Here is a 144,179-nt window from a genome sequence, read left to right on the forward strand (position 1 = left end):
GTCCTTCTACTTGAAGGCTGAAGCAACACTGCATAGGCTTGGAGACGGAGACGTGCCATATGGAGGATACACTTTTGCTGCAGTTTTAATTGTTCTACTTTCCAGGATTGTGTGTAGTCACTGTTTCTATGTTTGATGTGTATGAGAATGTTACTTTTGAAGATCATGAAGAGAATTTTGATTGCGGAGGTGAGAAGGTCCGAAATGCATTCAAGCAAGCGCCATTTATCTTCTACATTTAATGGCTGTTAACTCAAGTCCCTTTGCTCTTTTAGCTTGAAATATTGCTGTGTGAAATTCTAACAAGAAACGAAACTTGGAGAATTTGGGTCAGTGGCATATATATATATAACAAAAAAACTAATTATAAATAACGTCACAATCATCTTCTCTCAACCTCAACTTATGAGATCTCCTTTTTAAAATCCCAAAACCAAGTGACCTCCCTTTGATCGGTCCCCTTTTTGATCAATCCCCCTTTGGTCAGTCCCTTTGGTCGCCCTTTGTCGATCCTCTCTTCCATAATTTCAGTGATTATTTTTACTTCACAAAATCTTCTCTTTCCGGATTTTTTTTTTCACTTCATTATTTCTCTTTCACAGTTTGACGGTTGAAGATAAAAAGTATTTTTAGTCTTTTGTGTTTTTATTCTGAGTAAGTTATTTTTTTAGTCTTATGTTTTTTATGGGTTTTTATCTTTTATGATTTTTTAGTTAAATTTTCCTTCTATTTAGACGATTCAACATATAAAAAAACTATATTGATATATGTTTGGATAACTGAGAATCTAATTAAAACTTTTAAAGTTTAAAAATCAAAATAAAATTTTGCTTAAAATTTAAGAACCACAAGTGTTACTTACTCAATTTTGTCACACTTTAAAAGAATTAATAAAAAATAATTAATTTTATTTTACTTGATAATTATTTATTTAGAATAATTCACGTTAGGTTATTCAATCATCTAGATGACAAAAAAACAAACAATTTAATATATACAATTGAGAAAAATTAAATAATCTTGAAATATAAATTAATAATATATATATATTAAAATAAAAGTTAAAAGAAATTAAATCAATTATTGTTTCGATCAAGATGAACAATTTTTATGATAATTTAATGGAATCCAATCACAAGTTAATGCTAACTCTATCACCTCCTAAATCATTTAATTTTATAGGTGAAAAGTTCAATTAAAGTGTTTAATAAATTTCATTGTACTAATTGTTGATTAAGAAGTTTTTTCCACCGGTAAGGTTTTTTAAAATCTTTATTCCTTAATAATGGTACTTTTAAACTTATTTTTTTAAGAAAAGTATTTATGCCATGTCAATGACATGTCAACTCCATATCATATTTTTTAAATAACAATTTAAATAAAAATATATACTTTTTAAAATTGAAACATTAAACTTGTGAGGGATTTTTTTTCCTAAATTATAATCCCTTATAAACCCTAAATCTATTTTCTCCCTACATTTTACTTTTTTTATTAAACACAATTTTCTCTACAAAATTTTGGAGCACAAAGGTTTGCAAAGGGAATTGTATTTGGTAGTATTATTCTTGATCTAAAAATTTTTTTTGATTATGTAAGAATCCTAAACCTTGTAGTTATGGCGTTGAATTATAATATACTCTCCATATTAATTAAACAAGCAAAATTAGTAGAATTCATACCAGTAGGCTTTGTTTTTACATGTATAGACCATAATTTATTGGGTTACTTTAATTTAGAATTTTTTTGTTATCAATTTTTTTTCTTGACAAAAAGAAATTTGTTTGTCATTATTGCATCATTCTCCTTTTTTTTTTTGGTTTTTAGTTAAAGTTTCATACATTTTGATGAACTCAGAATTTGAACTTGAGCTAAGATAAACCATATAACTAAGGACATATTTGCTTATGTAGCTTTCTCTATGATCAAGCCATACAGGGCCTTAGACTAGAGTTTAATATTTCATAAAGTTTACAACGAGCATTAATCAACATGTAATATTGCCTGTTTATGGACTTCTTTATAAATGAATGAAAAATCATACTTTTAGCTTATATTTTTGCTTACAATTTCTAATTATAGGTAGAATCTCTAGTCAAAGATATATGCAATACAACTTCAATTGCATTGTTTGAATTAATAGTAAGTTGATTTCAAATTTTTTACATTATAAATAGCTCGGCAAAGTGAATGGTTTTTCTACTTGAATTGTTTACTTTTGTATCCACAGCAATTTCAAATGGCATATTTTTTATATTATTGAATTCTTATTATTTATGATATTGAGCTAATAATTATTTTTTATTATTTCAATTCTAGTTGGTAATGTCTGAAAGAGAAATTCCAATTTTTTGTTATTAGAATGGTGGCTTTATTGAAGGATCGATGGCTTATGTTATGATGGTCCTCCTTTAAGAGCAATTAAACTGAAGGGAAAAACAAAATTCAACATATTGATGGACAAGATGTATTGTATTACAGGATTGATAGAGAGCGAGCATGACTAAATTTGGTTTGTCGGTATCCAACAATAGTGCAATCATTAATGATTAAATAAATTTGTTTACCTATTGTGGATGATGCCAGTGTAGATATCATGTTGGAAATTCCATCTATTCATCCCTCTATTAGCAATGTTGAATTGAATTTAAAAGTGGAATCAATTTTTATTGGACTTGTCGAATATAGGGGTCAATCCAAAAGTTTTGTTCCATTTGCTCAATTGCCAACACAAGATAATGACATTTCGTTGGATCGTGCTACTTCCCACCATGCTAATCATCCAATTTTGCCAAATAGTAGTGAACCTACCATGGAAAGGCAAGTATCAATCATAGGTAATATTTTTGGATTCTCAGATTACAAAAGTATTAGCCAATATGACAAAGATACTAGTGTAAATATAACTGCAGTGAAACAATTAGTTTATTCTGAATCTAACGAGATATTCAAGGTTATGAATGTGAATAATGAAGTACTTGAAAAAGAAAATGAGGAACATGAAAAGCAAGAAGATTTTGAAAATGTCAACCTAGAAGCTGATAATACCACTATAGAGGTGCCACTTCATGAGCCAAACATGCCATTTTTCACCAATATAGATCAAGTTGATCATGTTATTACTAGTAATTGGACAACACAAAGCCAAAGTTTTGCTTGGAATCCTGTTCTTGAGTTAAGGAAAGGTTTAATTTTCCAAGATAAGGTAAAATTGAAAAGAGTTGTACAATTGTACTTCATCAAGAGACACCAAAAGTATGAAGTGGTGGAAACAAAAAAAAAAAGATATGATCATTGAGGTGTAAAAGACATTGAGAAAGTGGATGCAAATGGAGGCTTTATGTGTATCAATGTAAAAGTCATGAAGTTTTTGAGATTACTCAATATGATGGCCTTCATACATGTGTCTACCCAAGGTTGAGTCATGATCACCCACAACTAGACTCAAATTTGTTAGCACATGAGATTGAAAGTCAAGTGAAAGCTGAACCTTTTATTATAGTTGTAGCTCTGAATGCCAAGGTAAAAGATAAATTTTCTTATGATGTTTCATACAAGAAGATGTGGCATGTAAAACAAAAGGCCATTACAAATGTTTTTGGTGATTGGGACATATCTTATAGGGTATTACCTAAATTTATTGCTGCACTTGAAAAGTATAATGGAATGATTATTATATGGCAATTTGAGCAGTTGCGTGATTTTATTGTTGGAGTATTCGGACTATTCCACCATGTTTTTTGGGCTTTTTCACCTTCCATTGAAGGGTTCAAGTATTGTAGACCAATTATAGGTATTGATGCTATTCACTTGTATGAAAGATATAAAGGTAAAATGCTTATTGCAATGAGAATTGATGCTAATAACCAGCTTTTGCCACTTGTATTTGCTATTGCTGAGGAAAAATCTTTTGATAGTTGGAGATGGTTTCTTACTTGCATTAGAAAGAAAGTGACTCAACAAAAAGGGATTTATTTGATATCTGATCGTCATTGCAGTATTCATGCAGTAGTGAATGAGCATGGCTCTAGATGGCAAGAACCATGGGCTTATCATCGATTTTGCTTGCAACATATATGCAGTAATTTCAATGATAAGTTTCATAATAAAAACTTGACAATACTTGTGTATAGAGCCAGAAATGCACATCAATTACGAAACGTTTGATACCATAATGAAAGAGATAGAAAAGATTAATCCTAAAGCTCGAAAATGGTTAGATGAGATACCAGTGCAACAATAGGCATTGGCATATTATGGTGGTCGACATTATGAAATAATGACAACTAATTTATCTTAGGTATTCAATAGTGTACTAAAAAGGGGCTCGAAATTTACCTATCATAGCATGTGTGCAATTAACCTTTTATTGATTGGTTAATTTTTTTAGCACCAGACGGGGCTTTACATTGGAGGCATTGGCAAAAAGAGACTTGTACACTCCTCATGTTATAGCTAAACTTCAAGGTTATCTAGCAAAGGCCAACACACATGATCTTGTTCCATTTGATATACAAAAAAGAGTGTTTGAAGTAATAACTGCATCTTATGGTAAGAGAATGCAACGAGGTCATAACAAACAAGTTGTTCAACTTGATAAAAGAACATGTACATGTGGAAAATGACAAATTTATAAGTTTTCCTATTCACATGTGATGGTTGTATGTGGAAGGTAGGCACTTGATAGTTGGCAATATATAGAAAAATATTATTCCATTGAACAATATTCTCAAACTTGGGCACCTCAGTTTAATTCAATCCCTCATGAAGCTTATTGGCCAGAGCCTAATATCTGTAATTATTATTAAATCCTGATCTTAGACACTCAAAAAAAGGTCGACCACAGTCTACACGAATTAGAACTGAGATAGATATCAATGAAGGTCGAACAACAATTCATTGCGGACTTTGTAAAAAGCCAGGCCATGATCGTAGGACATGCCAAATGAAAAGACATAAATATTCAAATGCAATTGTAGTTTAACATGAAATATAAGGTATTTCTTATTCTTTTTCATTTAAGTTTATTGAAGATGTAATTTGATAACTTATTTCTCCAAGAAATCTACTAGCACTTTATATTTCTTACACCTCATTTATAAAATTATCAATTTTTTCTATTTGTGCATGCATCTCTGCTTGCATTTTCTCTATATTATCTTTGTTTTCCATTTTCAATGCTAAAATTTTCAGCAATGGATCTTTAAGACTAGACTTTCTATTTTTACTCCAATTTCATAGATTGATAAAAGGAATTTATTTGTCTAATGCTGGGAAATAATGGATATTCATGAGTAATATTTTTTTTCTTCTCAAGTTAAAAATTATTTAATACATATTTTTTTCAAATATATGCAAGGTTATTAAGAATTTTGAGAAGAATTGTAGAGAAAGTGATTGCAGATGGCATATCCAAGTAGTTTTGTTGAGCAGACATACTGTTATTATTTTTAAGACATGAACTTGTTCATTTCATAGTTTCATAAAGGTTTTATGATTTTGTTTTCAATTTACTAGTTTTGTCTTTTAATTATATTATGAAAATGTTGGTTACTTTGTAATTTGATTGGTTTTAACGTAATTTTTTTAGAGTAAGGAGCATAAAATATTTAAAATCTTTTAGCCTAAATAATTATCAACTTCCCATTATTCAACTGCAAATATGTGCTCGATTCAAAGAAAATTGAATATTTTTATTACCTAAAATAGAACAGGGAAGCTTTAATACAAAGTTAATAGCTGTAATATCAACAAACAAATGAATATAAAAGAGAAAAAAATTACATTTTGAATAGTCTTTCACAAAGTTCTCATTTATAGATCCATATTGACTAAGTCACAAGAAATCTCAATGACATTTGCAAGTCTTTGCCTAATATTCTTTGCAACTGATCTTGATGGAATAGCATCTGTAGAACTGATTTTACCATAAATTCTGTAAGGTATACTTGTAAGAGTTTTATCTTCGTTGGTGCTTAGCCCTATCTTCATTGTAACTTCTCTGAAGAAGTTGCTATCTTTGATAAATATTTTGGGAAGCTTGGCGCTGGCAGCAATGCATATATAATAGGTGGACTTAATAAACAAAAATAACATGTGTACTCTGAATCTGCAGAATCAATTATCACCAGTGGCCCTATTTACATTGTAGAGATGCGTTTGATTGGTTTGGATAGGGAAATGGCTTTAATTTTCTACAAAGACCAATCAGGCTTGGCAGTTTTGATGACCATTAAATTTGGCATAAGAAAGATCCTTCCAAATTTTAAAATATGTGATTTTGAGTTTGATCCCTATGGTTATTCAATGAATGCAATTGAAAGGGTTGCAATTTTTACCATTCATGTTACACCAGAAGATGGGTTTAGTTATGCAAGCTTTGAAGCTGGGCTATGATCTGAAAAGTTTGAATCTGAAGCAGTTGGTGAACAGAGATAGTATTCCATATAGATTCAACAGAGATAGTATATGACATATATAAAACAATGTATAACAGAGAGGTTTTAACCAGATATCATCACTTTAGTGGTAATGTTAATCATAAAGCAACATTATCCTACCTACCAAGCATAAAGCAATGGAGTTTTTTCTTACACTAAGATAGAATAGAATCTTTATTCCTTAATAAAAGCATTTTTAAACTTATTTCCTTAATAAAGTTATTTTATGACAACCATTTTGATTTTTTTCTTTTTCATTGTCACTGTTGCTCATATCTTTCTATAAAAAAAATGAAAATCTTTTATAAAAAATAGAAATTAAAAAAAAATTTAAAAACTCGTATCTTTTTTAACAGTGTTAATTCACTCATTGAAAATAAACTCGTTATCTATTTAGAAAACAAACTTAAAAGAAGCTCTACAATTTTTGATAGGGTCATATTTTGGAGTTGAACTATAGAGCAAAGAAAGGTACAAAATATTAAAAAAGTATTTGATACAATAATACAATAAAAAAATGTTGAAAATAAATTTTATTTAAAACGAATAGCATGAATGTAATCTATCCATATATAAGCAAAATTTGAAAACAATGGTCTAAACATAAGAGTAATAAAGCAGAACGTCTACCTGATAATTTTTTCAAAAATTGCATAGCGATCTAACCGACAACCATCAGCTGACTTAACAGTCCCATTATAAAGTCTTTAAAGTTCTCTTGAATTGCCTACTTGCAACAATACTGTCACTCTGTCAAAACAACTTCACAACCTCAGACCTCAAAATTGCCCAACACAATGCCGGTGAAAATCACAAAATTTTCATATAGTCATAAAGCAAATCAAGTGAAATTCCCATTCAACTTTTAGCATATGTACATAACTTCATGAATGTGAAGCTATATTCAAAGTTATACATTGCTTTTGATTAATGAAAGATTGGTTCATACAAACAACATTTAAAATAACATCAATTATAATACCTTTTTTTGATAAAAAGAAAGGCTATCCCGTCAAATCATCCCCTAAAACAGATCTTTTTCAATCCCATGTTCTAATAATAGAGTCGAGCCTCAAACAACATATGCTTGAGTATGCATTGGAAATTCTTACAAATTAATTGATTTTTTTAAAATGGCACAATGGAAATAAAATCAAATATACCAAAAAAAAAGATATAGTAATGAGTCTGAGTCAAAGTAAAAACAGTACCAATTATGGAGGATGATTCCCCATTCTGTTTGAACCCACTTGGAAGACACTTCCAACCTTTCGCTTGGTTACACAGAACCTGCTACAATTGGGGCGTATTTCGCTAAAGTCTAGAAATAAGATTAGGTATGAGATCTGGCAGAAAATACCCAAAAATATATGTATAATTGACTCACAGAAATGCCCAGTCAAAGAAGGGCTTGCTAGAACTCTGAAAAAAAACTTAAAGCAGAGCTTTGTCATTGACTTAGGAAAGGCTCAATCATCAGAAATGGTTCAATGAGAGCTTCAATAAAAAAAAAGCTTACTTATTCTACTCGTATATAGAAAGCCCTATTTTGTAGTATGGATTTGCCTTGCCCACTAGGATTATGCTCTCTTAAGTGCCACCCATCTTTCTTCCTAAAACTCAATTCCCCAAACTCGACCACTATTGCCACTACCACCACTGTAATTTGAACCTCCAAACCTAGATAAGTCGCACTTTTCACTTTTCAAAAATTGAAAAAACTCTCTTACAGCAGAAGGCTGTAGTGGGTTTTCATTTGATTCAACCCTAAGGAAAAAGCTAGTAAGGAGACATAAAAGGTTCATTCTTGGCATTAGTTTCTTGAAAGGTCGAAGAATTGAGCAGTTGGGGTTTAAGGTTTTGTTTTAATTTGTTTATTTTTCACATATTTTTTTTATTGAAGTGGAAATTTTTTTATTTAATAAAAAATGACATGGAAATGATGTGGCTTAAACAACCTTATTCAAAGAAATAAGTTTAAAATAACTCTGGTTAAAGAATAAAGATTTCAAAGGACACCATCTTGGGAAAAACCTCGTTGATTAAGGGCATGTAATTGATTTGCAATTGATTTGTTATTTTTTTATTTATGGGAATAACAATTATAAAATTTTAGAAGACAAAAATACAAAAGAGAAATTAATTATAAAGGTTAGATTAAAATATAAAAATAATATTTTTAAAAAATTATTTTAATGGAGTAAAAAGATTTAATTATGTTATTAATAATCAAATTAATGATCAATCCGTAAAACATATAAATAATAAAATCATTAGCATATATATAGTTAGCAAATCTATTAAAACAAAAAATAAAAAGGGCAAAAAAAACAAATATGTTTCAACGACTTAATTATAATTATCTTTAATAAATTAATTTATCAACATAAATTACATATACAATTGTTTTTACAACAACTAAAGAAATAAACTCCATATAATTATTCTATTCCTATGCACACTAAGTTTTGATCTCTTTTTATTTGTATTTTTATTTGATATATGAAAAATCATTCTAATTATAAAAAATGAGTCTAATAATAAAAAAATTCACTTAAATTAAAATTTATAAAAAAAATTACTGATAATATTTTAACCAATCACTTTTAACATTTTTTAAATTAAAATTTTATGAAGGTAATTTTCATCAGTCACTTCTAATATTTTTTTTAGTTTGATTATAACAAAGTCTAATAACAAAAAAATCATTTAAATTAAAATTTATAAAAAATTTACTAAAGATATTTTAATTAATTGCTTTTAACATTTTTGCAATTAAAATTTTAAAATTTTAAAAAATCTAATTTCATATAAACTCTATTTTTAGTTTTAGTTAATTAAATTAAACTTAAGTTAATTAATAAAAGTTAAATATATATATATGGATAAATTTATTAATTTAAAAATTTATAAAGATATTTAAGTCGATCACTTTTAATATCCTTAAATTTTACAAACTTTAATATATAGATTATATATATATATATATGTATTTTTTGTTCTTCAAATCCTCCTTTTGAAATAATGAAAAAAAATTTAAAAACTTGGAGTAATTGATTGATCCGTAACATTATAATGATGAAACTTTAAAAATAAAATAAAATGAATTGGGTATTTTAAGCTTATAGAATATATTTTAAGCTTATAGAATATAGATTTCTTAGAAAAAAAAAAAAAGAAAAGAAAATTTTCAAAAGGCTACAAGTCTTCTCATCATTTTTATGATCAATTCCATAGATCAAAAGTGATAAAACTCCTTCGTACCATTAGTCTTATAATAATAATAATAATAATAATAATAATAATAAGTATGCATTTTGAAACAAAAGCTATAAATCTTTTTGATACAATTTTCTGTAATATGTTACCCTTTCTTCATATATATATATGTATAATAATTTTATGAACAAGCTAAAAAATGTAATATGAAAATAAAAGTGATAAAACTCCTTATTACAATTTATTGTAATTTATAAGAGTTTTAATTAATTATTCTTATAATAAATTTGATAACATATAATAATAAAAAAAGGTCATGTTTGGTTTATATTTTAAAAAAATGATAATATTGTAAGGAAAATTAATAATCTTTTTGGTATAAGATGATTTAATCTTCTCTAAATGAAAAAGATAATATTTTATTCATAAAATTAAACTTACATGTTCTATTATATCCTTAAAAGTTACATTAATAATTTAAATTATATAAACATTGAAGAAAACTAATTTTGACTAATAAATAAAATTATCATATCTTAATTCTTATACAAATTAAATATAAAATAAAATAATATTATTTAATCAAATTCTATTGTATATAAATCATATTTTATTTACTCATAATTTCTTGCACCAAATATGCCTGAAGCTGTAATATGAAATAAAAGTAGTAAAACTTCTTATTACAACTTTCTAATATGTCTTGCAACTTTTTGCTACATGCTATACATTTTTTAAGGCATCTATATAGTAATATCTACTTTTTATTATCTTAATTATAATTTTTTTATTATGTATTATTAATAACATGTTACTACTTTTTATTTTGTCTTATCACTTTTTTATTAGTTACCATTTTATGCATTATATATTTTCTTATATGCTATCATATTTTTATTAATTATTACTCGTTACATGTTATCTATTTTTTTATAAATTATTATTTTTTATGCATTACTATTTTTATTGTTTAGTAATAATTTTTCTTATATATTGTCACTTTTTCTTGTTATTAATTTTTATGTGTTATTAAGTTTTTTGCAATTTATTATTTTTTTATGTGTTACTACTTTTTTTTATGTATTATCACTTTTTTTTTTTTGTTATTAGTCTTTTGTAGACATAAATAAATAATTGAATATTTATATAATCTAATTATTAAAAATAAAAAATAATTAAATATTTACTAGTCTATGTAGGTAAATAAATAAATATATATATATATAATTATTAACAAAGAATAAAAAATTATCTTTAAATTAAAAAAAAAAAGAAAAAGAAAAGAAAGAGCTATACTATCTTATTCTAGTTCCAATGATTTCTTTTGTCTTATGCGTTCTAAAGTGCAGCCTTCCGTTACTTTCAAATTTTGGTCTGAATTCAAAAAATTCATCCAATTTATTTCAACCAAAGTCTGACTCAATCCAATTTGATAATAAAAGTCAATAACTCAAACTCACCCAGCCTAAAACCGAAAATAATTCAAACCTAAATCAATTCAAATTCAAATTGATCTAAACCTGAAATAATTTAAAATTGAAATAATTTGAATTTAAAATAATCAAAAATTGAAATAATTTGAAAATTTAATCCAAAATAATTTAAAACTAAACTAAGTGTATTTTTATTTAGAAAACATTAATTTAATAGAAATAATAAATATAACTCAAATAAAAATAATAAATATAACAGAAATGAATTTTATTAAAATTATTGAAAACATAAAATCAATATATATTTTTTAATATCGAACAAATATAAATTATATGTTATGTTACTTGAAATTTTTTTTTATAATTTATAATATGATTTAAAATAAATTATATACTTTTAATTATCTTCGGTATACATATCAATGTATCATTTAAAATAAATTATATAATCTCTTATAATTACACATATATATTTGATTTAGAATAAAACATATAAAACAAGTTATTGATTTCTCTATATACGTTATGTTTATATTTTAATTATATTATTAATTTTTAATCATTTAAGAATAAATTATATAATGACTTACAATTATATTAAAATCCAAAATAATAAACTACTAAATAATAAACTACAATTATATTAAAATGATTATTTATATTGTAGTTATATTGTTAATATAAAAATTAATTGTATTTTAAATATGTCTCATAATTAAATATTTAAAATAAATTTTATATGATTTTATTAAATATATAATTTGTTATTATAATTAAAAGTTTTAAAGAGTTTTTATATATTTATATTAAATTAAAATAAATATAAAAACCATTAAATGTTTCAAATGTGACAAACATGTTTCACATATTTTATACATACATTTATATAACACGATTTAATTAAACATATTTTTTATATCTTACACATATCAAAATTTATGTTAACATGATTAAACGTGAAACATATTTTTCTAAAACTCATACGATTTTACTTTGTCATTTTGATATTATATCATCATATTATATTTAAATTTATCAAGTCTATTAAAATCACTTTTTATTTATATTTATTTTTACTTTTTATCTTTTAATAAAATTATAATAAAAATCTAACTCAAATTGATCAAATAATATGTTTAAATATAATTTTAATTTGATTTTAAAAATTAATAAATTAAACCTAAAATGATTCGAATTCGAATAATTCAAGTGTTAAACAGAAATACCCAACTTCGAATTAATTTAAACTCAAAATAATTTGAACCTAAAATAACTTAAAATTGATTTCAAAACTTCCAAACATGTGGAGCACATAGCAAGTTAAGAAATGCAATCTTAATAGATACTAGTATCTTACCCGCACTTTGTTGTAAGAGTTGTTTATCCTTTTCTAAATTTTTTTAATTATTTTATTAATGTTAATCTTGTGAGAGAAGTAAAAATTTATATATATGGGAGCTCAATTTTTATTATAAATTCAAAAGCGAAAATTATGATAGTACCTAACCTATAATCTGAAACACTCATAGAAATTAAAATCAAGTAATAATACCTAGTCATTATCACTATTACATACATAGTTCAACAAAAACTATATGAATTTCAATTTAAATAACTTAATCAATCAAAAATTAGCTATCAAATCAACAAACTGACTTCAAAAACATATGAAATGAACTATATAAAATCAAATCCATGAGCGTTTTAAGACAATATATATAAAGAATATCTTCTTAAATAATAACAATAAAATAGAACAAAAGTTAAGCAATAAGCATAACAAGATTTAGTTAACTAAGAAAACAAAAATCATAAGAATTACAATATTTATATGTATAAAAAAATAAAAACTAGATGTGCTTTTAGCTTTATTGTAAAAAAAGGACTCAACTCTCATTTTATGGTCATGCTTGCACCAAAAAAACATTCAAGCTTTAAGATAAAAATTTATTATGATTTTCATCAATCACCATTGGACCAACATGGTTCAAATTGAACATGTAAAAAATTAGGAAAGAATTCATAACAAAATCTAATTAGAATTTTCAAATTACGAACATAGTTATATAATAACTATTATTTATTTGCCACTTAAGTATATACCAAACATGGAATAATGTAATTTCTATCCTACCATCTAGGTCATTATGTCTAACAAACACAACTTCAAATCATCAAACAAAAGCAAGACCTGAAACCGAGAAAAATCAACTTAAAGGACCAACTCTTAATAGAATAGAGTCATAATGAATCATACTTTGTTTTGCTTAAATGGGATTAATAGTTATTAACTCTATTAATAAAAGATAGTTATTAATATCTATTAACTATTACACATTGCTTAAAAGAACTTTTAATAGAGAGATTAAGGTAGTTAATAGAGTTAATAACTATCATTAACTTTTAATGATATTAACTATTATTAAAATAAACCAGCAATGTGTTATGAATCATTTTACCATCACATCTATTAACAACAAAATTAATATTCATATTTAAAATAAGGCCTAGACAACTCATACATCTTTTAGCTTCTAATCTCTTTATCTTTTCTAAGCCTAAAAAGAAATAAAAACCAAATTACAAATTACAAAATTAAAGAAGCAACAATCACCATCAATTACCACCATAACAATCAAAATGCAAAGTATGTAGAAAAACAAAAATATGAAAAATCATCATTATCATCATTTGAACATTTACATCTTTTAACTACTAATTAACAAATGAGAACGGGATTTTAACATTGAAAAAGTACATGCAAACAAACCTTATTTGCTTCATCAACATTTTGCCTCCATAAACAATGTAAAAGATTTAGTAGTATTTGCATATTTCTCTACACTTCTTCTCATTCCATTTTTCTATTCTTATTTGCAATGAAAGACAAAAGAGTATTCAATCCTTCAATCGCGACTTCATACCCTATTTCCAAAATACAAAGACAATCAAATTTAGTTGAAAAAAGCTTAAATATAAGAAATTAAGAGATCACCAACTATTGATTAGTGATAGCAATAGGTGGCAATAAGTAACACATTAAAAAATATTATTTATGAAAATTCACTATTGACTCTTATAGACTATCGATTTGAAAGTTTAAGTTAGACTTTACATTATCATTTTTGATAGCCTTAAAAAAAACTAAATCAATTCTACCTATAAAAAAAACAAAATAAAAGAAAATGAAAAAGTGAGTATTAATCACAATGAAATTTCATATTTAGAGTAAAATTTGACTTTTGGATATCATATTAAACAATATCACAAAATACCTACTAATAAAATAAAGCTATAATAACATATTCATTGGTCGAATGAAATTCCTAATTGTTCAAAATATTGCTACCAAGTCAATAAACTTATTATCCTACCTTATCATAATTGATCATGTAGAAAATGATTTTTATACATCAACATGACGACAATTTTTTTTATTTGAACAAAATTCAGTGTATATGAACAAAGCCATCTTAACAATGAAAAGGTTGAAACCAAAAATATAATGAAGAAAATTGCGTGATTTAAGAAAGATGGAGCAAGGATATGAAGGAACCAAAACTTGGAATAGCTAAGTGTAACAAAGCATTTAGCCTAAATAATAAAAAGGTTTTTTTTTTTTTTTTTTTTTTTTTTTTTGAGTTCATATTAAAATTAAGTTATATAATGATATATGGTAAAAAAGGTAACACAAAATCAATACATTATATACATTAATATGTAGTACTTGATAGGTACTGTAATGATATCCATCAAGATGCGTTTGACTTTAAAACATTGACCATTCACTTTGGCAAATTTATTGGTCTAAACATTGTAAGTATAGTGATAATATGTGAGATAGGTAATGTAATAAACTAATAATAAGAAATTTAAGAACTACAATCCAACATTAGGAAAAACAAAATTCTGGCAACAATTATTTATGAAAAGAAACATAGAATGATAAATACCCAAGTAAAGATTTAAGTTATTGATAGTAGTAGTTGTAGCCTTCCCTCCACTAAATACTTATTAAAGTCTTCCTTAACTCTTCCCACAAATACGCGTGGAACTGGATTGCCACCAAATTGAACTACAACAACAATAATTATATGAGCAAATTCATTTGATAAAATGAGTATATCAAGCTTATATAAATGAAATTAAGGGTTACGAAAAATAATGAAAGAAATAAAATGACAATATTTTTTAATCACATTACTTATAAATATTAAAAGCCTCATTAATATTTATAGTTTAATCACCTCTATATTGACTATAACATGGATAGTATAAAAGTCAAGTACATATAGTTAAACTTAATGCAAAATATAAACAAACAATAATCTGTTAAAAAAAAAAACTTTTAAGCATTTCAAAGCATTGTGTTAAATTTTTAATTAATGACTAATGTATCACCAAAATTTTATCAAAAAATTATACTCTTATATTACCTGCAAAATAACAACAATAAACACAAATTAAATGTGTTAATTAATATAACTAGAATATATTAAGAGCAAAAATTATGATTGAAATTTTTAATTTTTCTTTAAATTCAAAAACTCACATGTCGAATGAAAGATCAACATAAAATCCAAAAAGAAACAACGACCAAAGCTAGAAAAAATATATATAGAAATTTATGAAAATTAAATCTAGCTTACTATCTCACCTTCTTATTCTTTTTCTTCTTCATCTCTTTATGTCTCTCACTCTTTTTATTCTCTTTCTTTTTATCAATATTCTTCATTTAAAAAAAAAAATCTTGATCTATTTATTATTTTACTGAAGACAAATTAAACCTTTCCCAATGCTTGCTTTCTCTTCTCATTCTCTCTCCATCTATTTCTTTTCCCTCATTTCATCTCTTAAACAACCATTGGAGTTCCTCATCCCTATCATTGTAAACTCATTATTTTTTAAAAAAAATTTCTCATAAAAAATTTTCACATCTTCCCTTTTGTTTTCATATTCTTCTTTTTCTTTTTAATAATTTCAACTTATCAAAACAACCAAAAAAAAGAAGATAAAATAGAATACAATTTTTCTTTACGTTTCAAAAATCCTAAAATTTTCAAGAATAAAAAATATATATAATTGATAGCAAGAGATAAAAGAAAAAAGTAAAAAAAAAAATGAATTTCTTTTTTGCAAGCATCAATGTAGCCTAAAACGATCTCAGCAAAAAATCTTTCATTTCCAACCATTCTTCATCCTTTTCTTTTTGTTATTCTCTCTTCACCCATGCCTTTCACCTTTTTTTATGTTTTTTTTTTAATTTCAAGTAATAATGGTGATAATGGTGTTTGTGGGTGGGTAAGTGGATAAGTACATAGGTATGATAAGGATTTTAAAATTTTTTATGGGGAAAAGATGGATATAAGAGAAAAGGAAGAAAAAAAAAGAAGTTTTTCTTATACGAAGATAAAATAAAATCTTTATTCTCTAATAAACATACTTTTAATCTTAATTCCCTAATTAGGATACTTATGCCACATCATCTTATTTTTTCCCATCTACACCACAAGCAAGCTTCCAAAAAGATGTCCCATTCTTCTTAAAGTATTATCTATGCAATACTATGTCTCATATTTTTAGTAAACTCCAAATTGAGTAAGGTTAGTGATATGCTAATCTAAAGTTGAATATAAAGGAAGATATTTGTGGTCTGTACTCTTTTCACTTTACCCTTTCATCTTTAAATCAAATCATAAACTGTAAAATTATTTTTTATTTTCATGGATTAGTGAAGGAAGCTGAGAGATAAAAGGAATTTTTCTAACCATGATAGCTTTAAAAAAATGACATATCTCCTTAACTTTTCAAAAATAAAGTCTAGTTTTTAGGCTACTTCTTAACTAAGGTGAGATGGCGAGAAGCTTGACTGTGGTGCAAGGCTAGAGTGAAAACCAATATCAAAAGTGGAAATCAAACATCAAGTTTCTTTAATAGGGATACATGAGGTTTTTGATAGGGATTCTTCTGACCTCTGATTAATTTTTAGATTGATCAACCTTTAATCTTTTTAGGATGATAAAGAATCATGATACTTAAAATCGATGAATTGATCTTAGAGATAGAAGAAAAGATTGGAAGCAAATAGAAGAACAAAATAAAGAAAAAAAAGGGTTGAGAATCATGTATCAATTGTCAATCTCTTACATTTGCTTCAAAAAAAACTAAATTAGGAAACAACTTTGCTTAATGAACCAAAGGCTTTAACTATCCGCAAAAAAAGTAGAAGTTTTGGTTAAAATCCTTGTGACTGACTAGGCGCAAATGTCACAGGCTTAAACTCAAGCTTAAGCTCACACGGCTCCAAGATATAAGGATGGATTCTTTCGCATCCCAGATCAGCCTAACATAAGAAACAACATATGGACACTCTGAATTGCAAGGCTTGGCCTTACAGTATGCTGCAAAATGAAAGGGCACAGTAAGTGCCCGAAGAAAAGCTAACAAAAAAATAACAAAAAGTTTAAGGTAAGAGTAAGAATTTTATTACTCAATGGTTCTGGTCTCTTTCTTTTTGTACATGAGGGTGGGGGATTCTTTATTTATAGTTGAGTCTTCATTTACATTTAGTGTTTGATATATATTTTTAAACTTTAGAGATTACATTGATTAAATCCTTTGATTTTACTAGATGAGATACAATCCCTAATTTTAGGGGATTTGATGTTGTTGCACAATCTGTGACTAACTAGAATCATGCTGAGCATTAAGCTTTCTAGAAGCCTCCAAATCTGATCTTCCAAAGACTATGTTTAGGCATGTAGACATCTGCATTCGATCATGCTCTTGTACCTCAATCATCAATGCTCCCACCTAAGCATCACTAGATGCCCATGCATCGTGCACCAGCGCCCACCCTAGGGCTTAGCACATTCTTATAGAACCTAAACACTTTTTTTGAGCCGTTAAAGTCTTGATCATTGCTCGTAAAATTATTTTAGGCTGGTTCCCTGTAACTTAGACCTTCAGTATGCCTCAAGGCCTGATCTTCTGAGCTATCAGACTCTATCTTCTAGAGCTTAAATTGTCACCCTACTTGAAGAAACCCCTGAGCCTAAACCAGCTTAGGGACCATGACATTCTTTCACACTCATTTTAGCAACACCCCTATTGCTAGGGGGATGATGCGTTAGCCTTGCACGTCAGTTTCAACTTTTTCCTTATGAATCAATTTTTCAACATTTAGGTCTTATACTTAACATGTACTTTGCTGGCTTCTACTACTTTTGATTTTATCTTTTCCAACACTCTACTATAATGGTCCCTTCTGCCTATGCTACCAATACTTCTTATGCTTTCTTTGAGTTGCCCGCTGTATATTTTTTTATGATAAATTTAGCTACATTATGAGACTCATACTATAGCACTCTGTTGCCACTAATTTCCCTTCATCAGCTCTTCAAAAGGTCCTAATCCCTTAGCAGTCTCGACTAGCACTTAGCCACTCATTCTCGGGCTTCTTCTGGTGCTGTTTGTTCCTGTCACTCTTACTTTCAAACAATCCCTCTACCCACTTAATGGATAAAAACTTTAAGCACTCCCTGACCTGATATGAATTTGCACAAAAATAATAATTCAAGGACCCCTTGCCCCTGTTGGTGGTTCTATTAGTCTTACAAAATTTGGACTTTCCCATAATCTTTTTCTCCCTTGAAGAATAAACACTTATGTCTTACCTACTCTGGCCTTTCTTTTTGGGCCTTGAAAACTTGGTACACTCATCTTGAGTCAGTGATTTCATAACAACTTTGGCCTGACTTGACTCATGCACACCTCTTCATTGTAGATTGGCCTTTACTCATAGCTTTACTTTATCAATGAAATGCTTAGGCACCTTCACTCTCAATTATAAGCTGACATCAGTAACCACAGTAGCTTGCAATGTGATATGATCAACTTTAAGCTTGGCTAGCTCTTCTTATAAGGTTAACACCATAGACTCCAACACCTTAATACACTGCATGAGCCTCTCCATTACCTTATTTGAGGATCTCTCAATATCTTCAAATTGATCTATTATCTGAAAAAACCTTTCTCACTGGTCGGTAGATGGGCACTCTTCGAACACCTCACTTTGGCCCCCTATCTAGTTTTCCCTAGCCATGTCACAGCCAAAATACATAAATTTTTAGATCACAAATACACAAACTAAAGATTTACTTTAACTCTAGTAGGCATTCCAATGATCAGATTCTAGTTCCCATAAACTAGTATAATAGCATGGTACACCAGCCTACATTGTCAAGCACCAGTTTGCACACTGGTTCAACATATCAGCCTCTTAGTCAAGCACCAATTTGCACGCCTGAACAGCACATCCAGCATACCCACAACATACAGTAACAAATTTTTGAGCACCTGTCCTACATTCTAACATGTCTGCACCTAGCACACTAAAAGCGTTTCACCAGCATATGAGCATAGTAACCCTTCTAAGATGCCCTCACCATACAGCAAACCGTTCGTATCACACAATAAAATGTCTACACACATAGTAGGAAGGCTACACACATAGTAAGATGCATGTGCAACTCACCACAATGCTTGCACACCACACTAGGATGCTCGCACGCAAGTCCCCTAACCTGTACCAATACCAACTCTGGCTCCCCAGCCAGTTTTGGCTCATATTATAACTCTGGCTTCACTTGTCATAAGTAAGGATCTATTGTACACTTTGAACCAAGGCTCTAGTCATCACCTCTAGTTTGATCTGGACTTCGATACCTGATCGTATTTGATTTTGTCGCCTATTCCTAGCTCTCTTGAACCAGGCACTGATACCACTTGGTATCAGATTTTGTGACTTACTCTTAGTTCTTCTGAACCAGGTTCTGATACCATTTGGTGTCAAACTATATGGCCTACTCCTAGCTCCCCCAAACTAAGCTTTGATACCATACTATTTGTCACGAACCAAGACTCAAACTCTAGGCTCGCGCGATTTCAAGACACAGGGATGGACTCTTCCTCATCTTAGATCAGCCTAACATAAGAAATAGTGCATGAACACTTTAGACTGTGGGGTTTGGCCACCTAGTATGCTGTAAAACAAAAGGACACAGAAAGTGCCTGAAGAAGCCTGAAGAAAGACTAACAAAAAAACAACAAAAAGTTTAAGGTAAGAGTAAAAATTTTATTACTCAATGGTTTCGGTCTTTTCCCTTTCGTACATGAAAGTTGGAGACTCTCTATTTATAACTGAGTCCCTCTTTACATTTAGAGTTTGAGATACATTCCTAAACTCTAAAGATTACATTGGTTAATCCCTTGATTATACGAGATGAGATACAATCCTTGATTCTAGAGGATTTAATGCTACTGCACAATATGTGACTGGCTGAAAATCATACTAAGCACTAGACCTTTTAGAAGCCCCCAAATTTGATCCTCCAAGGACTGTGTTTAGACGTGCCCTCACTGGGCCCAACCATGTGCCGCACCTCAATCATCAATGCTTTCGCTTGGCCTAACTGGGTGCTCGCGCATCTCGCACCAGCACCCACCCCAGGGCTTGACTCAATCCTGCGGAACCTAAACACTACCATGCGTCGCACCTTGATCATTAATGCTTTCGCTTGGGCCTAACTGGGTGCTCGTGCATCTCGCACCAACGCCCACCCCAAGGCCTGACTCAATCTTACGGAACCTAAACACCTTCCTTAAGTCTCCAGAGTCTTGATCACTACCTGCACAATTGTTTTAGGCTAGTTCCACACGACTTGGACCTCCAATGCACTTCAAGGCCTAGTCCCCTTAGCTGTCAAACTTTGTTCTGCTAGAACTTAAACTGTCGCCCAACTTGAAAAGAACCCTTGAGCCAACTTGCAGATCGTGACAAAGAAGCTTGGCAATTTTTTATTGTTACTATTATTTTGCTATTTTGGAAATAAAATAAGATAACATGGCATGAAATATTTGATTTAAAGAAATAAGATTAAAAGTAACCTTATAAAGAAATAAAGATTTTAAACTATTTTGTTATAAGAAAAAAACTCCAAAAAAAAAAAATGAAAGGAAAAAAAAAGAATTTAACATAAAATCAACGCATGTAAAAGAAAATATGCAACATTTATATATTACATTTTTCGTTTCTGAACTCCTCAAAATCTTTTAAGGGGAAATTTGAAAAATATGCAATCTTACACAAATTTTTATCAATTGATACTATAAAAATATTATTATCCAAAAGGAAATGTTAGTTTGAAAAATTAATACGAAGGAAATCGGTTTTACGTTATTGACCCTAATGTAAAAATGGAAGGAAAAAAACCTTCCTTCTTTCTACTTCTTCCAGATGCACGGAGTCCCCACTCTCCGTTCCATTCCTTTTCTTTCCCTTTCAGTCTCTACAAACCAACCCCTTTTTCCCCTCTCAAGAAGACATAACCCCACTTTTTTCTTAAAACCTTACTACTAGATTTATAAATGTTTGTTTTATTGTGTTGATCTCTAGTGATCATGTGGCTTTATATTTAACAGCGCAAAGGATGGCATTAGTAGTTAATTTATGAGCTTTCTTCTACTAGGCATCAGCATTATGACAGATTTTTGGACATCATTTGCTTGTATCATTGTTATATATTCCAACCTCAAAGAATTTTACAGTTTTTTGTTTTCCCATCTTATGGTGACTCTTATTGTGCTTACTTTAAGTGGAAAAAAGAACTATATGCTCCTATACATGTTTCACTTGGGCTGTATACAGCTTTTACCAGAAGCTTTGTTGAATTTACCATCCAATTACATCATTTATTTATTTTATACTTTCTTGGGCTCAGTATTGCGGGAAAGGAAAATTTGGAGAAGGAAGACCTGGAACCAGCTTTGAAGGCTCTCAAGAATAGGTTTATGACCAAGAATGTGGTATGTCTTCTCCTAATTTAACATACTTAATTTCTGATGTATTAACACCTCTTAATACCTATAGGGCTGCTTAGCTATATGTGGCATTCACAGGCTGAGGAGATAGCTGAGAAACTTTCTGAATCAGTAGCTACAATTCTTGAAGGGAAAAAGCTGGCCTCATTCACATGGGTCCCTTCGACAGTGCAGGCCTACAAACTTTCCATCTTTATTATGTGCACTCTCAATTTTTCTCTTTCTTTTAGTTTTCCTGCCGTTTGATTTTCTATAAATTTAATTGTGTATGGTAATTGTGACTGCAGGATGCAACTGAAGAAGCCCTTGTTCGTATTTTAACTCCTAGGCGCTCCATTGGCATAGTGAGGGCTATGCATGCTGCCAAGGAACAGAGGAAGCCATATGTTGTTGTCTTTGTTGGTGTTAAAAGAGTTGGGAAATCAACAAATCTATCCGAGATTAAGCTGATTTAACTGCTTTATATCTAGATTTGTACTTAGGGTCATGCCTTCTGGTAAGGCTGGCTAACCTTGAATGTTACTTTGCGGGTTGCTTACTGGCTTCTGTAGCACAATGCTAGTGTTATGATGGCTGCTTTTGATACATTCTGGTCTGGAGCTGTTGAGCAGTTAAGAACACATGCACGTAGACTCCAGGTATTGCATCAATCGTAAATGTTATATTTTCGACATATTTGGCCCCACTGCTCGAAGGTGGGTTGCGTCGTGTAATTTCGAGTATCATTGGTATAGCTACTCTTTCATATCTGACTTACTACTTGCTGCCCTTGCCAGATTCTATATTTGAGAAAGGTTACGAGAAAGATCCTGCAATTGTAGCAAAGGAAGCAATTGAGGAGACCACTCGTAATGGTTCAGATGTTGTTCTGTTGATACAGCTGGTCGGATGCAGGTATGTTCTAATCAGTTAATGTATTTGTTTGTAGACTTAATACTTTGGGTATTGCTTGGTGGATTCGTTGTCCATATTTTTTATTGCTTTCAGAAGCCTGAAAATAAAAAGTAAAATGGTTCTGACCATGGGTCATGCTAGAGGTATAACTTTTGTAATGCAAACCAGTTGCAATAAATACATTATTTACTGTAAAATTGAACGGAACTAAAAGGGATAATGGTTCAATTCAAATAGGATTTAATTTAATTTTTTTGAATACTATATAATATTATAAAATTTTAAAATTTGATCCGAATTCGAATTTAAATTTTCATTCGTTTCAAAATGAAAGTGAACTGAATTTTTTCAATTCAATTCGATTTGATTTAATTTATTGATTTTTTATTTTTAATTTTTATATATTATTTTAATATAAAATTTTAATATATTTAAGTGAATTGGATATAAAATTATTATTTTTATTTTATAAAAATTTAAAAAATATATAAAATTTAAGAAAAATATATAATTTCGTTCAGTTTAGATTTTTTCAATTTTTTACTTTTCAATCTAAAATTTGATTTAAATTTAATATATATATTTAATATCTGAATTTGATCAAAGCCGACTAAGAAAAAAAAACGATCCATTCAAAGTGGAGTTTGCTTGGGACCTAATTGGCTGTAAATGTCAACTGCTAGAACTAGAGAAGGGCTGTGAGGCTACCAAATGAAAAATTTTGCTTTGAAAGATACTACTTAAACACAATCTGGGTATATTGCTTTCCTTGTTACACTAACGATGTTAATCTTATGCTTATCAGGATAATGAACTATTAATTAAAGCCCTTTCGAAGCTTATATACCTCAACAATTCTGATATTATTTTAGTGGAAGTTTGAATTTCACCGTACTTTTAATATTGTGCAGTTGAATTTATTATATTATCATTTGAATCAAATATAAATTTTAATAAAATTTATTTAATAAAATTTTTTTTATAAAATTTTTTTAATCATAAATACAAAAACTGTTTTTTTTCAATTATAATTATGATAATTTTTATTATTATTTGAATGAATCTCATCGTCTATCTAAATACACCCGAATCTGTTAGAGAGACACTGGTCGGGAATGACGCTGTTGACCAGGTGTCAAAATTCAATCATGTTTGTTTTCATATTTAAGCATGTTGTCTATTGTATTCAAATATATTTGCTGTATTATTTATAGCTTCAATCTCTATTATAAAGCTGTGCCATGTCCTTGCAGTAATTGGCTGACCTCTCTACTTCTACTCCAAAATTGATAGATGGGATTTTGCTGACCATGTTCCACGCTATTGATGATAAGGTAAAATGAGTTTGAAATTTGAGAAAGTTTTCATATTTTAGTAGGTTTAAAAAAGGTTGAAATATTAAAATTTTTTTTTAATTTTATCATTTTATTTTAATAAATTTTTATATTTTTATTATATCCAAATAATTTTCGAGAAATCACACTGCCATTTATCTCCCTTTTGGTGTTCAACCGAGAATGATGTACGTTGGGGCAGCGTTGCTAGTGGTCTACACATCTGGACCTCCTTGGTCATGTTTGTTGGCTGTGGTCGGTGATATACAGACCTGAAGATGCTTTAACGTCAAATCAATAGTCAAGACACTGCTGAAATGATGGAAACCCACAATTGCATTTGCAATGCTCAACTTCCATGACCGTTTTCTTGGCTGTGACTGTTTGTTACTTTAACGGAGTCGCATCAGCCCCTGGCGACAATACATTTTTTTGTGCTTAAAATTTTCTACGTTCAGCGTCCTATCTTCTCATGTCTGTGCTGAAGGTTAGTAGTATTTTAGTACGGTGAGTAGTGTTTGTGAATCGGCCCCTCCTGGCCAAAACGCCTCATCACGGATTATGAACCTGGCTCAGTGTTTTTCTTCGAGGTTTGCTTTGTTCGTGAACCTAACTCTCATGTCCAATAAGTCGAATGAGGAGATAATGAGGACGACTGAATTAAGTGAAATGTAAAAGAATAAAACATGAAGGGGGTACCATTTAAGCAGAAAAAGAATAAATAATTCATATGCTTCCACTATAATCTCAGAAGAGAATAATCCAATCTAAAGAATAGAAATATGAATTAGTTGAATATTATTTCTAGTTTTTCACAACAGAGCTAGCCCCATCAAACCCCCCAACATAATACAACCAAGCCACTTTTCCAGCTCACGACACTGTTCGTATTTCTATTTGAATATATTTCCTGTTTCAAGTTGATTTGAATAATCATACATCGTTTGTCAAACACAAGGACTAATCAAATTAGTTAATCATTCAAAATAATATAAATCATAAATGTCTGTGAACTGTCAAGCTCTAGCCTTTAGAGTGTCGATTAGAAGCCAGCAGTTTTCTAATTTTTATAGTATCTTTCTTCAATACCAAATGAAATATGAGAATCTTGATTCTGTTTGTTTCCTGAGTAGTTGTTAGTTTTACAAAAATTCTAGTAGATGCATATTTTTGGCATTGGTGCTTTCTGCAGCGCCGTAGGGGTAAACTCAAACTTCAGTCAGAGCCTAGAGCACCATCACCAAAGTTTCATCAATCTTTTGCTTTGGTTGTTAGAAGTGATCACCCTCAAAATGAAGACTTGCCTCGCTATTATTCGAAGAAAGAGAAAAAGCCCTTTCCTGTACCCAAAGCGGAGCTGAGGCCAGCTGCCAGGAGAGGTTCAAGAAGAGCAGAAGCCAACCAAAAAAACCAGTTCCACCTCCAAAGAATGGCTTGTTTGTTAAAAGCCTGGGGCCTACAATTTGCTGAATGCAAGGGTTACATTAATTAACAATCTCAAGAAACCATTGAAGGTGGTGAAAGTTCATGCTTATGGGCAATTTTCTCCCTCTTCCGTGCTTATTTCCCTTTGAACATCCCTGATATAGGAGAGAGACAGCCTTGCACCCATTTATTATTCACAAAGCATGGTGTTTTTAGGGACAAACTAACATCTCTTACTGTAATGTAATAGTAAAGGCCCATGAAATCATGTTAACATTTGACATCATGATATTTTTTGATAAATGGCTTTATTTATGTAGTGCTCCCTTTTGTACAGGATGTATTTAACATTGCACAAGTTATTTAGCCAAGTCTCGTAAGTGATTGGTTGATTCTTGATGCTGTAGTAGTTATTTTAGCCAATTTCACATCTGAGAGAAAGAAAACTCTCATCATTTAAATTGATTGAAACTTGGAGTGGAAAGAAAATTCAATCGTAAAGACAAGGTGTTTAACATTTATTAACGTCCCCTGTTATTAGATGCATGTAATGTAAATGATTCAACTGCTTGACTATTCTACAATGATTCCACCCTATATTTCTTATGTAATTAGACTTGATTTCTTTCTGGTCATAATCAGAGTACATTAGTTTTTCTAACATTAATTTTCAGGTCTGCATGTGTTTAGTGGTATGCTGTAGTGATCTCTTAATCTCACATTTTTGCATTTATTGCGATGAAATTCGTGTTGGTCCTGCTGGCATCCATTCAAGTAGGGATTAACATACTTACCATCCGAAAGGGACTTCATGAATGGACAAATGCAACTGTTGATGATGTAGTCTTGCCAGTTGATGGTTACCATCTATATGATCGCCTTGGAAAGCGGATACGCCACGATGAGAAATTCTCAATTCCTCGGATTCCAGTTTTCGATGAGCTTTGCATCCAGGCAGGCGTTGATGTTCCTAATTTCCAAAGAAGAGAAGAAAGCCAATGCTCAAACCATTTATGGAAATGAAATGATGCGAAGTTCTTTTTATAAGATGGTTGTGATTTTTATGAGTTTTGATCTCTGCGCTTATTGATAACTGTCACACATCTGCATCCTGATTGATGGTCTGTTTCATTTATCTTCCTATATTTCTGCTTAATAATTTAGAAAAACAAAAAAGTGGAGAGAAAAGCCAGAAAGGAAGATACTACATGTTATATTTGTTATAATCCCTTGAATGATCGGTTTAATTATGCTTATGCAGCTGATTGATTTTAAAGCACATAACGTCTTTTTTTAATCAGATTAACAATTTAATTCAGAATTAAAAAAAATTTTAATATTATAAATTATTTTGTAATTATAATAAAATATTAATATGATACCTAAATTTTAAATATTTTAAATATTATATATTATTTATGAATGTTTTAACTAATATATAATTTAAAATTTTATTTATCTATTACGTATTTTCATTTAAAATTAATTACATTAAAAATAAATATCAATTTAATCAATAAATTTATAATTTATGTATTTTTTTAAAATTTTTAAAATTAAATATTTCATTAAATATTTCATTAAAGTCATTCATCGGCGTTAATAAAAAATTATGTTCCTGCAAAGTTCTCTGCCCAGAAGTTTCCTCACGTGTCAATCATCCATTACCTAGCTCCTATTTTTCTTGCAACCCACATATTTCCCTTTAAACCTCCCACTAAGGAACGGAGAAAGAAAACATCATTAAAACAAGGGAAAAAAAACAAAAACTAAACAAAAGACAGAGAGAGAGTACTACTCAATATGGCAGGACCAGATCAAGCAGCGCAACATTCAACAGAAGTACTTCACCAGACTAGAAAAGGACCGTGTCCAGCTAAAATGGCCATTGGTGGTGTTGCCATTGCTGCCACCATTGGTTACTTCTTGTATTGCAAGAAGAAACCTGAAGCCTCTGCCCTCGACATCGCAAAAGTCAATGCTGGTGTTGCCAAGCCTGAGAAAACCCGACCACGCTAGTCGATTTACCAAGTCCATCATCTTCTTCATGCATCAACTTCCCTTTGCTACTTTCCACATTTTTTTCAATCAACTTTCTGAATTTGTTCTATAGTTTAGATTGGTTTGGTTTAATCCCTTACGATTGCGAACAAAATAGCATATGTAAATGAATTATTCTATTCCATATAGGCTGCAAATCCTTCAAATCATCCTATGAGGTTAATGCTGTATCTTTCATTAAAGTCAAATGATTAGCACTTCTTTTAACTTTTAGAAAAATACAAGGTTAACAACACTAAACAATATAAATTTGATTTGATTTTCTTTTTGTGTTTTAATAACATTTTTTAATGCAATGGAATCTTCAATCATGAATGAAAATGGCTTTAAGACGTGCTATACTTGTCGCTTTTCTTAAAATTTATTTCACCCTCATCAATTATATTTGCAAGAGAGATTGAATTGAGTAGTGTCAAAGATACAATAAAACCTAAGCTCGGTTTATTTTGCATTAGAAAAACCAAACCACTAAATACTTTTTAGTGAGAAAAGAAAAGTACTTTATTTTTTACAAAGCTTTTCTGCAATAAATAATGCTAAGGTAACTAGTCTTCTATGAAAAAATTGGGAAAAGGAAAGGTGTAATTTAGAATTAATTGTATTTCAAATAAACCCACATCAATCTCCTTTACAGAAATTTAATCTAAGATTGTGACTTTTTTATTGTGTTGTTTCAATCAAAGATCAATTCTTTTTAATTAGAAATATATCTCTTTGAAAGATTAGAGATGTATTTACTCATTTGAATAGTTTCATACAAAAAGAAATTACTATTTACGTTTTTTAAAATTACAAATTTTCATACAAAATAGTTTTTTGATTTGACTCTTTCTATTACACAACATGTCAATTTAACTATAGGGTCTTTTTTCAAGCTATATTTTAGCTCCGCATAATTTCTTTTTTATGAAGTTTCTTACTTAATCATATTTTCATTATTTTGAAAATATTTATAACATTCCCTCATTTATTTTTAAAATAGGGCTAAGTTCCATAACTCCCAGAAATCTAATGCATAAGTAAAGATAACAATAATTATGATTTAAAATATTTACCTTAGTGATATAATGTTGTTGAGTTTATCAAATTGAAATTGGTAGATCTTAGATCTTTGAACCAACAAACTTAAGCGACTAATCATGCACTATACTACACATTAGACTTCAAATCCTCACTAAACCATAATTTAGTAATGCTTCGACACCATTTCAATGGCCATATGTCCTGTATATTCATGAGTATTTTCAGAGTCAAGCCTCTGCTCCTAGAAATGATACCACTTCCGCTCATATGAACTCCATCAAGCATGCAACCATATTAGCATTTCAATATTAATTTGCCATGTTATGGATTCTTAAAAGATAATTCTCAACATTTCTTAAACATATGGTTCAAGTACTTATCTTTCTTGAGATAGTTTTAATAATTTAAATATTACAGCCACATTCAAATGGTGTATTTTGATTCATTAAAACTTAAGACTTAATATGCAATTAAGCATTAAGTTAAGGTTTCATCATGTATGACTTTTTTTAAAGGCTTGAGTCCTATCCCTTTTGAAGTCTTAGACACCATATTTCTAGATAAACTTTTTGTCAATAGATCCATCAAGTTTCCACTTGACTTTACAAAATGTATGGTGATCATCTCATCTAAAATTAGTTGTCTAACATAATTATGTCTTAGACCAATGTGTCTTAACTTCTAATTATACACTTGGCTATATGCCTTTGTCAATGTAGCTTGACTTTCACAATGGATAGAAATAGATAACATTGGTCTTGGCCACAATGGAATTTCAAATAACAAATTCCTTAACCATTTCACTTTTTTTACAAGCAAAAGCTAATGCCACAAATTATGAGCCCATAATAGAATCAATTTTACATGTTTGTTTCTTAGAACTTCAAGAAACCTCATCCTTACCAAACATGAATATCTATCAACTTGTGGATGAATGATCTTCCATGTTTGTAATCTAACTTGCATCTATGTAACCTTTTAAAATCGAAGGTTCAGCGTAATATGTAATTTCATAGTTCATAGATTTCTTTAAATATCTAAGAACTCTTAAAATTCATTCCAATACAAATTACTTAGGTTGTTTGTATATCTATTAAGTTTACCAATTACATAGGCAATATCTGGTCTTGTGCATGTCATTACATACATTAAATAACCTATTACCTTTGCATATTCTAATTGTGCAATTGGAATTCCTTTATTGAAATTAATTTCAAACTAGGATCAAAAAGTGTTAAAACTACTGCACCATCTAGATGACTAAACTTTTTAAGAATTTTCTCAATATAGTGTGATTATGTTAAACTTATATTAGAGTTGTTTTTAATAATCTTAATTCCCAAAATCACATTTGCAACACCCATCTTTTTCATAACAAAATTGCTTGAAAGAAATTTTTTAATACTTTCAACTTGTTCAAAGTCATATAAAAATTAATATGTCATCTACATATAAGCAAATGATACCAGATTCATTTATCTTGAATCCATTTGCTAGTACCACATCATCAAATTTTTTATGCCATTACTTAGTAGCTTGTTTAAGTCCATATAATGACTCAATCAAATTATACATTTTCTTTTCTTGACCTGAAAGTATAAACCCTTGCAATTGTTCCATATAAACTTCTTTATCCAATTCACCATTTAGAAATATCATTTTAACATCTATTTGGTAAATTTCAAATTTGTACATAGAAGTCAATGCTAAAAGCATTCTAATAGTAACAATTCTTGTTACCAGTGCATAAGTATCAAAATAATCAACACCATGCTTTTGTGTAAATCCTTTAACAACAAGTCTAGCATTAAACTTATTTATAGTTCCTTTGGCTTTCATTTTCTTTTTGAAAATCCACTTGTAAACAATTTGTTTGCAACCAGGAGAAAGATCAACTAAGATCCACGTATTGTTTTTCATGATAGAATCCATTTCATCATTTATAGCTTCTTTCCAAAAAGCTACATCTTGATACTTCATAGCCTCTTCAAATATCTTGAGATCTAATTCTACATTGAAATTATTTCAATGTGTTTATTAACATTTTTTTCTTGTACCTTCAACTAGGTACATTTGGAAATTGAGTCAAAGGTTTTAATCTTCCTTACTATTTTACTTATTTCAAGTACATGGTTATCTTCCTTATGAAAGGTTTTTCCCTTTGCTCTTGTAAGTCTTCTAGAGCATTGTCTCTAGAATTAGATTTTAATTCAAATCTATATTTATCAAACATAGTATCTCTAGATTCAATCACCGAATTAATAGGTATTAATAGAGTTAGCTCTGTTAAACACAACCTGCTTAGGTAGGCCTAAAGCATCTAGCTAACCTTGTTTTAGAATAATTATTCCTTTATTTGAAGGAAGCTGAAGTCATAATTCCAAAGATATTCATGCACTTAAGTTTTCATTAATTTTTAGTAGATATCTTTCTCTTGTAGAGCTTCCTTATACTAATGTTTGTAAACATCCACTTTGGTCCAATTCTAAACCAATTTGGTCTAAACTAATTGGGCCCAAATTAGTCAAACCCAAAATCAATCCCAGCCCAATTATCAGATTTTACTATTATTATTATTATTATTCTTATTATTATTATTATTATTATTATTATTATTATTAGATTTTTGATGTTTTATTTTTATTGTATTTATCTATGTATATGTATATTTATCTTATTTATTTATTTTTCTTTCTTTATCTATTTTAATATATTTTTCTAATTATTTTTCTTTGTTTATCATTTTTAGGGTTGATATATTTTATTATCTGATGATTAAATAAAAAAAAAAGGAAAAAATGGGATATTTGAAAATGGCTAAAGCTTTATTGGATAAGAGATTGGCCGTTTAATATTGGATTGAATTTATGTTCTTATATGATAAATTTTAATAAAAGGTTTTATGAGATAAAATTCAATTTTAATCCAATGATAAGGTAGAGATTTGGAAGAATCCAATCCCAAATAGGATACCAGTTAAACTTAAATTCTCATTTCTAAAAGGAACAACGAACAACAATCAATGGGAAGGAAAAAGTACATGACAATACAAAAAGCAATCACAGATAAAAATTAGAGAGAAAAATAGAGATAAATTGCATCAAGATTTTGGTAGTAGGATTGGAAGGAATTTTGGGGAATTTGTTGATTGGGGAGAGTTTGATTTGATTTTGATTTGAAAGAGTCAATGTTTCAGGAGCCATGAGGTTGATTTGGTGTTTAGATCATTTTTTTTTTAATTTCTAAAAATTATTTTTCTAGCAATTTCCAAAAATCGCTTCAATATTTTGATAAAACTTGAATTTTCCAACATTAAATCCCAAATTCTTACCTTATTTTACAGAATCTGATGAAAAGTTAACTGGTGTTCTTCCTTAGCTAGAGAGAGAAGTAGAGAAAAGGAGAAGAGGAAAAAGAGAAATCAGGGGAAATCTGAAGGAAAAAAAAAACAAAATTTTTGGGGTTTTATACTTGGTTGAAACAGCAACGTTTTGGTGCTAAGTAAACCCTACGATTTGCGTGTTTTCCATTTGGTAAGTCTAACCTATTTTGCTTAACCTAGCGCAACCCATGCCTATTGCTGAGCCATGAAGTTAAGCCAAGCAGAGCCTGAAGTCACACCTCAAGAGCCATTTTCTGTGTCTTCAACCAAGCATTTCTAGCCAACGATTCGAGCCTATCTCTTTTTGGTATTTTTTTTGTTTTGTTTTTGGGAATTCGCCAACATGAAGGCTAGCATGTTTAGATTAGCTCTAAGTTGTTAAGTGCATCAAGTGATTGAATTTTTGAAAAAGATTTTAAGATGTGTTATCATAATTATCTGATTGTTCATTTTGGGCATTATTATCCCAATAACTTATCTTTGTAACTTTTCCCTTTTATATTGTTTAATAGCCAAAATAGTTCTATCATAAGAAATATTTCATTTCATTCCTTGTGTTTTTTTTTTTTTAATGTATGTGCCATTCCCAATCTATCTCTTGGCTTTTCTCTTAAATATCCTGCAATAGAAGAGATGTATGATTGCATTTTACATCTTACAATTGAAATAATGATTAATAAATGAATAATGGCATGAAAAATTTTACATTACATTGGGAAAGTTGAAAGTGATAAAAGGCAAAGATAGAATGTTCAAGGCTTAGTAAAGACACCAAATTTGGAAATGAAAAAAGTAAAAGATATTTTCAAAAGGAGGATATGGATGTTAGCATTGATGAGAGAGATGATTAACAATTGATTAGGTTTTGTTTTTGTTGCCCAAGACTTGAAAAGCTCGAAATCTAAAAAGAAAGAGGCTTGAGAACTTGTGTACCATAATTGAAAAGATATTAATGGACATTTACATCACATGCATTGTATTTAGTAATGTTTAGTGTATGAATCTAGAAAATAAATATATTGTAGGATCCTGCATTAAAAAGATAAGTATGAAAACTTACCAATTAAGGAACTTCAAATTCCTATTTGAAAAAAAAAAAAAACTTTCGAGATAAGATTCTAATCTTTGAAAAAAAGATATTTCAAGAATAACGTAAAAAAGGCAAGTATAAAGACTTTCTAGTTAAGGAACTTCAAGTTTTCATTTGAGAATAAGCCTCTATGTTAAGATTATAATTCTTGAAAAAGGATATTTCAAGAAAATCAGTCATAGTAAAAAAAGATTTTTCAAACTTTTAAAGTTGTGGAGCTTTGGTTCAAATGAGCATTTTTCAATATTATGAATGATTTATAAGACTTTCGAGCATAATCTCCTAGTTTTCTTGGATGTGATCTATAAGACCCCCAGACATGACTGTCAAAACCTTTGGGTATTATCGTTATTTTTAAAGTTGTGTGCTTCTATTGATAAAGAACTCTTATTTTAAAGTTGTGTGCACCTCTATTGATGAGGAGCCCTTATGTTTAAAGTTGTGTGCATTTATTTATGTGAAACCCTTATTTTTAAAGTTGTGTACCTCTATTTTCGAAAAGCTCATCGCAAAAACAAAAACAAAAAAACAAACAAAAAAATATTGAATAATTTGAACTCGAATATAATTGGTTGTCTATATTTTTACACAATTCCTTTTATATAGAAAATGTGTAAAAAGGAACAATTGTAAGCACTGTATTTGGTTGGGGCTCAAATTGGTCAAACCTAAAATCAATCCCAACCCAATTATCATATTTTACTATTATTATTATTTTTTTATGCTTTATTTTTATTACATTTATCTATGTATATATGTATGTTTATCTTAGTTGTTTATTTTTCTTTCTTTATCTATTTTAATATATTTTTCTAATTATTTATCTTTGTTTATCATTTTTAAGGTTGATTTATCTTATTATTTGATGATTAAATAAAAAAGAAAAAGAAAAAAAGGGATAATTGAGAATGGCCAAAGCTTTATTAGATGAGGGATTGGTTGATTAAGATTTGATTGAATTTATGTTTTTAAATGATAAATTTTAATAGAAGTTTTTTTAGATAAAATCCAATTTTAATCCAATGATAAGGTAGAGATTTGGAATAATCCAATCCCAAATGGGATACCAATTGAGCTTAAATTCTCATTTATAAAAAGACCAACGAACAACAATCAACAAGAAAGAGAGCCTACACTGTAATATAAAGAACAATCACAAACAAAAATTAGAGAGAAAAATAGAGATAAATTGCATTAGGATTTTGGCAATAGGATTAGAAAGAATTTTGGAGAATTTGTTAGCTAGGGAGAGTTTGATTTGGTTTTGTTTTGTTTTGCAAAAGTCAGTGTTTCAGGAGCTAGGAGTTTGATTTGGTGTTTAGAGAAAATTTAGTTTTTAATTTTTGGAAATTATTTTTCTAGAAATTTCCAGAAATTGCTTGAACATTCCAGCGAAACTTTAATTTTTTAGTGTTATTTCCCAAATTCTACTGTCATTTTCTAGAATCCAATGAGAAGTTAATAAGTGTTCTTCCCTTACTAAAGGAAAAGTAGATGAAAGAAGAAGATGAAAGAGAGAGAAAGAGAGAGGATGGGAAAGCTAAAGGAAAAAACAAAATTTTTTGGGTTTTATACTTGGTTGAAACGATAGCATTTTCATGTTAAGAAGACCCTAGGATCCGCGTATTTTCCATTTATAGGTCTAACCCATTCTGCTTAACCCAACAACTTATCTCCGTTGTTGAGCCATGAAGTTGAGGCAAACCGAGCCTGGAGACATGCCTTTCGAGCTTTTTTCTGTGTCTTCAACTAAGACTTTCCAACCGTTGAGCTAAACCAATCTTTTTGTGGTATATTTTTATTTTTATTCAGTTTTTTTAATGATGCATTTATTAATTTTGTTTTATTATTTATTTTTTTTAGAATATTTTGCATGATTAAATTTTAGAAAAAATTACAAGAAATAATAAAAATATATATAAAATAAAACTTTAATAAAATTTTGAGAATAAATAATTATTATCCAATGAAAAAAATTTTAAAAATTACAAATAGTTAATTTTTAGGTAAAAATTTTTTTAAAAATTTGACCCAAATGGAGGAAAAATTTAGATAAAATTTCAATAACAATAATTTATATTTATTTTTGAATTTAAATATAAAAAATCTAAATAAATTTAATAAAATTTTGGGATTGAATTAATAATTATTCAACGATGATATTCTTAAAATTTTAAACAGTAAATTTTTTAAGAAATCTTTAGGTGAGAAACTTCTCTAAATTTAACTTAAATAGTGAAATGATTTAGACGAAATTTCAATAAAAGTAATTGTATTTCTTTTCAAATTAAAAATTAAAAATATAACTTAAAAAATTTTTATGTGAAAATATTTGACGATTATCTAAGGATGAAATCTAAAAAAAAATTATAAATGACTAAACTTCTATGAGATTTTTAGGTAAAATGTTTTTTTTTTTTTTCTAAATTCAACCCAAATAGTGGAAGAATTTAAATGAGACTTCAAAAAATAATTGTCATGTTATTTTCTTTTTAAAGATTAAGAAACAAATGACAAATAACAATAATTTAGATTCCAAGAAAGATATTTCTAAATTTAACTCAAATTGTGAAAATTTCATAAATGAAACTTGTAAGATATTTTCTAAATTAGGTTCAAATGATGAAAATTTTAAAAATAAAACTTGTAAAATACAAAATAAATTTTGAAGATGAAATTTTTAGTAATTGCAAATAGATGATTATGTAAGAGATTTATAAGTAAGGAAATATTTCTAATTTAAATCCAAATGGTGAAAGAATTAGATGTATTTTTTATAAAGCTTAATAACAATTGATTAAATCTTTTTTCGATGATGGAGCTTCTTTAAGAAAACAAATGAGATTTTTTAATACTCTTGAGTTAAGTAAGTATTTTTAAAAATTCTGTCAGATTGATAAAGAAATCTTAAAAATTATTTTTAATATTTAAATGTTAAAATTTAATAAAAAATCATTAGAATTAAAGGCTTTTAGGATAATTTAAAATTAATTAATACTATCTTAAGATGGGCATTGTGGAAGGTTGTAACATTTCTCATATGTAATTAAACTCTTAACTTTGTTTGAAACATAGATCAGAACTTGTTGTTATAGAGATCCTTAGTTAAGTTTAAGACATATTTAAAAAAATAAAATCAATTAGGTGATTAATCACACTTCTAATAAAAAAAATTAATGATAACTTTTAAAAATTTATGTCAACAATAAATTCATGAATTTATAGCTTATGACAATATCAAATGCAAGTGAATGAAAAATGTGAGGTCTTTAGGTTTTGAGTCGCAAGATTGGAAACGCTGATGGTATGGCATCCTGGGGATCTGATATATTCCGTGTAATCATATCCTTTTCTTTCGTTCCCACCATCGTAATGCTCGTCACCAACAGTCAATCATGTTAGACCTGCAAGTCTCCTACCTCCTAGGAAACAAAACAGCAGCGAAGGTGGTCTTATTTGTAAAACTAGCATCTCTATGCTCCCATCCCAGTCCACTATCTCGTCCAAATATGCAACAAATTTCCCAGGAGATGTCAAACTCAGAATCCACCTCTCACCGAAGCAATTCACACAATTACATTAAGCCAACTGCTTGATTCCAGCAGTTATAGATCCTGAACATGAAAAAAAAAATTACTCCTTTTTTTTTCTCTGTTCTGGTTCTGCATTTCTTTAATTGCCCATGTTTATATCACTTGATGTTCCAATTGGTATGTATCATTACTTCATTCACTTGCATAGTTGCATTATTAATTTACTGATAAACTTTGGAGTGGTTAATTCAATAATCGACTTAGTCAAGCTTTGTTATTAATTTCCTGCCATATAAGCAAAGGTAACCGTGGTGCCATGGTAGCGCGTCTGACTCCAGATCACAAGGTTGCTTGTTTGATTCATGTCGGTTCAAATCCCAATGCCTTGATATCCCTCATACATTCTTTTTTCCGCCCCTTTACGCCGATGGAATTTCACTTTCGAGCAAGAAAGATGCCCAATTTCGCCAGTTGCATTCTATCTGTTTCTTCATCCATAAAATATATATATATATATATTTTTTTTTTTTTCTTGCTTGGGATGCTTTCCAAGTTTAAAGGACAAGCCCCTATTGGTTGAATACAAGGAAATAGCAATCCATCTTGTCGACTAGTGCTATTAGTTTTGTCTGAATCCTTGACTGCATCGACCAGAAAAAATGTTAAAGAGAGTCAATGCCAACTAGAAGAATAGCATACAGCATATAGATAGTTTATATATGAATTGATCGTTTCTTTTATTTCCCAAAGAACAGAGATTATGAATCCTTTCTTTACAGAATTGCAGGATAAAACAAGCACTATTGTGTGAATACAAGAATTCCTTCATTTCTAGAATAGGCATTGAGAAGAGGTTGCTTAACAATAAGGGTCTCATAAAAAACAGTGATGGAACCAATTAACAAGCAAAATAACTAGTAGCCGCCAAATAACCAGTATGGAGAAGGCTAAAAAATTAACAATTTCCATGATCAAAGATTCAAAACTGAACCTAAATGGTAATTCCACAGGCAAGGAGATCCTGCAGTTCTGGTTCTGTTAGGGATAATTTGAGCATCCTCGTGATTAAACAAATTAGCAATTTTCTCAAGTCACTGTAACAGATCAATCAATCTTCACTGATGAGTAGATTAGCCTTGTGAACCAGAGGCAAGCAAAGAAACCAATTGTACCAGTCAAAGCAAAGAATGCATAAGATACGATCAACATGTACCCAAAGTACAGAACTCCAGATACTGGCTTTGTGATCTCAAGCTTTGTAAAGAAGTAAAAGGCAGCATAGAGGAATAGGTAAAGTGCTGAAGAACCTGAAGTCAAGTATGACCTCCACCACCATAGGTAATCCTCGCTGCACAGCTGGAAGTAGCAGAGTACAACTGTGATCTCGGCACAAGTGACAATAAGAATAACAAAGACAATGAAGAGGAAGCCAAATATGTAATAAAACTGATGCAACCATATCGAAGTGAGGATGAAAAAGAGCTCAATGAAAACAGCTCCAAAGGGAAGTATGCCTCCAATTAGGATGGAGAAGGCCGGGTTCATGTACCAAGCCTGTTCTGGAATTTGCCTTGGGATCTTATTAGTTTTCACTGGTTCCTCAATTGTTGGCTTCTTAAAACCAATATAACTACCCACAAAAACGAGCGGGACAGAGATGCCAAACCATAATAATACCAGAGCAAACATGGTTCCAAATGGCACTGCACCAGAAGATTTCTGGCCCCATATCAGAGCATTTAAGACAAAGAAAATGGCAAAGACAGTTGCAGGGAACATAAAAGCCGTTTTGAGTGTAATTCTCTTCCATTCTGTTCCTTTGAACATCTTATATAGACGAGCTGAGGAGTATCCGGCGAACAGGCCCATGAAGACCCATAGTAGAAGCATGGCTGTCATTAACCCACCTCTATTTGAGGGGGACAGGAAGCCAAGGAGAGCAAAGATCATGGTAACAAGAATCATACCAAAAAACTGAACCCCTGTCCCCACATACACACAGAGTAAGTCAGAGTTTGTTGGAGGCCTGAAAACATCCCCATGGACTAGCTTCCACCCTGTCTCCTCTTGGGCTTCTTCTTGGGTTTCAAGTTGGTTATACTTGGAGATATCCCGGTAAAGAGTTCGCAGCATAATCATAGCCACCATCCCAGAGAGGAAAAGAACAATCATCAAAGAATTAACAATTGAGAACCAATGGATCTGATCATCAGCCATGAGAAGATAGGTATCCCATCGGGATGCCCACTTTATAGTACTTTCCTGCAAGATGACAACAAGGAGCAAGCTGAATGAAATAACATCAGACAGACTAGCGAAACTGTAACAAGCAGCAAACATTCTCATTTTACAAAGAGGTAAAAGGCCTGACCTGGAACTCAACATCATATGTAAATATGATCTCCTTCTTCTCTTCAACCTCTTGAGGAGATTCAGAACTAGTAACTGCACGTTTTGCATGGGGATCACAAGTGGTCAGACGGGTCTTCTCATTCCACTCACCCTCATATTCATGTTTAACACTGCATTTATCAACATGATTTGCTAAGAACTATAGAAAATAAACACCATTGACAAAAGAAATTAAAGGTAACAGATATGCCTCTCTCATAAACAATAAAAATTTTAAACCTGAATGGTTTGACCTCAAATCCAACAATCCTTGCAGAATCAGCCAGTGGATCCTTGTGATATTTGACTGTAAATGTCAAGTGATTGTGGATAAAATGTTTTTCTTCCTTGCTCTGCAAGGACAAACCGCAGATCAACATTGCTTGCATCAGAACGTGGAGAAATATTAAAAATCATTCTAAAAAGAAGCCGACCAATCTAGCACTTACCCCAGCATACTGTCCTTTGAGACCAACATGAAATCCATGCTGATACACTACAACATTTTCCTGATCGGGCCTTCTTATGGGAACAACCAGTGGAAGGTTATCCAAAATCCTGTCATAAACACATCATAAATATCCATTGCTACTTAAAAATAGAAATGGAATATTATAATTAAAATTAACTGAATGAGAGCCTCACATGTTAACTCGATACTCATCATTGATCTTCTCCTTGAATGCCTTTGCAGTTTTCTTATCAAGAATTTTACGACATACAATATTGCACATTTGGGGTTCTCTCATTTTAAACTACAAACAAATAATCCTGTCAATCACTGAAAACCAAGAGACATAAAGAAATCATCTTGGAGTGCAAACTCACCACATAAGGAGAGTTTTCAATTCGATCACCACGAAGAACTTCCCCAAGATTCTCTGCACTGTCAAGTATGTGCTCAGGTTGACAATAGGGTAGGGAATAGTAGGAATAAGGAAGTTGTGTTTTAGTTGAAGTCAGCTTATTCACTTTCACCAACAATGGATCCCCCTGCATAATTGGAGAAAACAGAAAATGGAATAAAACTACATTAAACCATCAGTTTGATTAAAACAAAGATCCCAGAGGTTGATTATTGAGCATGTATGCTTTAATCAATGTTTAAATTTAATAAATGTTCTTCAAATTTTAGGCCAAACTGACCATGGAACTTGTCGTATTTATAAAAAAAATTAGGCAGCTTTAAACTACGGAAAAAATACAAACTTGAAACTTATCAGACTAACTTCCATAGAATCATCATATCCAAAATCCATTAGACTAAAACGGCGATTCTAGAGATCATAAAACGCAGATCTGAATAAAAACCATAACAGAAAGGAAAATCCAAGTCAACACAAAGATCCAAAATACATGATGATGATGCATACATTAACACGACATACATTACATACATGCATGCATGCATGTAGGCATGTGAGGAAACTGACCTTCTGGAAATCTTCAGGGGCAACACCAGGGAGGTAGAAGCAATGGGCACGAAGGAAGAAGAGAGCAAACAAGGAGAAGATCCATGCGACGTGAAACCTATGACTCGCCATGGGTTTTGTCCTGATCTAGATCCGATTGCCTGGATACCCACTTTCCCTGTATCGAAAAAGGAACTAAAAAGAAAAGACTCTCTTTTGCTTTGCTTTGTTATTGGTGTTGCCGAGTTCAATTTTCTTGTTTGTGAGGGAAGAAATAGCGAGAGAGAGAGAGGGAAAAGGGTTGTTTATTGGGAAGAACGAGACAAAGCCCGGGTTGAGAAATCTATGATTATAGAAGGACTCTTCCCCCCTTGGCAGGAACAGTTGTTTGCCTCTTGTCTGCCGTTGGATTTATATTCTGATTTTTTGTCTTGATTTTGATCAGGTGAACTTTGGCGGTGACTCTCTTTGGACATTACGGTAAATTTAACCTTTTTTGAGGTCAATAATTTTTTTATTGTTATTTGTTACACCATTCTGAAAATTATAAAAGACTTTTTTGGATAAATAATTATAAAAGATAATTTTCTCTAAAATAGGAGCTTATATTTTTCGTTTGAACGTTCAAAAATAAAAAAATATATATTTTCCTTTGCTTTTATAAATAATTTATTAGTGAGCAGTAGTTAGGAATGAGAGACAAACAAAGACAAAGAAATGGGGCCATATAGTTTTCATGTGTTATAAGTTTGTGTCAGTCTCATTCTCATTCTCTATCTAAAAACATGAATAAATCAAAGAAACTTGGACGTTGAGGAATTCTTTTCTTTTTTTTATTTGTCATAAATAAGAGTATCAGTGGAAAGAATTTTTTTTGTTATTTTTAGAGATGTAAAGGAATTTAATATAAATGATTTTTAATAGGTTTATAATTTATTTATTTAATTAATAAGTTTTAAATTTTATTAGTATTCGTTTATTAAATTTATTAAAAGAACAAAAATTTTATTTATTTATAAATTTTTGCCAAACCTATTATTATTTACATTCCAAATATAAATGATTTGAATATGAATAAAATTTGTTATATTTATGATATGTTTGTTTAATTAATTAATTTTAAAATATTATTTGTGATAATTTATTAGATTTAATAAATAAATAAAATGAATAAAGAAACGAATTTATTTATGAATTATTGGTCATATACCTTAATTATTTCTATAATTTTTCCTAAAAATGAAAATTTGTTTAGTCCTATGAGGCGTGTACCTTCTTTGCCCCCTAATAATTGAATTTAATAAAAACAATATAATTAATAGTCATAACTATTTTTTTTTTAAAAATGAAAATTGCTACTAACATAGAAGAAAGAAAATAAGGATTTTTATTTATTCATTTGCAAATTTAGGATGGATTTTAGAAATTCCCACGCACCAAACAATGGGATGCAATGTGGAATGTGGATGTTGTGAGTGAGCCCCTAACAATGCAAAGTTCCAAAGCCCACAATAATGTGTACAGGTTGAGGTGGAGTTTTTTCATTATCATGCTAAGCGTGATTTTTATTTCCTGCTGGGTTTCAGCCTCAAAACTTGTTGCCCTTAAATTCATTACTCAAAGCAATAGGAGAAAAAAGCCTTAACAGAAGAAATTTCATCACATAATCGTGTAGAGTCCCACTTAAGCCTTTTGTTTAAGTCTAAATACCCCTGAAATTATTTGGCTAAGTTACACCTTACAACCCCAGTTAGATCCTTTATTTCCAGTATTCTTGGCACACTGTCTGGAGGATCATAGATCAAGAAAAATCCATCAACTATTATTGAAGTAGCTTGAATGATCAGCACCATATACTGCAGTTAATATGATAGGTTAGCCTAGGTTCAGAATTGCAACAAAATTTCTGCGAGTTAAAACAGGTTGGTCATAAACCTAGAACAAAGATCATTTCCAGAAACAAAAGAATGAAATTCTAAAAACCAGCAAGGGTTCACAATAATCAAACAATCGCCCATTCTTTTTCTGACATATGTCCCCTTGAGCCTCTTTTGTTAAGGAAAAAAAAAAAAAAAAAGGAGTAGCTCATAAACAAATAGCATTCTAATTTTCCTCTTATGTACGTGTAGGTGGTTGTATCAATCTCACTGTACGTGGAAGCAGAAACTCAGCAAATATAGGATAGTTAGAGGATGGGTAATAACCATCCATGTTATCATTGACCACTTCGCATAAAACACGTATCAGAGATCTACCCCTGAAAAGAATCCAGCCTGTGTAGATCCTGATTTTAGCGGTCCCAGCGGAGGCAAGGTGCTCTAAAAATCAACTTAAGGAATCCAAGAGCTTCCTTCTTGTCACCTAAATGCACGAAATCATCATTAAGTTCAACCATCATGACACCTCAATAAAATAGCAGCATTCGAGGTAAGAAGAATACCTTTGAAGCAGTGATAAGTGCGTATTAGGGAAACGTTTTTCCTCACCCTGGCATTAGGCCACACATCCCTCTTGTCTCACACCACACCATGCTCTCTGCACACATATAATAGAAACAAGCCAGCAGCAAAGAAGTCAGCCCCCTATCACGAAGAAGATTAACTGAAGATATTCTATAATAGTAAAACTAATGGAAGCCATATTTGAATTCTCCCATACAAAAGAAGATAACCGGAGAGAGTCAATCCCCTATTGTGTTATGAAACAGCTAAATGTACTTCTGCACCAAACAAAATACCTTGATCTCCCATGTAGAAAACAACCCATTGTTGATTCCTTCTGTGTGTTAAATCGTCCACTGTACACAGCCGGTAAGCTAGGAGGTAAGGATGCAATATGTTTCCGTATAAGCAGAGCACTTCGTCTACGAGCACGCACGAGGACTAGCTATACTCAGATCACTCAAAACAAGGAAACAACAACAAAAACAAAGATCCAATGCATAGATAAGGAAAAAGAAAAGGAAAACTTAATGAGAGGCATACCTTCTTGAGTACAAAGAATGATAGGGGAGTAACTAGCGATAACACTGATGCACAAATCCCTCTTCTCCCACAAATTTGGGCTTTCTTCTGATTGATCTTCATGCAGGTTAAACGCCATTTCAGTCAAAGACACTCATTTTTTAATTCAACAAATTAATAAGAAAGAATTTGTTTTCTTTCTTTCTTTGAATCTATTGTTATCCACTCCAATCACACCTAAAACAAGTGCAACATAGTAGCAATAGTAGCAACAAGGAAGCCTGGCCTAACACATCTTCTAGCAACTAAAAGATTGTGAACTTGAGAAAGGTTAAAAGGATAAATTGGCAAATATTTTCAAAGATCATACGAACCCTTTCATAGAGAGGAGGGAACAGATTTTTCAAATTACAGTACTTTCTAATGTGCAAACATAGCAAGTATTCCTCCTCTAATTTCCACTTTTTAGGTCTATGTTTATCCAAATTCTTCGCTTAACCAAATACTATAAACACCCAAGTTAGAACACAATCACCATAAAGCATGATAAGGAAAAGAAATTTATTGGCATAAATGAAGCTTAGATTTAAACCTCTTTTCACAAAAAAGCATGTAGTTCTGACTTTACTGTAACAACCTCAAAAAAGAGGAAGAAAAAACAAATCCCACTCCCCCTCCCCCTTCATCGCAACATGTTTTTATTCATCAAACAGATCTCACGGAACCCAACAACCTCAGAAAGGTTATTCTCCTTTTCCCTCCTCCCTCCTCCATCCTCACAGTTGTCACCACAGCATGCTCCAAGCTTTCATTTAAGAAGAGTTTTTCAGCCATTCCACCAAAGTTGAGATGCCAAATCCGGTTGCCACACGCTTCTTATCATTCCAGACAGGGCCAGCCAAGTCAATGTGCATCCACTGTACTTTTTCATCAACAAACTGCAAAATCATTGTTCAACAATCAAATTCCACAACACGCTTCTATCGAGGAGATTGGAATATCTGCCTGTGGGTGTGTAAAATACACAGTAAAATGCCAAAAAAGATTCACATACCTGTTTCAAGAACAGAGCTGCAGTGATAGTGCCACCTTGACAACCACCGGCATTTACCATATCATCAACTCCTGATTTCATAGACTCCCAATAGCTTTCCTCTAGTGGCATCCTCCAAAATTTCTCACCACTGACCTCTGAAGCTTCAAATACCTCCTTTACTAGATCTTTGCTGGGTGTGAAGATGCCTAAAAAAGAAAAAGGTTTCCAATGAATTGACAGTGGTGAGATAGTCCATATATGCCCTTTTGCTTTCAATTGAATAACAACCAATGAAATGATGAATGCAATGGCCTTCTGGACTGACTATGAATCAGGAAAGGACTTTCAATGGAAAGAAGAAAATTGTTGGTAATAACTACCGTTAAAGTTTTAATTTTGAATGTTTAAAAGGCAAATGCAGAATTTCATTCATGACCCCTGTCAAATATGTATGATTATGTGCATAAAACATTCAGATATCCTCTTGTTTCTCCAACCATAATTGTCATCCAGAAAAAAGATGCTCATAATTATTAAAAATAACCAAAAAAAAAAGTTCCCAATACTTTTTCTTCCAAAACTAACAAAAGATGAGTTCGAAACACTATTTCCTCCAGGAATTGTAAATTTATGTCATGCATGTACCCACAATTGAGGGTCCAAGAGCAACAATACAAGCCCCGGTTAGTGTTGCCAGGTCAACTATCTGCAGAATAAGCAAAAATAGTCTTGAAAATGTAATTCTCATTATCTATACAAAAAAGGCAATCCAAAATACCAGGTTTACAACTGTTATCACAAACTCATGATGTCCTGTGTTTGGCTTTACCTTCTCAACACATTGGTTGCAAGCATATACCAGAGCATCTGCAAGTGTAAGCGTGCCTTCTGCATCAGTGTTATTAACCTGCAACCAGCATAGTGAGCAACAGGTTATTTATTAAAGACAATGAAGAAAGTCAAAATTAACCCAGTTATAAATGCCATGGTACCATATAGTTCATGTACACCTCAATTTTCCTTTTTTTTTTTGTAAAATCTAACAAACTATAACTCAATTGTCTTTCCATTTGAAGCTGTGACAATATCGCCAGGTCTCATACCCATTCCACTTATCATGTTTTCACAAGATGCAACAATAAAATGATCCTGCATATAGGAAAATTTACTAAGTGACAGACTAGATACATTGCAGAAATTGGAAGCAAACAAAAATAAAAGAACATATAAAACACAATAAGCAAAGAATACTCATCCTTTCCCCAACCTTTAAAAGATAATTTTGAAAAGGACACAGAGAGAGAGTAGGAGAGCAACCAATGCCTTACATCTACTCCAGGAGGTTTGATTTGTCCAAGGGCTTTTGCTGCACCAAGAACTGCTGCAAAACCTCCCATGTCAGTTTTCATGATCTCAATTGAGCAAGCAGCTCCGGTCTTGATATTGTAGCCACCACTCAGAACATTTAAGACAAGTACTCAAAATCTATAAATACAATGCTGGAATAAAAATGAAACCACAAATGTAAAATTTATCCCAATAGCAATAGGAAGAAATTTAGGTCAAATTATCCTTGTAATAGACTGCACATAGCGATAAGTGCAAGAGGGAAAATGAAATCCCATGTTTACTAGTAATAATTGATATGTGCACCCATCTATGTATTTATGGTATTGCAACATAAACCTGAAAACAAATATGCAGGCATCTAATCCCTCTCCTTGTTTTATTTCCTATGGTAACTGAATCATAAAATATCCTCCTGCTAAAATATTTTGATGGTATATATGAAATTACCTGTCAAAAGTCAATCCTTTTCCAACTAATGCTAACTTGCCACCTAATAGGTCCACTTGGGGGTTTGTAGCACAAATGGATGAAATGAGGGGGATTTGCAGATGCTGCAGCAACTCCAAGATAGGATCCCATCTTCAACTCCTTACACTGCACTGCAGTCAAGATGTGTGTGCAGATAGAACCTCGCTGTACAATGAAGCAATCTTTAAAGCCTCTGCCGCTAGCGCAGCTGCAGCATTAAAGACACATTATTGCCCCATCAAAATGATATACTCACCGACAAGTAAGAAATTCAGCTTTCTAATTCTGCCTTCAGGCATAATATTAAACAATAATCATCCTTATAATTAACTGCAAAAATAAAGGATTATTGAAAAAAAAAAAAAGCAAGAATGATGCTTGTACAAACCAGGGGAATGTACATTGGCCAGTGAATTCACAAGCTCTCTTCCAAATATTATAACATAAGAAACATTGTCAGCAAACTTGAGCTTCTTCTCCAACTCTGGTCCAGTTCCAAGACCAAGAATATCCACAGATTTAAGCTTTGGTTTCACTGACTTGGATTTGTATCTCTTATCTTCATATATTCCCAGCATCCTCCCTATCAGAATGCAAACCATTCAACTAAGATCAACTTCAGTCTGTGGAATAAGTACATTGATCATGATACTAAGAAATCATAAGAGCATTACCATAAGCTATTGCTGAAGCAATATTGAGCTTTGACTCATCAGAGAGGCCTTCTGAAGAGACAAGGACGACAGCCACGCTCCTGGCTTGAGCAGTCTTTGCGGTTGCAGAAACAGCCTCACCAAGCCCACGAAATCATGGTACTAAGAAATTATAAGAGCATTACCAGAAGCTATTGCTGAAGCAGTATTGAGCTTTGACTCATCAGAAAGGCCTTCTGAAGAGGCAAGGACGACAGCCACACTACTGGCTTGAGCAGTCTTTGCGGTTGCAGCAACAGCCTCACCAAGCCCACGAAAAGCAGCTGGAGATGAAGCTGACTGTCCAAGACCAACCAAACCAACCCTTTTGGAGCCAAGGCCTGGAAGTCTAAAAACTGTCAACTGGCCAGCTTTCCCTGTGAAATCCTCCTCAGAGGAGGCCTCAGCTAAGATACTACCCAAGAGGTCATCTAATTTTTTCAAAATTGAGTTTTGAAACTTGGAGTTGTCATCCATTGCCATATCTTTCTCAGTGACCCCAACTGCAAGTATGTCCCCTTTCCATTCTGCCACATCGATTGCTTTTGCAGCAAAAGAGATCTTTCCAGCTTTTTTCACAAAAAGATAACAGCCATTTTAGTATCATTTTTTGGTATTTCACCAAAATAAACACACACACACAAACAAAACAACCTTTACATATTAAGACCAAAAGTGAATCCAAGAATCTAAGTAACATGGCCTTATCATATAAATTTTAAAAACTAGCTTATCTTTACTCCATCAATTTCAGAATTGAGCCAGTACTCGTCAATCCAATGACGTGCACATCAACTTTTAAAAATCCTTTAAAGAATCAATCCACAACGAAAGGTCAATTCTTTTAAAATATATATATATTATCTCCAAACAATTAACCAAAAAGTTCAATGTTTTTGAGAAAGATAAATACCTCCATAAGCAAAATGTCGAAAATTTTCAATCCAAAATTTTAATCTAAACCCAAAAAGTCAATCAAAAGAACTACACTTAAACTCAACAGAAAATAAAAAGGGGGGTCACCTTGACGTGTTCGATGTTGGCTGGCTGAGTAAGGCCAAGAGTGGAGCGAGTGAGGGTTTGTGCCAGGAACTTCGCTCTTCGAGAACACAAAGGAGCAACTGCAAAAGAAAACCTAAGCCCAGATGAAGACCGTAACTTTGTGAAAAACAAAGAAGTAGAAGGAGAAGAGTGAGAAACAAATGAAGCTAAAAAAGAAGTAGCCAAGGACACAACAATTGGCGGCGACCATCTTTTTACGTGTGGGATAGTCTGTATTTAAAATGAACCTGTCTCAAAAGCTTAAAGAACTTAAAAACCAGTGGCTGCATTGACATCATTTTCTTGCGCAACTCATTCTCATCTCATTTTTTTAATATAAAAGGTTAAAAGTATTTTTCAAAAAAAATCCTTAAACTGTATCTTAAAATCTAAAATGCTCTTATTCATGTATTTAAATAAATTTTTAAATTATTATTTTTTTATAACGAGTCCTTTTTTAAATAAAATCTTAGAATTAACCTGCACATCAATTAATCTGCTAGTATTTATATGATATGTCAAAATTTGATGTGATAAAAAATAAATAATTGGCACTATAAATTAAAAAAGCAAAAAAAAATTAATAAAATAAATATTAAAATAAATTATACCCAAAACAAAAAACAAAAACAAAAAATCCCTTTAAAATCCTAACTTTTATCTCTTGCTAAAATTGAAAATTTCAATGAAAAAGAATTAAGTTATCTATGAAAAAACTGAAAGCTACGTAAAAAAATCACATATTATTAGAAGAAAAGTTGTGATCTAAAGCCAACAATAACAAGCAAAATCAAAAAGATTTTTAGGTAACTTCGGCAAAACTTAGCATTTTCAAGTAATTGTTTATCTTTTTCTTTCATGCTTTTAGTATTTAGTAAAAAAAATTTAACCCTTATTCACTTTATGTCTTAATATTCATAATGAAAGCGATATCTTTGTTTATACATGGTTGTATGCTTAGTTTTCTATATTCTTTTGTTGTATAATATATTCTTTTGTTGTATAAAGTGTTCCACAAGGTTGTACAAATATTTTCTTGAAACTTGTCATTGAATTTAATAATCAATATAATAAATTAATAATAATAAAATTATTATGGTGTCATTTTTTTATCTAAAATTTTATTTTGCTTATTTTATTTGTTTAAATATTTTTTTTAAATATGTGCAAATGGATAGTGAGCCTAAGAAAATTTATTTATTAAAAATATTTCATGGTGGGAGATTTGTGAGCGTGAATCACAATGAGTTAAGTGATATAGGTGGTGGAGAGGTTAGGCATGAATGTTAATCTAATAAAATATCATATTTTTTGGTCTTAAAAATTATAGAAAAAATAGGTTATTCCCATAAGGCATTTATTTACTTTAGGATCCTATAGAATGTTTAATGTTGTTACATAATGAAATTACTAATAAAAAAACAAAAGGATATTTATTTGAGCATTTCATTGTAAAATTATATGTAGATCACCAAGTTGATATTTTTAATTTCGTAGAGGAACATTCATCTACTGCTCATTATACTAAAGCTATAAATGTCGAGGATAAACATAATGACAATAATGATAGGTTGGGGGTTGATAGTGAAGTGCTAGGTGATATAGTAAATTATGCCATTAAGGATGAGGCTAAGATGTTGAATTGATGACTTTACTAATGTTTTAAGAATTAATGAGGATATGGTTAGGCATGAATTTTATGATGGTTTAGGTGTTGATAAGGATATGGGTAATGATGAATTTAATGATGGTTTAGATGTTATTGGCGATGAAAAAGGTGATGAACTAAATTAGAAAGATGAACATGAAGTTTTCTTAATAAAAGTTGCTTGCTTAAGTGATAATGATGATAAGGAGATACAAGTTATTAGAGAAAAGGTAAAATTTTTAAGAGAGAGAGAAGGTAAGAAAATAGATGAAATTGATAACTTAAAAATTGTAGTTGATATAGGGCATGAAGATTGTTTTAGTGAAGGGTTTAAGGTTAATAGAAGTGAAGGTGAGAATGAAAAATTGAATGGGGATGCCGGTAAGACAATGGTGAATGTAGTTACAAGTTAATGAGATATGGTGTATAAGCCTGAAGTAAGTCAAAATGACACATATGGAGTAACATTGGAAGGAAAAATGGAAAGATATGAGACTGATTATCTAGATACATCAAACTCTAGAGATTATGGGAATAAACAATCCAATGAAGAAAAAAATGATGTTCATCGTGTTTAAAGGAAACAAATTGGACCAAGATATGATCCAAGGTATCTTGTTCCAGTCTGGGAGTTGGGAAAGAGATTCTAGAATAATAAGCAATTTAAAGAAGTTGTGAAGAAGTATGCATTTGCACGAGAGATCCAACTTAAATTTAAGAAAAATTAACCAATGAGAGTTAGGGATAAATGCATAGAAGGTTGCCCATATAGTTTTTTTGCTTATCATTACTCTAGGAATCATTGTTTTATGATTAAAACATATAATCCTAAGCCTACGTATTTTAGAACTAACAAGATTGATCTTATCTCTACTGATTAAATAGCTAAACACTTAAGGATAGTATTTTATCCTAGCTTAATATGAAGATTGGAGACTTAAAGGATTTATGTAAAACATAAATAAATGTTTATGCTACTGACAACATGTGTCATAGAGCTAAAAACACCATGATTAAGTAGCTAAAAGGTGATTATATGATGAGAATCTAGGTTATAAGGATATGCTACAAAGTTATGCATACTAATTCAGGTACCATAGTGAAAATATAAGTTGATAGAAATAATTTAGAGAATAAGCCATATTTCTTAAGGTTTTATGTTTGCTTTGAAACCCTTAAAAAATGTTTAAAGAAATATGTAGATTTTTAGTAAAGGGTAATGGTTGTTTTTAAAATTTTTAAAAGGTGTATGCAAAAGGGAGTTATTGGTTGTTGTGGGCAATGATCACTACAGGAAAATAAAGATTTACTGACACTTTTTTAGCAGTGTTTTCTAACAAGCAACACTATTTGATGTATTAATATAAAATTAGCAATGTTTATATAATAAATTTCATTAAAAAATATATATATAAATGCGTTTGTAATATTAAACACCACTAAATTTCAAATTTAGTGACATTTATGTAATAATCGTCACAAAATAATTATCCAATTTTATTATTTTAAAAATATAATTTTATAAAATTATCTTAAATTTTAAATACACTAATTTTTTATTATTTAGCAGCATTTTAATTAAAAATGCCACAAATACTATGTATTTAGTTATGCTTTTTTAACAAACGTCATTAAAGGTCATACTTTAGTGGCATTTATTATAAACACCATAATTTTTCCTAAATTAAATCTGATGCATGTTTTCTCATTCCTTTCTTCTTCAAATTTTTTCTTTCCGCTCTTTAATTTGCTTACTTCTTTCTTATTTCTCCTCTCACTCTCATTCTTTATTGGCTTTTCCCTTTTGCCATTAAACCCAACCAACACACCTTAGTAAACTTAAAAAGAAAAAAATGGATTAATGATTCAAATCTCCATCGAATTAGGTCATTTTGTCACTCCATTCCTCTTGGAATCAATTAATTAATTTTCTCTCTCCATCGTTATTCTTTTCTTTTCCTTTCGTTCTCACTTTGTCACTCAATTTCCTTTAAAATCAATCAGATAAAGGTAGTGTGGCTAAAGATTTTACTTATATTGATGACATAATAAAAAAGTGTTTGGGTGCATTGGATACAATAAAAAAAAGTACGAAAAGTATGGAAAAAAAGAGAAAATCAGCATAATTAAGGATTTTTAATGAGGAATACTTCACTAGTACTTGTGAGTAAGTTGGTGAGTATATTGGAGAAGATTTTAAAGGTGAAAGCTAAGAAGAAATTAGTGCCTCACCAAAAAATAAGGATGTAGAGTTCACACACGCCAATATTACCTTAGTAATAAGGGAGCTTAGGTATAAGTCTACAATTGATTTGGAGGCAGGGTTGAAGAAGTTTATTAAATAGCACTTCAGTTTTTATTTAAGGCAAAGAAGAAGAGTTTTAGTGAATTTTCTCAATATTTTTTCTTTTTACTTCATATTGATTGCTTGTATTTTGTTTTTTTCTGAGGTTAAAAGTAATCATGCAAGGAAGGATAATGTTTCATGGAAAACTATTTTACCTGTTGGGTAGGCATTTTTTCATAAACATTAAATCAAATTTGTATTGATGCGAAACTAGTAACATTCTAATTATCTTCCATATGTTGCTTTCTTTTCTTCTTTGAAACTTCTTTTAGATATTTAAGCATTATACTGTTCATGACTGATAGATTAAAAAGATGATATGATTTCAGGGTTAATTTTTTAATCTTATAGTTATTTCAATAAATTAGCATTTGTTACAATGTGCTTGTTATTATAGTTCTTGTAACCAAAATGTTTTAACTTGTTTGTTCTGTTTTTATTGTTATTATAGCTCTTATAACCCTAATTTCAACTAAGGCTGTAACATTCACTTTGCTTTTGGAATAGTTTGTGTTTTCCCTAATCCCAACTATAGCAAACGCGATTTATAGTATGAAAAAACACTATATAAGGGCATCTTTATAAAGTTGCTGTAAGTTTAAAAATAAATGGTATCTACATCTTTACTCTGTCAGCTTAGTATTTAATACTTATGTAGCTAGGCTTGCCATTGATTTGTTAATTTAACATTTTTTTTACCATTAGATTGTTGAACTTTGTTTTTTTTTCTTTTTTTTTTTTCTATTAGTACACAATCATGTATTGCTTGCAATATAGTCTCTTTCAAAGTACTTTGGTGATGTTAAAATTTTAATAATGTTTAAAATATTTAAAAGATTGTTAAAAAAATTGTTATTTTTTTATACACAACTTGTGAGGGTATTGTTTATCAGTTATCACTATGTTGTGAAAATAACAGCTTATACTTAGGAGATTTCTTTTTTTTTTCTAATTTTTTTTTCAACATATAGATGTAATTCTTCTCATTGGTTAAATTAACTCAGATGTCTATATGTCTATATTGATATTCTAGAAATAACTTTGGTTTAGATTTAATAAAAAGTGACTATATACTTGCTCATTATCCATATCTATCTAGATTCATTTTATCTACCTATATACTTAGTTGAAACTTTTTCATTGATTTAATGAATTTCTCTTTCGCATTGCCATATAGGTGGTGTTTGGCTAGACAATATTTTAAATAGACCTATTATTTCTTTTAACCTTAAATTTGAGCATAAATGATTTTGACATTGCACAAAGTTTAAACAAGTAATAAATATATCTAAAGAACTTCAAAATTAAAAGAATGAATTTTGAAAACTGAAAGATATATTTACGTGCAGGTTTTGCTCTCTATATGTTCATTGCTAATAGACCTAAACCCTAATGATTCTTTTGTTCTTGAGATTGCTCATATGTGCAAAACTAAAAAAATCAAGTATGAATTGATAGCTCGAAGTTAGACCCAAAAGCATGCCATAGGCTAAACTAGGTGCCATACCTACACAGCTTTCTTTATTTACATCTTTTTCTTGCCTACTATACTTTGTATAAAGTGGCTAATTACTTAAGTTTCACTATTCTGGGTATATTAACAAACAAAAAGTTCATTAACAAAGAAAGTTTTGATTTACAAATATAAAAGCTTTGATGCTACCACGGCCATATGGGAAATTATTAGGGATGACTTTGAATGTGTTTCCACTTTAGAGGTATTATTCTTATTCTATTACTCTTTTTTTTTTTTTTGAGTTTTTAGCATGTTTTGATGTTGTATCTTTGCACCATTTAATTGCAATTCACTAAGCAAAAAATAATTGCACTATGAAATTGTTGCTAAAGCTAAACATTAATGGTTTACATGTAGAAAAGGATTAAGCACAAATAATATCATGTTTTTTGCATTCAGATAGAAGTATTCTCGAATATAATCATCTTGTTTTAATCTTATGTTCATTGGTCACTCTTCCACTGTTTAGTCACTTGCTTTTAATGCTAAAGGAGATAAATTGATAACTTTTAGGTTTATATGATAAATTTGTCCTTTCAACCTTCAATAATTCAAATTATAATATTTGTTGAAAACAAAAAGTCAGTAATTGTAAGAAGCAGGGTAAAAATAAGATAAACTGATTTTATAGTGATGATCTTACCTTAAAGATATAGAAAGTAGACATTATAAGGATGCAATCTAGAAATGGTTATGCACCCTGGTAAGAAACATGTTGCCTTTTTTTTCCATTGGAATTTTCCCATTTGTTAGCTTTTGGTTGTCATATCAAATTAATAGCCTATGATGGTTTGTACTTATCAAGACTTAGATGTTTTGTTAATGTCCTTAAATTCCCATTTTTTTCTATAATGTGTAGAATTTTTTTTGGCTATCTACAATGGTTTGCTTGCATAACTAAAAATCAAAGTTGATAAATTCATGGCCTCTTACCTTAATTAGGAAGTTATTAGTGCTCACTTTTTTATGTCAATAACTTATTAGTGCTCACTTTTTTATGTTAAGAACCTCAATCTAACTGTTTGAAAACTTAAAAGCACCAAGTACTAGCCTAGTAGTTGTAGTATTCCTAATAAAGAATTAATGACCAAATTATTATGATTAACATGCTTATTCCAAATATTTTTGTGAATTAGATAATGAACACATAAGATCTAATTTACTCATTAATTTTATTAAGAATAGCACATATCTAGAAAGTATCAAAACTAACTTATTTAGCATTGATATATATAATATTTCTTTTCTTTTATTCTCTTTTAAGACCTTGTAATGGATAAATATAATGTGCTTCACATTAATGATTGTCTAACTCCAAGAATCATTTGTGCACTCTCTCAGGTGATCATGATCGAATAATTTTTTTAGTTTACTGGTCAAGGTACCGACACTATTTATTGTAGTAACTATTTTAGCCAAAGGGTTTTTACTATACAATCTTTTTTTTTCTTTCTCTAAATGGTTGAAAAAGTCCAACTTGTTTAGACACTATTTATTTTCTTTCTTTAAACATTATTTATTAGATGGTTCAACTTGTTTAAATTGTGGCTCGAATTTTTGTTGATGTAAGGTTTCTTTTTTTTTTCTTTTTTAAGAGACTAGAAGAAAAATCTCAACTTAACCACATATTACTTAAATATATGTATGTCAAGAAAAGAAGTACAATATAATTAATATTTGGATAAACTAGTGATTGCTTTCACATCTCATGTACTATCCAATTGACTTAGGTAAAAAAAATCTAATGGGAATCACATAGAAGACTTTTGAATTTAGGATATTTGTTATTATCATATTTATATGCTATAGACTTTAATACATTAATTGTTTTAGGCAATTGATTCTTACTTTCATGTCTTGATGAGTCATTTATACTATATAATTTATTGTCTCTTGATGATATAGGTTTTTCACCCTGTACATTATCACTCCTTTTTTTTTTTCTAACTAAAGATTATGAACCAAAGCTTAAAAAGAAATACGGTATGTTAAAATGTATAGTAAATATTATTGGACCATTCATATAGAAAGCTAATCTTTGATTATGTTTAAAAGAAATGTTGTCTTGCAAAAATTGAACCATGGACTTTGTTCAAAAACTTAGGGAGGTCGTTTTTATACTTGCAGTGTTTCAAGTCTAAGTGATCATTAATTTCATACATTTTAAATTATTATTTATTGTACTAAAATAATTTGAATATTATTTTATTAAACTTTAAATTACATGTATACTGGAACAAATTATGTATTTTGATATTTAAATATTTATAATATTAAATTTATGAATTTAAATTTGTTTTTTTATTTCTTTTAATGTTTTTTATTTAATTATAGTGGTAAATATTGAAAGAAATAAAAAAAGTAAAATGTTTTTAATTTAGTGGCATTTATGTGCATAAACGCCACTAATTTTATAATTTAGTAGTGTTTATGTACAATTTAGCGATGTTTTTAGACACAAACGTCATTAATTTTATAATTTACAGAGTTTATGTGTACAAATACCTCTAAATTTAGTGATGTTTATAGATAAAATCATCATAAAGTTAATGGCATTTTTCTTGATATAGATATAGCCAATGCTCTTAGCGATACTTTTGATAAATGTTATGAATCATTTAGCAATATTTATAAACACCACTAAACATAAAAAAAAACACCGCTAAAGACTTATTACCCTGTAGTGGATAGAAACAACCAGATGTTTTCATTTGCATTGATAGATTGGAGGTTGAAAGTAAGATTTCTTATAGGTGAGTTTTTAATAACCCGATACAAGATATTGGGCACCATAATGGTTAAGACTTGACATCGATGTTAGATAGTTACCTGATATTGTATTTTTAAAATGAAACAAATAAATTTAAAGTTTTTAAATCTAATTAGACTATATTTTTTGTTAAACATGGTTTATTTTTTATTATTCAATAAATCATACCATAAGTGAAACACAAGCTATGTGCTAAGCACATATATGCCAAGTGATAGAAGACTACCAAGGGTGATAAGTTGAATATACAATTTTGAAATATTTCAAGGGCAACTTAGGTGGAAGATTTAGATAGCTAGCTTAAAAGATTATATGCTCTTACATTTGGTCCCACAAATCTGCATTAGAAACTCATTTTCAATATTGGTGCATGGCATATTTTAATCCTATATCAAAATATGATATTGTAGACAACAACACAATTGAAACATTAAATGGATGGATATTGGAACCTAGTTTCAAGAATATTTATAAGTATGCTTGAAGAGATAAGGTACATAATAATAGAAAAGATGAACATAAAAAAGTTTTTCGTACAAAAATAGAGAACTAATATTGCACCATAGGCATTGGAGAAGTTGGAGAAAACTATGGTATAGTCTATAAATTGTAAGTTGGCATGGAATAGGGATGAAGGTTTTGAGATTGTGCATAAAAAAGATCGACATACAATTTTTTTGAAGTTGTTGAAGTGCATTTGTAAGGCTTGGGATTTAAGTGGAATACCATGCCCACATGTTATTTGTGCCATATTCCATGACAAGAAGATCCCAAAGATTATGTGGCTAAATGGTATTTGAAAGACAAATATCTTGCAGTTATTAACATTCATTACAACTAGTAAGGGGAAAAATTTTTGGCCAAAGGATAATGGTCTAATATAGCCTCCATATGTGAGGAAAATGCCCGACAAACCACCAAAACAGAAAAGGCAAAACAAGGATAACCCATAAAAACCTAGTGGAAAATGGACAAAAAAAGGTTTGAAAATGAAATGTACAATATGTAAACTAAAGGACATAATAAATAAAGCTATCCACAAAAAACAATAATGAGCTCCCAAGTGAAGGTACATTCTAAAGTACAAGTTTAGAAGTTTTACTCTTTAATGATATTTTTTTATTAAGTTGATTGCTTTGTATTTTCCTATATAGATCAAGAAGCATAGATCTTCAATTACAAATACAGAATCAATTCATGGGAAGCATGGCCCATCAAGTAGTATTACTTTAGCACAACTTAAAAAAAGGAAAGAAAAGATGCAAAAAATGCACCTTGTACCAAAAAAGTAAACTTTAGAAAAAAAAAAGCTTTAAAGGTGTGCACAAATCTTCATAATGGAGAACAAGTATGGAATATAAATACTCTTTGTAGCATTAAATATATTTCATTAAAATAACAAATTACACATTTATTGTGTTCTAATCATATGTGTTTTTTAATTAAGCCTAGTAAATGAAATCAAATTACAATGTCTAATAAAAGAAAAATTAGAGTTGTCGATGCATTTATATTTAATCATGTATGGAAAGTCCTAATTTAAGGTAGAAAAGAAAACAAGCAACCACATTAAGGAAACTACAAAAAAGAAAAAAGATAATGGTGTCTAAAAAAAAGGAAGAAAAGTGTAATTGCTTCAACTATTGGAACAAGGAAATCAAACTTAACTTTCAAATGCTAGAGCTTGATTTCATATTTTGTCTACATTGAAATTTTGTTAGAATTCTAATGATTCTAATGTTGAGCATGTTTTCCAAAACAGCTCCTATGATTAAACTATATTTTTGTTTGAACAATAAGTTTTTAGTTAGGTTAGGATTCTGGTTGTAAACTTAAAATGGTAGTTGAATTATTGTTTTTTTTATTGTGTTTCATTATAGAATGACTTAATTAAGAATTGGCCTTTCTTATTTAGTGATTAAACAAAATTGCATTTTAATATTTTATATTCTTTGTTCATCTTATAGGGTTATTTATTGATATAGTTGTATATAACAACAAAAATTATTTATAGGTTGACTTATTAGTGCATTTAATACTATATCAATGTTTATGCATCATGGAGCTTGAAAGCTATCAAAATGATTTCAAAAATTGTTTAGACTATTCATAAACAGAAATTGACAAAAGTAATAATATAAATGTTACTTTATATAAATTTTACAACAACCAATTAGCTTAAGCAAGTAGGTAGGTCTTATATTATAAGTAAAAAAGAATGGTCAGTGGTGGATATATCTTATATGAACAAATATGACCTCTTACTTCAATTTACCTTCTTCAAACATATATAAACACATTCATGCTCACCAAACTAACTTTAACACCTGAACTCCAACTAATGGAGTGGTACAGAAATTCAACCATTATAACAAAACTAAAAGAAGGTAGAGGTAAGGATGATTTTATTTTTAAACCTCTTTTTTCTTCTTAAAAGTAGTTGTTTTCTCCTTATTCTTTTTTTTTTCTTTTTTTTTCTTACTAAGTATCTTCACCAATTATTTTCTTTCCTACAACAAAAAACGTGAGTTTTCAATTTTTTTTTTTTTGGAGCTGTGGATTTTTTTCAATTGAGATTTTTCATTCTTATTCATTCAAGATTTTTCTTTCATGGCAAAGTTTCTATTTTCTTCGGTTTCAGTTTTAGCAAGAGAGAGATGAAGAGTTAGGGTTTTTAAGGGATTTTTTTTTTTTTTGCATTTTTGGGTTTTAGTGGTTGATGATTAGTTTGATATAATTTACTTTAATATTTTTCCATTAAAAAAATGACAAAAAATTTTTTTCTTTAGGCTTGTCCTGCCACATGTTTATTTTTGCCACATCATATTTTCAAATGTCATGTAAATGCTAGCATGTCGATGAATTAACTAGTGCCTATATCAATTATCATATTCTATCAAAAAAACGTTTGCATATAGAAAAATAACAATTTAAAGGTTTATTTAGATGTAATGAATGAATAATGGCTTTTTAGACTTTCAAATATAGTTTAGGGGTTTTTTTTTAATCATTTTAACCTTTATAAAATAACAAAAGCACCCATCAAAATAATATTCAAAAACTATTAATCAAAAGTAAAAAGAAAAAAAAAAGGAATGCATTCTGCATTCACATCAATGACAATTTATTTTGATTTTGAAAAATAAACTTATTTATTTACTAGTATTAGACTTGTTATACAAAAAAAAAAAAAAACATTTACCAATAATTAGTTGTGTGAAATCTTATATGAGAAATGAGAATTCATGGATACCACTCTAAAGGCCTAATTAGCTCCAACCATCATTCAAAAATTAAATTAATTATGCTTAGGATGTATTTACATAATAATAATAAAATTATATAAAAGTAAAACTATTTGTGTCAAGCTATCTTGACAAGGATATGAATATAAAATCAAAAGGTTAGAGGTCGGTTAGAAGCAAAAATCAGAGGTTTCTCTGACATTTGTACTATGGCATTCAAGTTAATACTTGAGAAAGGAGAGAGAAATTTTTCAAAAAAGAGACAAAAAATTGAATGTCTTTACCTTGTGTGTTGAGGTTATTTATACCTATAGGATAAGAGTGTTGGCCCAGATGACTTAGGCTTTGAGTAATATATCTATGGCTGACATTGCTAACATGACCTGATCTAACATACAATAGTTCAATAAAGGGTGATAATTAAGTTAGCATTCTTATGTGCCTTCAGGTGAAAAGTTGAAATGATCGAGTTAACGTGGGTCTTGAGACTTCAAGTCAGCTTAACATATTAGCTCGGGTTGAAATGACAAAATTATCCCTATATTATTGATGAGTCATCTTATAAAGGATAAATTCATAATGCTTTTATGACCATAAAATGCTCTAATCATATGTTCTTCTTATTTATGAGTCACCTTATGAAAGATAAATCCATAATTCTGTTATGACCAAAAAATACCCTAATCGTATGTTCCTTTATCAAGTAATCTAAGGTGTTAGACTATTGAAAGTTTGATCTGGTTGATCAGTTATCAATAAGATAAGCTGAGAGCTGAGTATGAATTTTTTAAAGTTTTTACAATAGATGTGAGGAGACCATCTTTTTTACAATCCCAATGTGATCCTTATAGAGCCAAGCTTATATTTATGATGGTCCTAACATGATTTTTGTAGAGCCAAGCCTATCTTTAGGATAGTCCTAACGTGATTCTTATAAAGTTCATGCTTAAATGGCATTAATGTCCCAACCTAAAGGCTTTTTTTTTTGTTGATTATATAATGTGATCGATGTGACATTTGTGACTTTTGAACAAATTAGTTGTTGATTAATCTGAATATGTATTTAATGAGGAAAGAGAAATTTAGGTGGAAATTATTAATTTAGGCAATTCTTTAAATTTGAATGAAAAAGCCAAAGGGTCATCCTCGATTTATTTACGAGAACGTGGTTTAATCTAGACTATTCATCCAATCTATAACTTACCTATTTAAAGCTTCATTGAAAACCTTATTTCCTAGCATTCCTTCATATTATTTGCACTTGTGCTGACTCGACTTTTGTCGACCACAAGTTTTACCTACTTACTTTGTCCAACCTTTTTTTTCTTTCACAACCTCGACATGTCACTTAACTTTAACTATATCTTCTAGTTTAGATTTGTCTAACTTTAAGGTAAAGGTTAGGAAAGATTAACTCGACTAGGATAGGGTAGTAGTTCTTTTAAATGATGAGGTCCTTTTTATTATTGGAAAAAGAGATTATAATCAAACTACTTACTAGTTGAACCTGATATCAATAGAAAGCAAAAAATAAATTGAACAAAATGCTTGAGCCAAAGGTGAAAAGGTTTTTCATGGGATAGTTGAACTCTTAACAGAGATAGATTTTAACCTTTAGAATCCTTTTATTCTTACAAATGTGGTCAATTTGACTTTTTCAACTAACCTTCCTTCTTCTTCTTTAATTCCTTTACCTTACACCTTTTTATTCAAACTTCTATTTTTGTCAAGCTTCTAATAATCTTTCCTAGTGCTCAGACCACTATTAGTTCGATCTTAACTGGTATTATGGCTTTTGTTTCAAAGGTCAAATTAAAAGAGGTTTTTTTTACAACGACCTTGGTAGTAGTTCTCAATGCCCATAATATTTCGAGAAGTTGCTCAACCTGTTTTCCCTTAATATCATCTAACCTTTTCTTTAAAATATCAGGTATAATTTTATTAGCTATCTCGACCTAGCCATTGGATTGTGGATGATCAATTGAAGTGAACGTTTAATCATTCCTGAGGTTAAAACACCATTCCTTAAACTTTAGAATTTCAAAATGCTTTCTATTATCAATTATTATGAATTAAGGTAAACTAAATTGGCAAATGATTTGTGACTTGAGATTTTGTAGTGGTAACTAATATCTTAACCTCTAACCATTTGGTGAAATAAACAACAACTATTAGTACAAATTTTCTCTACCTAGGGGCCTAGGTGAATGAGCTGAGGATATCCATTCTTCATTGCATAAAGGGCCATAGACTTATTATTGGAGTTAGCTTGATCGATAACAAATGTTAGATATGAGCAAATATCTAGCATTTATTGCATTTGTTAACCTTGTTTTAACACTTTATAAGCCAGGTGAAGTCCAAGGTAATGTTCACAAATTTTTTCATGAATCTTTCTGAGTACATAGTTTGCTTCTTCTTCATCCATACTCCTTAAATATGGCAAATTGAATGATCTCTTATACAACTTTCCATTAACGAAGGTGTATCGAGGGGTTTTTTTTATTTGTGCCTTTGCTTAGACTTTATCCTCGGATAGTTCCCCCAATGTCAATGATGCTTTGGTTAGGGACATCCATGATTTTGTTTTTTCATTTGCCTGACATATTTCTTATTCATGATTTTCTCTATGAATTCTTCAACCAAGACTTAATATGAGTTATCCTCGATGCCAATTTGTACAGTGAATCTGCCAGAGGGCTCTCTGACCTTAAAAGTTTCTTAACCTTGACCTTTTATAACATTGCTAAGTGTGTTCTTACTTTCTCCAAATACTTCATCATTCCTTCTTCTCTGGTGTTGAACTCTCCGTTTACCTGATCAGCCATCGACTAGTAATCACTATATATAAAGAGGTTTTTCATGTTTAGGTTGGCTACTAGTTTTTAGGTTGCAATTAGCATTCTACTCATTATTCAAACATTTGAATCAAAACTTTAATGCATATTTTTTGCACTGATCAAAATTAATCCTACTTCACTTACTTCACTTATAGCTGACTCGTCTACATATAATTTTAATGTTTTTTCCCTTTTTCAATGATCAACCAAACTAGGCTTTTGTTTAGGCTCGTTTGATGTACACTTAAAAACATAATTTTTTATTACTTATGACCTAGGTGCTAACATGGCTAGTATATGCAAATCAAATTTATTGTGTTCGACTATTCACTTAATTAGCCTTCTGATAGCTTAGGTTTTTGTAAAATCTATCTTAGTGGTTGGTTGGTTAAAACACTTATTATATGGGATTGGAAACAAGGTTTTAATTTCCTAGCTAATGTCACCACACCATGGCTAACTTCTCTATCTTTTGATAGTTAAGCTCAGTCCAGTTAGCACTTTGCTAACAAAATATATCGGTATTTGCTTTCTTTTATCTTTTTAGATTAAAACCAAGCTAATGGCCTGGTCAGTAGTTGTAATATAAAGGTACAGTACCTCAGCAGGCCTCAATTTTGAAAATATTGAAGGTGAAAAGAAAATTTTTTTATGCTTTTCAAAAGCTTATTGGCACTGCGACTTTCATTAAAAGTTTAAGATATTTTTGAATATTTTAAAGAATGGTAAACACCAATCTACTGACCTATACATAAACTTGCTCAACGTAGCTACCTTTTCTGTCAACCTTTAAACATCTTTCACTAAGGTTAATGGCTTCATATCTAAAATAACTCAAACTTTTTATGATTAGCTTTTATTCTCCTTTAATTAATTATATACCCCAAGAATTTACCTGATGTGACTCAAGGGCACATTACTTAGGTTAAGCTTCATGCTAAACCTTTTCAAGTTGTTAAAAATTTTCCCCAAGTTTTTTAGGTATTCGTTTGAGCTCTTACTTTTCACAATCATATCATTAACATATACTTCAATATTACGATCGATCTGATCTTTGAATATTTTGTTGACCAATCTTTAGTAGATCATCTCTGTATTTTTCAATCCAAATGACATTACCTTGTGGTAGTAGTATAGCTCTTTTTTAGTCACAAAAGCCATTTTTTCCTCTTCCTTCTTTAACTTCTTGACCTAATTGTAACCTAAATATTTATTCATGAAGCTAAGCAAACTATGTTCAGCGCTATCATCCACTAACCGATCTATACTTGGTAAAGGAAAACTATCCTTTAAGTAAGCTTTGTTAATGTCAGTAAAACCAACGCACATTTTTTATTTTCCATTGTGTTTTTTTACCGTTATTACATGCATTATCGATTCAAGGTAATATTTTTCCTTAATAAACTTAGCGTTTAGTAGTTTGCCAACCTCTTCTTTAATTGCTTTTGTCTTTCACGGGCAATGCATATTTTCTTTTACCAAACCGGTTACATGTTCAAATTAGTATTCAATCTATGGACTATTATTAAGGACCACTCCCAAACACATCTAATAGGATCTATACAAATAGATTTACGTTATTTCTTACTAATTATGCCTATTTTTCTTTCTAGTCGAGCTTGGCTTTTACTTGCATACATTTTTTTATTATTTTAAAAAAATGACTCAAGTACAAGATCTTCTGTTGGACTACTAGGGTGAGATTAATTTCATGACTTTGATTAATTATTTATTTTTGTTTTGTTAGGTTGAGATTGATTCCTATGAAAAAGATAATTCTCAACGTGAATTTTTGCTCATTTAATTTAATTGTCCAATCAAAAAAATAAACTCATGCATTAAGATGCTAAGTAGGAGTTTTATCAAATGAATTCATTCAATAATATGCTATTCATGGCATCGATTTAAAAACTCAGTTTTAAATTTCACTTTAATGCTTTTAATGTTGGCTTAAGAGCTTGATTTTAAAAAATATTTAAAAATTACAAGCTTAAGAGGTTGATTTTATTTTTGGCTTTTAAGAGAGTTTTTCATTTCTCCCTAATTAGGTCGGTTATATATCTCTTACCCTAAGCTATTTTTTTTGTTCTTTTTCCTCTTACCATGACCCTAACCTCTATTTCCTTATCTAACTTAAGTCTCTTCAATATCAGTTAAGCTTGTTGTTTGTTTCTTAGTCCTCTCTTTCATGGTAGTAACAAAGCATGAAATAGTCTCCTCGAATCTCTTACATCCTATTAAGGGTAAAAAATTTGATTTTGAGGTAAAAGCTAAGCTAACGATTCTCTTAGCAGACCAGCTTAGCTGGCCCAAAATCATATTCTATGTTAAAGGGAAGTCCACCACCATAAACTCAATGACCAAGGTGATAGTTTTTAGTTCGATTCCTAATGTATTAGGTAACATGATTGTACCTTTAACTGGCACTTGTTAATTTTTAAAATTGATTAAGGTGGTGACAAAAGGTCTCAACATATCATCAGTGATCCCTTTTTTCAATATTATGAAATAATAGAAGACGTCAGTTATGCTTTTATTGTCAAATAATATCTTCTTCACAACATGATTATACACCATAAACTATATGACGGTGGCATCATCATGTGGGAATTAGATTCTTTTTAAATCTTTTAAATTGAAAGAGATCAACTCATCCCTTCAACTTTTTTATTTCTTGGCTTTAAACCCAATAACCATTACTATTCTTTGGTCAAATTTTCTTTTGGTTGATGTCGAGGTCACACTAGTTATCACATTAATGACCTTTGTAATGGGTCTGTTGTCCACCTCATTCTTTTATTCATCCCTTTAGCTGAGCTTATGATTTGTAATACCTCAGTCATATTCTTTCTTTTTTTCATTTAGATTTTTCTTCAGCTGCTCTTTCTTGTCTCTGCCTTTGAAATTTTTCTTATCTTGTTTTTATCTCTTGTTATCCACAAATCTATTCAACCAACCTTTTCTGATAAGATCTTTTATTTTATTCATTAAATTTATGCAATCTTTGGTATTATGGCTATGATCTCTATGAAAAGCATATTTTTTAATTAAATCTCTTATGTTGTTCTACCTTAATGGCTTAGGCTATTTAAGCTCCAGGATCATTTTTTATTTACATTAAAATCTTTTTTAAGAGGTATTAAATGTAGTATAGACATCATAGTTCTTATTCAAATTCCTTATTATAAGGTACACCTTAATAAATTTTGTCTCTTTTAGGGAATTATCACTTTTTTTCTTCTTTTTCAATCGAGATAAAAGGATGTTCCACTTTCATCTTAGTTGTTTTTCATTGTAGCTTCTACATTAATGTCTTTTTTAGCTACTAAAAACATGTCGACCAAGGTCTTTAGGGCTTTTAAGTAGAGAGTGAGCTTAAAATGGTATTTTCTTATCATTTAATTAACTTGTCAATGTGGCCATAGTAGTAGCTTATTCTAGATCTTTCACTTAAAAAGTTTAGCATTAAAATGTATGATATACTCTTTCAAGAATTTGTTTCATCCTTGGTAAAAAAAAATTAAGCATGATGTGGTTTTTTTTATTCGTTGGCTACTGACGAAATAGATAAAAAAAGAATGACCAAGCTACTTGAAGGTTAAGATTGATCTCAGTTCTTAACTAGTGTACCATGATTGAGCTGCACCCTTAAGAGTTATGGCAAGTCCTTTACATATCAAAGGCTTATCGACTCTTTATATCAACATGTTAGTTCCGCAAGGCTCAAATTGGTCAAAAGGATCAACGGTACCATCATAAGTTTTAAGAGTAAACATGTTGAATCCTTTTGGTGATAAAGCTTTGTCAATATCCTTAATGAAAAATGATATTTCCAAAACCTTGAACTTATCATCAAATGTAGAGGCTTTTATTTTTAAGCCATTTCTCCATTGCCTCACTCTAAGCTTCCAAGTCCTTGTTAAGTGATCTTCTGAAGTAACCTGCTTGGATTTTTTGTGGTGGTTTGTGTTCGAGTGTTTATGGGGTAGTAGTTTTTAGGGGTTTCATCCTTTTCAAAGGCTGACAAGGTAGCACTATCATTATACGTTGGCAACTTTTATGTTTGTGGATTTCTTGGGGTTGTAGGGTTTAATTCTTTTAAGGTCTATAGGAGAGTTAGGTTCATGATTAGTTACTTTGGTGACTATAGTTGTTAGGTAAGGGTTTCGAAGTGCTCCATTGTTGAGGCTATTTGTACAAGTTGGTTAAGGTTTTATTAGCTGAGCTACGTATTAGTTTCAGTTATAGAAGCATTATCTCTTTTTTTGGCAATTATCTTTTTGGGAGCCATGATTAACTTGGTTATATAAACAAAGGGCCCCCTACCTAACACTCTAAAATATTTGTGTCGAGCTGTCTTAACAAGGGCAAGAACTTGAAATCACAAGGTTAAAGATCTATTAAAAGCAAAGGCCGAAGGTTTCTCTAATGCTTACGCTCTGATGTTTAAATCAATGCTTGAGGTTTGGAGGAATCTATAATTTTTTTTCAAAAATTTGATGGTGAGTATTTAATTTCAGCGTTTTGTTCAGGGTAATCCGACTATAAGAAAAAATTATAAATTTCCAACAATATCTAAAGTCTCACAATCAGAAACCTAACTTTTCCTGTGGTATTTTAGGAATTTGGGGGATTAAAGTTGCCTTATTTTCAAATTTGACCTGAATAAAAAATTATAAAATAGTTGTTACACTTTTGAAAAACAACAATCTGAAAGAGACTAAAATTCAGTTGTAGGTTTTTATTGCTAATTTTTTTTATATTACAATTAATGTCATTTGGCACAAAGAAACACCTTAAATAATCCATCATTTAAAAAGTTTGGGTTGAAGAAACACCATAATTAATGATCATTTATTTAAGGCATTTTGATCATCAATTATGGCGTTTGGTTCTTAAAATATCTTAAATAATCCATGCTTCAATTATTTAAGTCATTTTTCCAATTAAAATGCCTTAATTGATAATTTAAAACAATTTTTTTTTATTTTCATAGATCAGAGTGTTATGACATAATTCATTTTCAAACATGCATATAAACAAATGATTAAGGCATTTGTATTAAAAAATACCTTAATTCGTTATCAATTGAGGTGTTTCTTCCTTCAATCGCCTTAATTACCATATATTAAGTTTTGTTTTTCCCTCTTGACAAACGTGTTCTGACAATATAAGTATTGTAACGTCTAATTGTGAAGTAGAAGAACCTATAATTTATATGTCAACTAAGGTGTTTGTATATATAAAACACTTTATTCGATGTCCATATCATGTTTCAATAACCAATAATTTCTTATTTATATTTCAATAGATATCAGCTCATAGCATTTACTTTTCTCTTTGAAAAAATTTTAGCTTCCTTATCCGTCATTTAATCTTTGTCTTATTAAGTTTATCTTAGTTTTTTACACAAAATAGTGTGTATACTTATTGATTGATAGTGTATAATTGATGTTGCCTTCTAATGTTTTTATTTTTCATTTTTTTAGATGTCGTTTAGATCTAGATTTATATTTATGATATAAACACCTTGTTTTGTGGTTAATTTGTTTTAGCTCCTTCTAATCTTTCAATGTTTTTTTTTTTTGTGATTTATATTTTATTTAATGATATTTGATAGATTCTATCTACCATATGCCAAAATTTTCTTTCTATTTATGTTTTCAACTTTAACGATATTAACGGTTATGGTTGATTTATCATTAAGAAAGAAGATGCAATTGGTTACATTGCTTTTGATACATTTGAACAAGATGGAGACTTTGTTGCATGTGTTTTGTTTTGTTGTTGTAATTTTATTAAATATGAACGTAAAAAAATGACATAGACTATCTTATGATTGAACATCTTATGATAGGCTACGTATTAGAAAGTTAAACTTAAATGCAATGATCTTTGAAAGCGATATACAGTTTCTAAAATGGATAGGAAAATTTTTACAAAATTATGTCATTTGCTTAAAATAGAATGAGGGTTACAGTCATTTAGACATATGTCAATAGAAGAACTAGTAATTAGGTTCCTCCACATCATTGTCCATCATACAAAAATAGGTTATGAAGCTTCAAGTGACTAGATCTGAAAAGATGATTAGTAGACAATTTCATTCTATGTTGAATTTTATTTTAAGATTGCATACACTATTTTAAAAAACATGAACCCGTACAAAAAAATTCAATAGATAATAGATAGAAATGGTTCGAGGTTGTTTGGGTACCTTAGATGAGACATACATCAAAGTCAATGTAGACAAATTGACAGGCCTAAATACAGTACTAGAAAAAATAACATTGGTACCAATGTCCTTAATGTTTGCACTCTAGATGTGCAATTCATATATGTTCTACCAAGATGGGAAGGTTTTACAACAATTGGCAAAGTGTTAGGGGATGCCATTACATGTAGAAATGGGTTGAGGACAATGTATTATTTTTATTATATTCGTGTAATGTTAATAACGAACACCTTATTTCCATATTATTAATGTTGTTGAGCGTTCTAACATGTAATTACTATATGTGTGATGTCGAATACACAAATGGAGAAAGATTCTTAACTTCTTATAGAGGTCAATGATACCATTTTAGTGATTAAAAAGAATGACTCAAACTGAAGATTTTGTAGGAATACTTCAATATGAAAAACTCTAAGGCAAGAAATTATATTAAGAGATGTTTTAGTGTATTGAAATTAGATGGGCAATTTTATGAAAAAAGTCATTTTATTCAATTAAGACATAATGTAGAATCATTTCTGCTTATTGCCTTTTCCTTAATTTTATTAAGCCTGAGATGGTTTTTGATCTTATTGAAGGTGATGTTGTTGAAAAAAGTTTTACCTAACCAAATGAATCTGAACATTAAAATTTGATTACACATGTTAAGCCATTTGATTCTTAAACTGAGTTTAGAGATAATCTAGCTAATGAGATGTTTACCCATTTATTGTAATCCTAGGGATAATAACATTATAGATATATTTTGTATTTTATTATTTGTTTACCCAATGGTTTTTATTGTATGTGCCATATGGTTGAGTGTAGAATTTGCTTTATATCAATGTTAAATATATGTTTACATTATATTTAAGGCATTCTTGAGTGTTTAATGTATATTACAATTTAGAGTACACATTTCTTTACTTTCTTTTCATATGTATTCATTTATTTCATTCCCTTAATTATTTTTTATTTACTATATTTTTTAATTATTTCATAATATTTAGCCATGTGATTAGGAATTGAACATGTCTTCATCATGTGCCAATCCATAACAATCTGTTTGAGGCCTATCTAGAAGAAGATTGGACAGCTCGAATGTTGTTAACCATTCATGGACTCGAAATTAGGATTCCTATTTGGTTCAATACCTACATTCTTTAGTTGAATATCCTAGATGGATAATGGATAATGGGGCATTCCATGTTGGATATTTAGGTTATATTGAACGAATGCTGAAGCACCTCATTTCTATTTCACAACTTAAAACCCCTCACATTAAATCCAAAGTTAAGCTGCTTAAGAGATAATATCACACAATTAGTGATATGAAAAATTCTAGTGGATTTGGGTGGAATGATTAAGAAAAATGTATCATAGTTGAGAAAAAATTTTTTGATGAGTGGGTTCAAGTAAGTTTTTTAAGTTATATTATGGTTTATTTAACGTTTTTACCTTTTTTTTTTCTATAGGTTTTATTTGATTCATATTTGCTTGAACTTTTACGAATCACACCCACATGCTAAAGGGTTAAAGAACAAATCTTTTTCATTTTTTTGATGATTTTAAAATGATATTCAGATCTGACCAATTAAGGAGCCAAAATAGCAGTCCATGCAATTGAATCATTGAATGCTAATGCAAATACTTACTTCTCTCTTGAGTTTGATATCATTACCAAAGGAAATGTAAAAAGAGGAGACGATGAAAAAGATATTGGTTTTACTGCTCCGAACAACGTTAGGACGACATTATCAGGCAAAAAATGTTCTAGGAGCGAGGATAGACCAATCGTTGATTTGGTTGATCAAATTGGTAAAATTGATTCTTCTTATGATAGGGTTTGTGAATGTGATGGAAGGCATTTTAGCTTACTTCTAGAAAAAAGTCGAGAATACAAATATAAGAAAGTCACTTTTCAATGAAATAATGCAATTTGACGAATTCACGCTAAAATACTCGTTGCTGATGAGTATATGTTAAAAGAAAATCACAAAGTTAAATTTTTTTTTATGATGCCGACTATATTTATAAGTAATTACATTAGGAAACAGTTAAATGAATGTAATGCATATTGCCCATCGTTTAACTTTTCTCTTCCTTGACACATGTAGACCACACTATATTTTGTATACAGATTCATTGTATAATTTTGTAAACCTATTTATTTAATTAAGGCAAGAAGAGTAAGGTCGTAAATATGCAAATTATAGGGCATGTTATAAATGAGTTTATTTATAACGGATATGATACTTGTATGAATTAAATACATAGTTGTGATATTACAAATTTCATATTTGTATTTAAATTTAAAATTTTTTAATACTTCAATATTACGCCACAATTTGGATTTATAACTGATAACATTGGCGTACAAAAATACTTTTTTAAAATTGGTGCTTATCATTGTATTTGTCTTCGTATAATGTGAATGATATAAAACAAATATATACCAATAATAATAAATTAATAAACCAATCGAAAATAACAATTATCGAATCAACATGACTTTATAAAAAAATTAGAATCAATGTAATACATATATTTACAGCCAATCAACATTCTCTAACATAAAGGTTTAGCAAATGATAATATATAATTAGATCATTCTTTGCAGACTTTATTAAGTTCGTTTTTCACGAAACTTCCTTTACATTCCCACTATAAACAAAAAATCAAAAGTTAATGTTATTAAACGAGCACAAACTTTAGCTTTTTTTATCGAAAAATATCACTATTATATGAAATTAATATTAATCTTGAATGGTGTACTCATAAAATCATATGAATTTATCTCCCTTATAAAATGAAGAATATAATATCTACATTCAATAACTCATGGTTGATGAAGTACCTGAAAAATAAAATTTAGTTGGTTTAAGAAACATTTATTTAAACAACTCAGCATAAAAGAATATATTTCACACTTAATAGTACTGACACCTAATTTATCTTTCTATTCATATAACTGCAACTGTTTCCTTACATTTGATATCAATTACAATAAGCTGCCAATAATGCTTGCAAAATAATATGAATGATATACAAATATTAGGCATCATATTATATGTCATAAAGGTTGGAATTTTAGTTGTACAAATAGAACTTATGTAGCATTATAAGGCACCAGACAATAATGAACCCATTTTTGCATGTATTAACCTACATGACGATCACGAATAATGATAGTGCTAATTGCCTGACTAATCACATTTAAGTCAACGAATCTAAATCTATAAGTTATTTGTCTCGCCTTGATCTCTATGTATAGAAAGCTACATAACAATAATCAACAGTATTAGTTAATAATACACCATAGTATAGAATAATAGATATTAACTTTGAATATTTAAATTAATTGATAAGCTAACCTCATATAGGCAACAATATCAGAAGGTGATATTTCATCCAAGGTACAAATGCCTCAATCTTTGGCCCCTAATATAAGAAATGGATGGATGATCAAATAACTCATACTCAGACTCAACAATAATGATGTTTTCTTCGGATAAATGAGCAAGTGCATAATTAGATAACACATCAATGGCAACCTCAGTAGGGGTCATTTTTTGAGTCATAATATCTTGTTACAATATATAATGAAATATAAGTATTAAAACCAAATTAATAAATATTAAGTGAATAAACAAAATGAAAATAATGATTATAATCGAAGTTTGGGTTTACAGTCGAACTTGATTCATGAAAGCATGTCCCCGTTGGATGTCGGTAACAGACTGCCCTTTAGGCATGTTAGGCTGCATTGATGCCAACATTACCTCTAAAGCTGCAAGTCGTTGTTGTTGATCATTCATGCATTATTCTTGTTTATTAAGTCTTTGCTATTTTTACTGAATGATTGCTTCATATTCTGTATTTTTCATTAGAAGGGGTTGAGGTTGATTACTGAAGAACTTTGATGGCAACACAAATCTACCAACCTCTCGAACTCGATTATGTCTTTCTTTGGATCTTAATGCTAAAGACAAGGGATCTTCATCATAATCAATTAGTTGTTCACTAAATTCAAATTTAATAGCAAATTCATCCTAAAATACAATAAGATGGTGTGTAACAACAAAGTTATACAATATATAGTCATGCATACAAGCACTAAGCCAATCATACATGATAAATTAATTTGTTATACTTATAATCTTTTCAATCATTTCTTCAATTGCTTCATTTGTGAATGTTTCATCCTTCCGCATATGCCGTATTTTCCACACATCTTATCTAGAAACTTTAATTTTAGAGCTAGATGATTCCTGAAAAATTAAGGCGATATAAAACTCAGAATCTATTAAACGAATGTTCATAAATATTCATATATGCGTATAAAATAAGTGTGTGAATACTTACAAAATCATGCTTGACATTTGCATAACCCTTTCTTGATATCTGATGTAATGTACTTGTTTGGCCCAAATGTTTTTTTGTTCTTTGATTTTTTTGGAAAAAAAAAAGGTAAATCACATATTAAGATATTGAATATATTACACAAAATATTAAAAACAATTAACATACTGGGTATGCATATCGAGAATTCTTTTGATAAATGATCTTGAACAAAATGCGTTCACTATTTATAGCTGATAACATCTGCATATGATGATTGAGGATCAGCCAACAAATCACTATTATCAATGAACAGTAAAATATATTAGGTTGTCAATTTGCTATTAAAGTTTCTAAATGCTTTCTTAACCGATTGCAACACAATTTTTTTATACTCATTCGAGACGTCAAACTATTTCTAATAAATTTAAAACAATTAGTATGAACACATTAATTCAATTCAATTTCCAAATTAACAAATTTTTGGATATTATTGAATAAACATATTATATTAAACTCTCATATACTATCATTTTGATCATCAAGAACCATTTGAGAACTATGGTACATAACAGAAATACTATTATGGACGATCGCTCCAATGTGCCTAGCCAACTTGGCAGCTCATCTAACCCAAGCTGCCCACTTTGATTAAAATCGACGTGAATTTTCATCTTAGTCGCTTTAATTTATTTACCACAGCCCTTTACTTTTTTTTTTATCACTACAGATGTCTTTTTTATGTTCAATTGCAAGAGTTATATATTCTTTGGATTTCATAATACCTGAGATTTTGATTATAACTATACGAAATACATCAAACTGTCTCTCTAAATATCACACAATAAAAAATAACCAATATCCACTATAGTTACTAGACCAATATACATAAAATATCCTAAAACTAATAATATTCTATGGGTACAAGTCATATTGTAATTCCTACCTATCATAAGAGTTTCATTTAAAACAAATGAGTACAAATATAACAACTATTTTTCACAAAACCATTTAGCAAACCACAATACTAAAACCAAACAACAAAGGAAAACCATACATGCAATATTGAACGATGTAGGTGACGATGGAATATGCATAAAAATACAAAATATATATATATAGTAAGGAAAATAAAAAATGACTTATCTTGAAGAATATAAATAGTACAAAAAGAATAAAATATGCACATACCGATAAAAAAAAGTGTGACAGCGACAAGAGAGATAAAGAAACTAAAGGCAAACTAAATGGGTTAATGGGTTTAGGGGTTTACACGCAATGCAGCTTTTTATTGTTTACTATATTAGCCATTTAGGTTTTTTAAGATTCAAGAACTTGGAATAAACCTTTTAAAATAATCATTTAAGGAGTTTGTATACAAAAACACCTTAAATGATCCATCATATAAAAAAAATAAATGGATAATTTAAGGCGTTATGTATAAAAAATGTCCTAAATAATCATTTTATTTTTTTATAATAGGATTATTTAAGACGTTAGGTCTCAAATAATAATTTTATTTTAAAAAGTATCTTTTTTTTATAAAAAGATTATTTAAAGTATTTTGTGCATAGAAATGCCTTAAATAATATTTTTATAAAAAATAAAATGATCATTTAAATGATCCATAATATAAAAAAATAAAAAGATAATTTAAGGTATTTTTGTACACTAAATGCCTTAAATGATCTCTCTATTTTTTTTATAAAAGGATTATTTAAAATATTTTCTGTACAGAAACACTTAAATAATCTTTTTATAAAAAAATTAAATGATCCATAATTTAAATTATCCACACCTTAATTTTTATTGAAAGATCATTTAAGGCATTTTTATATAGAAAACACCTTAAATGATCTCTTTATCATATACGTCAAGGATTATTTAAGACATTTTTTGTACAAAAACACTTTAAATAATCTTTTTATAAAAAAAATTCATAATTTAAATTATTCAAAAAAAATAAAAAAATCATTTAAGGCGTTTATGTATATAACACTCCTTAAATGATCCTTTAATTTTGTTATACATAAATTATTTTAGGCATTTTCTATATAGAAACATTTTAAATAATCTTTTTACTTTTTTAATTAAAGGATCGTAAAAATAAAAAAAAATTATTTAAATTGTTTTCTATAAAAATAAAATGTCCATAATTTAAATGAACCATAATATAATTTTTATTAAAGGATTATTTAAGATGTTTTCTATAAAAATAAAATGTCCATAATTTAAATGAACCATAACATAATTTTTGTTAAAGGATTATTTAAGATGTTTTTATATATAACATATATTAAATGATCCCATAAATTTTTTTATAAATAGATTATTTAAGTTTTTTTGTACAAAAATGCTTTAAATAATCATTTTATAAAAAAATTAAACGATAAAAAAATCATGTACAAAAATTTCTTAAATAATCCTATTAATTAAGACGTATAAAGTGCCAAATACCTTAATTGATGATATTTTATAAATAAAAATAACAATTAAATAAAATATTTTGATATTTTTTTGTTACAAAAGATATTATTTGTTATTTGGATATTTATTATTTATAAAATAAAATAAAAAATTCTCATCATATATATTAAAAAAATTATGATAATTATGTAAAAAGTAATATACGTGAATTTTTTCAATTAAACAAAAATACATGATGTATTGAAAATAAAAAAAATTTTAATGTATCATATTTTTTTAAAATCATATATTTTTTTAAATATAAAATTCTACGAATTAATTATCCCTTAAGATATGTATGGAAATGGTGGTGGTGGCGCAAATACGACAACCGATAAGAGCACTGAGTTTTCTTGTTTCAATAGGCAAAGCCGGCAAAGATTGAGCAAGTTTCTCGATTGATTTGTTTGCTGAAAGCAAACCCACGTTTTTTATGGAGTCTAATTGCTTAAGCAGAGCCAGATGAAGCTGTCGATGGAAGCTGAAGTTGTTTGCTTAGCTTAGCCCGGACTCAAAAACTCAATTAAGGCGGGGACTTCCCCTGCCTGGCGTCAAGTAAAAACCATCGTCTTTCTTGGCAAACGAGACGAAAGAGCTGGTTTTTTTTTTTTTTTACAGGATGAAATCTCAACTTGGAAAGTGAATTATTATACAACAAATTTCAACATTCAACATCATCGGATTAAAAATAAGGCGGACTAAAAAATTATTTGTTTCACCAAACCGTCATTAAGCTATACATATACAATCATACATATTATTTGAAAAAATAAATAGACTCAGTCTATTATTTACTTTCATTAACCTTCACAAAAGTCAAATCTAGGTACCATCAAATTATTAATATAGTAATTACAAAATCTTCTTGTTCTTTCTTATATAATTAGATTAGATGATTATTTTGTCACCTAATAAGTCACAGCTAATTATCCTTTATACTAAAACTCAATATTCTTTTTATGCAACAATATCTATTTCTATTCTTAAAAAATATATATTTATCTATTTCTTGTTTTTTATTTAACTTCTTTTTACAACCAAAAAAGAAGAATTAAGATTTTTTTTTGTGAAGACTTTATGATCCGTTGGACACACTGTGATAACTTTGAAATTTTTATAATTCTAGTTCATCTTAGAAAAAAAAATCAATTAAGAGTAATCTTGATGGTTTAAGTAAGTCTCGGACCTTTATTAGTTAATTAGTGTTAAACCACTATCTTTGTACTAAAAAGAAAATGACTAAGATAATTCTTTTCAATTGTTGTTTTTCCTTTTTATTTCTTTTTTTGAGTTTCAACTTTCAATTTAACATTATTGCAAGAAAATGAAACTGATTTTTCTTTTCTCTGTCATCTCTTATTTTTCTATTTTATCATTTTTGTAACTCACTCTTCTTTTTATTATGAAATAACAATACCCCTTAACTTTAAATATTGTGATATTATAGGATATCTAATAATTTAATTTGATGATGTTAAAATATATATATATATATATATATATATATATACATAAAGAGTTTCATATCAAGATTAAAATTAATCAATCAAATTTGAAAGTATGAAATCAAAATTTTGATGACTGATTTATGATTTTGATTTTAGCAAGTACTTTAATTAATTAAAATTTAAAATGCATAACTAAAATTATCATATATCAAATTTGTGACTAAACTAACTAACAAAATATTAATTACATATCCTCTGTTTTACCAATATTTAAATCTTCATGCAATAAAATTGCATGAAAATAATTTTTATTGCATTATTTCTAGATAAATTGTTTAATAAATATTTAAAAAACAAATCTAAAAAGCAAATACATTTTCAAAAACTTTGCAAAAAAAAGAATCCTAAAATTACTGGGAATAGCAGGTAATAAACCGGTCACTCTCAAATATAATAACGTAAACGAAAGGCCAATCTTCACATTCCTCTTTCTTCCATTGTTCTTTACTTCCCTGTAAATTATAGATATAGTAACGTAGAGAGCGAAATTCAATTCTCATAAATCAAACCCATTTTTTTTGGTTTATCTTCAAGTCTCCGGTGGAGTTTTCTCAGTCACTTTCCCGCATTTTCTTGGGAAAATAAAGAGAAAAAAAAATGGAATTGACAGCAAATGTGTCAGCTTTTTTCTTAAGGCAGTGACAGAAACCGAACGACACAGTTTCATAAACAAATACTACAAAACCTTTTTCTTTTCAGGTAACAGAAATACTCTCTCTCGTTTTCCACGATGCAGACTGGAATCTCTGTTTTTCGAGGCTAAATTTGAATGCTTTAAATGAATATACAACGTGATCCCATTCTTTTCCTTTTTTTTTTTTTTGGATCTTTAAAGTTTAAACCTTTAGCTACTGCTTCTTATAAAAGTGATCTCATTTTTGTTTAACTTTGGCTAATTGGTGTGGGTATTGGGTTTTAGGGTTTTCGAGCTGATTTTTGAAGACTTTGAGGATGGAGGAAATGAGGGTTTCTGCGAGGTGTGTTTCCGATGGTAATGAGAGAGAGCTTAGAGTGATAGAATTGTAAATTTTAGGAAAGTTTTGTAGGGTGAAAAGCTAGATCTATTTTGAGTTTTCGAAGGACTACTTTGATGAATGTGTGTACTGTAAGTTCAAAATACCTCCGCAATTGTTGAAGTGGTTTAAGGTTTGTATTTATGAGGATTGTGATGATTCTACTGGATTTTATTAGTGGGTTTTTATAATTTTGAGGATTGAATAGGCAATGTTGAGGATTGGAGTGAAGCAAAGAGCTGGTAAAGTGAGAACTTAGGACTGCTTTGAGGTTAAAAAAAGCCGAGATCTTGATAATTAGTGTTTATTTGAAAGATTTCTTAATCTATGTCCAGTGCTCCGAGATTGAGGTCAATGAATGTGGCTGATTCTGAGGCAAGGCCCGTACTGGGACCTGCGGGGAACCAGGCGGGTTCATTGGGTGCAAGAAAACCAGCTTCAAAGCCTTTGACAAAGGTTGAAAAGTGTCCAGTTAAGGTCACTTTAGCAGAGGAGAAAAGAGTCGTTCCATCATCTACTGTTAGTTCACTTTCTCCAAAAACACATTCTGTTAGTGTTCCTTCAGTGCTTCGTCGGCATGAGCAGTTGTTACTTTCTAATTTATCACTAAATGCTTCGTGTTCATCGGATGCTTCCACGGATTCATTTCACAGTCGAGCATCTACTGGTAGGTTAATTCGGTCAAATAGTGTAGAAAGCAGGAGGAAGCCATATGCATCAAAGCCGAGAAGCGTTGTTTCTGATGGTGGTTTGGATTCGCCACCTGATGGTTCACATCAGAAGAAGAGATGTGCGTGGGTGACACCAAATACAGGTGTGTTGCTGTGCCCTATAATTTCTCAGTGTTTTGTCAAGATTGATTAGAAATTTTGTGTTATCATTTTCTTCATAAGACTGCTTGCAATTGTAGTAATAGCTGCAAAAGCTTTCTTTAAGAATTAGGTTAGAACAAATTCCCCTGCATATACCTTCCGAATGTCATAAAGAAAGGACTTATTTGGGATGGCCATGGCCACGGCCAATAGGAATAGGATATAATTTTTGTGGTTCTGCACTAAGAACAAAGCAATTCTTTGTATAATTTATACTTTTCACTTCTCCAATCGTGAAGCTGCGGTATTAGGTTAGGTTCAATAAATATAGTTATATTGCCCAAGGAAGGTTCAGCATGTACACAAATGAACCAACTAGGTTGCATCTCAATTTTTTAACTTAGGCAAAACTAAATAGTGCTTTTTTTTTTCTTGTTATTATTATTGCCATACTTTACAGTGTTGATGGAAATCTGATTTTCTTATTCATACATACACTAATCTCCAAAGATTTATTGGTTTTCTACAACCAAAACATTATTATGCACTAGATTTGTCATGTGAACTAAGGCAGTGAAACAAGTCATGAGTTTGCTTTATCTTGTATGCGATTCCAAAGGGTGATTCTTTTGGGTTTGGTCTGGTTCATTAATCATTCTAGCTCAACTCTATATTATGCTGGCCATTGATTTGAAACCACTTTTTCAGCCCAAGACCAGAATAGAGCTAGTGGAGCTACTCTAAATAAGAAGTTTGTTAGATATGTTGGTCCTCTGATTTTCCTAATCCTTTAAAAAGGAAGTTATGCTACAATTCTTCTATTGCTATCAAATGAATAAATGTTGTAACTTGATACTATTTTTACAGATTCTCATGATTTAAATCGACCAATAGGTTAAATTGCCATACATTTATCTTTCTGACTTAATGCACAATCCATTTACTTAATATTTGTAAGTTTTGCTTAGTTATCACCAAATACATCATGGCAGTAATAGCATGAGTGCAAATTAGTTATGCTTTCAGAGGTGCAGGCATTATATTCAAAGTGAAAGACTGTCTAGCAGACTATTTCAATTTGTTAGCGATGCAGCTTCCAGTCATCCCTAACTTTTGGAGGGAGTTTTACATTTAATGGCGGAAGGCATTCCACTGTGGTTGCCTTGATGCTTTGATTGGTTGCTTTTATTTCATGTTTCCTGCTGACTTAATTTTGTATGTTGAGATCAGATCCAAGTTATGCTGCTTTCCATGATGAAGAGTGGGGGGTTCCTGTACATGATGACAAGTACGTGATCTCAATATTGCTCTGTCTGGTTACTGATTAAAAGGGCTATCTCTCTAATAAAAAGAATTTCAATTGATGCGTAGTTTGCTTGATATTATTGTCCACATGCAGGAAATTGTTTGAGTTGCTTGTACTTTCGGGTGCATTGTCTGAACTTACATGGCCTGCTATGCTAAGCAAAAGGCACATATTTAGGTATTGTTCCTGTAGAAGTTCCATCTGCTTCATTGAATAGGCAGACTTATTTCTGAAGTGTATCTTTTATGCAGGGAAGTTTTTGTGGATTTTGATCCTGTTGCTGTATCAAAATTGAATGAGAAGAAGTTAATAGCAACTGGTAGCATGGCAAGTTCTTTGTTATCCGAATTAAAGCTGCGAGCTATAATTGAGAATGCACGCCAAATATCTAAGGTAGATTCTCATTCTCCTTTTCACCATTTTTACCTTTGTTGTCATAAAAGGTAGTGCTGCCTTCCCTAACGCACTTGTAAGCAGCGTTCGCTAATAACGGCCTGTATACTAGATGGAATATGACAAAAGTTTGCTCTACTGAAGTTGTTTACAAAGTGGATGATATAATTTGATATGTTATCTTGCAAGATATAGCACACTGCTGGCCATCTTCTTTACTACTGGGATTATTTTACGCATATATTTCCTGATTCAGAATTCATTGAATTGATTGTTACACCTAATGTTAGGGACCACTTACGTTGTTCTCTCTTGTTTTAGCAAGTGATTAGACAAATATAAAAGGTGCTTAGTGATCTCTTATTTGAGTGGGTTAGGTGAAAAGTGGCTGGATAGTGGTCCTAAACCCTCCAGGCATATGTTTGAATCATATGGGACAAAGCACAAGACTATACTTCACAATTTGATCATATATATTTATTTTATTTTGTGACTGATGAAACTTAATTATTCCTATCCATTAGATGCCAGCTTGCTTAGTTGGTAAATACCAATTCATTCATATGATTTAATTACTTTCCATCATTAACCTCTAGCCCTTGTTACTGAAGTACCATAATTGCACTCTCCATAGTGGCGATGATCATCATTGCAACTAACTTTTTGCAGGTTTTGATGATGCCAGGTTATAGATGAGTTTGGGTCATTTGATGAATATATTTGGAGTTTTGTTAACCACAAGCCTATAGTTAGCAGATTCAGATATCCTCGCCAGGTTCCAGTTAAAACTCCAAAAGCTGATGTCATAAGCAAAGATCTGGTAAGAAGGGGTTTTCGAAGTGTGGGGCCCACAGTCATCTACTCGTTCATGCAAGTGGTGGGAATAACAAACGACCATCTCACAGGTTGTTTCAGATTCCAGGAATGTATAACAGCATCAGAAGGAAAAGAAGAAAATGGGATCAAAGATATGGCAGAAGAGAAAAGAACCGATAATGTTAATGTGATCGAATCGGAATTATCCATAGCTATTGATGAATTGAGTTTCTCCTCAGAATAATGTTGGTCTCCTGGCAGATGGCGCTCCAGGTTCAATCATCAGCTTAGCACATTGACTGATTCACTACTCTTACTTTTGGGTGATAATGAAGGTGGGTATGTATAAAATTTTCATGAATACTAGTGCATCATGAATTTGCTGGATTGTAGATTTCTAAAAAGTAAATTAAAATTAACCGGTGAATGAGCTGTTGATGGGGTCTGTTTGTCATAGAAGTCTTAAAATATGATGTACAATTTTTTTTTTTTTGGTATAGTTGAAAAGGTTAGTAATTAGAGAACATCTTTTATAAAGTAGACATCGCCATCAGGAGCTTCAGGCTGTCGCCACCTTTCTGGATCATTACGCTATGGTTGAGGTTGGATAATTTTAAGTGTTAACCCTGTAGGTTGCTGGACAGCTAAAACCTAGATTGACAACTGACAATATCCATTTGCTTTAAATGGATGGCAATTATGGGTTTAGGAGCAAAATTTGTGTCCTAAGCGAGGGGGGACTTCATCTTACAAGACATGCTTGTTCTGTTGGACCCAGTATTTGCCAATGTTGTAGGGTTCCTCTGTTTCCTTCGTGTACTGAGATATAATGGCTTGATGGATGCTTTTGTCTGAAAAAGCCTAGAAAATTTCAAGCTGTACTTTGCATTAGATCTGGACGGTAACCGGTAGATGCTTTCTTAGAAATTTGAAGTCTCTTCAATTAATTCCCTCTATATTAACAATTAAACGGAAAGCACATATTCTCGACCTTGCCAAGATAGATGAATTAACTCAAGTCCCAAATTAAGAATTTTTTTGGCTAAAAAAATTTTTTTTTCGGGTTTGGGAAGGCTATCCCATAGTCAGGTAGTCAGGATAAACAAAGGTCTTAGAGAAAACTTACATTAGATTTGTCTTCTCTAATATTAGATTTATAGAATTTTTTCATTAAATTTGGTTGTTCTTTGACATAGAACATGGCAAAAGTCACAAATCTTAACTCCAAGTTGGACATAAGAATCAATATATCATTTTGAAATGTCTAAAGGGTTTTGATCGTGGGTTGCCATTGCCAAATTACCAATTCAGAAATTGTTTGCAGTAGTGCATGAAAGCGTGCACCTTTTTAATACAAAATCTATAATCAACTTCGTGGATGACAAAAGCAAAAGATAAAACAGGAAGCATGAAAAAGAGGAAATCAACCACTAGATTTTACTGTAGACTTACCATGGCCTCAAAATACTTTAGCATCAAATTTTGATTTCACATTTTCCATCTTGTCAAACGAAACAAATCAGACAAAGCGAATTTTGATTTTTGACAGATTAAAAATTATAGTTTCATCTTTGAAGCAACCTTTTTTGGGTAAATCAGATTGACCAACGACCTTTTATGGGAATAGGACGATAAATAAACATTATCAATTCTCATCTCATCAAAGTAAACAAATCAAATTTAGGTCAAAGCCACCTCCAAAGAATAGAATCAGTGACCACAAAAAAGACCGACAGAAAGTTTTTTGGTGTATTATTTAATTAAATCAATTGCGTCCCAGCGTTGAATGCATATAGCCACATAAGTATTAACCTAGAATTAGGCGCGTTTAACCTTTTTCTTACGAAGGTGACTGAAGATAAAAGGAGAAATTATATGTTTTGATTTGAATTCAATTTTTTTTTTTTAACATAGGAAACTGAAGATATGAAAAGGAATTAATAATATATTATTATTTAAATTTAAATTTATTGAATATTATTTTTTAAAAATACCTGTATGAATCAATTAAATTAAATTAAATTTTAGATTATATTTGACAAAAAAAAAAATGGGGATAATAAGTGGATCTGACTTGCTATCTACTAATAATCACTTAAATTTTGGGGGAAAAAAACCTAATTGATAGCATAACAAAAGGCCAAAAACATCTAGCATAACAGTCTGAATTATGACCCACAGAAGAAAAATTGCCTTGTGAACTGGATATCACTGTCTCCCAACAAACATTCATAACGAGCATAACCGCCGCTCTTAAATTCCGGCAAAAGAGAGAGAGAGAGAGAGAGAGAGAGAGAGAGAGAGAATTGAACATGGTTCCAACTAAGATCGCAAGAAAAGGGTTGCCAACCAAATGTTTATTGTTTTCACTACTATAACCTTGTTCCAACTAGATTGAGAGGGAACACAACAGGAACTATACAGCCTCACCGGAAATTAGAGCAATAACAAGAAAAACTAAAAGTACGAAAAATCAAACCTGATCATTCAATAATTTATATGGTGACATGCTTGATGTTAACAACATAAAAGCCGATTAAGTTCAGCATGGCTTGATTTCAAATCCAATACTAAGAAGCGTTCGAGCTGATTCCATAGCCTTCTCACCTCCAAGGTCTAGGGCCTCACTAGTCAATTCACCTTCTGTACCCACTGACCATTGTTTTAATGGAACTTGGTTTTGCACTCCATCAGTTTTTTTAAGTTGTAAGTTGTTCATAGAAGCAGGAGCAGCAGCAGCAACAAGAGGAGCACTTGGTGGACCATGTCGCTTCTTTGGTACAGGCATGTCATGGTCATGAACTCCTTTATATGTTATAATGACAGCATTTGTATTATCTACAGCTGTCTCAATATGCTTACGAACAGGACACCCAGCAGAAGTGCATCTATAGTAATTCCTAGAAAACATTCATTAACAAAAAATCAGAATAAAACCAACAGAATGCATAGGCGTTCAAGTAAATAGGAATGTAATAACTGAGTTCAAGATTGAAATTGGAAGGCTACAAACTGGTCATCCTGAGAACAAAAAAACCTCATAAATGCATACTCTTGAACATCTGCTTCACAGAATGCTTCACACCGGTTTGGTAGAGATGTATTCATGAATAAAACGACAACATTAAAAAATAAAATGAACCTACATGGCTTTACTAAAAGGGATATGAGTGCTGAGACCAAAAGCAAACACAAAAACCACAGGAACTTTTTAGTATTAATTGTAATCAAACTATATTGTCCAAATGAATGATTTTTCCAATATTTAAAAAAAAAAAAAAGATAATATAGTAAAACTCGAGGGTCCCATACTAAGACATGTAAACGAAGCAAACCACCATAACGTAAAATTACAATGATAACAAGTAGACAACGTAGCAACATGCCTGAGCAGCCATATACATTGAGAAATGGTTTAAAGGGATAAAACAATAAAACCTTTAAGAAAAAATACTGAGAAGTCAATAGGTACCTGGGATTAGGATTTCCTTTTACCATTTTCTGTCCATATTTTCGCCATCTGTATCCATCACCAGAGATCCCTACATCACCGGCTGCATGCACAACAAATTTAGGTTTTTTCCCAGCTTTTAGGACAGAACCAGAACAAACTGCATTGCCTTTCTTCATCCTGGTCATAAAGAACAATGGGAAACTATTAAAACCAGATTTGCAGACAGTCTTTTCCATTAACAATACACAACACACATATGTCATGAAGGGAAAAAAAGGCACAGACAAATTCACAGGAAAGCTTGCCTTTTTCTTGGTCCTGGTTCACTCAAAAGCTCTTCCTTCACTTGTAAATCACCATTCTCATCAAAGCTACCTGAACTCTGTCGCTTTCTTTCAGGATTTACAATTGTTTGAGGTAGAGATTCTTTAGAAGATGTCGATGGATCAGAATCATTAGGTATTCTGACGGGCTGTGCCGTAACAATCTTCTGTGAAACAGGCACAGCAAATGATGCGATCTTACTTTCCCTTGTAAAGTTATTTTTCTGTGGTGGTTCATGACTATGCATGCCTTTATTAAGAATCTCTATTACATGGCCTGTGTGATCAGAGCATTCTATCTTTTTGGCCCAACAATCAGAGAATGTGCATTTGTAATAGCTTCGAGAACCTTTAGGACTCTTCACTTGCTTCTGACCATATTTCCGCCAATTGTAACCATCAGACACTGGTGTCTTCACAATGGGAACAACAGATACCATTTTAAGATTGGAGGATTTTTGCTGGTTTGCTTCTGGCACGGATGCGCCATTAACCTTCTGATCTGAAAGGCTTTGTTCTGGTAGAGTTACAGTGGAAGCAGTTGATATACTTCGTGAAACATAATTTGGCAACAGTTGTGGCAAAGAAGTTGGAGAAACAGATGACTCGAGCTGATTTTGTGCCAGAGCTTCTGTACCCTGGACAGCCAAACTAGGTGAAGCTTCCTGGTGAGCTGTCTTAACTTGCTCCTACAAAGAAGAACTTGATTGAAAGAACCATTCAATCGCTGAGAAATTTAATTGTACATATGTTCTTTCTCATTTCTGGTATTTTTATGAGTTTGTTTTCTGATCTCTACAAGAAAATAAATGAATCAGACATGAATCAGACATGCAGGTCCCAGAAAATTGATGGCCACATAGATCTTCACATCAATGTAAATGTTTTGAAGAACTCATTCAATGCTCTAACTTGAAGGACAGCAAATATCATCACCAAAAGAATAAAAGTCAACAAAATTGAAGTTATAACCGGCAGAGCTTTGACAAGGATCATTAAATGTTGGCAGGAATGATTTCCGCATGCTTTATCCTATCTATTTGCCATTGAAGTTAATACATGCTTTATCCCTCAGCCTCCACTTTTATATCAAAGATAGAGCCTTAAGCTGATACAAAATAACCGGCAAATTTGCAAAAAAAAAAGAAAATCATTATCAGAAAGAGATTAGGTCTCAATCGGCTTCTAAAGATCAAAACTTTAATAACTAAGAAGCACACTTCATGAGGTGCTACCACATCCTATAATTACCTTTACCGAACCAAAGGTGTTTTATGTGTGTGTGTGTGTGAATGCACATGCATACAGGATGATGGGGCATTCTACCTTGCAAATTCGGAGGTCCTTAACTAACTTGTCCCTTTACCAAAAGACCAAGGGTCTCGTTGGCTACTAGTTCAACGCTAAAATAATTCTTAATTAACAGTCATTTCATGAACCTCTGACATCCTTAAAAACAAAAACGCAACCGTGGATGATAGAAAGTCAAAGTGAGAGAAGAGAAGCATTTTGTGTGTCACTCAGCACATTATTTCAAGTGCAAAGCAGTTATTAAATAGCATAATTCAGGACTAGATAGCATAAAAGGAAAATCTTTTAAGGCAAAAAAGTCAACAATTCATACACCATAAGTGAAATCTAATTTTAATTTCCTTGTAAATAACAGAAGCCCCCTAAAAACACTGTCAGGAAATCGGTATGATAATCAATACCTATAAGAAACCAAACTACGCGCAGAATAACACAACAAAAACTGTGGGCTCAAGCAAACAGATCAAAATAAGAACAATAAAACACCATAATAGCAATTCTTCAATAAAAAAAAAAAGGAATGAAAGTCTAATGACTATAGTAGCTAAAAAACTAAACTCCTAACCTTAATTTCAGCTCCTTCCTTCGATTCTGCAGTATAATTCTCCTGCAACCCTGAGAGATCATCCCATACTCTCTCAAAACAATTCCAACTTTAAAAAATAAAGAAAAGCTTACTTCTTTTAAAATTAGGCGAAAAGAACGAAATTCTTCCATAAAAAAACAAATACTTACCCTCAGAACGATCATTCGTTTGAGTTTCCAATTGAGAGTCTCTCAACTTAGCATCACTCGAAGACGCCGCTCCAGCACCTTGTGACTCACTAACTCGACTCACTCCTTCTTCATCTTCATCTTCATCCTCCAACTCGTCCTCTTCTTGTACTTCCTCTTCTGCTTCTAAATCGTCGTTTTGCTGTTCCTCAAGTTGTTTCGTCTGCTGCGTTTGGCTCTGAGTCTCAGCCATGCCCAATTTTTCTTAAGCGAAAGACAGCATAAACTAAGCAGAATTTTTCTCCTGCTCTTTTCTTCTTTCTTCTGTTCGTTCTAAAAGTCCGATTCTATTTTTTCAGACCGAGAAAAATCGGAACTGTGTCGTTTTAATAATATTTAAAAGCAAAACGGTATCGAAGTACTTTAGGAGAGAGAAGGGTTGCTTTAGAAGAAAGGGAGAGAAAGAGGTATATGTGTGTTTGACTTGAATTGACTGGGGTTTCTGTCGCAGGTGGTTTTTCTGTGTAACGTAAACGCCGTTGATTTCTCCGTTACTTTAGATGAGGAGTTCGCCGTTCATTTTCTTGACTCGACGTTTTCTTTTGATTCACGCCGTTTTTTCAGGGATTCTTTTGTTACTGGGACTGTTGACCTGACGCACACAACTGTGGCCCCTTTTTTTCCTTTTTTTTTTTTTTTCTTTTCTTTTCTACACTTGTGATTTTTTTTATGGTGCTCTCGTTCCCGAGATTAATGTGTCACAAATTTGGGAACTACTGAGTACAAAAATTATTGCGATATTGAATTTTTATAATTTGTTTGCTCTTTTTATCAAATATTTCAAAATTTTCTGCGATTTTTATTTTATATAATATTTATAAAAATTTTAAATTTTATGAAAAAATTAAAATTTTATTATATATGTATTAAAATTTAAATTTTTTATGCATTAAATAAAAATATATTTATTTATTATAAAAAATTACGAGGTATCGTTTTATTTATAATTTTAATTTGTTAATGAGTTAAATATACTTAACAATTTTTAAATTTTATTAGTGAAATTTAAAATTTTCATAAAGATAATTTCACTTATATTGTTTATTTTGACAATAAAAATTAAAGTTTTGCATTTTTAATGTTTCATGGATAAATACTAGCTATTTTGGATTTAAATAAAACATCTAAAAGGTTGATAATAACAATAATTTATGTTTGGATGTCTTTTTAGGTAAGTACAGTGTTAATAAATCCCCAGACACCAAAACTTTAAAGAAAATAAACTGTCATTGATTTTGATTCTGAACTTTTTTTTTTTGGCATTTTTCAAACCTCTTATAACTGATTTTTTTTTTTTTCGGTTACATTTCATGCAGAAAATATGCAATAAAAACTAGTACAAAATGCATGTCATGGAAGGATGTCTCATTCCTCGTTTAAAATACTACTTGTATATTATTAGAAAATAATAATAATGTTGATTTTAGATCCAAATAATCACTAGAAAACACTTTGGACTATATGAATTTATAAAAGTTTCAACAAACGATAAAACAATGGAAAGACCCTTTATATTAGTGGTTAAATTTATCTCATTTAAATGAACAAAGTCGTTTTTTTTTTTTTTTTTTTTTTTTGTGAAATTTCGCCCATCATTTTTATACAAATATAATAGTAATAAGAACGCCTAAATAGCATTTTTCTATTTTGTATATTTTTGTTTTCATTATGCGGCTTTCTAGGTAGGGAAAGGAAAGTCCATCTTTGAATCTTTCTGAATTTTTTAAAGGAATCTGTCTACTTCTTTTTTATTTGAGAATGATGAATTATTAAAATTTATGTTTTAAAATAAAAAAATTATGGATCAATTATTGAATTAAATATTAGTATATTTGTAAATTTTTAATAAAAAGGCATTATAATTCATTATAATCATGCATGCGTCAATTACTAGCCAGAGAGAAAGGGTTAAGTGACAAGCGTGCTGGATAATGGGCGTGGTACAGGATACAAATCCAATGGGAGAAATGTTGAGGTCCAATTGTTGACAGAAGCCCAAGCAGGATTGAAATCTTTTCACCCAATCACTGGCTAGTTCAAAACATGGGAAAAGAGGGGAATTCAAAAAACTAACTTCAACATTTTCTCTGTTCTTACGAAGCATGACGTGAGTGAAGAAGAAAAAAAAAACTTGTCATCTATACCCAATTTAATTCTTCTATTGGTAAAAAAAAAAAAAAAAGAAATGAATGGTTAATAGTAGTGAATGGCATGTTTGGTGTACCATGGAACTGGAGGCAATGGAATAGGGTTGCAGAAATGGAAGGTGGAAAGAAAGTGGTGGAATATCAATATCAATATCAATGTTGATTATTGGCTACCAAACGTTTAACGTTGCACTGTCCGGAATCCGGCCCCATCTTGTCTAAATTTAATTATAAATGCTGTGACACCCATCTTTGTTTAAGGCTTTACAGCCATACATAAATAATCCACTATAAAATGATTTAAGAAAATGTGGAATATTAAAATGCTAATATAGTAGTACTTATGGACAAGGACGAAAACAGAAAATGGGTAAAGGAGATTAAAACAATAATTTGAATGGGGGCAAGAGATTAAAGTATGAATTTGGTGAGATCAATCACTGATATAATAAGAGTTGAAATATTGAAAAGTTGTGGCCTCTACCCGCTCCCTTTGTCTTCACCCCTTATGGTAAATGGAAGACCTGCTACTCGAGGAAGGTTCGTTCTTTGTACTTCTAGTAGTGACTAGTTTTTTTCAGTATAATTCTTGTTGAATTTTGTGTGGGTTAATAATAATAAAGTCCTTCATGTTTTCTGTTTTTTGGGTTGTTGATTTGTTGTTTGCTTTAGTGACTTTCAGTTTGCATATGGTTGCATAAGCTCTAGAATTAAAGAGGGAGAAGTTAACTTTCCTTTCTCTTTGATTCATGTTAGGAGATAGAATGGAGGAGGAGGTCTCATTACGAAGTTCTTTGTCACTGTTAGAATGGGTTTCCAAGTTTCAGACCATGGCTTGGGAAGGATATAAAAGCAAGCCAATTTCGCATTGGATTCTTCTATTTGTAAGCAGTTTGGGAATGCTTGTGGCATTTCCTGCTTCAAGCCTTCTATCTCGTGTCTATTATGCTAATGGGGGAAAGAGCAAGTGGATCATTTCATGGGTAGCAGTTGCCGGATGGCCTATTCCTGCTCTAATCTTATTTCCTACATACCTCTTTTTTAAAACTGCCCCAACTCCTCTCAACTTATATCTCTTCCTTTCTTATGTTTTTCTGGGGTTCTTAAGTGCTGCTGACAATCTCATGTACGCATATGCCTATGCTTACCTCCCGGCATCAACTGCAGCTCTTTTGGCATCATCATCCCTAGTGTTTTCTGCACTGTTCGGTTTCTTGATTGTGAAGAACAAACTGAATGCTTCAATTACTAATGCTATTGTGATAATAACTGCTGCTATGACCATGATTGCATTGGATTCAGATTCTGACAGGTATGCCAGTGTCACTAACAGCCAATATATTTGGGGTGTTGTATGGGATATCCTGGGATCAGCACTCCATGGCCTTATATTTGCTCTTTCAGAGTTGGTTTTTGTGAAGTTGTTGGGCAGAAGGTCCTTCCATGTTGTTTTGGAGCAACAAGTCATGGTTTCTTTCTTTGCCTTTGTGTTTACTACTATAGGGGTCATATTGAACAAGGATTTCCAAGGAATGGTATCTGAGGCTAAAACTTTCAAAGGCGGGGAAACTGCATACGATCTGGTTCTTATTTGGAGTGCAATTACGTTTCAGTTGGGTGTGTTAGGAGGCACTGCTGTGCTTTTCTTGGCTTCCACTGTGATGGCTGGGGTCCTTAATGCAGTTAGGGTACCAATCACAAGCATTGCCGCTATCATACTGTTACATGACCCCATGAGCGGATTCAAGATCCTCTCTCTGGTAATGACCTTTTGGGGATTTGCTTCTTACATCAATGGCACTTCAGGTAGGAGTAAATTATCTTAATGATTAGTTTCTGTTGAAAATTATGTTGCCTCATGATTACATGTATACATATATATATATATATATATTCTTTTTTATTGAAGAACCATCAAATCGATGCCCAAGGAATTAGTATAAATGGCATATTTTTTTAAATTTAACTGAATATAAAATGGCAACTTTATGCCACTGCTTTATAAAAGGAATTGTTTTCACAACTTGTATATCTGGTTTTGGTGTCGCGAAAACAAAATACATCATAATTCTACTAAATCATAGATTTCTTCAGCTAATATTCCGGGGGAGGTTCAAGGGTCCAGGGCTCAAGATATCACGAATCAGGATTGCTATGATAAATCCAACCTTCCTCTAAGATATGGCGTGAGCATCACTACAGAGAGGGTCTATAAATACCAACAGAAATTCCAGCAATAAACAAAAAATTGACTTTAAGAACAATCCCCATTGTAACACTGAGTTGCGATTGGAAAAAAGAAACATTTTTATCATGTTTAACGAAACATGATATATCTCAACGATCTTAACTTTAAGGAAACATGATATATCTCAAAGATCTTAAATTGATGCTCAAACCCAACCAATCATTAATGAATAGGACATAGAAATAAGACTATATATAAGTCCCATCCTGCTGTTGATACAAGTTCCCTTCATCCAGGGATCAGCAGCTATCTACAAACCTGAAGATTGCAATGTTATAATACCATCTGAATGATATATCTCAAAGATCTTAAATTGATGCTCAAACCCAACCAATCATTAATGAATAGGACATAGAAATAAGACTATATATAAGTCCCATCCTGCTGTTGATACAAGTTCCCTTCATCCAGGGATCAGCAGCTATCTACAAACCTGAAGATTGCAATGTTATAATACCATCTGAATAAGGGTTTCTTGTACACATGCTTATATTCAATTTTTAGGACCAATGTCCTTAAGAGCACAAATCTGCTCCTCTCCCATTGCAGACATGACCGTCACCACAAGGTCCTTTCCTTCAGCAAATCCATCTTTAATCTGTAAACAGGTAAGTATAAAAACAGAATTTAATCACAAGATAGAAAAATGAGTTATAAGTATAAAAATGGCTGCAGAAACTCAGACTATCCTTATGACTGGTTAAGAAGATTTTCATCGGTGGGAAGCCTCAGGTCATCCTTGGTGTTTCCATTTTCAGTTAAGAGACTCACCTATAGGATACCCAAGTCCATTCAATTAACCACTATAATTCGACTGTCATCTTTCTGATAGGTCATATTTGGTTCACATATAAAACTAATCATTGGAACCAATAAAAGAAGAGGCATCTAGTTATGAACACATGCACAAAGACAACTTACAAAACCATCTTCAGATATATCGATCAGCTGATAGTCAGTACGATTAACATGGGGAACCTGTGAGAGAAGATAGAAAACAAGTAAATTAGCTGCTTATGCAGAAGAAAGGCGTGAATTGAGAGGGAGTAAAGGTTATAAGTTATAACATCAGAACTTAAGAATAACATTACATCACAATTGTGGGATGAAGGAACAATATCTTAAAGTTTCTTCCCAGTAAAGATATCAATGCCCACAAAGTGGCACTTTGTATGTCCATGTTTACCGGTCTTCGAAGTAGAAACATCTACAAACTGTTTTAATTTGGGGAAAAAGTGCAAAAGAAACAGATTATGAATCGTGAAGACAGCAAATGTGAATCACTTATACAGAGAAAAAGAAAACAGAGCCTTTCTGTTAACAGAATGAACTGCAGATATAATTGTACAAAGGTAATTTCCATAGTCTAGGAAATAATTTCATAGATATATGCTGGCAGAAGTGCAAACTAATCTGTCTAAACGTCAACGAGCATAGAATTCTACAATTCTTTCAGTCTACTCTATCAAGCTTTTCAAAAGCCTAACTTAACGATTTGTCTACCCCAATCTAAAATATCTTTGAATCATTATAACTTGTCTAATTTCCCTACGAAGCAACAAGGATCAATCAACCATTTTCTAAGTATTCAAATTAAGTCCACATGGTAATGCTCAAACACGTTATACTTTTAGATAGGTATCAAGTGAAATAAATCAAATGCCCTGAGATAAAACAGGAAAACAAGGAGTACCCATTAAACATATGCGTAAGCAATCATGAACAGAATCAAAATATAAACCATGAAAATGTTGGGATTTATTGGGATTTGCCTTGAATCTCATAATCTCACATTGAAAGTTAGTGAGTTTTGAATTTGTTCAGTATCCCACATCGGGAGTTTAGTAAAAGTATAAGGGGTTTCACCCTTATAAATAAAGTATTTTGTTTTTAGTTTGGTAATCCCAGAGAATTAGACACCAAGAGAATGACTAAGTGAGTAGGTTATTAAAAGGGTGTAATTGAGTTTTGGGTTAAGTCTTGAGTAAAGAGTTTTAAAAGAATTTTCTCATTCTAAAAGTCTCACAATTGTAAAGATTTATTTGATAATGGATTAGGTTTGGAGTAGGTCTAAAAGTCTCACAATTGTAAAGATTTATTTGATAGTGGATTAGGTTTGGAGTAGGTCATTTTGAGTTGGGCCGAACCAAATATATTTGTGTGTTCTTATTCTTGATTTGAGCTTGTTGTTTTGTGTATGATTATTGTGTGTGGGTGTTGTTTTTTTTTCAACAAGTGGTATCAGAGCGATGTTCGAGGTTTAAGGATCGTGGGCTCAAAAGATCGTGAAGCAGTGTTTCAAGATGTCTGAAGAAGGTATGTCTGGCCTAAGTTTGAGATTCTGTTATTTGATGGAAAGAGTAATTTTATGTTATGACAAAGTACGGTTCAAGATCTGTTAGTACAACAAGGATTGGATCAGGCATTAAAGAATAGTAAGCTTGAGGGAATGTCTGACGCTAATTGGAATAGGATTCAAAAGAAAGCTGTTAGTACTATTAAGATTGGTGCTAGCTCCAGAGGTAAAATACAGTATGTTGACTGAGAGTACTTCGAAAAATTTATGAGATAAGCTTGAAAGTATTTATGCTTCGAAGTCGTTGACTAATAGATTATTTTTGAAGATGGATCTATATTCTCTAAAGATGGAAGAAGGTATGAGTCTTCATAATCACCTGAATGAGTTTAATAGATTGGTTTCTCAATTGTTAGCGATTTCTGTTGATGAGTTAAAAGATGAAGAGAAGGCTTTAATTTTGCTATCATCTTTGCCCAAGTTTTATAGACCTTTAGTTCAGACTGTGTTGGTAGGCAGGTCTACTTTGAAGTTGGATGATGTGACTGCCTTGTTGCGTAAGAATGAAAAGTTTATGGGAGCTCAGAACTCATCACCTAGGGGGAGTATACTAGCTGTAGAGGATTTTGATTGAGGGAGGACTCAAAAAATGATTGATGGATCAAGAGACAGAGATTACAGTGATATAGAATGTTATTATTATGGTGAGAATGGACATATCCAAGTGAACTGCAGGAAGCTGAGAAAGGATATGGCTGCTTTTAAAAAGATGAATGATGAGAAGAAATCAGATGAAGAAAATAGTGATACTATTACTGTCATATCTGATGATGATGATGATGTTGTTTTGAAAACTTGTGTGGATGAGACTCAAACTTTGAAAAGCGATAAAGGTTGAGTTTTAGATTCAGCTGCTACAGTTCATATTTGCAATGATAGGAGTTACTTTGTGGAGTTGGATGCGAATGAGAAGTATGGGGATATTGTGGTTGCTAACAAAGAAAATGTACAGATTTAAAGCATTAGAAGTGTTTGCTTTAGATCTCACAATAGTGTTATTAAGACACTTCGTCATGTAAGGTATGTATCAAGTTGTCACTACAATTTGATTGCTTTGGGTGTGTTAGCTTCTCGAGGGTACACATATTATGGTAGTAATGATTGGTTGAAAGTGTACAAGAATGGTAATGTGATTCTACAAGGAAATATGATCAAAAATCACTTATACATGCTTGATGAAGGCTCAATTGCTGGGATCCCTATGATGAAAGAAAAAAAGAAAGGTAAGTGTATTAGCTTTACAGATACTATTGAAGTTTTTGGAGATTTAAGTCAATGGAGGATTTGTTAGGATTTACCTTGAATCTTATAATCTTACATCGAAAGTTAGTGAGTTTTGAATTTGTCCAGTATCCCACATCGGGAGTTTAGTAAAAGTATAAGATGTTTCACCCTTATAAATAAGGTATTTTGTTTTTAGTTTGATAATCCCAAAGAGTTAGACACCAAGAGAATAGCTAAGTAAGTAGGTTATTAAAAGGGTGTAATTGGATTTTGGGTTAAGTTTTGAGTAAGGAGTTTTATGAGACTTTTCTCATTCTCAAAGTCTCACAATTGTAAAGATTTTTTTGATAGTGAATTAAATTTAGAGTAGGTCATTTTGAGTTGGACCGAACCAAATATATTTGTGTGTTCTTATTCTTGATTTGAGCTTGCTGTTTTGTGTATGATTACTGCATGTGGGTGTTGTTTTTTTTTCCAATAAGCTCAAAACAATAATAAGAACACACAAATATATTTGGTTCGGCCCAACTCAAAATGGCCTACTCCAAACCTAATCCACTATCAAATAAATCTTTACAATTATGAGATCTAATTACACCATTTTAATAGCCTACTCACTTAGCTATTCTCTTGGTGTTTAACTCTTTGAGATTATCAAACTAAAACCAAAACATCTTATTTATAAGAGTGAAACCTCTTATACTTTTACTAAACTCTCGATGTGGGATACTGGATAAATTCAAAACTTACTAACTTTCGATGTGAGATTATGAGTTTCAAGGTAAATCTCAACAAAGCCTCCATTGATTTGAATCTCCAAACACTTCAACAGTATTTGTAAAGCTAACACGCTTACCTTTCTTCTTTTCTTTCATTATAGGGATCCCAGTAATTAAGCCTTCATCAAGCATATACAAGTGATTTTTGACCCTATTTTCTTGTAGAATCACACTACCATTCTTGTACACTTTTAACCAATCATTACTACCATAATATGTGTATCCCCGAGAAATTAACTCACACAAAGCAATCAAATTATAGTGACAACTTGATACATACCTTATATGACGAAGTGTCTTAATAACACCATTGTAAGATCTAAGGCGAACACTCCCAATACCTTGAATCTGCACCTTTTTTTGTTAGCAACCATAATATCTCCATACTTCTTATTCGCATCCAACTCCACAAAGTAACTCCTATCATTGCAAACATGAACTGTAGCAACTGAATCTAAAACCCAACCTTTATCACTTTTCAAAGTCTAAGTCTCATCCACACAAGTTATCAAAACAACATCATCATCATCAGACACGACAGCAGTAGTATCATTTTTTTCTTCATCTGATTTTTTTTCATCATTCGTCCTTTTAAAAGCAGTTATATCCCTTCTTAGCTTCCTGCAGTGCACTTGGATATGTCCATTCTCACCACAATAATAATATTTTATATTACTGTAATCTCTGTCTCTTGACTTGGATCTCCCTCTTGATCCATCAATCCTCTTTTGAGTCTTCCCCCGATCAAAACCCTCTACAGTTAGTGTACTCCCCCTATGTGATGAGTTTTGAGCTCTCATAAACTTTTCATTCTCACGTAATAAGTCAGTCACATCATCCAACTTCAAAGTAGACCTGCCTACCAAAATAGTCTGAACTAAAGGCCTATAAGACTTGGGCAAAGATGATAGCAAAATTAAAGCTTTCTCTTAATTTTTTAACTTATCAACAGAAATTGCTATCAATTGAAAAACCAATCTATTAAACTTATTCATGTGATTATGAAAACTCATACATTCTTTCATCTTCAAAGAATACAGATCCATCTTCAAACATAATTTATTAGTCAACGACTTCGAAGCATAAATACCTTCAAGCTTATCCTACAAATTCTTCGGAGTACTCTCAGTTAACACACTGTATTTTACCTCTAGAGCTAGCGTCAATCTAATAGTACCAACAGCTTTATTTTGAATCCTATTTCAATTAGCGTCAGACATTCCTTCAGGCTTACTATTCTCTAATACCTGATCCAATCCTTATTGTACTAACAGATCTTGAACCGTACTTTACCATAACATAAAATTACTCTTTCCATCAAATAAGAAAATCTCAAACTTAGGCATAGGCATACCAGACATACTTTCTTCAGACATCTTGAAACACTGCTTCACGATCTCTTGGGCCCACGATTCTTAAACCTCGAACCTCGCTCTGATACCACTTGTTGGGGATTACCACAACTCTGATACCACTTGTTGAGAAAAACAACACCCATACGCATCAATCATACACAAAACAGCAAGCTCAAATCAAGAATAAGAACACACATATATTTGGTTTGACCCAACTCAAAATGGCTTACTCCAAAGCTAATCCACTATCAAATAAATCTTTACAATTGTGAGACTCTTAGAATGAAAAAAAGCTCATAAAACTCTTTACTCAAAACTTAACCCAAAACCAATTACACCCTTTTAATAGCCTACTTACTTAGCTATTCTCTTGATGTTTAACATTCTGAGATTATCAAACTAAAATTAAAACATCTTCTTTATAAAGGTGAAACCCCTTATACTTTTACTAAACTTCCGATATGAGATACTGAATAAATTCAAAATTCACTAACTTTTGATGTGAGATTACGAGATTCAAAATAAATCCCAAGAGAAATATTTGAAAAAGAAACTAAAACCCATATTCAAGTTAATAATGGCGAAGAACAGGAGACCTTGCAAGGACGGCCCTTTATCACTATGTAGCCATTCTTGCGGATGGTACCAGCTTGCTAAGGATAGGTCTTTGAGGTTCCAGCGTCCGCCTTTGATACAAAGTGATGTTCCTCGTCCGACGAAATCTCTCTCTTTTCTCTTCGTCTCTTTCTGTTTCAACTAGAGAAAAAGACTTGTGGAGGTCACTGGCTCGATTAATCCCATTGTTGACGAGTTGGTAAGGGAAAGGGTCCACATTACTCTTAACCATGGTTAAGCCGAAGAATCTGTCCTGGCCGTAGGATTGCTTAGTCTTTAGTTTATCCCACCATTTTATTCCAGTTTCGTTATCAGTACTATACACGATTGTAAATTTCTTTTGGGTGAAGGAAATCCAGATTGTTAATTCCTGTGTTGACTATTATTTGGTACTAGTATTTCTTTATTCTACGCGACTAATGAATTGGCCGGTCATTTTTCCAAACACTCAATTCTAATGGTTCCCGTCTTCTGTTGCAAAAAATTTTTTTTTGGGATAATTATGTTGTAAAGATGTCATTCACGTCGGTAGAGGATCTGATGCTAAGGGCAGACGGTGTGTTACAGCTTAGGGGTAAATCTAAGCCAATAGTGTATTTGTTTATATTTATTTTATGATTAACATGTATAAAATAAAAAATTATTATATTATAATTTCTATTCATCCATTAAACATAATTTTTTTATCAAATTTATAAATATATAATTTTTATTAAAATTTTATATCATGTTTTATTTTTTTGTTTAAAATTGACAAATGCACCAGCTTAAGGATCAATGAAATTTTACATACATTCCTGGAATATGGCCTGATCCTGGCTCTGCAACATTGATGCTAATTCTAAGGCTACCGTCCACTAGTACTCCACAAAAACAAAAGAAAATTTATTAACCAAAACAGAGAAAAAAAATACCAGTAATAAATGAGGGATGCTCCAACTACATAAAGAATGAGAATGAGAATGAATATATTCAAACCATTTTTATCTTTTTGTGTCAATAAAGTCAAGCAATTGATTCATCTTTATCATAAGTTATAGCAATAGCCAGTAGCAACAAAAATGTGAGAGCATAGAGTAACCATCCTGGAGGATATGCAGGCAGGGATAATGATAAAGAGATTGAGGAAAAGGGATTCATCCTTTTTTTTTTTTTTTTCATTTTTAGCAGAAGAAAGAGGGAATCATTATGGCTGTGAAAGTGAGTGCTTGAGTGGGTTTTCAGAATGTGGAAAAATGAGTCCCATGAAAACTCGTCTGTAAGCAATATCATAAGCTGTTTGTGGAGCCTGTGCTAGAATCATTGCAATATTGCAGAAAGTAATATACATTAAATCCCTTCCGTTTCTGCAGCTACAAAACTTGAAAGGATTACATTTGTCATATTTATATTAAGAATGGAATACACGGCATAGTTTTGGCTCAAAAGTTACTTCTGATAGGGTAGACATATGGAACGCTGTTGTTAAAATATATATATATATACACACACACTATTACTCCATTCCTTCACTTTCATTTCATGCCATTATAATTTTTGTGTGTCAGCAGAAAATTTTGGGAGCTACAGAAGAAGCTTTGAATAAATTTTGCCCAACGAAGGCCTGAGTTAAAGGCAAACCAACTTTGATAAACCTTGGATTCCTGGACCACTTCTTAAGTTCTCGTATCGTGTAATTCTCTGATTCAAGAGATATGCGGCCCACGAAAATGAAACCCATAGAACAGAGAGTATGCACTGAGAACGCCTACTTTTACCAGTTCAGAATCTCACTGCACAGTCCATGAACAGGGTATTTGCACCATCCCTTGGAAGGATACTGCATGCAAGATTAGTCTAAACTCTAAGACGTAGTTACCAGAATTGGATAAAAAATTGATCCATTCAAGATTCTGGATTTAGCATCAAATGATTCAACCGTTTCATGGCTCGGATCAAACGATTCAACTGTTTAATTACTAGGATCATTGAGTTAATAAAAATATTTTAACATATTATAAATAAAAATATAGATCATATAAATATTTTTTATATTTGTAAAAGCTAAAAATTATAATATAAGAATTATTAATATTCACTATCATTTAAAATTTAAAAAAAAAAGTCAAACATACGAAAAATTCTTATTTTTTAGTTTTTTTTAATTTATTATCAATGTTATTTTTAAATTCTTTTTTAAAAAATAATTTTTCAAAAAAATAATTAAAATTAATAATTAGTATGCAAAAATTATGTATGATTTTAAAATTATTTTGAAAAATTATTTTCAATTGATGGTCAACAAAAATCTGATGGTAACAAGTTTTTTCATAAATCTAATGATTTTTTTCAAGTTAATAACAAAAACGGTCCAATTAAAAAATCGACTTTAGTTAAGAATAAGGTCACCAAGTCGACCGATCCGACCGTCAGGGCTAGTTCGGGTTTGATAATAGTGCACTAATCTCCAGATGCTTAACTCTCCTCTAGAAGGCAAGTTCCTAATACGCTAATGTAAACTGAAAAGAAAAGCAATGAAGTAACAGAATTAAATAAAAGTAGAATTGCAGGAAAATGCCAGTCATTCTTGAAAATGTATTGAACCCATAAATTGACAGGAGAGAATAGTGTAAAGATGTGGTTGCATTCTCAGTGATGTTCGTCCCCCAGGTCGTAGTAAGAGTTTTGGGAACAGGCACCACCTTTTAGCACTCTTGATCTATTGACCATGAGGAATTTTATTGACAATTATTACACCCACCAACTGATGCAAAAATTTTGGAGACACCCTTTTTGATTTGGGTTCAAATTAATTGGGCCAAAATCAATACAGGCTCAATTATCAGTTTTTTTTTAATGTTTTTATTTATCCATATATATTTATCTTTTTTATTTTTTATTTTTATTTTTTTATCTGCTTAAATTTTCATTGAGGTTTTATCTTTAATTTCAATTTCATTTAAACATTTTTAATTATTATCTGATTAGTTTAAAAATTAAAAAAAAAAAAAGAAGAGATTGAATGGCTTAACTAACTAGGAGGAGAAATAGGTAACAGAGTTGAGAAAAGATAGCAATTGGATTTAAGTTTCAATGTGGATTTTTCTTGATGATAATGCAGAGACTTTGAAAATTGAATCCAAGACAATCTGAAACTCTGCAAACCTTAATTATAAATGGACTCACAATTCACTTCAAGGAGATACACAAGTAAATACAAAAAAAACTAGAGGAATAAACCATTACAAATAAAAGCAATCGGCCAGAGGAAAAACCATTGATCAACACTGCCATCATCCTCAATTCAAAAACCATCTCCAATCCACCATAGCCCAACCATATCTACCATCACAAAACTTCCCATCCCACCACCATTTTTCAGTGGTAAAATTTTAGTCAAATCCAGTTATCTCCACCACTACCATTACCAGCAACCCCATAAACAGCCAGTTATCTCCATTACCAGCAACCCCATAAACAGCCAATCAGAGGAACAACCAAAGAAAAATCAGATCAAAAATCAGATCAGTCAGCCCTCGTCTTCAGACAGTGGCCTAACCCTTTTCACCACCAACACCTTTAACACTAAAATTCAACACCACAGTCCACTGCCTCAATTGCAACCAGTCAACCAGTCATCCCTAGAGGCTGGAGCACCATCTCTAAACCAGCCTTAGCCTATTGCCCACTAGTTACCAAATTATCGTCACCATCAGTCATCCATTACCAGAACGCCTATTGCCCACTAGTTACCAAATTAGCATCACCACCATCAATCATCCATTACCAGAACAGCCCACTGGCTAGAGCACAATCTCTAAACCAGCCTTAGCCTATTGCCCACTAGTTACCAAATTATCGTCACCACCATCAGTCATCCATTACCAGAACAACCACGTCATCCATTACCAGAACAGCCACGAATTCTAGCTTCTGCAACCGAAAATCACAAAGCCTTGATACCCTTTGCAAAATTTACTTCCATCCAAATCGCCACAATCCCAATCCCAACCGAGATCACGGCGCCAACCTTAACTACCTTGCCGTCATCAGATCTTCACGAAATCGACAACTCCTGAAACCAAGCAATCGCAAAACCATATATTCAACACAAACAACACAAATCAGAAACCTAAACCACCAATTACCAACAACCATCCAAAGAAACCAGGCTTGGCAGCAAGCATATAAAAAATGCCTGAGTCCAGAAATTAGAATCCAAACAGTTGTAAAGAAAAAACAAAAGGAAAAGCAAATTTAGGATTTTAACTTGACTAGTTTAACACAACTTTAGGATTTGAAACTTGCTGAGAAATTAGCCAAGAAGAAGAGGAAGAACATACCTAAAGGTGACGGCCATCGGAGCAGTGGAGAAGGGGAAGAAAACTGCGATTTCAAGTTTCGATCGACAAAAGCCCAGCAAGTTTCTGGAGAAACAAGTTAAAGCACGTGAAAAAGGGGGCCGTGATAAGCTTGCGGATATTTTTTGGAACATTTTCGGCCACCGGTGAACGGCCAATGGACGGTTGTGTGCAACGATGATGGCAGTAGAGTATCACTAATTTCTGGGAAAGGCTTGAAGAACTAGCCTTGTTCATCTTAAACCTAGAGAGAGAAATAAGATATTAGTTTTTTAGAGAGAGAAAGTTAAAAACATGAAAATGAGGAAAAGAACTTAAAAAGGGGCTTTTATATAGCAAAGAAACGGTGCCATTTTGGGTAAGGGAAACTAGGTTCCTCTTGACCCGCATCAAGATCCGTGCGCTAGCCTATTTGAAAACCTAACTAGATCACAACCCGCTCCACAAATTTGATTCTGAGTCGTGAAGCTATTTCCAAGCCAAAGTCGAGTCATTGAGCCCTTAGGCCGTTCTTGAGTCTAGAGCCAACCAATCCAAACTAATTTCCTGAAGCCGAGCTGCGATTTTTTTTGGTATTTTTCTCTTCTTTTTGTTATTTTACTTATTCTTTAATTTTTTGAGTGAATTTTTTCTAGAAAAAAATAAAAATATTTCCAAAAATGATAAATACTAAATTTTCCTTTAAATAAAAAAATATTTCAAAAATATTTTAAAAAATTTTTTGAGAAAAAAATTGAAGTATCAATTTTCTTTAAAGAAAAAATTATTTTAAAAAATTTTATTTTAAGAAAATTTTCAAATATAAATTTTTCTTAAAAATAAAAATTTTTTAAAAATATTTTGAAGAAAAGTTGAAGTATCAACTTTTTTAAAGAAAAATATAAAAAAAAATGGCATTTTAGGAAAAGTTGAAGCATTAATTTTTCCTAAAATAAAAGCAATATTTTAGAAAAATGTTTTAAAGAAAAATTGAAGTATTAATTTTCCTAAAATAAAAAAATATTTTAAAAAAATTGTTAAGAAAAAGTTGAAGTACTAATTTTTTTAAAATAAAAAAATATTTCAAAAAATATTTAAAGAAAAGTTGAAGAACCAATTTTTCTTAAAACAAAAATAATTTCAAAAGGATTTGAGGAAATAGTTGAAATATCAATATTTTTTTCAATGAAAATTTTTAAAAATGGGTGAAGATTAGGATACCTTATTAGTTTATGATAAACAATGATTTGATGAACAATTTAGGAACTTTTAAAGTTGACCCAAATCACATATAGTTTGCTTTATAAGCCTAACCTATAAGAAGAGTTAGGTGATTCCTTTTTGTCGAAATAACCCAAAATTAGGACACATACCTTTTATTATACCTAAATTATACACTAACTTGTTTTGTTTTTTTTTTTTTTTTTCTTTATATTGGATGTTAATTTTATTCTTGTTTGTTACTTCCTATTTGAGAGAATCATATTAACATCAATAGTTTCACAATTATTTATTTATTTGTTTGTTTACCTATTTTTATTCATATCATGCATCTCACTCATTCATAAATCATCATTCATATATTGCATTCACATATCATTGCATAATATAAAAATTTCTTACTTTATTTGAAGCAGCAATTTAGAAGATATGGGTGATCAACTAGAAGTACGAATTCAGGCCCGGGAACTCAACCAAGAAGAATTCAAACATAAACTATGAGAGATGAAGACATAACTTGCCAAGTTTCTAAACACGATTGAAAATCTTGATATCCATTCTAAAGAATCATCATCCCTTCCAACTTGTCTATGTATTGGAAAGATGTTGAAGGCCAACATTCTTTCAAGTCCTACCAATAACCCAAGTGAAAACCAAATTAGAAGAGAGGTGGATAAGATAAAAATCTCTAATTCTACACAAATGCCATAGATTGGTTCACACCTACATCCTTAGTCACATCAATTACTTTTCAATCACCCTTTTTGACATCCTAAGAAAGACTTGCTCCCGTTCAACCCACATAGATTGGGCTAGATCAATATCCCCATCCTACTATGTACAATGCTTTCCAAAACTCTGGTGCTTATCAACCAATCTAGCAACCAAGTTTTCTAATGAACCCTCATGCATATACACCTAATTCTATTCTAAGACCCATATCTATAAGTTCAACTATGGCTCAACCTAAGAAATCATTGAGTAAAAAGAAAAAGAGAGCCATCATTGATCCAATTTCTGTGACTTATAGTGAGTTTTTCCCATTACTTCTTAAAAACCATCTGATCGAACCAATTCTTCTAAAGCTACTAAAACCTTTCTATCCTAAATTGTATGATGTTGATGCTCGATGTGATTATCATTTTGGGAACATGGGTAATTTAATAGAAAACTACCTCGCTTTCAAATATAAAGTATAAAGTTTAATCAAAACTGGGCGGTTGAATTTCTAGAATAAAGATGAGCATAAGATTGTTAAGATTACATTACCTAATTATATCAGTTAAAGATTCTATCAATGGCAGTACCATGATCTTGAAGTTGAAAGATGGACTAAACAATAGATTTTAGGATTTTTTAAAAATGTTTTTAAATATTTTTTATTAGAATAATTTTTTAATTTTTAATTTTTAATCAAAGATTTTTTTCTCTTTCTTATTATATGATAGCACTTAATGCATACATTTGTTCATTCATATATAATTTGTATAAATTTATAGCTAAACATTATTCTAATTCGATAATTATGGTAGTAAAGATTCAAGAACCTGATCATCAAGATAATCTACCATGCCATTCATAGAGCCAAAAAAACATAGTCGAATTGAGAAAATGGAATAAGCTCAAGATGAAATAAGGGGAGATCTGGCCTGGATAATGAAAATGCTGAGAAATTTTAAAAAAAAAAAAGAGAAAAAATCCTATATACATGTATTGCAAAAGGCATAATCACATCAAGCATCACTTTTTAGGGTATACTTTTATCCCATAATACCTTCAACAATTACATCAATTTTAATCCTTGGTGATCTTGAAAAGCTGAAAAAATTGGCAAAAAGTTCATTCGAAGCAATAGAAAATTCAGTTCCCAAAAGAATATGGATCTTACAAATGAGAGGTTTCAAGCTATTTGGGGAATAGATTTTTTGGATCTATGGATGCATTGGAGCTTTGCTTGGTACCAAATGTTATTATGCCGAAGTTCAAGATCCCAAATTTTGAAAAATATGATAGGATTAAATGCTTAGTGACCTATGCCACGATGCATTATATAAAGATGGCTACATGTGCCCATGATAACAAGCTCTTAATTCATGTATTTCAAGACAGTGTTACAGGGTCGTTGCTAGGTGATATAATCAATTAGACAGAACTTGCATCATTTCATGAAAAGAACTAGTTAGGGCATTTGTAACCTAATACAAGCACATTATAGAGTTGGTTCCAAATTGGTTGTCTCTACAAAACATGAAAAAAAAAAAAGATGTTGAGAGCTTTAAAGTATACTTAAAGGTGGAAGGATGTTGTTGTCCAAATTCAACCACCTCTAACGAAAAAAAAAACTATAGTTATGTTTGTCAACACTCTTAAAACTCCATATTATAAGAGGATAACTTAAAATACAACTAAAAATTTTATTGATATGATCAAATTTGGGAAGATAATAGAGAATCCATAAAAAATGGAAAGCTTAAGGAGAATGATATAGTTAGTATAAAAGAAGTTGGTACACTAAGAATGAAAATAAGAGATATTCAAGTTGTGATTTGTGAAGGGAAATAGGTTAGAAATGTTACCCTATATCATTCTTACCAACTTTGCTATCGTACCATAAATAACCTTATTCAAAATCCTTATTTTCATCAACCTTATCTACGATCTATTACCCAATCATTGAAAAGTAAAAAAAGATCAAAAAACATTATAAAGAAAATCCCAATTTTGATTTTTGATTTTTTACCTTTATTGGTAAAGTACTAGTACCTCACCTTAGTACCTTTGAAAAAAATTCGAAATCCATTAGCAAATAGTTATGATCCAAACTATAAATGTGATTATCATATGAGAGCAATTAGGCACTTAATTGAAAAATACAAGTAGTTGAAAGAGAAAATCGAAAGTCTCATCCATAATGGCACCTCAAATCGAAAGTCATAAATTGATTTTTTCTTTGTTTTGGATGTCTTAAACATGAATTGTGGGAAAATTTTAGAAGTTTATAATAAGTTTTTTTATTTTCAATTTTAATTGTTTGGATTGTTGCATAATTAATTTTTCAAATGCATGTGAAAAAATCTCAAAAATTTTGGTGATTGTTGTTAAGAATGAGCATCATGAGCCATTTGCCTAAACATTTCATTCTTTTCAATTGAAAGACTAAGAACTTTGAAAATCTTTAGGGATGAAAGCTTTAAAACTTCACCCCACTTGACCATGATGAATTTTAAAAATTATTGATTTTCATTTGCACTACAAGCAATTAGATGGTCGATAATTTGTAAATCTTTTAAGGTACTTTCAAAGCTTTTCTGAATTTTGGTGATTTAATAAATATCAAGACTATTTTAAAAGCTTCACCACCCAAATTCCTTCGTAAATTCCAAAATCTCATATTTTTTCAAGTTATTTAATGCAACATTCTTTTCTTTGACCAAGTAATCTCCAACCTTATCTTGGGGGCAAACTTATTAAAAAGGCCAAATTTATTTGATGTCCCAAATAACTCTTTTTGACCATTCTAACCAATGAACATCCCAAAAGGTTGCAAAGAGAAAATTTGTTTTGTTTCGTTTTACTTAAGTAGAAAGTTGAGAAAATGCATCATAAGTATGAGTTGCAAAAAAAAAAAAAAAAAACAAAGAAAAAAGGAAAAAAAAAAAGAAAAGATATCATTTAGACATCATGCATATAAAACCAATGAGAAAAAAAAAGTCATTTCTTGATAATGTCTTTTTAGTAGAAGTATCTATACTTGAAATGAAAAATGGTCACCTTTTAAATTTCTTTCACGAAAAAAAAAATCCATTCGTTATCTCTTTTAAGCTTCTTAATTTTTCTTTCTGAATGAACCCTAACTAAAGATCATTCTTCCAAATTTGAGAGAAGTTAAAAATGTGAGATCTCACTAAAGAGGCATTTAAATCTAATGGGGCTAGGAAATAATACCTTATGTTAAAGGGGTAAGTTTGAAATAAGTTGAGTTCCAAAAGTTTTAAACTCATAAGAAAAAAGAAAAAAGGAAAAGAAAAAAAAAAAGAAAAATAAGGAAAAAGATGAAATGCATGTTTAAAGGAAAGAAAAATGTCTTTTAAGAAAAATGATCCTTGGTTCAAATATCTTTAAACACGTATTTTGAACCTTATTATCCTTTCTTTCAAAACCTCAAACCTTAGCCTTCATTGTGTCTTTTGCAAAGTTCATTTGGATTATATATGGATACCTAAGTTGGAATGCTTGTTTTTTAGGAAATCATTATGATTTGGTTTTAGAAATTACTAAATGTTAAAATCATTTTAATAATAAAATCATCTCAATAATTATATTACTATAATAATATTATAAAAAATACCTAACACTACCTTAGTTTGTTCTAAATTTTTATAATTGTATTCCAAACCTTAGGGAAGAGTATTAGCCATGATTCAAAGCAAACAAAAAGTTCAGTACAATTAGTTATTTTTATGACTTCTTTTATCCCATAAGTTATATTTTATTTGTTTAAAAAAAAACTCTCGTTTAATTTTTGAATCATTTCTTTATATCCAATTTTAAATTATTTACAGTAACTAAAAATAGCCACCCTTTCATAACTTCAATTATGAAAATTTAAACTTAAAATTTCTAATTAAAATCTAACATCTTTTACTGTTAAATCTCAAAATTATTGTTATTCTTGTTTAAACATTCATCATTTGAAATTTGAGAATAGGAATAAAAAGACATGGAAAAAAAATAAAGCATAGAATAGTGGTTGGATGAAAGAGAAAATTTAATAAAATGCATCATCCTTGCCTTTTATTGAAATGATAAAAAAAATGAAATCTTATTGCATAAAAGAATTCTTAATATTATTTTGAAAGAAAACCCAAAATGACAAGTAACATCCAACCAGCCTTAACATCCTTTTTGTTTTCAAAATTATGCCCCTATGTGATCAAGTGAAAGATTTTTATTGACATTTAGTCCCTCTAATTCATTAAAACTCTTTAAGTCTTTTCATATCACACCCGTTCCTGAACTTCACCCGAAGCATTGACATTGTGATTGAGCAATAGATTGCTATTAACGTTAGATGTTGTTACCTCTCATTTATCAAAGTTTATCATTCTATCCTTGATCAATCGTTGCACCTTATGCTTTAGGACAGTGTAATTCTCAGTGGAATGACCAATAATTCTATAATGATAGTTACAATGGGTTGTAAGATCATACCACTTAGGATAAGGTGGCTTGAACGGCTCCAAACGATTGGGGGCAATCAAGTGGTTGTTATAGAGCTCTCGGTATAACTCTATATAAGTCATGAAGATTGGGTCAAATGAGTTTTTCTCGGGTAGCTCGTAGCTCTCATGAACCACTTGTTAAGTTAGCAGAACGAATATGGGGTCTTATAAGAGGTTGAATATTAAAGTTGTATATGAGAGCTTGGGGGCTAAAAACAAGCTGGTATGTTGGTGAGTAAGGTATGGGTAGGGTGAGGTATTATTCACAGTAAGATAGTATGAGGAATAACTTTATGATGGATAAGGTTGATATCTCCTGAACTTTTCATTAAAACTCATAGCTTGAGCTTTAATATCTTTTTTCTTTGGTGCCTTCTTGGTTTCCCCTCCTTCCAACTTACCATTTTTAATGGTATTCTTAATGATTTCACTTAAGATCACCATGTCGATAAAATTTTTTATTGCATTCCCTATTATTTTTTCATAATAAAAAGATTTTAAAGTACTAACAAACAACACTGTGATCTCTTTTTCAGTCAAAAAAGGCTGCACCTGAATAGTTATGTCGTTCCACTTTTGGGCATACTTTTTGAATAAATCAATCGCATTTTTTTTCTATATTCTGCAAAGATAAACGATCAATGGCTAAATCTATGATATGTTAATATGGACTACTGAAGTCACGGGCCATGTCACTCTAAGATTGAATGCGAGTCTTGTCTAACTAAACATACCACCTAGCAGCAGATGCCATAAGGCTATCTTGAAAAATGTGCATTAACAGTTTTTCATTATTTATATGGGTAGCCATTTTTTAATAGTACATAGTAATGTGAGTCTTCAAACACTTTGTACCATCATACTTTTTAAACTTTGAAACCTTAAACTTTGAAGGAATAATGACATCTAGGACTAAATAAAACCCAACAACATCTACAGAACCATAAAAATCAATTCGCTCTATGGCTCGTAACATTTCCTCTAACAAGTTTATATTCTGTTCAACTTTTGAGCCTTCTAAAGTTTTCTTCTCTTTAGGTCTTAATTTCTTTTTCTCTTTCTTTTCTGGATCATCTAAGTTGAGAATTGGTATCGGTTCTACTGTCTTCTTAATAAAAATAAAATTTATATAACTCTAGTACTGCCCTAGGTTTGAAGCTGATATATTCTAGTATATGTATTTCCCATAAGATATATGAATTGTTGTGATGGTAGGTCTTAAGTAGATTGGGCTTGATATGGCCCAAAACTAAGAGGGTACAAAAAGTCATCAATCTCTTATAATGGATAGTTCTGCTAGCTAGTATTTTCTTCTATTGCTTTTACTTTGTTTAACTTATTCAAAGCATCCAAAATCTTACTTAACTCCCTTTTTCAGCTTCTCTTGAGTTTTTTCTATCCTTTCAAGACAATTGAAATTTTTTTGTTTCATTTGTTTGGCTCGAGCTCTTGTCTTGCATTGGTGAGTTAGTTATGTGGGGTTCTTGCTTGGTGGAGCTATCCTTGAACCTTGGGTACCACAATTGCATTATTATTAGAAATGCTATGCTTTACGTTTGGTAGGTTAATGCATGAATGGAATGTACATTTTCATGGATGAAATCTAATATGAAAATGATGTAGATGCATAATGTTAAATATGACAATGAAAATGATGCATGATATGATAATGTGAATGCACAAAGTCAATCAAACAAGATGGTTAGATCACCAAACTATTCTTTTTTGTGCTTTAATTTTGAAGTACATCTATCAATGGGCAAAAATGGCTCTATCTTAAGGCTGACCTTTTAAGCATAAATTATATGTAGGGTTAGGTGACTTTGACTACTAAAGATTCTTAAATTGTTCCTTACATTATTGTCCATCACGAACTAGTAAGACATTCCAATCCTCACCCATCATAGACTACTAACAAAAAAAATTCAATTTGAGTATGAGTATTTCGCTAGCCATTATAGAGATTATCATTTCATGAGAGCAAAGGTAATTTACTCCCTTCTAAGAGGGATGGAGCTCGAGTATAAAGCTCATGTAATAAGAATGCATGTGATAGTGTGTGAAGGAACATATAATTTTCAACCCTACATAAATCAAATAAAAGACAAAAAAGGGAAAAACATCAGTAAACAAATAATTACAATTTAAAACCATTAGATCAAAGTATATGATATATTTAAAATGTTATGGCCTGACTCTCCATAGCACTCTCCAGTGGAGTCGCCAATCTGTCAAAACATATAGATCCAAAAATCTATAACTAGATTTAATCAATGGAGTCCTTATTGCTTTTTTAACTAATTGTGATTTACCATCTAATGAATCTATCTTTTTAAGGAACTCATAAGCTTGACTAAAAGTTCCTAAAAGAATAGGTTCGGGTCTACAAACTAGAATAGGGTTCGAAAGTTCAGTTACATATGGATAAGGTTATTGCACCCTCATATGCTCATCCAAAGGATGATACCATTTTATTTTAAATTTATCCTAAGGTCTTGATGCTAATAGTCTTAAATTTTATGTTGAATATTAAAAATAATTCTTAAAATTCTCAATCAATTTGATAAAATTCTTAAGAATATTTTCTCACATCAAGAGTATTCAAAAATTTCATTTATTTTCTTGAAGAAGCTCCGTCATTGAAAATGGTTTAATTTTTTTTTTATTTTGGTTTTTATTGAAAATATATCTAATTATTCTATCATTTAGACCAAATTAGAAATATTTTTTTAATTTCTAAATTTTTCACCATTTAAGCCTATTTAAAAATTTTTCTTTTGTTTTTTTGGTTTTTAATGTCTTCCAGGGATGATTTTTTAAAACCTTTGAATACATTTTCTAAAGTTGTGAGTCTGTTTCATGTTAGGAACGATTTGTAAGACCTTTGAGAAAAATCTCTTAGTTTTTAAAACATAATTTATAAGATTTCTAGGCATGATCGTTAAAACCTATAGGTGTCATCTTTAAACTTTAAAGTTGTCTCCCTCTATTATTAAGAAACATTTACTTTTAAAGTTATATACCTCTATTTTCAAAGAGCTCGTCATAAAAAACAAAAGCAAGAAAAAATAAACAAAAAAAGATGAACAAAAAGGTGAATAATTTAGACCTAAATATAATAAATTGTTTATGTCTTTGTATAATTCTCGTTGCACAAAAAATGCACAATAAAAGATAATTATAAACATCTTATTTTGTCCGGATTCAAACCAATTAAGCTCAAATCAATCCAAGCCTCATTATTATCAAATTTTTCTTTATTTATATATTTTTGTTGTTTTTATTTATCTGTATATATATATATATATATTATCTTATTTATCTTTTATTTATATTCTTTTCTTTATCTGGTTAAATTTTCATTATGGTTTATCTTTAACTTCAATTTCATTTAAGCATTTTTAATTATTATATGTTTAGTTTTTTTTTTTCTAAAAAAAAAGAGAGATTGATTGGTCAAATTAACTAGGAGGAGGAATATATTATAAAGCTGAGAAAAGTTAGAAATTGGATTTAAGTTTGAATGTGGATTTTTCTTGATGATAATGCAGAGATTTTGGAAATTGGATCCAAGACAATCTAAAACTCTACAAACCTTAATTATAAGTGGGCTTGTAATTCACTTTCAAGAGAAACACAAGGAAATACAAAAAAATCAAAGAAAAATCACATAGAAAAACCAGGGGAATAAACCATTACAGAAAAAGCAATCGGGTAGAGAAAAAACCCATGATTAGCACTACCATCATCCTTAATTTGGCATCAACCATCTCAAATCTATTGTAGCCCAACCATATCTACCGTCACAAAACTTCCCATCCTACCACCATCTCTGAACCACTACTAGAAAATAACCCATCTTACATAAGCCAATCACAATAGTAAAATTTTGGTTAAATCTAGTTATCTCTGCCACTGCTATTACTAGCAACACCATAAATAGCCAATCAAAGGAACAATTAGAGAAAAATCAGTCAACCTTTGCTTACAAATAGTGACCTAACCCTTTTCACCACTAACACCTTCAACTTTAAAATTTAACACCATAGTCCACTGCCTTAATTGCAACCAATCATCTTTAAAGGCCAGAGTACCATCTCTAAACCAACCTTAGCCCATTACCCACTAGTTATCAAATTATCCTCACCACCATTAGTCATCTACTACCAAAACAGCCATGAATTCTAGCCTTTATAACTGAAAATCACAAAGCTGTGATACTCTCTACAAAATTCATTGAAATCAGAAACTCTAGCTACAATCCCAATCCCAATCGAGATCATAGCGCCAACCTGGACTGCCTTGCCCCCTAATATTAGATCTTCACGAAATGAACACCTCTCGAAAACCAAGCAAACCTAAAAACATATATTTAAAACAAAACAACCTAAATCAGAAACCAGGACTGGCAACAAGTACAGAAGATACGTATGAGTCCAGAAATCAGAATCCAAAAGTTATAAAGAAAAAAAAAAGGAAAAACAAATTTAGGTTTTTAACTTGATTGGTTTAACACGGCTTTGGGACTAAAAACTTATTGAGAAATTAGCCAAGAAGAAGAGGAAGAATATAACTAAATGTGGCGACCATCAAAATGGCAAAGAATGGGAAGAAAATCACGACTTCAAGCTCAAATCGATAAAGGCCCAGCAAGTTTCTGGAGAAACCAGTTAGAGCACGCGAAAGAAGGGGCCATGATGAGCACATGGATATTTTTTAGAACAATTCTGGCCATCGATGATCGACCAACGAACAGTGGTGTAAGGCAACGAAGGCGACGGAGTATCGCCCTTGTTCATCTGAAACTTATAGAGAGAAAAGAGAGATTAGTTTTTTAAAGAGAGAAAGTTAAAACATGAAAATAAGGAAAAGAACATAAAAATGGGCTTATATATAGTAAAGAAAATGATGCTAAGGAAACTGGGTTCCTTTTGACCTACTTCAAGATTTATGTGCCAACCCATTTAAAGACCCAACCTGATCGCCACTTGCTCCACAAATTTGATTGTGAGTCGTGAAGCCATTTCCAACCTGAAGCCGAGCCGTTGAACCCTTAAATCGCTATTGAGTCTAGAGCTAACTGATCTAAGCTGATTTCTTGAAGCCAAGCCGCGATTATTTTTTGTATTTTTCTCTTTTTTTTTGTTATTCTACTTATCATTTAATTTTTTTAAGTGAATTATTTTAGAAAAAATAAATAAAAATATTTCCAAAAATGATGATTACCAATTTCTCCTTTAAATAAAAAATGTATAAAAATATTTCAAAAAATGTTTTGAAAAAAAATTGAAGTATCAATTTTCTTCAAATAAAAAAATTTATTTCAACAAAACGTTTTAAGGAAAAGTTAAAGTATCAATTTTCCTAAAATAAAAAAATATTTCAAAAAAATATTTTAAAGAACAGTTAAAGTATTAATTTTTTTAGAATAAAAAAATATTTCAAAAAATGTTTAAGGAAAAGTTGAAGTATCAACTTTCTTTAAAGCAAAAATAATTTCCAAAAGATTTGAAGAAAGAGTTGAAATATCAATCTTTACTTAAACGAAAATTTTCAAGAATTTGAGAAAAAGTTGAAATATAAATTTTTTTTAAAGTTAAAATTTTTTAAAGAATTTCATAAAAAATAAAATAAATATTAAATGATTCGATAATGGAGTCTTTATAAGAGAAACAATAGTTTTCTTATATATTCTTGAGATGAGGGAATTCTCTTAATTTTTTGTTAAAATATTAGAGTCAGTTAAGAACAATTCTCAATAATTAATTATTTAGTAAGATTTTTAAAGGTTCAATGAATAACATAAAATCAAGCTAGTATCATTTTTTTATGGACATTATGAGGGTATTATAATTTTTCTCACACGTAACCATACTCTGAGATTAGTTCTGGTTTTGTATATCTTTTAAAAATACTTAAGTTAAGCTTGAATTTTTTTTTTTTAAATAAGATAAATTCAATTAAATGATTAATCATACCTAAAATAAAAAAAAAATTGATAATGATTCTTAAATCATATGTAATGATAAATTTACAGATCTAATACCTGATGAATTTATAACAATGCAGACTTTTCTGAATTCTATTTTCTTCTTTTTAACCTCTACTTGCTTACAACCTTCCATGTCGGTTTTTCCTAGAACTTGTCCCAATTAAGCTACATATTTTGAACATTATCTAGAAATATGACTTTAAGTTACTCGAAATATAATTATGGGATGTTACCATCAAACAATAAAGAGCAAAACATGCATCATGATAATATCTAGTGTGCTAGAAACCTTCAAGCATTTGAAAATGTTAATGAACAGGCATCTTATCTTAAATTATTAGCAGTTTAGGCGTACATGTCTTATAAATTGTGGTGGGAATCTCTCTCCATCACTGCCACCTTTATTCTGCAATATAACATATTTTTCTAATTAAGCGTTAATTTACCTAGCATTTAGTAATAAAAATTTCTAATTAAGGAACTATTAGCATGAGCCAGTTTGAATTTTGACAATAACAAGTCACATTATCATTTCTTAATGTAGCCGCACACAGTTTCTTCTATTAATGGTGAAACAGTGGTCCAGGACCAACTATAACTCTTGAGCTGCTCCCAACCACCACCAGATCCACACCAAATAAAAACAACTGCAAAGAAATACTCTTTGAAGAATGCAGACGGTAGCGTACTGAGTTTGCTTATTATACAAGGCATAAGCATCTGTCTCTGGAGATACCACAAGTTGCAATTGTCTGAGTAAAGCATTCAAAGCTTGGAAATTCGAGGCATAAAGAAAGTCAAGACTCCATTAACTCACCGGTACCTTAACACAAGTTCTGATTGATTTATTTGTTTGTACAAGGATCCAAGCAAAATGAGTGCCAATTTCCAGGATAAGAAAAAAATTGAAAGGAGCATTTTAGCTTAAAGTTTCAAGGATCAAACTGGTGTATATAAAATTATACATTAAACTATGATGCCAACAATGGAAAGGTGAGGAGAAAGATATCAGAGACCAAGACATAATTTAACAATTACTTTACATCCTCTCCCATGGTAGCATAAGGGAAAAAATCATAGTAAAAAAAAAACAAATTTGAAGGAAAAAAAAAAGAAGAAAAGGAGGCCAACTTGTAGTCATTATTTTTCATCGAGAAGCTCTTGGTTCAATATCCTTGAGAAGGCCAACAATCTGTTGCATGCTTGGCCGCTTGGTAGGAAGATCAGCTGTGCACAGATATCCAATCTTGAGGACCTCCTCCATTTGGTATTCTGGCCCTGCATCACGAATTTTAGGATCAATAGCATTTGAACCTTGGTTCTTTCTCACCAATCCTCTAACCCAACTCACTAAATTCGCTTCTTGGTCCTCCAGATAATCATCTCCAACTGGCTCTTTCCCTGTTATTAGCTCAAACAAAACAACACCAAAGCAATATACATCAGATTTTGGTGTAGGGGCATCACATTCCGGCTGAGAAAATTCTGGTGGTACATATCCAGGTGACCCACGTGCAATTTCATCCTCTAGACCAGTTCCAAAAATTTTGGCCAATCCAAAATCAGATAATCTAGGCTCCAAATTTAAGTCAAGATAAACACTACTAGCTTTAACATCTCTGTGGATTATTGGAGGTGAGCAGCCATGATGTAGAAATGCCAGTGCTCGTGCGGTACCAAGGGCTATTTTGTGTCGAAATGCCCAGGTTGTTAATCGCCCTTCAGAGCTGATATTTTGTATCCCATTATTATCTTCTTCCCAGGTATCAGTGCTCCAGTCCTCTGTTGCCTGAACACCCAGTGGCAAGTCATGTAGCAGATTCTGCAAGTTTCCATTATCCATGTAATCATAAATAGCAATCCTTTGATCCCCAGCCAAGCAATATCCAGTCAATGGAACAAGATTGGGATGTTTGATTCGACCAAGATACTCAAGCTCTCTTGCAGCTTCTTGGTCTGTCAACGTTGATCCATGAACCAAAACTTTAACAGCTACATGAATTCCACCAGGCAGGAATCCTCTATAAACAGGCCCAAATTTTCCTTCTGCTAGTAGAGTGCCCCGATCAAAATTTGAAGTTGCAGACAAGAGGTCTGCAAATGTGATATTTAATAGTGGTTTCTCAAATATCACTACGGGGACTGATGTTGCTTGCTTAACATCAGCCACCCATGTGGTCGAGTCAGTTTGGAAGGAAAAGGGGCCTGAAATATTTTGTTCCTCTTTATATGAAGGTTGCTTAACTACCCATGTCCTGGACTTCCTTCTGCAACCAACGGCTAGGAATAGCAACCCAGAAAGGAAGCAGACCATTGAGATGGTCAAAGCCAAGGCAAGCTTAAAACCCTTACGTCTATTGGCTCTTCTTTTGAAAAGGACAGGATTTGCAGCAATGGGACAGCTGTTTAATGAGCCATAAAAGGCTGTTTCAAAGGTCTCGGGGGAGAACCCCGAAGCACAAAGGGTTAAGTTGTTGTAAGAGAAGTTGTATCTCTCCATCGATAGGAGTTTTTCTAAGAGAGAAATAGGAATTTCGCCACTCAAATTGTTGTGTGAAACATCAAGTATTTTGAGGCTTTTGTTAGTTAGTGATGGAATTTGGCCAGCAAGATGGTTTGATGAAATATCAAGTGCACGTAAATAGCTCAGTTGTGAAATTTCACCAGAAATATGACCGATGAGATTGGTTTTAGACAAATTGAGATACTCTAAACCCAAAAGCATTCCAATTCTTGGGAATTTCTGTCTAGCAAATCTATTATATGCAAGATTAAGATGCCTAAGATTCTGAGCTTGACTCAGGTCTAGGAAAATTTCTCCACTAAGCTGGTTCTCAGACAAGTCTAGAAAAACCAAATGAGACCACTTGTAAGTAGAATTGAATTGTACCTGAGAAATGTGACCTCCAAACTGGTTCTTGCCGAGGTCAATCACCTCCAGCTGCCCTTGAAACACATCCATAACTGAACCATTAAACAAGTTCCCGGAAATGTTAAGGCTTGTAAGAGACTTCATTTCCGCAAAATCCGTGACTCGGCCATAAATCTCATTTCTGGCAATGTTCAAAGTTTTTAGCTTAGGAAATGCTGCACCAAAACCATCTGGCAAGGAACCATTAATACGATTTGCCGAGAGATCGAGTGAAACTAAAGACTGCCAACTTAGAATTCCTGTTGGAATGCTCCCCTCAAACCCATTTCCAGCAAACTTAAGAATTTGCAAGCTAACTAGGGAGCTTATAGCAGCAGGAATTTCACCAGAGAAATTATTGCCAGAAAGATCAATAACTTCAAGCAGACCAAAGTTACCAATATTGCTCGGGAGAGACCCTGAAATCTGATTAGATGAGAGATTAAGACTCTTAAGTGAGCCCAAACTCCACAAATCTGAAGGCAAAGCGGTGATTTTGTTTTTGCTAAGATCCAAAGACTGAAGCTGAGTTAGTTTTCCAATGGTGAAATCAGGAATCAAACCAGAGAGGCCTAAACCTGAAGCTTCAAACCCAATAATGTTCTCCTTCTTGGTATCACAGTGCACCCCTTCCCATGAACAAACGGAAGCGGAGGAGTTGTAGGACAACGTAGAGTTTGAGCCCATCTTCTTCAAGAAATCAGAGACATAAAACTCATCTGTATTGGGTAGTTGACAAGTAAAAAGCTTGAAGAAGAGTGACAGAATTAGTAAAGAAACAAAGAAACCAAAATCCATTTGAGCCAAAGGTCGAAACTTTGAAACAACAAGAAAGAAGAAAACTAAAAGGCACCAAGTTTAACCAACTCAAGTCTCTTTCTCTAGACTTCAAATTACCGAAACCATATCACAACTAGTTTTGAGTCAACCCGTGGCAGCACTTTTCCAAATTCTGCAAAGTCCATTAAAATCACTACTGCCAAGTAGAACCAACTGTTGAGCAGTTTTCTGGGTTTTCAAATACAAGATTATTATTTGCTAAATATGATGCGGACTAGGTAGGGGCTCTCGTGATGACCAGAAAATCCCCCAAAAAAAGTACCTGTAAGAAACCAACAAAATGAACACTGCTATTGAAGAATGAATGGTAATTAAAAAAAAAAAACAAAGGAACTTTGTTTGAGGATTAAGAGGCTTTGGGTGTCGCAGGAGAGAATGTCAACCTACCTTGTCTGGCTTTGCAAGTCTATCGAAGCCAACAAAACGAACAACAACGAAAGTGAAGCACTTTTGTCTTTGTGTAGAGCATGAACAGCTCTATTCCTTTTCCAAGTATAATTGTTATTATCAGTACAATTTTTTTGCTTTGCCCTGAAAATAATATTACTACTCAAGAGGAAGTCAAGAAGAGGTTTTTGAAAGGAGAGAGAAGCATAGACAAGGGTACCTTGGGAACGGAAAGATAGCAGTTTGGAACGGTCAGAAGTTAGCCTTCATAAATGAAAGAAGAATTCAATACAAATATATCACAAAAAATATAATTCGGGTTGGTGAATTTATCAGGGAGTGTTGGTGGGTATTCAATGATTCTTCATTGAGCGTTGATCATCTTTTCTTTATTTTTTCCTGCTAATTTATGAGAAGTTTTGGTTTCTTTTCTAGCTGATGCAGGGCTTCTCTTTGTTGTTAAAAAGAAAATTGGAAATATAAATGGGTTTTCAGTTTTACAAAGTAAATCAGCCTTGCGTTTTGCCTCTTTCACGGTGAATTTAATAGTTAATGTCAGACCTTAAAGCTTCTGCTTTCATCTCGTAAAGTTTGGTGAACTGTAGATATCATTCCAAGAATGTTTAGAAATGAAAAAGGTAATGGAAAAAAATTTTATGAAATAATTTTTCAGAATATGTTATTTTTATTTAAATTATATTATATAATTATATTATTTAAAAAATTATTTATTACACATTTAATTATTACATAAGATATATAATAAATAAATAATATTTTCAATATTATATTATATAGTATAATTTAAATGAAAATGACATGATATTGAGTAATTATTTCATAGAAAAAAAAAATTTTTGTTTACCTTTTGATTTCTAAACATTCAACTTTTTTTTAGCAAAATTATTTTTGTAATAGATTTTTGTTTGATTTGTTAAATTATACTGTCAAGGTAAGCAACATTGAATCGAAAGCATTACTGAACATTTTCTTTTAATCATCATGGCAAATTAGGAACCTAAAACAATAAATCCAAAACCTTTACAAAAAAGATTAATTGAGTCCACCAAGTTGCTGTCGTTGTTCTTCCTCTCATGATTTCGAATTGGGCTGCTCCAATACGTTTGATCATTTGAGTTTATTCTGTACCCCACTGTCCTAATTTCTCCAACTTGCTTTATGTACTTATGGCTGCTTCGTGGATTCATTACAATCACAACATTATTTCCTGTTACTACATGGTAAGGTATTAAAATAAAATTCAGGTTTTTAGGTATTTTTCTCTAACACAAATCCAATTAATATATACTTTCGAATTAGAAAACAAAAATACTTAGATTTTTTTTTCTATAGCATATCAATAATAATACTTTATATTCGAGTTTCGTCTTGATCAATTCTTAAAACTTGAGTTCTAATCAAATACACCACCTTTCAATTTTAATTTTTGTTTTAGCCTAGCTTCAATGGTAAACTAGAAATGAAGAAATCAAACAATAAAGGATTAGAAATAGCTTTTGCACATGCATTCTTTTTTTTAAAAATTAAAAAAGGGGGGGGGGGGGGGGGGGGAGAAAGTGAAGCGACTTGAGCATGCCAAGATCCGACAGGAAAATAAAAAAGAAGTGGGCAGGAGCTAGAAGCAATTTTAATGATTTGCATTGATTGAGGAAGATGAGTAACAAGAAATCAACTTACATTTATTAATTATATAATATAATATGCCCATACATTAATGTTTTCCATTGTCATGCTTATGCCAGCAAACTTATTCTTCTAACTATGTTTCTCCAAATAACATATTTTTCAGCTCAAATTTTAGTCACGTTATCAAACTTTAGTCCAATTAAGGAAACTTAGGACCATCAAATATTTATATAGAAATTCAACTCAAACTTAATCAAGAAAAGTAAAATTTACATAATCATTTTAGTTTTTTTTTTTTTAAAAAGTGAGTTTCCCATGATATATTACAATCATAGGTTTTTTCGAAGTAATAATAATAGATAAATTTTATGTGGTGATTTTTTTTATTTGATATTATTAAAATTTAATTTTGATCATTAAATTAAATGTTTCATATTCTATTAGCAAATCTCATATATGATTGTTGATTATGTGTGATGAAAATTGTTTAAAATGATATCAATCAAAATTCATAATCATATTTATTGTAATTTAGACAGCATATACTTACTCTGATGTGCATGCTAATCTTGACTGCTGTGATATAATAAAAGAAGTATTATGGAATATGAACTATAAAAATATATTTTTCAATTCATTTATAAAAAAAAAAATTATACTATTGAAACATTTATTAAGATAAAGAGATTTTAATAATAAAATTTAAAATTTAAATGTTTGAATTTCACTTCATTGTGTATTATTTGCTTGTGGAACTAAACAACTCTCAAAATTCAAAAAAAAAAAAAAAAATTTTTTATCTGGCTCAAAATTAAAAACTAATTAATTCATGTAAGTGAACGAAATGAGCAAACTAATTAAGAACCAATCTTTGAAAAAAAATTGATATGAACGAGGTAAGATTCCTCGTCTGAAATGGGTTCGAGCCCTGTGCCCGTACCCAGTTGTAAACCATTCCCATTACTTAAATTTTTATAGTCTACATTCAAATTGGGTTTTGTTTTCCCCTATGTTATCTGCTCTATCTTACATTGCAAGGACAAAAGTAATTTTTGTTTTGTCTAGTCAAATTATAAAAACTGTCATGCCCGTGCAAAAACATTCTGACCAAAACTTTTAAAGAAAAATGGAAAAGGGGAAGGCAATCATGAAAATAGTGGTTGGTGTTTTGAGATGAAAAGGCATGATAATTGCCACACAAATTTTTATGCAGGGAAAATGAATGGAGCAAACTTAAGCTTGGCCACTGCCACTGGTGACTAGCAATAATAATAGTACTAATAATAATCATCACAAGCAGTCAGGAAAACACTAATTTTTACCAACTTTTAGGACTGCGAGAGGCTGCTCCGTTCTAACTTCTAATTATTAGGCTGAGCCTTTCTTGAAAACTAACATGGACCGTTCAGTTGGGCCACTTTAACAATTATTTGAAGGGGTTTCCGTCTTTCCACTTTGTCTGTGAGGCCTTGACCTGGATCATAGGATCTAAACTCATAACCCAGAGTAAAAAATCCAGCATAAATCCACACTGTTGAACAAACAAGCCAGAGAGAATTACACATTGTTTATGACAATGTGATACATTTGTAACTTTTAAAATAATTAATCTTTTGCCTGTGACTAGACATTTCGAGATTAAACTCCCATATTACAACACCCTTTAATTAAAATGAAAAACTAAATTATCATTACCACATTGAATAATAAGTGGCACCACCGCAAGTTTGTTATTACTAACATAGAGACCCTTTGGGCCAGCCCTTAAGAGCCCAAAACTAAGTTAATCCATTCATATTCGTGAGTGCTTTTGTCCCCAATGAAAGACATTTTGACAAGGAAAACTAAAAAACAAAATAAATTTTCAATTTTTTTAATGTTCTTTTTTCTCCACTTTAATCACTCTCCTGGTTACAAAATACCATGTTGCTCAGGCAACAAGACAACAACGATAACTACATAAAATATAACAGCAGACAAACAGGTCAAAATTGCTCCAATTTGATATGGCTTAGTACTTCATATCCTGAATGGTCCATTTCCAGAGTTAGAATGGTCCAACTTCGCCTTCTTTAACCGTGTTCTCTTAGTGGCAATTTGTTGGAAAGGGTTTGGACCACCAAAGTTGTGCTTTTGGTGCCTTATCTTCTTCCTCTTACCACGGTCGTATTCTTCATCCCTGTAAAAGTTAAAACAGGCACTACGAGATCAAAACCTTAAAAAGGCAAAGCTCTGAGGGAATCAAAAGCACATTCTTTTCCAAATATTAACAAAATCAGCCGCTAAAGATGACATGGCAACCAAAGGAGATATATATATAACGAATGCATCTATGTTAACTCACCATTCATCCAGAACATAACCAATTTTGATACTTTCCATACCATTAGCTTCTACGGTCAGAGGAGGTGAGGAGAAGTCCTTATCATCCCATCTTGCAACTGCAGCAAGCAAAACAGGCCAAAGAATAACATAGCAGTCAAATAACATTCAACAAAATTACTGCTGGAGTGTCTCCCACAAAAGGCCAAAACCCCAAAGAAATGCAAAACAAAACCAATGGACTTTGCATAAAAGATTTAAATGCAGATGATGCACATATGAACACGAGAAATGAATTTCTAAAGCATGAGGCAAAAGATATGGAATATATATTTTAGATAAGTTCCTACCTGTTGTCTCCCCCAGACCTTGGGTAAGCACATGCCTATGCGGAGATGCACCCGTTTTGCTATCTTTCAAAGAATCAGTTTCTCTTGAGTTAAGCCGGTTTGCTTCTAAGACTGAGCCAGAACTCCTTTCTACCTGTTGATCAGTTGCAAGAATAGTAACATTCTCAAAAATCCTCTCTTTAAATTCTCCATCTATAGTATTCATCAAGGAGGTGGCACTATTGTTAACATTTTTCATAGCATCATTGGCTGCCTTTTTCCTCCCATGATGAATTGAACCTAAACTGATTGTGCTGGATTTCTCAGATGTAGATGGCCCCAGATCTGAGGGAAAACAATCCTTGCCCAACAAACTTTCTTTACAAAGAATGTGAGCCTTTAATGTTGATTTCTTAGTCCTTTTATGTTTCTTCCTGCTGTGCATGTGTAGAGATGCCCTGAAAAATTTTAATTTTAAGCCCATATGCATGTTGTTAAGCTGGCGCTTCAGATGCTTCTTCTTTGATTTTCTACAGGGTGCATATTCAGGTGCTTCGGTCTCCAAAGATCCATTTGGCATGTTCGAAGGGGATTCAGACCTAATTTTTAGGCTAATATCATCTCTCTTCTCGTTCAGTGACTTATCACAGGTACTATGGTTAGAAACATCTCCAATCTGGAAATGAATTTGGGAAACAAATTATAATTCAATGTACAAGTATAAATATTATTACTAGTATTAGATATGGAAAATGATATATACAATCACCTCACTACTGTCACATTTTGGCTTATTTGGAGACCTAATGGCATGAATCTTCTTAGATATTTCATTAGTAGTACTCGTAGATGGATTTTCACCAGGAACTTTCTTCACTGCTTCCTGTATCAAATCTTCTATTGCAACAGTAATTGATACGTCAATGTTTGAAGCAAGATTAATCTGGAGACATAAACGGATTTACAAATTAGAAACATTTACAAATGCCACCTGTGTAGGGAAAAGGAGACAGAAGCCTGTGTAGGGAATGAAATATGCATATACCTTCTGCAAAGTCTCTTTAGTCGCAACCTTATCAGCGACAGAGTTCTGGAAACCACCACAATTGGGTGATATCGTCATTGTGACTCCAAATTCCTTTTCAGTTTTTCCACTCTCATTGGAGTCACTATCTTTGGCAACAGCAGTAACAGCTGAATTTTCAATATTAGAAATCTTAACATTGCCAACCACAGAAGGCACTGATGGTTGCAAGTTTTTACCATGAACTAGGTTTGAAGCAGATGCTTGTGATGAGTCCTTCTTAAGCACTGAGCTTTCTGCCATTAGCTGCACAGTGTTTTGCTGAGAAGGCACTTCCTTCATGATTGGCTCCTTTGCTAAGCCACCATTAAAGGCATCCTTTTGAGGCATAGCAGCAGAATTGCCTGCAGCACATAATTTATTCTCAACTGGACCAGTTTGCACATGTTCCTTAAGATTTTGATTAAAAATGGATTTTCCATTCACATTTGCTTTTAAGTTCTCTCTCTGAAGAATATCAATAGGTTTTCTTGGAGTATTATTTCTTCTGTCACGAACATAAAACAACATGTAAGCTTTCTGCTCCAAAACAGTCCTCTCACTGACCTGGAAAACCTGTTGCATTATGTTTGGAAACACGTAAGAAGCTTCATTCTCAAGATCCATAATAATGCATTTAGTAAGGGATCTCTTAAATGATGGAAAAAAAACAAAAACAGTTTCTCACCCCCACCCTTAATCTCTCTTCATTCCTTTACATCTGATGAAATGAATATATTGTGTGAGTCATGTTTGATAAATTAAAGTAGTCCTCAAGTTCCAATAATGAACATCTCTTATGGCTTGCAAACATAGCATGGTAAGCCACATGTTTAAGATAAATATGTGCTTCTACATCTTGCAAAAACAACAGACTTAATATAAGTTCAGCATCTTGATCCGCTCCCCATATTTAGTGGGAATTGAAGAAAGAGGAGGAGGTAAATTCCTAATAAGTTGGGAATAATATCCTCTCACTGATCAACCCTGCTAGCATTCTAATAGCTAGAAAACATCTAAAGGACAAAATTGTTTCCAGTACCCTGTTGTCATCAAGGGAGTACCACATGCCACTTGATGTGCGAACAAAACAGTAGTAGTGGCCAGAATGAGTGCTCCATCCACAATGAACCAAAACGCCGTAAAGAGTGTAGTTCAAATCTCCTTCCTGCCAAGTCCAACAAACTTAACTTTTCAATTAGTTATGTAAAGCATGATGTCAAAGTTGTGGCAAGACAGATTACAAGAATAGTTTCTTCCTATAGCAGAATGCTGCAAGTATTCAGAATGAAAAAAAAATAACAGAATAAACAACAAATGAAGAGAAATTTCTTCCTAAGATCATTGTCCCTTAAAAGTCATATGAGAAAAGACACTTATATGGCATTGCATTATTCTTTTGACACTACTTTTTGTGTTTCACAAAGAATGGCTTAGATAACCTACAAACTCACTCACTTCAGAAAAGTACAGCATGCAATAGAAGTTTACTCACATTGGAACCACTGACAAAAGGCTTCATGTCTAAGGTCGGACCAAATACAACTTTCCTGTCAATCTTTTGCCCAAAATCATGTGCTCGAAATCTCTTTAAATGGATTGTAAGCACATGAGGTGCATCGTAAACTGTGAGCTGTTTCATTGCCCTAACCTTCTGCTTGCAGCGTTGGCAATGATACTGCCTCTCCCCTCCATCTAAAAGCTCCGCAGCAGTGAAGTTTTTAAGTGCTCTATGCATTGAATCTGCCTTAACTATTTCCAGACTTAAATCTAGGAAGGGATCAAATGTATTGGAGCAGTAAGAACACTGCATGCATTTCACCTGAAGATGTAACAAGAAACCATTGAATAATGTACAGAAGCATCGTTTTATAAGAAGTTTAAACAGTGCTTGAACATATATACTAAGTCAATGAATTTACATTGCTTAATCGCAACACACTCAGAAACTGTCAGAACCTAGCAAAAACTGTTTAGAATTTGGCCATATCATAATCCAGCAAGAAAAACTATACCTGACTACGAAGGCGGCCACCAAAGATCTTGTGCACTAAACTCTTCTCATAAGCACTAGGGGATTCACTTGGTACTCCTGAAGGTAAGCAGCACTTGTGCATGGATTCCAGCAGGTTTACCATGTACTCATGTGCATCCTCCTGTCGAGAATTTCGGAAGTTTCGAGATATGCCTAAGCATGAGGTCAAGATTCACAAGTTCAGGAAAATAAAGAGCAGAATAACTTAATCAGGAGAACGTCAATAATTAGCCATTAATATTAATATTAATATTAATATTATTTCAGGTTTAATTTGTGAAGTAATATAACAAATAACTCCCTCAAATGAATTTCAGAAATATATAGCTAACAGCATTGCCTTTTGAATAATCTCCATTGGCTAAGGATTAATAAGGAAATATCTAATGCACCTCAGTTGAATATCAAAATATTCAATAACATGATATACCAAAAGGATACATCGTAGGTTTGAGACCAGATCATTTGGTGCCAATATTCTCCCAGTTGATTGTAGAGCACGGCTAACATGTTTCTGGATAGCACATAAGGCACAAAATCCAGCAACACGACCTTCACAAAACAATTGAAATATGGCCATAAAAAACGATATATAAGAACATAACATGTGAAACAAGACTTGCATTTATAGGCGAAACATAACAGGCAACTTTGTGCATACATATTGATGCACATAAGTGAATAAACACATCTATAAAATGTTATACTGCACAAGAATAGAGAGAGAGAGAGAGAGAGAGAGAGAAGATAATTTCACTCACAAGAATTTTGATGCTTGCCACTTTGTAGGTAAGCTACTAAAGGTTCTGTGTATGTCAGACATTGCAATACCGAATTAAGAAAGCAAGTGTTTCCAAGATTCTGTAAACCAGCACCCTGTAAATTATTCATGCCATGTTAGTGGCTAAGTTAATTGTAAAATCCACCTTTCACAGCATTTTCCAACAATAACAAAGAAAACAAATCGGACATTTAAGACCAAGTTTGTTGGAAACAAGCAAAATACTTTGATTGAAGACACTTTATATTATCGTCAGACGAAACCAACAAAGCTCAAATGATAGAGAAGAGCTCTAGAAATCTCCAAAAAAACAGCATTTGACAAAAGACTCCATGTAAATGAAAAACGTATAAGAGCAAGCTCAATGAAGTAACGCTTCTTAACCATTAATGAAAATATCCAAGACAAATTAATAAGCAGAAAACACCCAAAGAAAAAGGATAGAATTTCACATAAAGTCATAAATGGAAAAGAACCCATCAAAAAATAACAAGAAGCATCAAATGAAAAGCTTACAATTTTACGAAAACTAATCCTCAAACTAAGAATTGGATCTAACCCATTCTCCCACATATCCGTCCCATCAACCTTCGTTCCTGTACCCACTTGACCAAATCCCACCCCATTTACCCTCTTCGGATCCGAACCAGGGTTTAGCGTCTCGATTCTAAAATCCCCACCTCTACAACTTTTAAACCCATTAAAGGGCTTCCTTGCTGGATGGAACTTGATCTTTCTCTCAGAAAGGTGACCACCGGAAGAAGCAGAAGCCGATGACCCGTTTCCAAGATCCGAACACTCCCCCGTTGTTGCTTCGATTCTCAATTCCGAGCAACTAATCACCGTTGCTTCCATGTTAAAAAAAAAAAAAAATCGGGTCAGCTATAAATTCCGGAGAGGTTTTTCCGTGGAAAAAAAAAATTTAAGCAGAGAGCCTTTTCGGATTCTGCGCAAGAGGGAAGGAAAATGAGAGAGACGAACGTCACTACTAAACCCTACTGCAAACACCCAAAAAATAAAATTTATTGTTTATTGGATGTTGATTTCACTAGGGTGGGGTGCGAAGCACCTGATTACTTTTTTTGCACAACGCGTTTTATATTAACCATTAGTAAGGTTTGTAAGGGACCAATGGGAGACCGCCACGACAGGAAAAAACATGTGTCTCATACGATGTTCCAAAATTTGCCTCGTTGGGGGAGTTAGGAACTGGCCGCCCTAAACCTTACAAATGGAACACGTGGCATTATTTGGTTTGTTAGGAGAAAGATGGGCCTACTTTTGGTGTTGGATGCCTGGAATGTGAAAGAGGGAACTAAATAAGATGCTTTAAAATCAATTTAAGGCCCAAACACTTGTGCTCATTTTGGCATTTGTGTTTGGTTAAATTAAATAATGTTTTTGGCCCTCTCAATTTTTGGTTGGAGGTAATTATTATTATTATTATTTTTTTGGAACAGCTCGGAGGTAATTTGAAACACCTTTTAAAATTTTACTGTGGTAAAAAAAAGTAGTAATTTGAAACACCTTTGTTATCAATGACTTCCCAAAAGTTACAGTAGGAAAGACAAACAAAATGCATCTATTACATGATATAAAGATAAAGATAAAGATAAAATAAAACACAGTTAAACTCAGTGGGTGATAAATGATTACTTGTTAATATCGGATCAATACATTCCACCTGATTTGAAATTTTATTAAAACTCAATTAAGCTTATTCTTTTATGCCTGTGTTCAATTCATAATTTATTGAAATCATTTAAATTATATTTGATAAACTTGATTAGATTTATACATAATAAATATTAAATATTAAATTATTGTATCATCATTTATTAAAAAAAAATTTTTTTGATTTAAATTCATGAGCTTCACGAATTAATTATTAAAAGGTTTAAACTCCTTTCAATTTATTATTGCAGTAACTCAAGTTCAAACTCAAATCTTCAATAAATGGAATCCAAAAAGCTTGCATTGGTTTACATTGTCGTTATACGGATAAGGAAAATATCCGCCCACATTGTGCAGTTCAAAAGAAGGGGAAAGGAAGTCGACCAAATCGGTGCACCACTGCCATTGTCACGAGTGCCACTAGTGGGCCGACTTGCACAATCCCACGTGTTTCGCACTTTTCATTACTTCTGCACAGAATGCAAGATTGGACCAAACTGTATATATGCAAGCATGATTCTCGGGCTCAAAAGTATCAAAATCTGAAAGATTTTGTCCATGGCTCAGGCCAATATCAAACAAATTTAACCTTTTACCTTTTGGCCCAAGCCATAATTATGAGATGGAACCTGCTCAGTTTGTAGAGTTGGGCTTAATGTAAGAACAGATCTAGGTACATCTGGGTATAGATTTGGTAACTAATTAATTTCGTATTACCTATACCATCATATTATGGTGAAAATTTTAAGCAACGCCTTGGATTCATGATGCATATATAATAATGATTAGAACTTGAAGGCCGTATTTGATTTAGTGACTAATGTCATAGTACATGCATTCTTTGTTATTGTTTAAAGAGTAATGATCGAATTCTTTTTTTTTTATCTAAAAAATTGGATTAATCCTTTACGGGTAATCGGCAAACTTACTTTGAGAAAGAGCATGACTATATTAGTTTGAAATGTTACTTCTATAATTTCTCAATTGGGATTATTACTAACATTTTTTACCTACGTATCAAATCCATGAACTCTGTCGCTGAAAATAAGAAAGTCCTTCAACGGGAGGGGAAAAAAAAAACACTTGAATAGCTTATTTTCCAATTCTAAAGTTTTCAAGGTGCTTGTTAATTTTCTCTCCAGGTGCCCCCTCCCAACAGGCCGCTAGGTGCGCCACTTTTATGGGCTACTGACTTTTGCATGTGAACAACTGCTTTTCTTTAATACCAAATTGGCCCCTAGACCATTATTGCTCTGCACAAAATTTGAATTGTGACATTTTCTTCTTTTTTCCATTTTCATTTTATTGGTCAAGATAATATTTATTTGCATTATTCATTTGTTTAGATAAAATTAAGAATGAGAATAATCTATAACTTAAATTACATATTAAATTATTATAATAACTTTGCCATTTAATTTATGAAAATTTAACAGCTGATATGTATATTTTTTAAAAATTCTATTATTTATAATCTAACTATAAGTAATAAAAAATAACAGCCTATTAAATTTTTATAATGCTTCTATTTGTTTATTTTGCTTCATCTAGCTTACATATAATTTTGTCTAAAACTCTTTACTAGTGCGACACTTATCCAATTTAGGATAATTTTTTTTTTTATTTTGTCAATAATACTTTTGTATTTCCACACACTAAAGATTAGGGGTAAAAAAAAAATTGAGAACAAACTAATTTGATATCATAGTGTTTGGTTTTGATAGAATTAGTTTTTTTTATTCAGTTCAGATCAAATTCAGATATTAAATGTATATATTAAATTTGGATAAAATTTTGAATCGAGATATGAAAAATAAAAAAAAAATCGAATCAAATTATATATTTTTATTAATTTTTATACATATTTTAAATTTTTTTAAAATTAAATAAATATTTTATATATAAATTTGTTTAAATATATTAAAAATTATATTAAAATAATTTATAAAAATTTAAAAATCGACAAACAAAATCAAATTGGTAAACTTCTATTTAGATCAAATCGATTTCAAGGGAAGGCTAATTCGGATCGAATTTTAGATATTCATAATTCTATACATTATCCTAAAAAATTTAATAAAATCCAGTCTGATCCAAATCATTGTCACTTCTATTAAAGATAAAAGGTCATGAGACATTGAAAAGATGTTGGATGTTTACTAAAAAGTGAAAAGCAAGCGAGAAAAAGTGAGAAAAGCAGCTTGATCTTATCTAAATTTTGTAAATATTATCTAAATAGTTTCAAAAGCTAATTCCTACTCTACTACCTTTATTAATATATTTCATTTCTTTTTTTTTTTTACTTTCTTTTCATTTCTTGTCTTTTTTTTTCTATGACTTGCTGAATCTTTAAGTTTTTTGTTATTCATAATTTTTCATCTCTAGTTTCGTGGCTATTGTATCTCACTTAAAAACTAATTTTAATTCATAAGTTTTTTTATTTATTTTATTAGATATTTTAAAGAAATTAATATGGGGTTTTTAGATATTAATAATTTAGAATCTATTATACAACCTTTGATGCTCTATATCAATAATTTAGAATCTATTATACTACCTTTGATGCTTTGTATCCTTTTTTTTTAATTTTTTTCTTTTTCCCTAAAGTTTTTTTCAGATCAATAAATATTATACTTACTATAGGATGTTTAATTGTTCTATAAACTTTTAGCATTGAGGAGATCCTTTTTCATTGAAAATAGAAGAAAAGGCAATTGAATTTAGGGCAAAAATAAAAAGAATATCATTGTGCGAGGGCAAGCCTTCTTTCATTCCCTTCGCTCTACTTACGTTACCATTCCTATCAATCTCAAGATTTATAGCTTTCTTCCTCCCCTTTTTCATTTTCAATTATTTATTTGAAAACTTGAATTTTTATTTTTATTTTTTTATCTTTTTGGGGCTTTTGTAAGTACAGATCAGTTGTCTATATGTGGGTTTCATAGTCTTTATAATTTTGATTCAAGTAATTATATTCATCTTTATAAATATATGATTTCAATATATACATATTCTTTACATGATATTTTATGGCTGAAAATATATTTGATTTGTTCTTTAGAATTTTTCAATTCTTTGCTTTCTCGCTATATTTCACCCATTGTAACAGTAGTTTCTTGAAATGGTGATCCTAAAAATAGATGAATAGTGATAACAAAACATAAATGCAATTATATATTGAATGAATTAATGAGTTTAAAGTAAAAATACTAAACATTTTAAAATTCCATCAAAACTAGCTTACAATAAAACTAAAAAAGATTTTTGATTTTTTAATTAGGGACTAAGGTTATTTATCTTTTGATTTTGCCTTATTACTTTTTATACTTCTTCCTCCACCCTTTTGTTCTAACCTTATTTTTGTTTGAATGGTTCTATCCCAATATATTTGATTGGAGGACTTTAAAATAAGTCGGTATTATTTTGTGTTTTTTATCACAGATATAGAAAAAGAAATTTTGTTAATTGAATTGAGTTTGATGAATTTTCTTAAGGTGAGATTTCACATCTTTTTTGTATTTTTTTCTTAAGAATAAATCATTGTAGCTAAGGTTTGAAAATAATTTTCAACCTAGATTCTTAATAGCATGTTTTCTTTACATGTGCTCTTTTCGTAAATTCAAATTTACATTTTAAATACTGTGGATTTTAGGTTTAAGATGTCTCTTTTAGATGAAAAGTATCATTTGTAAAAGTAAATGGTTGCATATAATTTGACTTGAGACTATATTTTTACAGCTTCGCTATCACTTTATTTTAAGTCATTGTGCTTTATATTAAGTGCATTAATAAAAAGTTTCAAAATATGTATATATGTATATTATGCAAGAAAGAAAATGATAAAGATTTATGGACATTCTTTATTAATAATTTTGACATTTATAATAGCTTAACTAATGAAGAAACTTTTATGATCAAGTTGTTTATATTTTGAGTTTATTAAGCATGCATTTTAGATTTTTGAGTCTCATTACTTATCTTAAAATTCTTGAAATGAGTCATATTATATGTCTAATTATGCTTTTAAAATTTAGAAGTAATATGTTTTAAAAAAATACTCTTGTTTTATTACTCTCCCTAAAGTTCTTGTAGGGGCTCGATAATGTATAAGCTAAGGAAGTCAAATAACTATTATTTTTTCGACTTTTTAATAATTGTGAGTGGCCATAAGTGTGTGCATACTTATGCTAGTTTCAAAGTTATTTTAGGCTTAATACTCAAATATACCAACCATTTATATAAAATGGATTTAAGCTCCTAGCATTTTATTAATAGCAAATTAGTTTATATTCTTTTATTTTTATGTAAATAAATCCACAAACTTTCAAATTAATGTAATTAAGTAAAATTTTCGTTAAATTAGACTAACTTTGATAACTGACATGATGACATGCTAAAAGATGTCCACATGATTGCTGATATGGCATTTTTACAAAAAATAAAAAATAAAAATTGCATTTGAGGCCAAAAATTGCAATACAACAAAAATACAAAAGGAAATAAATAGGAAAAAAACAACTAATATCTTTTACCATTCAAACTACTCATGTATCATATAATAGCAATAAAAGAATAAATAAATAGAGAAATAACATGTAATATCTTTCACCATTTAGACTTGTTCGTGTATCATACAACAAAAATAAAAGAGAAATTAAACAAGAAAAAATAGCAAATATCATCATCCAGACCTTTAAATAAAAGAGGAAAACAAAACAAAACAAAAATAGGTAAAATTTTGAGACAAAAAAATTCATTTCACTAACATCCATATACAACACCCATATTAAAACATGAACTTGTAATTACATTTGTCAAAAGGTAATTAGCAGTTTGGATTGCCAGATAACAAATTCAATAAAAACATTATGAAACAAAAAAAAATTCATAGCATTAACTAATATTTGAACATAAACATTCATGCTCAATTCTTTTTGTTGTTAGCATATAATTTCTCACTTGTTGCCCTCATCAATCAAAGTTTCACTTGGTGTCCTAGACTATATAGGAAAGATAGAGTAAAAAAAAAAGTAAGAGATTAGCTTATTTTTAAAAACACAAGTATTTGTCAATTTGAAAAGTTTAATATGCTTATATTTAGAATTGACTTTCCAATGTTTAAGTTAGTATATAAACCAATACCAAATAGTTATGGTGGCCTATTTTGTTGCTTTCTTTTCCCTTTGCCTCTTGTATGTAATACTTGTTGTTGAGTAATACTTTCATGTTTAACCTGCATTAAAACTTTCTTATTTATATATACATTTTTGAATCACACATAAATAGTTAATACATATGCCTTATTTATCCTAATAATACTCCATACAATTTCATTCAAATTTAATACCAAGAAAAACATTTTTAAATAAGTAAAAGGTTATTTAATAAATGTTGGATACATTTAATTTCAAGGTATAAGCTAGGTCACAAAAGTAATAATGAAGTAAAACTATGAGAGAAAAATAATACCATTAAAAAGTTGACAAGGTGTAAGGTTATATAGCATTAGATTAAGAAAATCATCTAATAGTCATGTAAAAGGTACAAACCACCACATAAGCTAAAAATATACTTAAAGAGACATATGAAATATCCAAACCATTTATAGGCATCCCAATTTTTGGTACAAAATAAGAAAACCTCATCTTTATTTGACAAATAAAAAAAAAATCAAATCCAACCAAATAAAAGACAAATATAATCACAACGTTATTCTTGTAGTTACATTACTTCACTTTCTTTAACTTATTCTTGCAACTAACATAAGTATAGATATAGAATTGGAAAATACTAAAAGTAAGACAATTTTAGCAATAATTTTTACCTCTCTTAGACTAGGATTTGCACAATTTATTCCTAAATTAGTAGTAGCACTTTCTTTTCAAGGATGTTTTCCATTTCAACCACAAATGGCAGAATTGATGTAACACATAAAAAAAATTTTCAATATAAATTTAGTCATAAAATTTCACAATACAAAAGTTAAATCAACAAAAATATAATATATATATACAAAAGTACTTATATCGGTAAACCTTTACCTTTCTAGTAATACCCAAAAAAAATTTTCAATAATAGCACAAGTTTTGCAGAAGTTTCAATCAAGTAAAACTTCTTTCACAAAACCCTAAATTGCAACACTTCCAAAACTCCAACTCAATCAAGACTCACACTTCAAAAAATCTAAATCAATCAAAATTTTTCTTTAAAAATCCTAAATAGCATAAACCCATACTTCAGAAAACTCTAACTAATCCAAACCTTTGAAAACTTTTAAATGACTAAAACCCTAAATCTAAAAAAAAAAAAATCCAAATCACCAAAAACCCCTTAATCACTAAAATCTTTTCTCCAAGTAACCTTAAATCAACCTAACCCTTAAATTAAAATGCATAGATTCTTTGTTTTATCTTCACTATTGAATGAAAGACACCATTGTTTCGACCCCACGAAGCCTCTAAATGAAACAAAAAAGCTCACTCTAAATCTTTTTGATCTTTTAGACCAACCAAGCCTTAATCATGATCGAATCCCTAAATCGTAGCAAGAACTCTTCGCTTTCCTTAATCACAATACGATTAGCTATTTTTCTTTTGTTTTTCAAATTTTTAGCTTTTAGTTCTCGATTTCCTTTTTAACCAAGGTACTTTTTTTTAACTGAGTATTTTTTTTATGATTTTTTTCTTCTTTCAGCAAAAATGTCATGTAATCTATCAACATAGATTGATTATTACACATCATCATCAACATTGGATGATGTGTGTCTAATACTAATGGTGGCTAGTCTAATTCAACGAAATTTTACTTAATTATATTATTTTTGAAAGTTTGTGGATTTATTTACATAAAAAAAAAATTAAAGAATATAGATTGATTTGCATGCAATAAAATGTTCAAGGCTTAAATCCATTTTGTATAAAATATTGAGGGTATATTTGAGTATTAAGCAACTGTTTTATTATATGCATAATAAAAAGAGAAAGATAGCTATATTTTTCCTTTCTAAACATATTTGTTTTAATAGATTTGAATTTTAGCTTTTGGTGTGATGATTGCTTATTTTCATAATTACTAATTTCTTTAATATATGTTTCATGTACTCATTTTGTCAAATAAATTTGGTGCTATAATTTTTGTAGTAGAAATTGAATTTACTAACAGTTAATTGTCGCTTACTTTTATGAAAAAAGTTAAAAGAAAATTTCAACAACATAAATGGTAAAAGGAAGGGTTCAAAATAACATAATATAGAACTTTAATTATTTTTTGTAATTTATAAATGAATTAGTTGATATTCCATTGCTATCATTATAATCCATTGATTTAATGTTTAAGTACTTAAAATATCACAATTCAATGTCTTTATTTTTTCCTCTATACATTTTTATTTTCTAAAAATTAATAGCATTGTCAATTTTTAAATATGATTATATTATATTTTTTTCATTGTTTATTATGCTTCTATTGTGTATCTGTAGTGAAACACATGATATTTTTCTAGTTTAACTATTATATAATTTTGTCTTCATGTTCACTATAGACAATTACTTTGTCGACACTTGTCAAAATACAATAGCATAGAGATTCAGTTAAATGTTATGGACAATGATGAAATTTCATTAGTTATCAGATAATTCAAAGTTTCAAATAACTAATTTCAGATCCTTTTCCTATTAAGAAATTCACCCTATAAATTTCAAGGACAAATCACAACAAATAAGAACCATAAGAAAATCTCCAAGCAAAAATCCTAAACACCGTAACAACCACCATAAGCTACAATAATAGTCACTATCAACCACACTAGATACCACCGCCGATCACTAAAAAGTAACTCCTCCACAGCCTACCATAACCAACATAAACACCTAGATTACCTCTACTAAAAAACTACAACATAATTTTATCTTTAAGTTCACTATAGACAATTATTTTATCGACACCTGTCCAAAACACAACAACATAAAGATTTAGTTAAATGTTAAAGATAGTGATAGAATTTCATTGGTTATCAGATAATTCAAAATTTTAAATAACCAATTTCATATCCTTCTCATGTTAAGAAATTCACCCTATTAAATTAAAAGACAAGTCACAACAAATAAAGACCATGAGAAAATCTCCAAGCAAAAGTCCTAAACACTATAACAACCACTACAAGCCGTGACAATAGTCACCATTGACCACACTAAATGCTACCACTGATCACTAAAAAGCAACTCCTCCACAACTTACCATAACTATCATAAATACCTAGATTATCTATACTAAAAGACTACAAAAATTAAAAATTATTATCTAAACTACCAACCCGACACCACAAAGACACAAGCAACAAAACTCAACAAAAAAAAAAAAAGAAAAAAACCCCATAAAACCTCTACTGCCTCTACCATCCAAAGCCATCACTTACATACTTTCATAATCTAACCACTACCAAAAACGCTACTTGAAACCTTATTTTCAATAAAAAAAAATCCTAAAATTCTAAAATAAAAAATCATAAAAAAACAAAGTTAACCACAATACCATAACCAAAAAGTAAGAAACAAACAACCATAAAAAAAAAAAAAGAATCCAATAACCAAGCAATGGATGAAAGGTGAAACTTATGATGGTTTTGAACATGAGAGATTTTTCAGGTGTATAAATGCTTTAAAAGAAGTTTGGTTCGAGCTTTCATGAAGAGGAAGTTCTGAGAAAGAGAGGGCCATTTCAAGGTTGTAATTATGGTTGTGATAGTATCACCGATGAGGAAGTTTAGAAAATCTAAAATGGTGGAAGTGAAGGATTAGGATAGGGAAAACACATATTTTAGTTTCAACAAATTGAAAGGTGATAAAAAAGCGATTTCAACGTTTAAAAAGTTTAATTTAAAGCTTTAAATCTAGCAAAATTTAAGAGTTTTCTAAAAAAATCCACTCTAATGAAAGCATAATTGACGAAAAGAGGATTTGGTGGGTGAAATTTGGATCGATTTCGATGCTAACGAGTAATCGTCGTCAATGGAGGACAACAATGATTGATCGAAATTTGGAAAAAAGATGTGGTTGTAGGGAAAGTGTTTTGGATAGAGATGGTACGAGTTTTTAATTTTAGAATGAGACATAAATGAAAAATGATGTTAAAAGAATTAGGATTTTATAATGGGATTTTTAGTTAAATTGGGGGTTTAGGTAAAAAAAAAGAAAAAAAATAAGGGATGAATCTTTTTTAAGTCATCTCGCATCAAATTGACTCATGCCTAGAGCTGATAATTCGGATTAGGCCTACATACAGATTAGGCCCAAACTACAACCAACTTGCATTGGACCCTTTCCCTAAACTTGGTTGGCCCAATATTAGTGGCCTATTTATACAAAACTCCTTATTCTTTTATTTGTTTATTTAATTTTCAAATTGCATGCATGCTTATATATTTTTTAAATAAATGTTTTAAATTTATTTGGATTATAATTTTAATTGGTGATAATAAAATAGTTAATAATGATAGGCAAATACTTAATAATTAAAAAACTACAAATTTTATAAGCATGAAATATAAGTCAATTTACTTGCATCTTTATTCATTATATTTCTTCTTGCATCATGTGAATCTAATAAAAAATGTGAGAATTATTAAAAGAATAAAAACAAAAAAAAAATTGAGCGTAAGTGAATTTTTTCCATAATGTGAAATTATAAGATAATCACATATGATTTTAAAAAATTTTTAGGCGAGAAAATATTTTAAATTTTATAAAAAAAAAAACTTTAAATAGATAAAAAAAGAATATATTTGAAATTAGATAAAAAAAATTAAATTTAAAATTTTTCATAAAATATAATAAGTTCAACAACATAATTTTTTAAGAAAACGAAATGTTTTTCTTGAATATTTTTGAAGTAAGAAAAAATATAAAAAAATTCTACAACAAAGCGCCCATAGATGCCATAGTTATAATATAAAGTCGTATCCTAATTTTGCATTATTCACCAAGGCAATAAATTTGATGACATTTATCATCTTTTGATTGGGTGTTCATTATTTTATATCAAGCCACACACTTGCCATTACGATCAAATTTTTTTTTTTTTGAATAATAGAGATCACTTATTCCTTTTTTGTTCATAGATTGACATAGACATAGTTAAAAGAAACTAAGGTTTTGATACATGATTAGTCAAGAAACTAACCAGAAAACATATGCTGGAGAGGAGAATATCCAACTTAACTTTTTGAAGTAAAATAGTAGGATTTCATTACTCAATTCCAATCCTATCTTGTTCATAGATAAGAACTAAAGTATTTAGGAAATCCTCTACCCATAGCCTTATTTCCTCTCCCCTTAAAGCCATATAGTGAGCCACCCTATTTCCCTCTCTATTGACATACAATCTATCCCATGATTTGAACATCTGCAACCTACACTCTATCTCCTCTATGGGGGTACCAAAAAAGAACAAGTTCCTCCTATACTGCCTCTTTACTTGGTTGATAATTTCCCTTGCGTCACCCTTCACATCAATCTAACTACACCCTATATTTGTTGCCAGCTGTACTGCTCCACCATAACCAGTGCTTCAATTGTCCCCGGGTCGCAGATGCCTAAGAATCGTTTGCAAAATACTTCTATGAGTTGTTCCTGTGCACTTTTAAATTCCTCCCTATATTGGATGGCATATTTTGTTGTGTATTGGCTACTTCTATCCACTTGGTTTTTCACCTTTCATTCCTACCCATCTAGATTAACCAAGAGACCATGAGAACTATTTTCAGCTTTTCCTGATCGAACCTAGTAGTCACTCTATCTAACCATACTCCAATCTGTTGTTCTTGAATTTTCATGAAATGACTTGTTAACCCCATTGCCTCTCATACTTTTGCTGCCTTTGGGCATTCAACTATTGCGTGTAGGACAATTTCCTCCCCAGTTATACATTTCTGGCACATCACTTGATCAAGCATCTTTCCGTTTTGGAGGTTTTTGTAAAACGGGAAGATTTCATTTCATAGCCTCCAACCAAAAACCTTTATTTTGCTTGGGATATTTGCCTGCCACACCTTGTGCTACATCTCTACTCTCTTTTTTTCCAATATTGCTTCTATTTTCTTCTTGGGCACCCTGCAGAGTCTGTGCGTGCATTCTCCGGAGGTGGTAACCTCTTCTGACACTATATTTGCCATCCCTATTGTAATGCCGGACTTGGATGTCCTGTGTTTCCATTCCACTTAGTATTATTACCATAATATCTCTAACTGTGGAAGTTGTAAACAAACTTTCCAGCTTCACCCTATCCCATCTGCATGTCTCCATGTCAATAAGGTTCCTAACCATAGCAATATCTGAAATGGGTTCCCTAACTAGAATGGGAGCAAAGTTTTCTACACTTGGTATCCATTTATCATGTCATATCCTAATTCTCTGCCCATTCCCCACACTCTAAGTAATTCTTAACTTTAGGATGTCTCTCCCCTTACATATGCTTTTCCACGTGTATGATGAATTTTTTCCCACTTAAGCATCAAGAAATAAGACATTGGGAAAATACTTTGCCTTAAGAACCTTATGCAACAGTGATGTTTTGTTATGTAAAAGTCTACATCCTTGCTTTGTTAGAAGAGCAAGGTTAAAGTTTTCCATTTTTCGAAACTTTTAGTTCTTCTTCTTTCTTCGTCTTGGATAGCTTGTTCCAAACTATCCAGTGTATACCCTTGTTCATCTGGTTGTGGCTCTACCAATATGTTGCCATGATCATATTTATTTTTTTGCATAGTCCCTTTAGGAAAAAGAAACGTGACATAGCATAGAACGAAATAGACTATAGGATGGCTTTCACGAAGGTCTCCTTACCTCTTGATGAAATCCATTTTTGGATCCAATTTTGGATTCTTTTTTTCATTGTTTCCACCACCCCTCTAAATGCTTTCTTCTTCCCTCTCCTCATAAAAGATGGCAGCCCCAAGTATTTTTTCGAACAATTTGTAGCTTGTACCCAAAAAAAGTCTTTGTCGTCTTCTTCATCTTGTGGCTAATATTTTTGCTGAACAGTAAACCTGATTTTTCATAATTTATCTTTTGTCTCGACCCCTATTTATATGTTGTTAGTATCTTCTTTACATGCTCCTATTCACTCGTTTTTGCTTTTATAAAAAGCAAACTATCATCAGTAAAAAAACAAATTTGTTGTTCTTGGACCACTTATACTAGCTCGGACCCCTTACAGCAGATCATTGTTTTGATACTTTGTTAACAGTGCTAAGAGGCCCTTAGTACAAATGAGAAACAAGTAGGGTGACAATGGGTTTCCCTGTTTCAATCTTCTTTTTGGGATGATAATTTTTGTTAAGCTGTCATTAATCACCATCTTATAAGAAACTGTTCTTACATAATGCATTATGCAAGAAATCCATTTTTCTTAGAAGCCCATTTTCCTCATAATAGCCTCAATAAAATCACATTCCACCCTATCATAGGCTTTACACATATCCAATTTCAATGCTGTCCAACCCTTTTCCCCCTTATTTTTATGCCTTAATGAGTATAGTAGTTTGTAAGCTACCAGTACATTGTCAGTTATAAGCCTTCCTGGGACAAAAGCACATTGATTCTTGGTATTACAATGGGGGTAATATCTGCTTCAATCTATTAGTGAGGGTTTTTACAACAAATTTATAAAGGACATTTCGCATACAAGTAGGCCTAAACATTGTCATCTTTGTTGGGTTAGGGGTCTTAGGAACCAGAGCTATATGAGTATCATTTATTCCTACTAAACTACTTTCCCCTTTAAGGACAAATAAGTAGAACTTTGTGATTTTGGATCAAATAATGTGCCAATATTTATAGTAAAAATGGGCTGCGTACCATCTGGGCCTAGGGCCTTTGTAGGGTGTATCTGATGTATGGCAGCTTTAATCTCGTCGAGAGTAAATTGCTGTGTAAGCTTGGCATTCATTTCCTCTATGACATATATGGGAATTGCTTCCAAAGTCTCCTATATGTTCATGGGCCCTTGGAACTTGAAAAGATTTGAGAAGTATTCCACCGCTACTTGCTCCACTTCAAGTTCTCTTTTTTGCCACTTGTCCATTTCATCCTTTAGACTTTTGACCCGATTTGTTCTTTTTCTATGGGTAGCATATGCATGAAAGAATTTGGTATTCTTGTCTCCTTCTCTAAGCCAACTCACCCTTGCACATTGACTGCAAAATAACTTTTCATATTCAAGCTTTTCATTCAGTTTTGTTTTGAGAGCCATTTCCCATGTCAAGTTCTTATTATTCAACCTTTGCCCACTGACTTCCTTAGCTGTTGGTGCAGCATTTCTATTTCTTCATGCATACCATGAAATTTCATCTAGCCTCATTCCATCAGCCTTTGTCTCACCCTATTTAGCTTCCCTTATAGATCTTTATTTTGACTCTCCTTCTAAACGTCTTCAATGATCTTCTTGCTATCTAGGTCCTTTAACCAAATTGCCTCAAGACACTTTCATCTCCTCCTAATTTACGCCACTTTCCTCTTGTATCCTCCCCTCGTATCAACCAAAATAAGACAGTGGTCCGATACAGAGCTTACTAGGGTCTTTACTGTGAATTGTACGAATAACTTATCCTATTTATTATTTGCTAGTGCCCGGTCTAGCCTTTCACGTATTACGCTTTCAATTGTTGATTCCCTTACCCATGTATATTTAATGCTTTCAAACTTCATATCGAATAGCCCTGTATCTGTTAGTGTATCTTGTAAAGCTATCATCTGCCATTTAGGTCTAACATTGCCCCCTTTCTTTTCACTATCCCAAAGTATCTCATTAAAGTCCCTAACGTATAGCCAAAGAAGGAAGCTTTGTTGTGCCAGCCTTTGAATAAGGCTTCATGCTTAATATCTTTCTCTTACATCCGGATCTCCATAGAACCCCGTAATCCTCCATTCTATTCCTTTCTTGTCGTTTATCTTCATATCAATATGGTACTTTGAAAAACTCAATAATTCCATATTTATGTCCTCCCTCCATAACATGCCCAATCCCCCACTCCTGCCCTGTGCTTCCACGCCTAAAGCTCTATGCATTTTACATTTCATCTTTACTTTTTCAAGTTTTGTATTGTTTAAGATGGTTTCGCATAAGAAAACCACATTGGGATCTTTCCTCTTCAGTATGTCCTAGAAGGCCCAAACTGCTCGCGAGTTCCCAAGCCTACAGTAATTCTAAGCTAGGTACCTCATTGCTCTCAACGGGACTGGACACCAATTTTCTCCCTTTGATCTGTATTTCCCTTTATATCCATTTCCTCGATCACCCAGCATCTTTTCCCCGCTATGTCTGTATCCATATTAGTTTCCTCCTTATGCACATTATTCCTCTTCCCTAGGTCAACTAATTCCCCCGCTTGTTCAACCCTAGGCTCTCTCACCAATTTCTTTCATTTTTACTTTCAGTAGTTTGCCTTCCCATCTGTGCTTGATTTAGTAATACTGCCTATCTATTTTACCTTTCTTGTTAAAACTACGTCACTACCCCTTAAGCCACACTCTATTGCCACGGTATTCTCATAATTAGAAACGTGGGTCCCGTTTTGCATTAATATTGTCCCTCTATTGTTCATGCAAATGAGCTTCCCCAAATTTGTGCCATGCATTACGTGAGCAGAATACTCCCCCTCATGCAAAATTTTTTTAATTCCTATATGGTCCCACCCGCTCTCTTTTCCATTACCCGTTTTGCCCAAAAATTCCTTTCCCTCTTGGGCTCCACCTATATGCTGATCTCAGTCATTGACTCCTTCCCACTTACGTTATCATTGTTAAAAACAGATTCCCTCACAAGATTTTCTTGTTTTTCATTCTCATCACCCCTAATCTCGGGATATTGTTATTGAGTCCCCCTATCAATCCGCTAGCAGTTAGCCTCCCCTTACGTTGGTTGACCATGTTCACTCATCGGGCCAGGCCACCATCTATCGTTGCCCCTGGCTATTTTTCTTATTCACTATTTCGCTTTCCATGATTACTGCTATGTAGTTCTTCTTTCGATCTTTATTGCTACGTTGTTTGTGCTATTGGTGATGCTTTCAGCCACCCTCCATATTGTTTTACATCTAATTCATTACCAGGGCATGGATTTTCTGCACAGTCATCTTCTACATGTCCTAATCGACCACAAGTATATTAAAAGGTTGGCAATCTCTCATAACTCAGTCGTCCCCATATATGCTTTATACCCTCCTCATTTGTAAGTAAAATGGCTCTCTTTAGTGGTTTATACACATCCATCTCCACCCTAATTCTCAGAAACCGAGTCCACCCTCTCGTGTTTAGGGTTGATTCCACTTTTTTGAGGGCGCCTAACTTTCTTTCAATCCTCTGTGCGGTTTCTTCATTCCTTAAGTCTAAAGGTAACCCATATGCCCTTACCCAAAGGGTAGCGTATTAAACATGTAACCCCTTGGCCTTAACCCTTCGTCATATTCTTTGAAGAATCGTTGTGGTATGGAGACCCACACCCAACTTACAAGATATTGTCTATTTTAACTCAAGCAAAGCTCTTCGCATCGCAATGC

At 31.1% G+C, this 144,179-nt stretch overlaps 6 protein-coding genes, 1 long non-coding RNA gene and 5 pseudogenes across 14 annotated transcripts; 4 read left to right on the forward strand and 8 right to left on the reverse strand.

Moving 5' to 3' along the window:
* The first annotated feature begins 17,454 nt into the window (after positions 1–17,454).
* Positions 17,455–24,522, forward strand: LOC149515379 (uncharacterized; annotated as a pseudogene).
* Positions 24,523–24,673: 151 nt separating this feature from the next.
* Positions 24,674–26,723, forward strand: LOC149515380 (APO protein 2, chloroplastic pseudogene; annotated as a pseudogene).
* Positions 26,724–37,427: 10,704 nt separating this feature from the next.
* LOC111302891 (transmembrane 9 superfamily member 10) lies at positions 37,428–40,842 on the reverse strand. The gene is made up of 7 exons (XM_022898777.2): positions 40,540–40,842; positions 39,935–40,099; positions 39,752–39,861; positions 39,556–39,664; positions 39,347–39,459; positions 39,087–39,237; positions 37,428–38,977 (listed from the first exon to the last, which is right to left on the reverse strand). The coding sequence occupies exons 1-7, from the start codon at positions 40,648–40,650 to the stop codon at positions 37,820–37,822; spliced, it is 1,917 nt and encodes a 638-aa protein (XP_022754512.1). The 5' UTR covers positions 40,651–40,842; the 3' UTR covers positions 37,428–37,819.
* A 1,551-nt stretch (positions 40,843–42,393) lies between these two features.
* On the reverse strand, positions 42,394–43,620 carry LOC111302524 (uncharacterized). The gene is made up of 4 exons (XM_089742424.1): positions 43,503–43,620; positions 43,256–43,400; positions 42,667–42,775; positions 42,394–42,453 (listed from the first exon to the last, which is right to left on the reverse strand). The coding sequence occupies exons 1-4, from the start codon at positions 43,618–43,620 to the stop codon at positions 42,394–42,396; spliced, it is 432 nt and encodes a 143-aa protein (XP_089598550.1).
* LOC111302525 (leucine aminopeptidase 1-like) lies at positions 42,449–72,466 on the reverse strand (annotated as a pseudogene). The gene is made up of 13 exons (XR_016326827.1): positions 72,339–72,466; positions 48,051–48,148; positions 47,174–47,596; positions 46,724–46,918; positions 46,315–46,543; positions 45,846–45,972; positions 45,562–45,666; positions 45,347–45,424; positions 45,163–45,223; positions 44,536–44,723; positions 43,256–44,419; positions 42,959–43,053; positions 42,449–42,879 (listed from the first exon to the last, which is right to left on the reverse strand). The product of XR_016326827.1 is annotated as a leucine aminopeptidase 1-like (transcript).
* Positions 72,467–77,382: 4,916 nt separating this feature from the next.
* On the forward strand, positions 77,383–81,827 carry LOC111302892 (uncharacterized). Its single transcript, XM_022898778.2, has 6 exons — positions 77,383–77,662; positions 77,883–78,790; positions 80,019–80,076; positions 80,188–80,271; positions 80,346–80,487; positions 81,173–81,827. Exons 2-6 carry the CDS (start codon positions 78,304–78,306, stop codon positions 81,545–81,547), a joined length of 1,146 nt encoding a protein of 381 aa, XP_022754513.1. The 5' UTR covers positions 77,383–77,662; positions 77,883–78,303; the 3' UTR covers positions 81,548–81,827.
* A 1,779-nt stretch (positions 81,828–83,606) lies between these two features.
* On the reverse strand, positions 83,607–87,591 carry LOC111302894 (putative WRKY transcription factor 32). The gene is made up of 5 exons (XM_022898779.2): positions 87,127–87,591; positions 86,957–87,006; positions 85,063–85,769; positions 84,776–84,934; positions 83,607–84,203 (listed from the first exon to the last, which is right to left on the reverse strand). The coding sequence occupies exons 1-5, from the start codon at positions 87,356–87,358 to the stop codon at positions 83,846–83,848; spliced, it is 1,506 nt and encodes a 501-aa protein (XP_022754514.2). The 5' UTR covers positions 87,359–87,591; the 3' UTR covers positions 83,607–83,845.
* Positions 87,592–89,650: 2,059 nt separating this feature from the next.
* Positions 89,651–91,273, forward strand: LOC111304077 (putative purine permease 5). Its single transcript, XM_022900593.2, has 2 exons — positions 89,651–89,852; positions 90,069–91,273. Exons 1-2 carry the CDS (start codon positions 89,828–89,830, stop codon positions 91,136–91,138), a joined length of 1,095 nt encoding a protein of 364 aa, XP_022756328.2. The 5' UTR covers positions 89,651–89,827; the 3' UTR covers positions 91,139–91,273.
* An 891-nt stretch (positions 91,274–92,164) lies between these two features.
* On the reverse strand, positions 92,165–98,324 carry LOC111304078 (eukaryotic translation initiation factor 5A-2-like; annotated as a pseudogene). The gene is made up of 4 exons (XR_016326523.1): positions 97,871–98,324; positions 92,652–92,774; positions 92,482–92,538; positions 92,165–92,331 (listed from the first exon to the last, which is right to left on the reverse strand). The product of XR_016326523.1 is annotated as a eukaryotic translation initiation factor 5A-2-like (transcript).
* Positions 98,325–101,001: 2,677 nt separating this feature from the next.
* Positions 101,002–102,531, reverse strand: LOC149515381 (uncharacterized). Its single transcript, XR_016326872.1, has 2 exons — positions 102,212–102,531; positions 101,002–101,943 (listed from the first exon to the last, which is right to left on the reverse strand). It is a non-coding gene; the product is annotated as an uncharacterized LOC149515381 (long non-coding RNA).
* A 12,936-nt stretch (positions 102,532–115,467) lies between these two features.
* Positions 115,468–119,298, reverse strand: LOC111304079 (putative LRR receptor-like serine/threonine-protein kinase At2g24230 pseudogene; annotated as a pseudogene). 2 transcript variants are annotated; one of them, XR_016326525.1, is made up of 3 exons: positions 119,002–119,298; positions 118,782–118,925; positions 115,468–118,656 (listed from the first exon to the last, which is right to left on the reverse strand). The product of XR_016326525.1 is annotated as a putative LRR receptor-like serine/threonine-protein kinase At2g24230 pseudogene, transcript variant X2 (transcript). The 2 variants fall into 2 exon arrangements; XR_016326524.1 differs by having other exon boundaries at positions 118,782–119,298.
* A 2,975-nt stretch (positions 119,299–122,273) lies between these two features.
* LOC111302895 (ubiquitin carboxyl-terminal hydrolase 23-like) lies at positions 122,274–127,955 on the reverse strand. Of its 4 annotated transcripts, XM_022898781.2 has the most exons (12): positions 127,475–127,955; positions 126,939–127,053; positions 126,619–126,729; positions 126,158–126,330; positions 125,638–125,964; positions 125,185–125,310; positions 124,343–124,718; positions 124,125–124,273; positions 123,849–124,022; positions 123,101–123,755; positions 122,773–122,869; positions 122,274–122,607 (listed from the first exon to the last, which is right to left on the reverse strand). In XM_022898781.2, the coding sequence occupies exons 1-12, from the start codon at positions 127,811–127,813 to the stop codon at positions 122,448–122,450; spliced, it is 2,802 nt and encodes a 933-aa protein (XP_022754516.2). In that variant the 5' UTR covers positions 127,814–127,955; the 3' UTR covers positions 122,274–122,447. The 4 variants fall into 4 exon arrangements, with proteins under 4 accessions (XP_022754516.2, XP_022754515.2, XP_089598081.1 ...); XM_022898780.2 differs by having other exon boundaries at positions 124,125–124,718; XM_089741955.1 differs by having other exon boundaries at positions 124,125–124,718; positions 126,608–126,729.
* Between the last annotated feature and the right edge of the window lie 16,224 nt (positions 127,956–144,179).

The sequence above is a fragment of the Durio zibethinus genome, chromosome 13, assembly GCF_047325235.1.
Source record: "Durio zibethinus cultivar Kanyao isolate XHJ-2024 chromosome 13, ASM4732523v1, whole genome shotgun sequence".
NCBI lineage: Eukaryota > Viridiplantae > Streptophyta > Magnoliopsida > Malvales > Malvaceae > Durio > Durio zibethinus.

What these genes read in the sequence shown, in the direction of transcription:
- LOC111302891 (XM_022898777.2), bottom strand. Translation starts at nt 40,650, where the DNA reads ATGGCGAGTCATAGGTTTCACGTCGCATGGATCTTCTCCTTGTTTGCT. An exon ending in GATGAGTATCGAGTTAACAT is followed by an intron (nt 39,665 to 39,751) that starts GTGAGGCTCTCA and finishes TGTTTATGACAG; the next exon opens with GATTTTGGATAACCTTCCAC. An exon ending in TCAAAGGACAGTATGCTGGG is followed by an intron (nt 39,460 to 39,555) that starts GTAAGTGCTAGA and finishes TTGTCCTTGCAG; the next exon opens with AGCAAGGAAGAAAAACATTT.
- LOC111302524 (XM_089742424.1), bottom strand. Translation starts at nt 43,620, where the DNA reads ATGGCGTTTAACCTGCATGAAGATCAATCAGAAGAAAGCCCAAATTTG. An exon ending in CATTCTTTGTACTCAAGAAG is followed by an intron (nt 43,401 to 43,502) that starts GTATGCCTCTCA and finishes GAGTATAGCTAG; the next exon opens with TCCTCGTGCGTGCTCGTAGA. An exon ending in AGTTTCTGCTTCCACGTACA is followed by an intron (nt 42,454 to 42,666) that starts GTGAGATTGATA and finishes TCTTTGTTCTAG; the next exon opens with GTTTATGACCAACCTGTTTT.
- LOC111302892 (XM_022898778.2), top strand. Translation starts at nt 78,304, where the DNA reads ATGTCCAGTGCTCCGAGATTGAGGTCAATGAATGTGGCTGATTCTGAG. An exon ending in GTTCCTGTACATGATGACAA is followed by an intron (nt 80,077 to 80,187) that starts GTACGTGATCTC and finishes GTCCACATGCAG; the next exon opens with GAAATTGTTTGAGTTGCTTG. An exon ending in AGCAAAAGGCACATATTTAG is followed by an intron (nt 80,272 to 80,345) that starts GTATTGTTCCTG and finishes TCTTTTATGCAG; the next exon opens with GGAAGTTTTTGTGGATTTTG.
- LOC111302894 (XM_022898779.2), bottom strand. Translation starts at nt 87,358, where the DNA reads ATGGCTGAGACTCAGAGCCAAACGCAGCAGACGAAACAACTTGAGGAA. An exon ending in GAACCAGGACCAAGAAAAAG is followed by an intron (nt 84,935 to 85,062) that starts GCAAGCTTTCCT and finishes CTTTATGACCAG; the next exon opens with GATGAAGAAAGGCAATGCAG. An exon ending in AAAGGAAATCCTAATCCCAG is followed by an intron (nt 84,204 to 84,775) that starts GTACCTATTGAC and finishes AATGTTTTCTAG; the next exon opens with GAATTACTATAGATGCACTT.
- LOC111304077 (XM_022900593.2), top strand. Translation starts at nt 89,828, where the DNA reads ATGGAAGACCTGCTACTCGAGGAAG. An exon ending in AGACCTGCTACTCGAGGAAG is followed by an intron (nt 89,853 to 90,068) that starts GTTCGTTCTTTG and finishes GATTCATGTTAG; the next exon opens with GAGATAGAATGGAGGAGGAG.
- LOC111302895 (XM_022898780.2), bottom strand. Translation starts at nt 127,813, where the DNA reads ATGGAAGCAACGGTGATTAGTTGCTCGGAATTGAGAATCGAAGCAACA. An exon ending in TCTGGTCTCAAACCTACGAT is followed by an intron (nt 126,331 to 126,618) that starts GTATCCTTTTGG and finishes CCTCATGCTTAG; the next exon opens with GCATATCTCGAAACTTCCGA. An exon ending in CTAAAGAGACTTTGCAGAAG is followed by an intron (nt 124,023 to 124,124) that starts GTATATGCATAT and finishes TTATGTCTCCAG; the next exon opens with ATTAATCTTGCTTCAAACAT.